This window comes from Periplaneta americana, chromosome 5 (genome assembly GCF_040183065.1).
Source record: "Periplaneta americana isolate PAMFEO1 chromosome 5, P.americana_PAMFEO1_priV1, whole genome shotgun sequence".
Classification (NCBI taxonomy): Eukaryota; Metazoa; Arthropoda; class Insecta; order Blattodea; family Blattidae; genus Periplaneta; species Periplaneta americana.
In genome coordinates this window covers 37,157,704-37,301,882 of record NC_091121.1, presented here as the reverse complement: position 1 = coordinate 37,301,882, position 144,179 = coordinate 37,157,704, and the positions used below count along the sequence as shown (strand labels likewise).

At 34.6% G+C, this 144,179-nt stretch overlaps 1 non-coding gene across 1 annotated transcript; it reads left to right on the top strand.

The window, feature by feature from the left end:
• Positions 1-34,719: 34,719 nt before the first annotated feature.
• TRNAY-GUA (transfer RNA tyrosine (anticodon GUA)) lies at positions 34,720-34,792 on the top strand. Its single transcript has one exon. It is a non-coding gene; the product is annotated as a tRNA-Tyr (tRNA).
• Positions 34,793-144,179: the final 109,387 nt, after the last annotated feature.

Here is a 144,179-nt window from a genome sequence, read left to right as displayed (position 1 = left end):
TCTACAAAGGAGAAGATGATTTCTGCCCTCATTGGTGTATGGTTTCGCGATGAAGAAATGAAGAATATTTGTGGGAAATTAGTGAAATCCATGCTAAATCGTCTCAGAGATGTTATTAGGAACAAGGGAAGCCACATAAATTACTGAGGTATGGCTTAGATCTTTTTTTTTTCCCCCGTTTGAGTGTTTTTGCATAAGTAATTGCTTTGTTCGGATTAATTTGCTCGCTACTGTATATAGTCTCTATACAAAGTTTAGTCTAATTTGATTAACAAATGTATAAATGATTAATTCACTGTGGACTAAAACAAGGAGATGCACTATCACCTTTACGTTTTAACTTTGCTCTAGAGTAGTGGTTGCCAAACACCACGAAATTGTGACGCAATAGAAATGCAACCCGCACACCACTATGGCAGGGAGAGGGTAATGCAGCGAATAACAGTGCAGAGACGGACTATGACCAAAAAACAAAAGCAATATAATATTCTTCTACTTATTAACTACAGACACTTTTTTCCGTGTTAACCCTTAACCTCCTATTCATTATTTTTGTATCTATACTGATAATAAATCTAGCCGAAATTTTTCTCGTAATTTTCGATTTTCCAAAAATAATTGGTCCTGACATATATAATTAACCACCCTGAAACCGAAAATCGCTTTTTTTAAATTTTTGTTTGTATGTCTGTCTATATGTTTGTTATCTTTTCACGCGATAATGGCTGAACGGATTTCGATGAAAATTGGAATATAAATTAAGTTCGTTGTAACTTAAATTATAGGCTATATGGCATTCAAAATACATTATTTAAAAGGGGGGTTATAAGGAAGCCTGAATTAAATAAATCGAAATATCTCGCTTATTATTGATTTTTATGAAAAATGTTACATAACAAATATTTCTTTAAAAATCATTTCCGATAAGTTTTATTCTTTGAAACATTTTGATAGGACTGATATTTAATGAGATAAATGAGTTTAAAATTAAAATAACTGCCATCTAAGGCCGTGTAATGAAATAAACAAATGACTTCGTCTACAAGGGGCCTTGGTCAACAACAATAGAAAGCTATGAAAGATAGCCTACAGAAAATGTTTCTGTGTTCGTATGAAGCAATATCGGAAGCTAAATTAACCGATTTGTATAAATAATTATTATTTCACCATTGGAAAGTGTAGTTTCTCTGTATGGACATAATGCTATAATGTTATTACAGTAACTTCTGAGTGAATTGAGGACAGGTAACATTAAAATAGCTTCTTATGCACAGAAAACTTGATAGGCTATTCTGTGTATTCGTTTCCTGTATTTCTTAAAATAATGTTTATCTCAGAGAATTAACGACCAACGAGAGTGTATTGATTTAGTATGCAGTAATAATACGTTAGCTTAGCATTTCATTATTTTATAATCCAAATTTTAACTATGCTCAATTGCATCGAGCTAAAATACATAAAATACATATGCATTAAATGCAATGCAGATTATGTTGACCTGTTGTAAAATAAAATTTGTTCCTCGTGAGATTCAAGAGCCCCCATAACAAATTGAAAACTTACTTATCGGGGTACATCCGTTATCAACACACTTTTTATATAATATAATATAATATAATATAATATAATATAATATAATATAATATAATATAATATAATATAATATAATGTAGTATAATATAATGTAGTATAATATAATATAATATATAATTTAATTTAATTTAAGTTATTTAAGTTATTTGAAGGGTTCAGAACCATAGTGGGCCAAGCGCCATTTACTGAATACGTAGAAAACAAGAGTTAAAATTAAGTTATTACTATAATTCAATGAAACATATAACAAGTAAAATAAAGTATACACATTAAATGAAAATGATGTCAATGTTCATTGAACTATGGATGCATGTAATAAAAATTAAGAAACATGTTAAAGGAATTGTCATTGCACTAAATGAGTGCTCTGTGGACCAAAATGATTCCATTTTAATTATTTAAATATAATTTAAATCAAGTAATATATTAAACAATTTATCCTTCTATCAAACACGAATGTTCCCTGGATCAAATGTCCTATTTTAATTATGTAATTACTTTATATTTATTTCTAACGGGTGCAGCGGAGCGCACGGGTACGGCTAGTTATTAATATAATAAAATATATTTTCTTATTTATCATAAAAAGAACGTGTAAAGAACATCAGCAGATCGTATATTCGTACCAGGCTGGTCACGAAGTAGTAAATTACACTACATACTTAAAAAAAAATGTCGAATTATTTTACCCCGATTAAGACATAGAAGCTGATAATTTTTGTTCTTTGTTTATTAATGAAATATTCAAATTACACTACATACGTCAGAAAAAAAGTCGAAGTATTTTACCCCGATTAAGACAAAGAAGCCGACACTGTTTATTGTTCGTTTATTAACGAAATATTCAATTTACAGGTAAGGGCGTGGTAGTCTTTATATCAAGAAGAATAATGACAACGTACATTGTTCTTTTATACTTAATTTAAAAGTTTACAACAAATTAAGTATCTCATATTTTTGCTATCTGCACAAAAGAAATAGTTGTGATCTCATGCTCCTTAAAATTAAGTTCTTACATATTATCTGTTTTCTGTTTTGGAAAAGACATCGAAACATATTATCCCACACACTTGCAACATAACATGTGTACGTCCGCTGCTGATAAATGTCTTGTCTTATACCGAAGTGAAGGCTGTAAACAGAGGGTGGGGATATGCTGCCATGGTTACGCTTGAGTGGAGGCAGGGGCATGTGTCGCGACACAGCTTTTGGCGATCACTGCTCTAGAGTATGCCATTAGGAAAGTCTAGGATAACAGAGAGGGCTTGGAATTGAACGGGTTACATCAGCTTCTTGTCTATGCGGATGACGTGAATATGTTAGGAGAAAATCCACAAACGATTAGGGAAAATACGAAAATTTTACTTGAAGCAAGTAAAGAGATAAGTCTGGAAGTAAATCCCGAAAAGACAAAGTATATGATTATGTCTCGTGACGGGAATATTGCACAAAATGGAAATATAAAAATTGGAAATTTATCTTTGAAGAGGTGGAAAAATTCAAATACCTGGGAGCAACAGTAACAAATATAAATGATACTTGGGAGGAAATTAAACACAGAATAAATATGGGAAATGCCTGTTATTATTCGGTTGAGAAGCTCTTATCATCCAGTCTGCTGTCAAAAAATCTGAAAGTTAGAATTTATAAAACAGTTATATTACCGGTTGTTCTTTATGGTTGTGAAACTTGGATTCTCACTTTGAGAGAGGAACATAGATTAAGGGTGTTTGAGAATAAGATGCTTAGAAAAATATTTGGGGCTAAGACGCATGAAGTTACAGGACAATGGAGAAAGTTACACAACACAGAACTGCATACATTGTATTCCGCACCTGACATAATTAGGAATATTAAATTCAGACGTTTGAGATTGGCAGTACATGTAGCACGTATTGGCGAATCCAGAAATGCATATAGAGACCGGAGACCGGAGGGAAAAAGACCTTTGGGGAGGCCGGGACGTAGATGGGAAGATAATATTAAAATGGATTTGAGGGAGGTGGGATATGATGATAGGGACTGAATTAATCTTGCTCAGGATAGGGAAAAATGGCGGGCTTATGTGAGGGCGGCAATGAACCTCCGAGTTCCTTAAAAGCCAGTAAGTAAATATTATTATTATTATTATTATTATTATTATTATTATTATTATTATTATTATATTTTTATTATCATTTATAAATCACAACCATATATTCTGGATTTGAATTTACTCCCTATGTTTATTTTCATAAATGCGATTGATATATGCTTCATTTATAACCAATATGTTTGTGGGAAGAAATTTTTGTAGTTTTGTTAGTCTTGGGGAAGTCACAACTATTAACCATCTGTGTACTGCATTTAAGATTCTATAACTTCCCATACGGATCAATTCTTCTCCCCTTTCTTTCTTTTCCTTAAAACCTCCCCGCCGATAGGGTGCACATGATTGTTGTACAAATACCAGGATATAGCCTATATTTCTGTTCAAGTTCTTTGGGATGGCCTCACACGTTCAGATAACTCATGCAAGAGGGACGAATGAAAAGAAAGGAACTTGATTTCATTCCCCACCTTTAAACTTAAATAATGGACACAGAAAATAGTTTATGGACACCCCAGGACTCGGGTATTTTTTAGTAAAAGCATTCCTTGAAGGATCCTTTTTTAAATTTTTTTCTTGGTAAAAAATCTTTCCAGGAAATGCATTGGCGTGAAGTGTGCCCGGATGAGGTTCCTTCCTCACAAACATTCTCTCCTCTCCACTCTCCTCCACCTCGCATTTCCTGCCGTTCCATTAAGTCCTCGTGCATGAGGTACACGGACCCATCAAGTCTTCTTTTTTATTTCCATATTTTCCTTTCATCTCGACGTTAGCTCTTCAAAACCTGCCATGACCAGATGACTCTCACTCTCTGTCTCACTCTTTCTCCGTCTGTCCCCTTTCTCATTCTCTTCTTTTTCCTCTCCTCTTCCTTCCTAGTCCCTTCGTACTTCTCCCGGCCCCTATTTCAGACGCGGGGGTCTTGCTCAAATAATGGTCTTCTCTTCACCGTCCAATGGCATTCTAATCTAGTAGAAGCAGACGTGGGTCAAGTTTGCTTAGGTTATGTTCAAATGTCACGTCTTTATGAGATAATACTTTCCTCAAATTTTAGCCAAACAGAGTTCGACAGGCAGTCGTAATTCCAAGGAAAATGTGGTCAGTGAATTTTCTGTCTGCTTCCAAGGTGGCTTACAGGCCTAAATGTTTCTGTCATGTCATGGTAGACGTGAGAAAATATCAAGACTATAAAATCACGAAACCTCAGCTTGTAGAATTTTGAGTAAAGTCTCCAAATTATAAACAAAATTTTCAGATATATAAATACATACATTTATACAAAATTCATATTTAATTTCCATTAATGTGAGACTTCTTCATAAGGGGAGACTCCACTGATATGAAGAAAACATTTTATCGGTTATTTCATTTCTTTAGAATGTACATTTTCACACCCTAAATGGATTTAGTTCAATTCTGATTACAAATATGTTTATTTTTTTAATTAAGGCTGTAAGGGGACGTGGCACTTAAACAGCTGTCAAAATTATTTTTTCATTAAAGATTTTTTTTTTTTTTTTTTTTTTTTTTTTTTTTTTTTTTTTTTTTTTTTTTTTTACAAATTTCTGGTTACAAGTCTAACAACTTTTTGTTCTAAAGTTAGTTCCCTGAAGTTACTAGATGAATGTAGCAGACGAGAATTTTAGTAGGTATGTGTTACTTAAATATTAATTTTACTTCCAAATTCATTTATCCGTAAGTTTATTTTTTTTATTCAACACCAACTTTCTTACAATAAATAGCCATCAATCTGGATGAAAATTTTACTGTAAGTATTTATGAGATAGCTGCATGTTTCTATGAATTTATTTTGTAAGAAATACTTCTAGTTTATTTTATTAATATTTTTATATGTGATAAAAAATAACATTTTCAAATTTAAAAAAATTGAAAGTGAATAAATGAGATATTTCATAAAATGAATGCATAGAAATGTTTTTCTACGTCTTGTGAATGTAACCAAATAAAATGCAAACTTAAAAATTGAGATCTTGTACTAAATTCTTGGGTTTGAAAATATTTGTAAAAAGAATAGAAAGAAATAAAAAAATAGAGAGCTAGAAACATATGGGAGTTCAAAATTTGGATTTTGTTAGTCATTTACATAGTAAACATCCTCTCAAAATCTGGTTTAAAAATTATTAGGAAAAAAGTTGTCTTTCTTAGTGGAATGTTCCCTTAAGACTTGGACAAAAATTTTTATTTTTATTTCTATAAATTAAATTTGTCTTCTAATGACGTATAATGTTGGCAATGATAGAAATGTATTTTCATGTAGATAAATATCACAATCCTTCATAATTATGGTACTATAAATTAATGTTGACAAATTAGTGATATAGACACTTATAACATTAGAAATAATATTAAATTTCGAGTGTCATATATAACTATATAGAAAGCTAAATGCAAGTATATTATAATTATTATTATTATTATTATTATTATTATTATTATTATTATTATTATTATTATTATTATTATTATTATTATTATGTTTACATGACGTGAAGACTTTTCGATGCGGAACAAAAAATATTGCGCTACGTTATTCTATCCAATCAAATATTTTTGCAATCAATTATGTCTAAAAAGTTTAAAAATTCTCGCCTCATTCATAGTTTTCTGCCTAAGATCAGGTCTTTTACTGCAAACCCAGCATTCTCCAAACTTTCCTACTTCTCGGCTATCTCTTAGTTTCCGCACTGTTCACCGTTCCTTCCAGTACATCCATCTTTCAGCATGCAGTTTCTTTTTAGCCAGTGTCCCAGCCAATTTATTTTTCTCTCTCTGATCAATTTCAGCATTATTATTTCTTCATCCACTCTTTCTTGCATAACTTCATTTCTTATTCTGTCTGTCCATTTCACATCCTCCATTCTTCTCCATATTCACATTTCAAATGCTTCTAGTTGTTTCTCTTCACTTCGTCATTTTTTTTTGCCTCGTAGAATGCCACACTCCACACAAAGCACTTCACTAGTCTCTCCCTTAGTTTTTTTTCAAGAGATCCGCAGAAAATTTTTCTTTTTCTATTAAAAGCTTCCTTTGACTTTTCTATCCTGCTTTTGACTTCCTGGCAGCAGCTGATATTGCTAATAGTACACCCCATGTATTTGAAACTGTTCTACTGCCTCATTTCAAATTTGCACGTTTATCTTCTTCATTTTCCCTATCTAGTCTGAATATCTCATACATGGGTTTCTCAGTGATCTTCTTGCCGGGGAGGGTTTCTTTTGTGACTTTGTGGAGCTCTCATCACATGATCTATTAATTTAAATAATAAGTATTGCTTTTATTTTTGAAATTACTTCTAGATACTGTTATAGATTGTAAATTTCTCTATTTCTAACAAACAGAGATTAGAATTAGGCTGGTTTAGAATCGATTTAAATTGATTAGCAAATGCATTAGCAATTTCTTTCTGATCAGTAATGTGAACCCCATTTATTAATAATTCGGTGGGATAATTATTTTTTTCTTATTCTCGGATAATAACATCTTGAAGTGGTTGAGATGTTTTTCTCAATACCTTTTTATCAAATATATTCAATTTAGATTCTTGACCACCTCTTGAAATTAAAGTGTGACATTGATAAGTAGCCCTAAGGTTAGAAAGGATTATGCTCTCGAATATAATGTATAATTTGGATTTACTTGAAAATATGTTATGTTCAGTAAATAATAACATTGCAAACTATACTCTGTTTTAAATTTGATCACTTATATATTTCTGTCTGTTGTTATTAATAACCGAAAATAATTATTGATTATAATCAAAGATGTTGAATATTTAAAAATTGTAATGATATGGAAATCTTATTCAGATATACCTGAATGGTCTGTTTTCAAATATTTAAATTATTATTATTATTATTATTATTATTATTATTATTATTATTATTATTAGTTGCATACCAGTACCTATTAGCGATAATAACTTCGAAGTGAGGGATTTGATTTAAAATTCAGGTTCTCCTAACAATACAATATCATGTGCATTAATCAAAAAACTAAATTTGAATGATAATATGATGGAATAAGCTATATTTTAAGGCCTTGGGTAACTTTTGGATTAGATATTCGAATGAAAATGTGAGTGGGTAGATGATTAGTAAAGATAGGAATTTATACCACAACATGAGGATGTTAGGTTAGTTGTACTTAGACTATCGTTACGTCATGAATGACGTGCAGCCTGAGGTATGGCCAGATTATAACTGAAATGTGTCTTCTATCGCAGCAATTGAATGGGGATATGTTTCTCGTGCGCACAACGACACTCTATGCATACCTAACCTTGTAGTCTCTGTGGGTAAATTGCTATCTTTAGTGATTTGTGAATAGTTGCGTAAATGAACTCGTTTAGACTGGATTAATAATTTCATTGGTTGACTGATTAACTGATTCATTGGTATATTGATTCCGATTTTCTTGCTGGGTAGATAGACGGGTGGATTGGTGAATGAAAGAATATAACAAATGAATTTGATTATTGTGTAACTAAATGAATAATATGGATTGATTTCATGGGTACATGAATTGACTTGTTAGGTTGAACATATCGCTGACACTTACTGGAATAATGCATGTCGCAGGAGGAGTGTGGCTTAGGCAAGAATGTCAACGGAATATTCAGCCGAAGGCACCATTCTGGTCAGAATCTCCAATAAAAATCTCAGAAGAGGGGAAATGTGGGGACGTCGAGTCGGATAAAATACGTGCAAATATTCAGACAACATGAAGAAAGCGTAGAAGACAATATTGTTCAGACTAGTGGTACAATACGCGAGTCTTAGAATGCTCTATATCAATGCTTTGCAAAGTGGTGGTCGTATAGACAGCTGAGGGGGTTCGAGATGATTTACAAAATAAAAAGAACAGAAACAAAAAAGCTTTATTAACATACATTTATGTTGTATTTATTAACATAAACAACGAAAAACTAAAATAATATTGAGAAATCAGCAGTGGGGTAATTCTGTTACCCCACTCGGTAGCAGGAGGGTTAAAATTGTACAAACTTAATTGCATGTTCGCAGCTCCAGATCAGCAGGCCAGCGAGTCTGCCGACTGAGCTACGTTGGTGGCTTTATTATAAGTACAGGGACATTATTTTATTTTTACTAACATTTCTAATATTAACCTGGCTATAGGCCAACCTTTGGATCAACGGTTGCTACCCCCTTCCACGACTGGAGTTCGATGATACTGGCGTAATAAACAAACAAATCAGGTATAGGAGGGAAGAAAAGTAGTTCATCCATTTACGTAAACTAGGAAATATCACGCTTTTGAGTTTGATAATTTTCATTAGATTTTTGTTTAATCAAAATACAGTACAGTATTAACAATGAGTGTTTTTACTCACAAACTGAACTGTCCATGCGGACGTATTCATTATGCAGTGTAATACTGTCTACAGCACATTAGCGTACATAATAGAGAATGAAGTTGGATTGAAAAATAATCATAATATGGATATTTAAACACATTTTTCAAAATAGTGGCCGTTCATTTCGACACAGACTTCAGTTCTAATGTGTGTAATTCCAGTTAGCAGTTTCGTCCTTTGTACTAGTAACTCATGGTGAAATAATTCTGTACTTACTCTATAAAATAGTACTTTACGTACTGTAAATTCAATCTTCACTTCTAACCGATCCGAAAAGATAAAATTACTCAGACATGCTATCTACTGTCCGTCCAAGTGGTTATATCGCAGGATCGTAGAAAGGGGGGGAAATCACGTGACAGTTAATTACTTAACGAGGCCCTTTTATTTAAGTTATTTTAAACAGTTTTATGAGTACAAAATTACGTAGACGTTCAAATCCTAACAGAAATTAATGTTCTCAGAAAAGAGCTAAGACAGCCCAGCCACTAGCCTTTACAGAGAGGCGAATAGAAGCAGGTGGGGAAAACCGGAATACGACGTAGGCAAATGGACGACAGTACCTGTGCGAAACTGATGCAATATTGAAAGCTCTTTCGTCACTGGAAAACGCGAACATATTTTTGGAACGTACTGTGTACTATGACCGTAAGCTACTATGACTGTATATGCGGTCTTGGATCTGTGTGGAGGACGGTTTAACTTCATTAGTAGAAGGGGTGGGAGTGAAGTACATTGAAAAACTCAGGTACAATAAAAATTGAAGTAAAAATAATATGATGTCTCTGTATATAGTACAAAGTAATCAGATTATTAAATTATTTAATATCAAACTACGTGATGACTATACAGAGTCATTGATTACACAATATTCAATATCAGTGTTCTCTAGAACTGTTTAAATGGCCATAAAGTCGTTAAAATACGCGCTCCTGCATAGGTTATACGTAGAAGGTGGAACCGTGATACTTCAGCAATCAATGTACGCAAGCATTGACTATAGCTTTTACACACTCGGTACTGGGCACACACTGCGGGCATAAACAAATGTAGTACAGTCTGGTTATAATTGAAAATAAAGTACATGAATACAATCATTATACATGCAAGGTTCCGTCTTCTTCGATTTCGTTGCCGGTATTACAATTAATAACAAAATACTCGTACATCCGAAGATTTGCGAACTGAAACGTCCTGCGGCGATGAACAAACAGTTTTTATATTTTGAGAACGACCGTTCAACATCAGAGGATGTCAATGGTGAATGCAAATAATACGACTGGTGTTTCGACATTGCACTTGTACACGTTACCAAATACAGTAGAGCAGCCGTGGCGAAAATGTGACTCACGAGCACATTGTGGCTAGCAATGATAGATGTGCGTTTCTCTTACTTCCTACCTTCCCCAACCCCCACCCTCTCATTCACTGGAGTCAAACTCCGTTCCATTATTTGTCTCTGACCTGCGAATGGCGTATCGTCCAATGTCTCTCTCGAAACCATGTACCTCTACAAAAACGAAAGTTTAAAGTAGGATGAGAGGACGCATTTTTTTGCTGCCAATATGATGAGAATATTAAATGTATGATTTGTTCACAAGTATTACGAGGAAACAGTTGTATAACATAAAACGGCATTATACTACATGCCACTCATGAAACATTAAAAGGTGAATTATTATTATTATTATTATTATTATTATTATTATTATTATTATTATTATTATTATTATTATTATCATCATCATCTCTATATGTCGATCCTTTTTCAGCAGATGTACGAATAATGCAGTTAGATCTTCAATTTAAACTCTCAGATTTACATTGTGATGTTAAATGAAAGCTAGATGTAAGGACTTGATAAATGTTGAACTTTTCAAATCTTTGCCAAAAAATAAATACCCCAAGCTTCGTTCTTTCACTTGCTCCCTTGTTCGCTACAACTTACGTTTGTGAAAAATTATTTTCAACAATGAAAATAGTAAAAACCAAATTTAGATCACGACTGACAGACAAATGCCTTCGTAATCAACTACGACTGGCAGTAAGTGACATAATTCCTGATTTTGAAACTCTGTCGCAGAGACATTCTGATGACAGTTAATAGGTTGTGATAATGTGTCCTGTTTTTTCTTGTTCACTTCTTTCTTCGTTACACATACTAAACATTAGTTTGTAACCTTATACTGTATAAAATTATATTTAAGTGCTTGACATAAGGAAAATGAAATCCGTTAATAAGTCACAAAGTTCTTTCACTTCCCTTTCGGATGTCCGCCTCCCTCCATAGCTGCTATGCACGTTGCAGGTTACACAGTGGCACGGCGCACAATCACATTTTCGCCACGGCTGCAGTAGAGCGTCTCGTTTAGGCACAGTGAAAACGTAAAGAAAGTGCAGGTAACGTGTGGGGTAGGACGAGCCGTATGATAAACACGAGGGATGCACAAGGTTTTAGTTACAACATTTATGGCGGAGCATTAATTGAAATTTTATTTTCCAAAAACACACAAAACAAAAGAACACAAATTGCATAACTTTATCGTACACACATTTTAACAAACAAGGAATTGTAACGTTGAAATAATTCAATATAACAAATCAAAGTTTGCTACTTTTATGATGTTGCTTTCAAGCAGCATTTTTTTACTGTCATAAATTGCATTCTCTGTATGACAGATATAATATCACCATCTTCTGTGGCCAGATTAACAAAACTATAGTTTATTGGTCTGAAGTGACAACACTATTTCCTAATCATAATAACCATTCCTTCTCAAAGTACAATTTATTCAGGTACAGTAAAGAAAACGGTGATATTATGTTAGTCATATAGAGACTGAAATTCATGACCGTCAACTGATGTTTGAAAACATCATCATATAGACTAAGTAGCAAAATTTGATTTGTTATATTGAATTTTCAACATCACAATTCCTTGTTTGTTAAAATGTGTATATGATAATGTTATGCAATTTGTGTTTTTTTTTATTTTGTGTTTTTGAAAAATATGTCAATTAATGTTAATTAACATAATTAATATAATTAATTGTAATTGAAACCGTGTGCATCCCTCGTGTTTATCGTACGGCTCGTCCTCTCCCACACGGTACCTGCACTTTGTTTACGTTTTCAATGTGCCTAAACGAGACGCTTTGCTGTACACGTAAACACTGTGACAAACAACCTCGACACCAACGTCAGACAACTGTACATTATGACTCTGCTGGCTTAGGCTCGGTTCTTACAGCGCGCAACGGGACGGGTGACAGGTTATTTTATTTATTTTATTGGGTTATTTTATGACGCTCTATCAACATCTCAGGTTATTTAGCGTCTCAATGAAATGAAAGTGATAATGCCGGTGAAATGAGTCCGGGGTCCAGCACCGAAAGTTAAGCAGCAGTTGCTCGTATTGGGTTGAGTGAAAACCCCGGAAAAAAAACGTCAACCAGGTAACTTGCCCCGACCGGGATTCGAACCCGGGCCACCTGGTTTCGCGGCCAGACGCGCTGACCGTTACTCCACAGGTGTGGACGACAGGTCATTTTGCGCTCTTAACAGAATGTACCTACGAGAGTAACGTCACATGTCTAAGCTCCGTTGTGCATCAACCAAATGCCGCCGTAAAGGTATCCCAAGCCCACCGTCTAGATATATGACGTATATATATATAATGCAGCAGTAGGCCGTTGACTATACAAAGGAGTAGAGTTCGGCCGGTACTGTAGATCAGGTCTCGGCATAGATGAGATGGTAAAAACACTCAGCGCGTCAAAACTGGAGTCTTGGGTTCAATTTCCGGTGCCGGAACGAATTTTTCTTCATTAATGTTACGTAATTCTGTGATTCAGGTCCTGGCTTACATCTCACTTGACGATATGTGTCAGAGGAAAAACAATATTGTTTGTATGCATGTGAAGTCTGTTTAGTGTACCATGTAGGTAATCAGCGATGTATGCAATGGCGGGAGAAAGGAACTCCACCCTATCCCATCATAAATGATGCTTTTTGTTATCACTTGTGGGGCTCAGACCTGTCTTCGTACTAAACAACAATACGTTATATATTTTTGTTTATTTTGGTCTACTCTATCGATTCTCGATGTTTGTGAAAGTTGTTTCTCAACATCGGATAGATATTCCATATGTCAAAAATTGAATCAATCTTCTTGTCTCATAAAACCTGAATGAGTAGAGCCCAGGAAAATCTTCCTTGGCCGTGTTAGCCAACATTTGCACAATGATCGTGCGAATAGGTCTTGATCTCAGTAGTTATAGCAGATCACAGAAAACTTTCACCGGAAATATATTCCAGTTTATAACGCATACAATGAAGAATAAATGAAACGTCATCTTTATTTGCCACTTTCAAGTGCAGGCAGTTAATTTCAGCAGAGGAAATGGAAAGACCTTTACGTAGAGGTCTAAACTGCAGGAAGAAAGGCCAGATCTCAAATATGATGTCTGAGGGGACCGATGCGTGGGATTAAAAAATAAGGCTATTATGCTAAGAAAATAGAGTGTATAGAGGCACAATCGACAGAAAGGGAGTTTGAAAAGGAGGGAGAATATGAAAAGAAGTGGAAAAATCTAAGACATTTCCGAGAATTAAATTTCAAAAGCATTCGAGGGTTTTGTAAAGTGGGGGAGATTTCTGTATAAGGGGAGAAATAGATGAAGAACAGGGAAAAGAGAATATGACGCACACATAAAGCAGAGGAGAACAGCCCCTGAAAATCTGAGAGAAAATGAAGCTTCCAAAGTAATATATGAACTCATGAAAATAAATAAGAGATAGAGGACGTTAATTGAAAAGTAGCTGCCATATAAATTGCGAGGTGAAGTAGATATAATGACAAGGATTAATTGGAAAACATTGTTATAGCTTTATTGTTTCCCTTACAAAGATTTTATTAAGAATTCTGTGATGTTTTAAATGGAAATTAAATATTTAATGCGGAAAACAATTATTATTTTAATAGTATTCGCCTGTGTGTCCAAAATGGTAGAATAATGGCAGCTACAAATCTATCGTCAATTTGATCGTGAGGAGAAGTGCTTTTTTTCTTTCTGTTCAAACCTCGTTATAAAATATAATGTGATTTCAATTCAGAAACCCAGAACGACAGTGCAGTGTCTAAAATCACAAGAAATCAAAGTCACCGGTGAGGGTCATTAGATAGGTGTGCTTGGCTACCGATCCGGAGTTGTAGGCCTACTCAGTTGTTGGTTCGATTCCCGCTTCCGATGATAATACGGTTGGGATGTTTTTTGTATTGTATTGTATTTATTAACATTCCATGGTATTCATACATTGCTTTACAGCTAGAATATGGAACAAGTAAAAAAAATTAATACTATTATAAAGTCTTAATTTATAGTCACAGTCTAGATTAAATATATACAGAAGAGTCTACTAGTACAACTCAAAGTTTTAGTATCAATTTCATGAAATGTTATTGAATGTCATGAATTCACCTACAGAATAGAAGGCGTGAGAAATTAGGTATTTCTTTAATTTGGCCCTAAATAATCCTATGTTTTTAGTTTCATTTTTTATATCGATAGAGAGGCTATTAAAACTCTTTGCTGCCATATAACGCACTCCTTTTTGATAGCACGATAGACTTGCCGATGGAGTATGAAAATCATTTTTTTGACGTGTATTTATGCTATGAACTGTTGAATTACTTGCAAAGTTTTCACGATTACATACGAGGAAGATTATTAACGAAAAGATATACTGACAAGTCATGGGCATTATTTGTAGTTTTTTCAAAATAGTCCTACATGATTCCCTAGATTTGGCACCTACTATTATTCTACAGGAATTACTCTTTTTTGGAATAGAAGTATACTGTTCCTATCTGTGGAATTTCACCAGAATATTATTCCAAAACTCATTACCGAGTGAAAGAATGCAAAGTATATTGTATTATTACCTTTTGCATAGATCTAATAGCAAAACAAGCTGAATTTAGTTTGGGGGTAATTTCTTTAATATGATTTTTCCAATTTAACACATTATCGATTTTTAAGCCAAGAAATTTGGTTGTTGTTGCAGTTGTTTCTAATAGGGATCTATTGTTAATTGTTGCGTCAGAAATTTGCGAGGTAGAATTTGGACAGGATTTAAATTGAATTATGTTAGATTTGTTACAATTTAATACCAATTTATTGACTGAGAACCAGTCAAATATTTTGAAGAGAATTTCCTCTGTTGAAGATTGGAATGTGTTGGAGCTATTGGTTGTAAATACTATATTTGTGTCATCTGCAAATAATATGGGATGACCTACATCTTTTATTAGAGGAGCAAGATCATGTTTTCCGAGTTTATACTAAATTCTAAGACGAATGTCAGCTCATCCCATGGCGAATTCTTGGCCTCTTCTCGCCTTAATTCTATATCGCTATTAGGCCTACAATTTCCATCGAAGATAATACAATTTATCTTATATTGTGAGGCCAAGGGACGAGCAGTATCGGAACCAGGTCCCTGCTGTAAGTTTGTTGTCATCAGTTTGCAGTTAAATTACAGACCTATCAACTTTCATGCACAATCAGCGTATTCCGGTGGCATCAATGACGTCACGTTGCAGCGAAATAAGGAACAAAACTGCTGGAAGGATCGATGCTGTCATGGCGACTGTACAAGTTGTTGTCTGTGCTACGCTAGCAAAATGTTGCGAAATTTTCGTACTCCCATCTCGTTCAAAGAAAAGATAGCATAAACAATTTATTTCTTGAACCAGTAGTAATAACTGGTCCGTTGACATGTTCGCTCATAAGCCATTAACATATTGTTTTTACGTTGTGCTCATTACAAACAATACAGCAGAACTAAAGCAGAACACACCGCCATGACACAACAGTGCACGATGTTATTCGTCTGCTAATTCCCGCCCTATACAAGAACCAGTCAGATTCACTGATGGAGACTGCCACCACCTCTGCAAGTTGATGGCACCGGTGCGACACCGGTGGAGCATCAATGACGTCATCGGTGGAATTCGGAACACCGTGATGCCATAGGATTGCTCCCCGGTGAGATTCGGAATACGCTCAATGCTCGAGTAACCCTCAATTAGCTCAAGACTTCCACTATCTCGCTTTTTTTTAAATTTCATTTATTATATTCCATAGATCTTCCATTAGCATTGAAGCTTCAAGATGTGGAACAAGTCAAAATTTTACAAGATTACAATTTTTTGGCGAGGTGAAGTGAGGTGAAGCCGAGGACTCGCCTTAGACCACCCGGCATTCGCCCCACGGCTAGGGGAAACCTCGGAAAAAAACCAATCAGGCAATCAGACCAAACGGGGATCCATCGCAATGCAGCTCCGGATCAGCAGGCCAGCGAGTCTACCGACTGAGCTATGTTGGTGGCTCTACTAAAAGTATACAGGGTGTTTCCGAGGTGGTGTTACAAACTTTCAGATTGATGTCGAAGGGCACATGTATCAATTTGAGATAAGGAACCCTGGTCCGGAAATGACCGAGTCGAAAGTTGGAAGCAAAAATAGTTCAGTGAAAATGAAATAATTTTATTCCTCTGTACACCTTATTTATGTGTATTTATCTGTACATCTTACACATACTGTATTCATCTGACGTTGTTTACATTGTCTACTTACAATATTCCATTCAATGCGCTGTCTGAGGGGTGGGGACAGGAAACTACACTAAATAATGCAGATAGCGTAATGTGTAACGGACATGGTCGGTCCTGATATGCACGTCTGTAGACAGCAGTGTATGTGTACAAGTTGCAGTGTCCAGTCGATCAGTCCTATTGAAATATAGGAGTACACGAGAGCGGAATATGCAGACCTGATTTTCGAATACGGATGAGCCAATGGGAACAATAGACAAGCTCACAGATTGTATCGGGGTAAGTACCCATGTAGGAGACATCCGGCCCAAATCATTTTTCCACGACTGTTCCAAAAGTTAAGGGAAGGAGGGCACGTGGTGCCAAATTACAATTTCATTTCCACACAACTATTTTTGATTATAACTTTCGACTCAGTCATTTCCGGACCAGGGTTCCTTATCTCAAATTGATACATGTGTCCTTCACCATCATCCCTGAAAGTTTGTAACACCACCTCGGAAACATCCTGTATAGTACAAAACAATCAGATTATTAAATTTACAAACCTACACAATTATTCATCAGTTGAGCTATAAAATATAATACATAGGATGTAAGTTAATTCAATTTAAAAGCAAAAACAATTCAATCAGTTGAGATATACAAAATTGATAATACATATCATGCCAGCCAAACTATACAAAAATATACAATACATGGTAAAGAGATTAATTCAATTTACAAGCATACTTTTGTTAAGCCGTACAAAATTGTAACTATGCGATATAGGCTTTTTCCTAACAAAACTTTAAATATCTGCTTACAAAATTATATTTAAATTGATTCTATCTATAAATTGTTGTCTTTTTTATTTTTTCTCTATTTCTTGTATGTAACTGGAAATACATCCGAATACGAGATTTTCCCATAAAACTGTTCCTGATTTCTTTAAATATCTAGATGTAATTTAGTACGGTATAAATATATACCGGTACATATATATTCAGGATTCTACAGTTACTGGCGTCTTCCTGTGCCAATCCTCCAAAGCCTTCTGTCTTGTGCGTCTTCAGTCCTCAACCCCCTCTTGTGCATGACCTCCATTACTTCGTTGTCCCAAGTTGTTTTTGGTCTACCTCTTCCTCTTCTTCCTGGAGGTTTCCACTGGTAAATTTGTTTAGGCCATCTATCTTCGCCCATTCTTATCAGATGACCAAACCACTTCAAACTCTTATTTTCCATTATATTTAACACTCTCTCTTCAGCATTCATTCTATGCCTAATTTCTTAATTTTTAATGTGTCCAAGCGGGAGACTCTAGCACTTCGTCTCAAATAATCCATTTTTACGGTCAAAATTCTTTTTCTACAGGGACATCATTTTATTTTTACTTCAAATTTTGTTGTACCTGAGTTTTTGAGTGTACTTCACTTCCACCCCTTCTACTAATGAAGTTCAATCGTCCTCCACACAGATCCAAGACCGCATATACAGTCATAATAGTCTTACGGTCATAGTAAACAGTACGTTCCAAAAATATGTTCGCGTTTTCCAGTGACGAAAGAGCTTTCAATATTGCATTATTTTCCATTTGCCTACGTCGCATCCCGGTTTCCCCCACCTGCTTCTATTCGCCTCTCTGTAAATGTTAGTGGCTGGGATGTCTTAGCTCTTTTCTGAGAACATTAATTTCTGATAGGAATTGGACATCTACGTAATATTATACCCATACAATTGTTTAAAATAACTTAAATAAAAGGGGCCTCGTTAAGTAATTAACTGTCACGTGATTTCCTCCCTTTCTACGACACTGCTACGTAACCACTTGGACGGACAGTAGATAGCATATCTGAATAATTTTATCTTTTTAGATCGGGTAGAAGTGAAGATTCAATTTACAGTACGTAAGGTCTCCTTTATGGAGTAGGTACAGAATTATTTCAACATGAGTTACTGATACGAAGTACGAACCTGGTAATTTGAATTACGTACAATAGTCTATAGTGCGATAATATGCACATTAGAACTGAAGCCTGTATCGAAATGAACGGCCACTATTTTCAAAAATGTGTTTGAATATCCATATTATGATTATTTTCAATTTAAATTCATTCCCTATAGTGTACGCTAATGTGCTGTAGACAGTATAATATACACTGCATAATGAATACGTCCGCATGGACAGCTCAGTTCGTGAGTAAAAACAGTTATTGTTAATACTGTACTGTATTTTTATTAAACAAAAACCTAATGAAAATTATCAAACTCGAAATTGCTATATTTCCTAGTTTACGTAAATGGATGAACTATTTTTCTTCCCTTCTATGCGTAGTAAAGTGATTTGTTTGTATATTACGCCAGTATCATCGAACGCCAGTTGTGGAAGGGGATAGCAAACGGTGTTTCCGGTTCTTAATCGTTGATCCAAAGGTATAGCCAGGTTAATATTAGAAATGTTAGTAAAAATAAAATGATGTCCCTGTATAATATGCATTCGTTACCCATATTTCACTTCCGTAGTTTAATACAGATTCAACTAACATTTTGCCAATATATTTTTTGGTATCCTTGTAAAGACGTTTATCCCAACATCTAGAATTTAAACATGTTATAATTTTTTTACTTTGTTCAATTCGGTTTTTTATTTATTTTTTTTTAATTTATTTTTTACAGTATAAATAAATATAAAATATCAAAATATGATCTTGTCAAAATATTTGTGTTTAATTAGTACGGGAAATACCGTACGTGCTACGTGGGCTTCATTATATAGGCCTGTTTTAAATTAGTCGTTATTTTTAGTGAAGGCCTTTCAAGATAAACTCACAGAACGGCTTGTGGTGGCTGTAACAGCGATTTTGGCATTAGAAACTTTGTATTTCCATAAGAACTTCACTGACCACGATCAGGATTAGTTACATGGTTTAACAGACGTGGACGTTTGAATCTAGGCAATTAAAGAATATGGGTCTCTAATGGACAGAAACTAATGAGATTTCGTGCCCGTTGATTTCGGAGCTGTAGACGTCAATATTCGATAAACTTCAGCTGCGATCAATGGCTTAAGCTGCGGTCATTAATTTTATGAATGAGAAGTACCCACTGCGGCTTCAAGTAAAGTTCAATTGCTGACGTCTAACGTTACTTACCTCGTTATGCGGTCGAAACGTTGCCCTCCGGTGAGGATGTTCTTGGGTACTGTATGAATACCACAAGAGTTGGTTACAGGCTTGCCAACTGAACCACATGTACCGACCGAACATAGGTACAGTATAATAATAATACTAACAAGAATTAAACTAATCATAGAAGGGGATCACTTTGGGGTCCCTGGAAAATTAATTGGATTAGTATCCCGTCGTTGGAAACAAAAGCTTCAAACCAACCTCCTCTCACCCTTTTACAAACCGCCCCTACTACCTAACCAACCAACCCACCGACCGACCAACCTCATGCCAGTAGTCGTATGGAAACAGAATGGGCATAGAAGCGCTGTTTCACAAAGCAAAATTCCACGGGTTGCCTCACCCTACCCTCTTCTTTGTTTCAATAAACGTTCCTCATCAATGTTTAATTTCCGGAAATTGAGCTGTGGTCACGAGTAGAAGAGGGGAAGGGGGCAGAGACGGGCACGGTGGTGGGAGAGGGAGGAAGGGACCGCGTTACGTCACAAAGAGTTAATTAGTGAAATTAATTCGTCGAGAATTCCACATGTTACACAGACTCGTATATACGTATGTATATCTGTTTTTGATATTGTTATATTAATACTGATTTAAAAACTTAATGCATATTGTTAGTTAAAAAAATTGCGCCTGATTTATCATAGATGGCAGCTCTGTTCTAATAATTAAACAGAGCTCTGGACTCATAACATCACAGAGAGGTACTTGAAAACCACTATGTAAACGTAACCATGGCTACAGTAGCATATTGCTCACTCTATGTTGAATTGAAATCCAAGGGAAGGCTGCGGCTGGAATGGGTTGGCAGCAGAAATGATGTTCAAACTGCTTTGCATGTAGTAATGCTCTTCACGCTTGAGATAAAACCATCGTCACTAAACAAGCATTATTAGTTTTGTTGTACAGTATTTCCTTCCGTCTCGCTTACTTTTCTCTCCATAAACAATGGGAATCGGAGTGCTTGTTAGTTTGTAGGGAATAACTTAGTAGAAGTCAAGCCTTTCTCCACAGAATTCCATATCGCTGCCAAGATTATTCTAACTGCATATCTGTGCATTTATTTATTTATTTATTTATTTATTTATTTATTTATTTATTTATTTATTTACTAGCCGTATCCGTGCGCTCCGCTGCACACGTTAGAAATAAATATAAAGTAATTACATAATTAAAATAGGACGTTTGATCCAGGGAACATTCGTGTTTGATAGAAGGATAAATCGTTTAATATGTTACTTAATTTAAATTGCATCCAAATAATTAAAATGCGATCATTTTGGTCCAGAGACACTCATTTGGTGCAATGACAATTCCTTTTACCTGTCTCTTAATTTTTATTACATGCAACCATAGTTTAATGAAGATTGACATCATGTAGATTTAATGTGTATATTTTATTTTACTTGTTATAGGTTTCCATTGAATTATGGTAATAACTTAATTTTAACCCTTGTTTTCTACGTATTCAGTAAATGGCGTTTGGCCCGCTATTGTTCTGAACCCTTCAAATAACTTAAATTATATTATATAATATTACATTACATATATTATATTATATTATATTATATTATATTATATTATATTATATTATATTATATCAGAAGTTACTGTAATAATATTATAACATTGTGTCCATCTAGAGAAACTACACTTTCCAATGGTGAAATAATAATTAATTATACAAATCGGTTAATTTAGCTTCCGATATTACTTCATACAAACACAGAAACATTCTCTGTAGGCTATCTTTCATAGCTTTCGATTGTTGCTGTCCAAGGTCCCTTATAGACGAAGTCATTTGTTTTTTAATTCATTACACGGCCTTAGATGGCAGTTATTTTAATTTTAAAACTCATTTATCTCATTAAATATCAGTCCTATCAAAAATTTTCAAGGAATAAAACTTATCGCAAATTACTTTTAAAGAAACGTTTGCTATGTAAGATTTTTCACAAAAATCAATAATAAGCGAGATATTTCGATTTATTTAATTCAGGCCCCCTTATAACCCTCCTTTTAAATAATGTATTTTGAATGCCATATAGCCTAAAATCTAAGTTAGAACGAACTTAATTTATGTTCCAATTTTCATCTAAATCCGTTCAGCCATTATCGCGTGAAAAGGTAACAAACATACAGACAGACAGACAGACAAACAAAAATGTCAAAAAAGCGATTTTCGGTTTCAGGGTGGTTAATTATATATGTTAGGACCAATTATTTTTGGAAAATCGAAAATTACCAGAAAAATTTCGGCTACAGATTTATTATTAGTATAGATTTATTTATTTATTTATTTATTTATTTATTTATTTATTTATTTATTTATTTATTTATTTATTTATTTATTTATTTATTTATTTATTTATTTAATCTGGTGAGGGAAGGTCATCAGGCCTTGTCTGCCACGTACACAAAGAATAATAAATGCAGAAAAGATAACTTCTTCATCATCATCATCATCATCATCATCATCATCATCATCATCAAAAATACGACTTAGGCCCATTGGCCTGTTTCGTCTCCATAGCAGTATTAAAATTAGTCTTTCCAGCGTTTTCTAGGCCGTCCGATTCGCCTTCTCCCTGGCGGTTTATAATGGTGTAGTCGGTATGGAATGCGGGTTGGTGCCATCCTAGATATATGTTCATGCCATTTATTCCTATATTCTGTAATATTTGGCATATTTAGTTCCTTTCGTATGTCTTCATTTCGCTTGTGGTCCAACAAGCTATATCCTGCTATTGGCCTTAAGAGTCTCATTTCAGCTGCTTCTACTCTCTTCATTTGTTGAATTGTCGTACACCTTGTTTCCGATCCATAGGTTAATGTTGGAATTGCCATTGTTTTGTAAAATTTTAAAATTATGTCGGTCCTAACTTTCTTCTTTAGTGTTCTTTTGTCGTGCCTATTAACTGCTGGAATTTAGAGAGCTTCCTATCTATGTCGTTAATTTGTTCATATATCATGCAACCTAGGTAATTAAAACAGTTAAAAGATAACTTAAATAAGGAAAATAGATATGTGTCTAATGCCTATCCACTTTTTTTTTTAATTCTTCTATGATTTTGATGCAGTATCGGACATCTTGGGTCCCTGGCTGCACTATTGTGTTCTTATTCCTTGTGTTATTACTAGACTTCTTGGAATTGCCACGAGAATCGCAAGATTTACTGCGCACGCAGTATAGACTGTATAAGAAGGGGACGTGCAACGGATGGAGTGTGCCTCTAATGAAAACACTTAGCAGTATACTGCGGTTACAATAAAACCTTTATCCTGCATTCAAGAAATATAATGATCATTGAAGTAGGAAATGTCTAAACATGTAAATACACAATTATTTTATAGTGAGATATATTAACTCTTAAAATTTAATGTAAGATACTCACATCATCCTTGAATATCTGCATTGCAGTGAAGAGTTACGTACATTTTGAGCGACTGCAAAGTGAACCTCCTCCGATGGTCACTTAAACAGTTTTTATTTTGGGAAAATGTACGTTCAACATCACACGATGTAATACGTACAGCTGTCAAAAAAAAAAGTGGCCGCACTCGTGAACAGCGAATATTTTCAAAGTCCACTTCGGGTCGCGGCAATGTTACACGATGCATGTGCTTGTACAAGCAGTTCCGGAAATATGAAAGTGTTCCATATCTGCTCCTCGCAGACCAGCGGTAGAGTGCTTGTTTAATGATTCAGAGGTTCTGGGTTCGGGCCTTCTTCAAGTTTTCATTTTATTTTTAATCGTCCTTTAGCGATGTAAATGATATTCAAATTATCATTTATATCCAGTTATCGTTCTTGATGGATATCACGTTATTTATATTTTGTTATCGTTCTTTAGAGATATGAATAAAATTCAAGTCATCATTTGTATTCTGTTATCGTTTTATAACGATATGAATAATAATTATTACTATTGTAGCTACAGTATCTCCAATGGGGGTTAGCCCTATTTTACATATGTATGTTAGGGCTATAGTTTTATACACAAAAAAGGTAAGCATAAAGAGAAATGGAAAAGAAAATTAAATTAGCTTACGCGATGTAAACAAAACATAAACAATCCGTAAATTAGGCATTGCGATTGCAAAACAAACATCAGTTATCAATTTGAAACATACAAAAACATTAACAACACACATACATAACACTTCTATAACGCAAATATACAGCTTTCCGTACCATACATCATAAATTAATACACAAAAGTCACACAAACACAATCAAACTATAATTACGACATTGCGACGACATCAAGCATCCCATAACTGACTCACATACATAACAAATCAAGCATCCCTTACAACACATACACTTCAACATAGTAACCACACTTTTAAAAGTTACAAATTTGGCTCCAAGAAGAATAAATAGGACACTGTTACTAATTACTATTCTTCTACAATTTCTTAAATACATCTGTAATAAATCTGTGAAATTCCGATATGAATAATATTCACGTTTTTTATATTGTTATCGTTCTTTAGCGATATAAATAATATTCAAGTTATCATTTATATTCTGTTTTCCTTCATTAGCATTATAAAATAATATTCAAGTTATTTATATTGTTATTGTTCTTTCGCAATATAAATAATCTGTATTTTATGTAAGTAATTATTATAACACAAATAAACATCTTTCTTTGTAAAATAGGTTATTTTAGTTAGATAATTAAATACGTATTATATAATATCTTAAATTAATTAAACAAACCGATATTTATCATTTATATTGTGTTATCGTTCTTTAGTGATACTGTATAAATAAAATTCAAGTTATTTATATTGTAATCGTTATATAGCGATATAAATAACATAAATTTAATATTAGGTTTGGAAAAATCCAGTTGCATAATACTGGTATTAGTTTTTCTTTTTGTATTATTACATTATACTATCTTGAACCACAATAAAATGAAAAGGAGTAACGAGGAATTGAACCTGAGACGTTGACATCTAAATTCCGACGTTCGTCCGCTGAGCTACGAGGGCAAAAGTGTGGAAACATTTTCGGAAAAATTGGCCCAATCACACTCTAAGATTTTCTGATGATTCGTAGTAGCTAGTCCAGGATGCGGGGGGCAAAGGCTAATTGAGATTTCTCGATCTCTGATAGGGTCAAACATCCTGATAGAATTAATATTTAACCCTTGCCGTGACTTTCGGTGAAGTCCGGAGGGCCCAATTAGTCAAATCCACTCTCCTCATCTCCACGCTTGGGCCCCCTGGAATTTAATAAGATGCGAAAGAGATAGTGGTGTGCGGAAAGCAACGGGATGTTACCGCATTTAGGCCTATCCTTCTCAAGAAAAACTGCGAACATGAAAAAAGTAAGCTTTTAATAGAAGAAGAAGGATCTTCTGCGGACCTCTGGAAAAAGAACTAAGGAAGAGACTAGTGAAGTGCTTTGTGTGGAGTGTGGCATTGTATGGGGAAGGAACATGGACATTACGACGAAATGAAGAGAAACGAATTGAAGCATTTGAAATGTGGATGTGGAGAAGAACGGTGCGTGTGAAGTGGACAGATAGAATAAGAAATAAAATTGTGTTTGAAAAAGTGAGTGAAGAAAGAATGATGCTGAAACTGATTAGAAAGATAAAAAGTAATTGGTTGGGTTTCTTGTTGAAAAGAATAATAGACGACATTAGGATATGTGGATCATATGCGGAGACTAAGAGGAAGGCAGAAAATAGGAAAGATTGGAGATTGCTGGGTTTGCAATGAAAGACCTGCCCATGGACAAAACACTTATGTATGTATGTATGTTCAGAATGCCTGGAATATCGTGTCTAAAAACAGTCGCTATTTGCAAACACTAGTCAATTCCATGCCCACTCGACTGCAAGATGATCGAGATAAGAGGAAGATAGACTAAATATTGAATTGTGGCTTTTTGTTTTGTTTTTTGAACACTTAATTGTTTGAATGTTTTAAGGCCGACGCCAATAAATTTGTTTTGTTTATGCCACGAAAGATATTTTTATTAAGAATAAAATCTTTTTTCTTTCCATTTGCAGCCACAATATCATAATGATAAAGTCATGGCATAATATATTAATGAACCTGATGTTAATTACTAAAATAATCGTATAAGGGAAAGGAGCAATTATGTATAGTTTGTCTCTCTCAAAAACAGAACAAAAAAGAACATAAAAAGCACGTGGTTGTAGTCGAACGCAGGACCTCATGAATAAGAGGCCTGAACGCTACCATTATGCTATCGATAACACACACAATACTTCAATTATAACTGTAGATATCAGGCAACGTGGTCCAACAACATGTAACATCGCCTGTCTCCGAATTGTAGCGAAGATTCCCGAAGGGAACTTTGTTTCAGGAGAGCGGCCACTTTTTCTTTTTTGACAGCTGTACATATTTGAAGAACTACTTTTTAGTACAACTTCAGACGTCTTGTCGTGACCTGATAGTACATCATTTATAATAGCAGAATTTTTAGCAATAATGTTTCTCAACTTACATTTCACTTTTTCTGAAATTAGTGAATTGTTATTTTGGATAACGGTTTGTGATACTTTATCCACTATATTAAGGGCTTCTGAGAGTTGTAGTTTAGACGATTCTGAAAGGGTGATGCTCTTGGACACGATTTTAAAATTAGAATCAATGAACAGAATATCTTCCAATAGCTGTTCAGAAGGCAATGATTTTACAGCTGCAACAGCGGAACTGTCCGTGCTATCCAATGCATCAATCACCTCCATTATTTTTCCGTAATGTTCTGCATAATAATTAACAGAATCCAACTACGTTCCCCAACGGGTCAAGACTGGCTGCGGGGGTAAGGATATTCCAGGGGCAATTATTTGGAACAGCAACACTCCCATTGTAATATGTTTGATTGAATTCTTGTCTGCACTGAACAAATGTTAAGTTTTAACTATTCCAACCACAGTAATGCAAAAACAAGTTCTTACTTAGGTATACATTAGCTGTAGCTGCTCTATCTATTTGGACCGGTCACAACTCTTAACATGAACTGCTTATACTACGAGACCGGGCGGTCGCTCACCTCCTCTATACTACTGTACATCGGCAACCTGATTACATGCTGCGTGTGGCAATTCAACGAAGTCTAGTTATTACTTTAGAATCTCTTCTTCGAACAAATTCGAAGACGTTGATGTCCTTGAAAAAGTTTGGACATTTGTTCGTGCTTTCTTACACTATCACTATACCACCAGTTAGATTTTTACCCAATATCGAAAATAGCCATTTTCGGCGTTCTATACAGTCTGAAGTCGTCTACATTATAGTCTCCAATTCTTTTAATGAAGTAATTTGGTCTTCTTTGATGTCGACTGTAGAACTTCCTTATAATTTTGACAAGAACTTCCTGTATATATGGCATATTGAGATCTTCATGTATTTGAGATGTTCTAGTAAACCAGTCAGGCCCATGGATCAGTCTAAGAGCCTTGTTTTTTGCAACCTGTAGTGGTTTGTAAGAATTGCTGTTCATATAGCCCCAGGAAGGTTCAGCATGTGTTATAATTGGCAGTACCAAAGCCTTATAGAGATGCAATTTCCGTTTAATGCATATGGCACCTGATTTTCTTCTTCTTCTTCTTTTTCTTCTTCTTCTTCTTCTTCTTCTTCTTCTTCGGCTTTTTCCCACTTATAGGTTCGCCGTCTTCAGTTTCCATATATATCTATCGTTCCAATCTCCTTCTTCCAAATTCTTGTCGTCCATCATTGCTCTGACATGGGTTTTCCATTTCAGTTTGGGTCTTCCACGTTTATTTTTTCCTGGGGGTGACCATTGATATATATTTTTTGGCCATCTTTCGTTCCCCATTCTTTGTACATGTCCATACCATTTCAGAGTTTGATTTTCTATTCTCTTTACAACAGATGTGGTGACGTTCATTTCTTTCCAAAGGAGTTCATTTCTAATTTTATCCTGTCTTGTTTTTTGAAGACTTCTCCTAAGATAGTCGAATTCAACTGTTCAACTCTTGTAGATTTTAATTTTAGTTTCTTTTGTAATATTTTTATTCCAGATTATTCCATGCAAAGTCTTGGTAGCATTTTTTTGCCAAAGCAATTTTATTTTGAATGTCTCTCTCACATGTACCTATATTTGTGATTATTGATCCAAGATATTTAAAGGATTCAGATTTTTTAATTTTTCCTTTTTCAAGTATGAGGTCACCCACATCTCTTCCTAAACACATATATTCTGTTTTCTGTAGATTTATGTTTAGTCCCCATTTTCTATATTCTTCCATTAGTTTATTTACCATATATATCATATCATCTTCATCCCCCGCAAATATCACTTGGTCATCGGCAAATAATAATGAATGTAGTGATTTTAATAGCTCAAATATATGCACTATGCGTCCAGTGGCTTTTCCTTTAAGCAGATGGAGATGCTGATGCCAGGACAACCTCTGGTCAAGAGTTACGCCAAGATATTTAACAGTCGGTTGGTACTCCAGCTCTTCATCGCATATGGTGAGTTTAGGGATTCTTTTCATCGTGCACTTTGTGAAACAGATAGCTCACTTTGCGTGATTCGGGCTCCGCATACTGCAGATAGATGGCAGAACTGTGACCCATTTTCAAATTGCACACCATTTCGACGGGTCACGTTATGCATTATGTGTATCTATGCTGAGTGTATATTAAGTGTTCTTGTAAGTGTAGTGGAGGGCATGGGTGAGGATCATGATGAAGGTGAGGAAGGGAGAAGGGGAAACCCGGTGCCGGCACGTAGCCTACTCCTGTCGAATAGCACCAAGAGGGCCGCCAGGCTTAACGCCCTCATCCGACGGACGAAAGGAAAATAGATAAAAGTATAAATTCAACTACCGCGATATTATATTAAGTAACCTAAATGCAAATTTGAGCAACAGGCTACAACGTGTGCATAATGCGTGCGTCCGTTATATTTGCAATATTCGTAAGTATGATCATGTTTTCCCGTCTTTCCAAACTCTGTCTTGGCTAAGGCTAAGCGATCGACGAGCCCTACATTCTCTTGTTCTCTTATTTCAAATTCTGCGCACCGCTACCCCAATCTATTTGGCTTCTCGTTTTCAAAATTTATCCGCATATCATCAGCTAAGTACAAGATCTCATCATAACAATTTACTCATTATACCCTACCACAAGACATCTTTATATTCTTCATCCTATACAGTTTCAGTTGCTAGAAATTGGAACTCGCTTCCGAGTGATATAAGGGGTTGTTGGACAATAACTTCATTTAGGACAAAATTACATAAATTCTTACTTAACAGATGAATTGCTGATTAATATTTGTTACTTATAATGAAACTAACATCTGTCCATTCTTATTATTATTATCATTAATTTTTCTAAATAGATTTACAAAACCTCTAATGGCAATTACATTAATATTCTCATTATAGAAATAGAAATATATATATATATTCTCTCTGTAACATAGTCCTAGTAAGCTTATATTAAATTAATTTTCATCATTTTACTAGCTATCTCAAATATTAAATTAATTATAATTCATTGAATTAAATTAGCTCATAAATTAAGTTACACTTTACCTTATAGATTTATCTAAATTTAAATAAATGTGTAGTGAAGAATATTGCTGGAGAACCTTTTAAGTGTAGTGTAAATATTTGTAATTTAAATTTATGTATTGTATTGATTAAGGCTGGTTGAGTGGAAGAGAAGGCCTTATGGCCATAACTCTGCCAGCGAAAATAAAACATTATTATTATTAAAACAGAGATAAAATCACAACAGATACGTCAATACTGATTATTCACAAGGCGCTTGCCTACTGGATCGGAGTTGCACTCGGGCTAATGGTTTTTTTTTAAGGTTTTCCCCAACCATAAGGCGAATTTCTGGCAATCTATGGCGAATTCTCGACCTCATCTCTCCGGATACTATCTCGTCATCACTAATCTCATCGATACTAAATAACTTGGTAAAGTAAATCCATGGCGCTACAGCCCTGAAGGGCCCAGTCCGACCAGCCGGCTGCTGGCCTCACGCCCACATGCCGAAGCAGAGGTGGACGATCATCCAATCAGAACGGAGGTATCGTGTGGTAAGCACGATGATACCCCCAGCGGTTATAGCTGGTTTGCTAAACCGGATTTTCGCTACCTATCGTAGCTCCTCAAGTGCATCACGATGCTGAGTGGGCACCGGTCCCATACACTGGCCGAAATTTCATGAGAAAATTTCTTCCCCCATAAGGTCTCGAACCAGCGCGCATTCCGTAACGCGAGTCCTACGCAAGATGCCTTAGGGTACGTACAAGTTGGAGCGACGATAAACGATAAAAGAAGCAGCGATGCTATATCAGAGGGAATTGAAGCATGCATTGTTATTGAGGTGTGCATATTGGAGTAACGATAAAAGCGACGAAAAGGATAAGTTCCATTTTCTTCGTTCTTGTCGTTCATATAATCTCTGATTAAGATAATATTGATCTGTATAATGACCGGTGGTTATCAATATATCCGAATATTAATAGATTTATTATTATTTCGGCATATTAAATTAATTGTTGTAGATATTGGCAAATTGATCAGTTGTGTATTTATTCGTGATACATTATGTGATCACAATAACCAATCACAACACAACGAATTTATACTATCTTTGGGATGAGAAACGGGTTCAATTTTGTACGTATTTAAGTTATATTAACCTTGGACTTAGCAGCTCATATTTCCTATATATCTTCTTTCATTAAGTGGATGTATATAATATCTTATACTGACTATTTCGTTTATATGACGTCATTCCATTTTAGACCAATGAAGTGTAATGAAATTTTGAATTCCAACCAATCACAGTCAGACTTTGCGATAATTTTTGCAGCTAGATTTATCGCTATCAATTTATCGCATGGTCGTTCTTTTGTTTAGTCGTTGTCGCCAACTGTTTCCCCGTAAATTGATGATCATGAATACATTAAGATGCAACTACATGGTTAAACTTTTATTTCAACTTTAAAGCAATGAATGCAAGATTGATATTTAATATTAATTAATATATTGACGCAGTGAAGACGACGTTCAAAACGGCGCACCATTTAGACACAAAATCTTCATGCATCTTAATTGAACGTACCTTTTAAACTTGATTCTTTCAATATTCTTCCCAGATTGCACGCATACGCGATTGGAATATTGAACTGTGTAGATGCAGCTTTACTTCCGTTACACACCACAGCGAGAATGCGTTTGTCGAGCTATAAAAAATGTTTTCGTGTAGCACTGATTATAACGGTCGAAATAAGACACAGCTGAGATTGGTCCTGCTTCCACAGGTAACATAACCTATCATCGCATATCAAACCCAATGACCTTGCATAGTAATAACAAGGTCTTTTGATCAAACTGCCTTCCGTATGGCGTGATTAAATTCGTGTTTTAATTAGGCCTATCTATACAGAGATGGCTTCACTGTGCAGCAACATGTCTCGCTGTGAATACATAAGCATTAGTATATAGCTGTCCCCACTGTTACTGTTAAATTAAATTATGATTTCAGCAGATAATGAAAAATAATGTATTTATGTTATAATAATAAGAGAAAAGTGCAGTACATGTAATTAACATTGTTAAACCTGTATTTCGCAATTGGCATTACTGAATAATAACATCGAATTTCTTTATTGCAGTAATCGATATTCATCTACGAGTATTTCAACTTCACAATGTCTGAATAGGTTAAGTATTCGTTAATAAACAATTATTAACATTTTGTGATTGAATTTTAGGGACATGTTATTTACATTTTTATTTTATTCACGAAATAGTCCTAATAAATGCCACTCGAGGTCTAACCTCTCGTGACATTATCACAGATAAATTAAAATGTTCGCTTCCCGCGTCCTCGTTGCTCCGCTATGAACACTTGATTCTTTGATAATACCAAAGCGTCGCTAGGTCGTTTCTTTTATCATTTATCGTTGCTCCAACGTGTACCTACTCTAAGACCGCAACACCACGGCGCGGGACAAATAACTTGGTAGTCGCCTCTTTAAATAACCGACTAAAAAAATACAAGAATTACGTGTCAATTTTGCATCCATTATACGAAAACAGTAAGTACCGAGATTTGATAATGAAAAGTGTACCACAGTAAAGCAGAATATAATTCTTTGATAGATATATGGTGAGAATTAAACTGTATTTAACAACAAATATGTGAGCGTTCGCCTTTTCAGCCTGCCACCGTCTGTAAGCGTCTCTTCTGAATGCAACACAGTCACCTCCGCTGCAGAACAATGAAGGAGTCTTATACCACGCGAAGTCACGTGCCTGGGCAGGAGTGTGAGTTAACTCAATCAGAAAATATTTCTGGGTTGCCGATCTGTAGAAATAGCGGCCATCGATTTATTTTCGGACCGCAGCCAGCGTGTTTTTCCTAGACTTTCCTCAACAGCTTTGAAGGGCTGATTGACCGGGACGGCTCCAATTCATGGACTCCCCGCTCGTCTATCGCCTGCCTCTCTTCCCCTGGGACAGCCCATACAAAATGCACCGCGAAGCCGTCGCTCGGGGCCAAATTTGTATCTGCCTTACTGACCGAATGATTGGCGGAATATATTGCAATCAGATCTACTAACTGAATGATTGGGTAACTGAGAAAATGTTTTACGTCGAATACCATATTTACTGGTCAGATTCTTCACTTAAAAGTAGATAATGCTTTGCATTGAATACCATATTTAAAATTCTGGACATAAAAGTGAATACTGTTTACATGGAATACCATATTTACTGGTCAAATTCTGGAGTTAAAAATTGATAATGTTTTACATTGTATACCATATTTACTGCTCAAATTCTGGACTTAAAAATTAATGATGTTTTACATTGAATACCATATTTACTGGTCAAATTCTGGAGTTAAAAATTGATAATGTTTTACATTGTATACCATATTTACTGCTCAAATTCTGGACTTAAAAATGAATGATGTTTTACATTGAATACCATATTTACTGGTCAAATTCTGGAGTTAAAAATTGATAATATTTTTCATTTTACAGGCTACCTTATTTACTGGACAAATTCTGGAGTTAAAAATTGATAATGTTTTACATTGTATACCATATTTACTGCTCAACTTCTGGACTTAAAAATTAATAATGTTTTACATTGAATACCATATTTACTGGTCAAATTTTGGACTTAAAAATGAATAATGTTTTACATTGAATACCATATTTACTGGTCAAATTCTGGAGTTAAAAAATTGATAATGTTTTTCATTTTATACCATATTTACTGGTCAAATTCTGGAGTTAAAAATTGATAATATTTTACATTGTATACCATATTTACTGCTTAAATTCTGGACTTAAAAATTAATGATGTTTTACATTGAATACCATATTTACTGGTCAAATTCTGGAGTTAAAAATTGATAATGTTTTTCATTTTATACCATATTTACTGGTCAAATTCTGGAGTTAATTGATAATATTTTACATTGTATACCATATTTACTGCTCAAATTCTGGACTTAAAAATTAATGATGTTTTACATTGAATACCATATTTACTGGTCAAATTCTGGACTTAAAAATTAATAATGTTTATGCTCGACCATGCCGAAATGTAGTAATTATACACCTGGTAGCAGTCCTTTAATGCATGTCATTAAAGTACACCTACTCATTAAAGTACAGGTCTTCAGCCAATCACAAGTCAGCTTTGTACCATTATATCGATTATTCTCGGGTATGCAATCGACAGACAATTAGCGAAAAGTCACTGAGGCTGGAAATCCAATGCTGTCGCAGAAAGTTATGTTCTGTTACTATAATAATTAGCGTTAATTGTAAATAATATTCAAATAAATTCAATTTGTCATCTCGTTTTTCAATTCTAAATCAATTTCCAGGTTATATCAGACTAATGTTCATTCTTATTCTGTGCCAAGGTCAATGACATTCGGCCTAGGAAAAAATCAATATTTTCGCGTCTGCGCACATCTCACAATTCAGGTCAGTTCGCACATAACCATAAAAATACCTAATTTTCAATACTTTCAAGTTAGAAATATGGTCGAGCATGAAAAGTCGTATGAAACTTGCCTATAATGGTAATTAAGACGCTCGTAAGAAAATTATGAAACGAGCTTGCGCTCGTTTCATAAACAATCATACTTGCGTCTTAATTACTACCATTATAGGCTCGTTGCATAATGTAAGCCTACTATTTACATTGAATACCATATTTACTGGTTAAATTGTGGAGTTAAAATTTAATAATGTTTTACATTGTATACTATATTTACTGGTCAAATTCTGGACTTAAAAATTAATAATGTTTTACATTGAATACCATATTTACGGTTAAATTCTGGACTTAAAAATTAATAATATTTTACATTGAATACCATATTTACTGATCAAATTCTGAACTTAAAAATGAATAATGTTTCACATAGAATAAAATACTGTATTTACTGTTAATATTATGGACTTGAAATTAAATAATATTCTACATTCAATACCATGTTTACCGGTCAAATTCTGGACTTAAAATTAAATAATGTTTTATATTTAATACCATATTTACTGTTAACATTAAAGATTTTATTAATATGCTCTACTGAAGAATATCTGTAATATTGACAATTAATATGTGTCCTACAGAATAATATCTGTAATATTGACAGTTAGTGTGCACTTAACTGCGGAATCCCGGCCAAACAAGTCTCTCAGTTGAGTGCACCCCTTGTATAATGGCAGTTGACTTGGACATAAAATGTCAACGTATATGCCTAACTTGGAGTCAGGCCACAAAGGGAAACACTGAAGGAGGAAGGTGTCCGATCCGGTGCTGTGGATTGAATTCGGCGTAGCTCAGTGGTCAGAGCGCTTGGTATGTAGAACCAAGGACCCGGGTTCGATCCCCGGCGCCGGAGCGAATTTTCTCCTCAAATATTAATTAACCATATTTACTGGTCAAATTCTGGACTTTAAAATTAATAATGTTTTACACTTAATGTCATATTCAGTGGCCAAATTCTGGACTTAAAATTATTAATGTTTAAATTAAATACCAGTTTTTACTGGCCAAATACTGGAATTAAAAGTAAATAATTGTAGACGAAAATGACAATTTTATGGAAGTAAGCTTGTATTCTCAAGTTGCGAATTCGAAATGAGGCAGTAGAGCAAGTGAACAGATTCAAATACAGGGACATCACTTTATTTTTACCAACATTTTTAACATTAACCTGGCTATACTCGGAAACACTGTTGCCCCCTTCCATTACAGGAGTTTGATGTTACTAGTGCAATATGTAAACAAATCATTTTACTGGGTATAGGAGGAGAGAAAAGTAGTGTATCCATTTATGTTGTAGGGAAATACGATATTACGATTTTCATTTGATCATCACTTTTACGGAATTTATCAAAATACAGTAGAGTAGTAACATTTTTTTTTCAAAAACTCAACTTTTCAGGCGGCTATGTTCGTTATGTAATGTCTACTTTATTTAGCATATTAATTATTGGTGTTAACATACAATATAGAGAGTGCATTTAAATTGAGGGGCTCATAAGTAAAGGGCTGTAAGTGCACTTAAGTTATTTTTGAGAAAATGGGGTTTAAATGTTTAAGCTTTCGTAAAATCGGTGAAATTTTTTATTTAAATTTTAATGTGTGATGCGATTAAAATATCCCTTTGCCACTAAAATTTTAGATACTTTTGCTTACACTGGATGCACTCAACTCATGTTATTACAAATGTCACTAGCATTCCTTTGCTTCTAGCCACCTCAATTCAAAAAAAGCTAATCTGAATTTTTAAACAAGTTACTGAAAATGGTTGCCGTTCATTACAATGCAGGCTTCAATTCAGTACGCATATTATTAAAAACATTTTGAAGCATATTCTCTGAAATTGAATTTATCGTTTCTTGAATATAATTTTTTAGTACGATATTATTAATATAGGTTCTTTCTTCTATAGAAAACGCAATCATATTTATGAAACACACTATGCACTGCAGTGTTTACTACACTGCTTGAAGACTTCGAATGCAACAGTAGCCGTAAGTTTGTGTGTCTGACGGGAGCAAGGACATTAGTGAAGGGGTGAGAGTGAAGTACATTCAGAAATGCAGGTGCAATAAAAATGCAAGTAAAAATAAAATGATGTCCCTGTACTTGCGCTGTACTATAAGCAGTAAGATGAGCTACTGCCGGGAAGTAAAAAAAATGATAGGAATGCCAAAGAAGTTTTTAATAGGAAAAGGAGCATTTTCTGCGAACCTTTGGAAAAATAACTAAGGAAAAAATCTATGAAGTGCTTTGTGTGGAGTGTGGCATTGTATGAGACAAAAACATAGACATTACGATGAAATGAGGATAAACGACTGGCAGCATTTGAAATATGGATATAGAGAAGAATGGAGCGTGTGAAATTGAAAGAAAATAAGAAATGAATCTGTACTAAAAAGAGTGCGCGAAGAAATAATAATGCTGAAACTGATCAGTCACAGGTTAGTTTTGGTTAGTTTAGGCTTTTCGTATGCCTTGCATATACGAATCAGTACAATGTTACGTTAGGTTAGTTTAAACTTTTTGGCACGATTTACATGTAGCGGTACTCAAAATAAAAGACTGTGCCCATTCTTGCTGTCCGCTTTCCTTTGGTAACTATATTGTAAAAATAAACCCAAAGGTTACGTATGCTATGCAATGTTAGGTTAGGTTAGATTAGATAGGTTAGGTTAGTTTAACTTAGAAACCGTCAATGCCCTCTATCCCTGAGATCTGCGAGAAAGTTCGGATGACAGCAATAGAGTTCGGGAATTTTGAAGCCCTGGGAAAACTTGGTGATTTTTATTAGTGAGGTTTCAATACTGGCCTGTGATGAGCTATGCTACTGTAATGGCGGATGTAAATAACAAAGTCACATTGCAAAAACTGTGTGTTTGTTTCGTTATTACTTGTTCTATTTTACTATTTTTAGTGCTTATTCCATTAAAACAAATTATGCGTTTTTCTCTTTACGTCGTCGTATGTTTTATATTCCCACGTTTCCTTTTTTCGCTATAAACCACAACATATTAACTCCATCACGACGCGTCTCATTTGAAACGTAATTTACTACATTTTCCAGTAATTTTTCATCCTCCAGATACATTGCTATAAAATCCTTACATTTCCAACTCCATCTCCACAAAATATCTCTTACAAATTCACTATTTTCACTTCCACAATCACCAGAAGTAGTACCTGTGCGCTAGTTTAACCAACCTTTATTGTTGATCGCGTTTACTAACACAGGCACGAAACTAATGGCGTTACAGATTTGAACAATATTACACTAGCATTTCGCAAACATTCTTCTCTAGAGCATATTTGAAGAATTGTGTCGGGTTCAAAGTGCCGGAAAAAAAGAACTCTAATAAAATTGAATGGTTCAGAGCCATAGTGGGGCCAAGCGCCATTTATTAAAAACGAAGAAAGCAAGGGTTAAAGTCAAGTGAATACCATAGTTTAATGAAGATTGACATATCAATTAGTTTTAATGTGTAAGGTCCCTGAGCCAAAGATCGCCATGTATACCTTTAACGCCACCCTATTAAAATTTGTTAACGACACAAGTTTCCGGTAGTGCACTACTGTAGCCTGCATTCGCTTGCAATCTAGTGATGAAATGAGTTACTCGCTGTCCGCTGACATTTACGAGTGACATTATATTCCATCATTTTTCTGTTGTGTGTTGATAGTGAATGGCTGTTCTTATATCAAGGTAAGAGGCAATATTTTATTTTGTGTGTTGAGCAAATAATAACTATATTAAACTATATATTTTCGTGATCCTTAAACATTCTTCTATGTATAGAAAGTATTTGCTATCTATAAAATTTGAAAATGTTAGAGAAACAGGCATGTCATGTTATCAAGTACTCAGTAGCGCTTTAACGCCATGTGGCGTTAAAGGTTTACAGACAAGATTTTAGGTTATGTTAGTACTAAGGCTGACAGTACAGCATCAGTGCGAAAACATCAGGAAAATCATTAAACTTTCAACTTACAAATGTTCAGAATGTGCAGTGATGATATTGGTTCAATTGCTTATCGAACTCTTAATTTTTTTTTTATTTTACATAACTTACCTATTTTGTTTTACTTATTGGAAAACATTGATATTAAACTAAGGTAAATGCTTTTGTGTTTAATAACTTTCTACTGTGTCACATTGTCTCTTTTTTTTTAAGTAAGAAGTCACTGGAAAACATATTTTCCTAATCCATCTGGTGTTTCAGTTTCAGATCAAGAATCTTTCATTAGTATTGAGTGATTTTGTATCTTTTATTAACAGAAACTCAAATTTAGTCCATTAGTTCAATTTGTGTTGCTTAGGAAAAATAATTCATTAACAATTATAAGTGTATAGATTACTAGAAAATAGGTGGCTTTAATTGGACAACCTGTTCCTAACAACGCCAGTTTACAAAGTTTTTCTGTTTTGAGTTCTAATTCTTGTTCGGTATATAATATATCCATTTTCATTGTGCTATTTTGTGAAGATAAGACTACAGTCTCTATTTCATAATTTTCGTGTTTGTACATAACTTATTTCCAGAGCAAAAGTGACTGAAGTGATAAGGTGGCGTTATTTGGTACGTGTACCTTATACTTTATATTTACTTGCTATATATTTCCATTGAATTATGGTAATAACTTCATTTTAACCCTTGTTTTCTACGATTTAAGTAAATGGCGCTTGGCCCACTATGATTCTGAACCCTTCAATTGCTGATTGATATGCGAATATTAAGGTGACTTATTTTAATTGATAAAGTAACGTAGTTTGAAGTAAGAAACAGTAGTAAATTCGTTTCTTGGTGACATGCTTCCTTCACCCGGTTCCTTCTCGCCTTCCGCGGTGCAATATCACTTCCATTCATGGATATGATTTCCTGTTTCACACTGTTAGTACTGACAATTTCGTCAAAACTGAAACCATTGATGATGTTAATAATAATATATCCATGTTGAATCTTTCGTACATTACTTTTAACACTTGAATATAAATAATTGATTAAATGGCGATCTTAATCGTGTTAATTGTGTGAGCATGTGTGGCTTAAAGCTGTTTGGGTGCTTCTTCACACCATCCTCAGAGCCTACTAGATCTCGGCGTCGTCTCGAACTTCGCTGCCTGTTGTGTGGGTGCGTTCGATTGTTGAAAAGTGTTGAAATGTGGTGTCAAATAGTATGTAACATAATACAATAACATAAATACAGACATGGAAATCCTACACATACAACCCAAGAACCAAAAACTCAACACACTAGAACAATATGAAATATACAGACACACTAAAACACACCCTGAACAAATTCTCAACACACAGGTCAATTACAGAACATAAACTATTTGACACCACATTTCAACATTTTTCAACAATCGAACGCACCCACACAACAGGCAGCGAAATTCGAGATGACGCCGAGATCTAGTAGGCTCTGAGGATGGTGTGAAGAAGCACCGAAATAGCTGTAAGCCGCACATGCTTACACAATTAACACGAGTAAGATCGCCATTTAATCAATTATTAATAATATATATTCATTTCCAAGAAATAGTCTGCCCTGGCGTCCTGGGTTGCCAAAAACACACAATATTACACATTCAAGAATAGTACCTGATTACAGTAAATATATGAGCCAAATTAAATGTGAATTTAGAGCTTAAATTTTAGAAATTATATAAATTTTACATATATTTATAACAATCACACACTAACGAATAGAAAAGAGGGAGGGATTTTGATATTCCATATAAATAATTTTTCAGAATTTCCACAGACCCTTTAATGCTTGAAGTGATTATTTTAGAAATAATATCATGGATTCCATATGTTTTGAGAGTGTTAACATTTGATTGTGGGATGGTGCCCCTTGCTCCGATTATTAAACCATGCACTTCCCAGGTGCCTTCCATCTGGTATTTTTCTCGAAAATACGGAATAGTAGGCTCATAAATTTGTTGTTTCTCTTTGTTGACCTCAGATGGTTGGGTCTGACTCACCTCAAATCTAACGGCTGCGTCCAGTACAAAGCCTTTACTATTAGTCTCGTCTAGAGCCACGATGTCCGCTCTTCTAATTCCGCCGCCTTCAGACGCAACGCAGTGCACCTCTTCATGGAACTCGAAGGATCTCTTTCTAAGGGCCTGTGTTATTAGTTTTCGGATGTTATGATGGCAGGATCCTAGGACGTGTACTAAGGTTTCAATTTCGTTGCAGTATCTGCAGTGGAAACCGTCCAAGGATCTCCTATGAAGACTTCTCACTGGTGCTACTTTTTAATTCATCTTAATTGCGTCCCGCCATTCATTTCCAGGAGTATATTCTTGAAATAAAATAAGACCTCTTCCTTTAATGGAAGAGCTAACAATAGGCTAATATAATAATAATAATAATAATAATAATAATAATAATATATTATAATTGTTATTATTATTATTATTATTATTATTATTATTATTATTATTATTATTATTATTATTATTGAGTCTATTTTATTTATTTTAGTAGGTTATTTTACGACGCTTTATCAACATCTCTGGTTATTTAGCGTCTGAATGAGATGAAGGTGATAATACCGGTGAAATTAATTCGGGGTCCAACACCGAAAGTTACCAGCATTTGCTCATATTGGGTTGAGGGAAAATCCGGAAAAAACCTCAATCAGGTAACTTGCCCCGACCGGGAATCGAACCCGGGCCACCTGGTTTCGCGGCCAGACGCGCTAACCGTTACTCCACAGGTGTGGACTATTGAGTCTATGTTTTGCCTAAAATTACTTCAAAAGTCACCTGTTCATTTACTCAAAGCCCGCCTGTGATTCCTGTAATGTAGTTTGAATTCTTAAGATAAAAAATGTGTCATTTGTTGGCCAGTGTTATTTACATCATACGAAACAAAAATGATTAAAGCAATAACTTGTTTTCGATTTTCCTTCACTTTTTAATGCTAGTCGAAAGCCTTAATATTTTCATCAAGATTACAAAGTTCCGCAAGTTTTAAATTGAAAGTAGTTTCTAAGTTAAAATAGTTCATGCACAGAGAATAGCTGCTTTTAATGGATAACACAAGTTGCATAAAGGAATTATTAATGTATGAACGAAAGATTTAACTGTTTTACGTGCAACTTTGTTTCTCTTAGTTTTCCATACTCAAAAGTTACAATATGCTCTTAGATAAAATGGGAGAATCAAGCAGCGGCAATGAGGCTACATTAGCACTGTAGAAACGGTGATCATTACCATGAGTGCCGATGCCAATATTAATAATGGCAATAGTGCACAAGAAATGACATTTTCCTTCTTGTATTGTTGTTTATTCTTTTCGCAACATTTATGTCTTTTATCATGTTACGAATTGTATCACCTTTTATATATTTTTTTTTTGTAAACTATCAGTCATTATTTATTTTTACCGTATTGTATCACTTTAATAATAATAATAATAATAATAATAATAATAATAATAATAATAATAATAATAATAATAATTCTTTATTTATACTGGCAGAGTTAAGACCATAGGGCCTTCTCTTACACTCTACCAGGTCACAAAGTATACAAGCAGTTAAAATTTAATAAAACGTTAAAGAACAGAATACTAACATATTAAAAATAATAATAATAATAATAATAATAATAATAATAATAATAATAATAATGATGATTATGATGATGATGATAATAATAATGGCATAATAAAATCGACACTAAACAACATGAAAATAATACAATAATATAAAAAAGAAAGTAAAATACATTGGAATATAGTAAAAGCAACTCATTTAGTACAAATGGTTAATATGGAAAACGTAAGGAAGAATATAACAAAATGGAATGTAATAAATTAATAATAAAAAGAAAAGAAATACAAATGTTAATGAAAATTCACAATAAAAAGGCTATGATAATAAATTTATCGGCTGATAAAGAGAACAAAAAGGGGAAAGGAAGGAAAAAAATATATAGCCTATATTTTTACAAAACTATCACAGAGAAAAGGGCTTACAACTGAAAGGAATCTGAATTGGAAAAGTGAAATTTTAATTTATTTTTGAAACTAGACAATGTCCGACAGTCTCTGACATGTTGTGGTAAAGAGTTCCAGAGAAGAGCTGCAGAGACCGTGAAAGATGAATAGTAGAAGGATGTTCTGTGTTTAGGAATGGAGAGTGCGATATGGTGTTGTGAGCGAGTATCTATTTCGTGATATGAGGACAAATGTTGAAAACGAGAAGCTAAGCAGCTAGGGTTAGAAGTTTGAAGAATATTGAAGAGTAAAGTGAGAGAGTGAATAGTTCTTCGCTGTTTGAGACGGACCCAGGACAGCATATTTAGTGAAGGTGTGATACGGTCAGATCTACGGACGTTGCAAATAAATCGAATACATGCATTATGAACACGCTGTAGTTTGTTAATTTCATGTTAAGGTCAGTGTAGAGAGTGAGTGTCACAGTAATCAAAATGAGGCATCAAGAGCGACTGCACTAAATTCTTCTTGAGAAGCAACGGAAGGAAATTTCGAATTCTTTTTAGTGCGTGAATTTTCATAAAAATTATTTTACATGTGTGTGTGAGATTAGAGTATTCCAACTTAATTTTATTGATGACACGTGAAGGAAATCATATATAGTAGGCATACAAAACTACATGATGTGAATTCTAAGAATGTTAATAGCAAAATTTCTGCCGAAGAAATTTTAATTGCTCACTGTGACAGCACTGTATTTTGATGCTACTCATCTTATTCTAGTTTTTTTTATCATCTTAGTAACAGTCCGATAAGCAGGTAAAATTTATTAATTATCTTATGTAAAAACCTTCTATGTGCTTACCGAAGTACAACATAGTCATTAAATACTATAGTACATGTACAGAGACATCATTTTATTTTTACTAACATGTTTAATATTAACCTGTCTATACCTTTAGAGAACCGGAAACACCGCTTGCTCCCTCCTCCAAGACTGGAGTTCGATGATACTGGCGTAAAAAACAAATCACTCTACTAGGCATAGGAAGGAAGAAAAGTAGTTCATCCATTTACGTAAACTAGGAAACATCGCGATTTTGAGTTTCTTTAATCAAAGTACAGTACTGTATTAAGAATAAGTGTTTTTACTCACGAAGTGACTTATCTATGCGAACGTATTCATTATGCGGTGTATATTATACTGTCTACAGCACATTAGCGTACAATATAGACAAAGAAGTTAAATTGAAAAATAATCATAATATGAATATGTAAACACAATTTTGAAAATGGTGGCTGTTAATTTCGGTACAGGCTTCAGTTCTTTTGTGCATATTGTCGCACTATAGACTATTGCATCTAATTCCAATTGCCAGTTTCGTCCTTCGTACTAGTAACTCATGTTGAAATAATTCTATACCTACTCTACGTACTGTGAATTCAATCTTCACTTCTGCCCGACCCGAAAATATAAAATTACTCAGACATGCTATCTACTGTCCGTCCAAGTGGTTATGCCGCATGATTGTAGAAAGGGAGGAAATTACGTGACAGTTAATTACTTAACGAGGCCCTTTTATTTAAGTTAAATTAAACAGCTGTATAATATTACGTAAACGCCCAATTCCTAAGAGAAATTAATGTTTTCAGAAAAGAACTAAGACAGCCCAGCTTTTACAGAGGGGCGAGCAGAAGCAGGTGGGGGAAATCGGGATGCGACGTAGGCAAACGGACAGTACCTGTGCGAAAATATGATTCAATATTGAAAGCTCTTTCGTCACTGGAAAACGCGAACATATTTCTGGAACGTACTATACTCAGTAACTCAGTACTGCTTACTATCTGCTGTCTTGGCTCTGTGTGGAGTTGGAACTTCATTAGTAGAAGGGGTGGGAGTGAAGTACATTCAAAAACTCAGGAACAATAAAAATTGAAGTAAAAATAAAATGATGTCCCTGTATAAGTGATCAATGATTAATTTTAACTTAATCAACACGTTAAATTTTAACCACATAGCCTATTTTATCTTTTGTACAACTTGTATATATTGCTTATTTAATTTTCTAACTAATTATGAATTGCTGTGTCTCATAATAAAGTGTTCTATCGTTGATCTGAAGATGGCAAACATTACCTAAAAATTTAATTATTTGTTTGATAAGGACATACACGGCTTTTATAAATTATTCTAGTACAGCGATGTCGGAGAGGGTCTATTACATGTCTGTGCAGTGTTATCGGAAGAAATTGCCATCAGTGATCAGGGGAAGTTTGAAAGACAGTTAAATATTTGTACATAGATTTATTTTCAATTTTGTATCTATGTTTGCAACGTCAACTTTGGACAGAGTACCACTAAATACAGAGCGTTCTCCTACGAGTGAGGCCAGGAAAGCGGCATGTACTGATACGCCGCTTTGTGCGCGCAGTTGTTGAGACACGCTCGACAATCAAGGACATCAAGGTCGACAATTTATCAGTTGTGAGCCAGCTGTTGCAGTATTTAACACGTACAGTGCAGTTTCTTGACACAGCTGCTTAAATATTCATCGTGTGTGTAAAATTTGTTAACAATGCAAAACGCAAAATTCACGCTTGAACAGAGAGTTTTTATGTATGATGCATATGTGAAAACAGTCACGTAGAGAGGTGCGTAGGCAATTTGAAGTGAAATATTCGGGTGCTCCAATTCAGGGTATAGAAACTGTTAAACGTCTTGTTAACAAATTAAGGACAACAGGGTCTATAAATGCTACAATTCCTAAGCGAAAACGAAGAGTATTGACGGCAGAAAAAAATTGATGAAATCAGTGTATCATTTACACGCTCTCCAATAAATCTCTAAGACGTGTTTCACAGGAAGTTAGTGTTTCAAAAATTTCAGTCTTTACCTTTACTGCTGCTAAACTTTTAAAATTAAAACCCTACAGAGTATAGTATAGAAAGCGGAAGCTTACGAATAGACGATTCCCGCAAGCGAGAACGCAGGCAGGCCGCTTTCCTGGCCCCACCCGTAGGCGAACGCTCTGTAGATCTCAGCAATTGACAAATTTTAATGATCTAATAGCAAGAAATGGAAAATAAATTGAATATTGTTTGTATCAGTTTATAGTTGGGTCTTATTTCACGAAAGTACAAATTACAGGCAAACAAGTTACTAATTTACATATTCACACATTTTTATGTTTCACAAAGATATTATTTTAAATATATAAGTAAAGTAGAAAATAATAGGTTCCAGGTCATGATACTAAAATTTGAATTGTCATTTGTTTACAATTTTACAAATGATATGTTACAAATTTACAAATTTTGTAACAAATACTTACCCTACTCTTGATTTGGGTACATAGCTAAATTGGAGGTTATACCGTATTAATTTTGATCCCAAAATTGTTTGAAATGTTTTCTGTTAAAATAAAAAGCATGCATTTATTCTTTTTATGGTGATGAATAACTTCACATTTATCAATATATAATCGCCGTAGAAGAATATTTCGAGAAATAATCAATTTTAAATCTGAAACTTCAGCTGAGTTTAATTAGACATTCTAGATACGTCATGAGAAACTTAACTGCTACTAAATGATAATATAGGTACCGTATTTGATTTATTATTCATCCTATGTAGCAATTATAGACCTACTGATGGAGGATATAAATATGTTAAAGTAAAAAAAAATAGGCTACATATTTAGGTATATAAAATAAATCAATATAGGACTACATGGCCCATTAATACACTGGTCGATCTGAATACAATAATGGAAGGTGTTTAAGTAACTTACAAAAAGTCTATAGTTATTATTTATTACGTACAGCGTAATTAGTTGAAGTGTTATAGTTGACATTCTATTCTGTTTGCATTCATGACTAATGAAATTGTTATTCATATAACTTCAACAATGAATTCTATGTGTAAACCAAAGCTATTATCGTACATCACTCATGGTCTACATTTATAAATCACTGTTACAATATTACAGGAATATTTTCGAATGTTTTGTGAAACACATTTTAGTGTAATTTGTAGCTACAGTAACTACTTCCTGTAAATTTGTACTTTTGTAATTATTTATACTTTCGTGAAATAGGCCCCTGGTGGCCCGGGTGGCCAGTGGACACCAGAACAGTTACATTTGATAAGCAATGACATTAAATTGAGGGGCTCAGGCGTAAAACATGGTAACTGACATTTTGGTCAAAAATGGGATATTTAGCGTATAATATGGTATCTTACATTCTGTGTCTAATGCAGTAGTTAGTTGTCCAACATTTCAACAGATGGCAGAAGTATACAGATTTTACTTTCCTGATAATTATACAAACTGTTGCATATATAAATGTTTACCTACCTAATAACTTCAAAACACTATAAAATGGTATCTTACATTCTGTGTCTAATGCAGTAGTTTGTTCAACATTTCAACAGATGGCAGAAGTATACAGATTTTACTTTCCTGATAATTATACAAACTGTTGCATATATAAATGTTTACCTACCTAATAACTTCAAAACACTATAAAATGGTATCTTACATTCTGTGTCTAATGCAGTAGTTTGTTCAACATTTCAACAGATGGCAGAAGTATACAGATTTTACTTTCCTGATAATTATACAAACTGTTGCATATATAAATGTTTACCTACCTAATAACTTCAAAACACTATAAAATGGTATCTTACATTCTGTGTCTAATGCAGTAGTTTGTTCAACATTTCAACAGATGGCAGAAGTATACAGATTTTACTTTCCTGATAATTATACAAACTGTTGCATATATAAATGTTTACCTACCTAATAACTTCAAAACACTATAAAATGGTATCTTACATTCTGTGTCTAATGCAGTAGTTTGTTCAACATTTCAACAGATGGCAGAAGTATACAGATTTTACTTTCCTGATAATTATACAAACTGTTGCATATATAAATGTTTACCTACCTAATAACTTCAAAACACTATAAAATGGTATCTTACATTCTGTGTCTAATGCAGTAGTTTGTTCAACATTTCAACAGATGGCAGAAGTATACAGATTTTACTTTCCTGATAATTATACAAACTGTTGCATATATAAATGTTTACCTACCTAATAACTTCAAAACGCTATAAAAGGTCATTTAGGAGCCTACCATGTTTTACGCTTGAGCCCCTCAATTATAACTATCTTTTATTTAAAGTATCTCTGTGTTGTGTTGTGATTACGGTATATATTCCTAAGATCACAGGAAAACATGAAGTGCATTTGTTCAGAAATTGTAAAGAGTGGCTGGAAAATGTTAGACTGACTTTTAGAAGTATCTATTATTTTCCTTCATTTTATTGTGGTATTCCAGTAGTTACAGGTTAAATTTATATAATAACTGAATTAAATCAGAAACAACTTCTCTTGGCCACAACGTCATGTTTTACTTCAGTGATGTCAAAGCAAGCGTATATTTCTGACCTTGACGTAGTGCGTGGGCATCAAGCGCTGCTTATGAAAGGAGGAATAAGCAGCCTGTTAGATTAAGAAAACGGTGGTGTACAAACTTCAAACGGAACGTGAAATTTTATGTCGTTATTTTCATATGGCTTCTTTCTATTTGATATTATCTATATTGTCTGTAAAATAAAAGTATTTACACCAATTTCTTAATATCGCAGTTGTGTTTTAAACGTTAACAACATAATAAAGAGTTAAGAAGGAATATTCACATAAATTCCATAGTATCTACAACTATACTGTACTAAGTGAATGAAACATATGAGATTGAGTATGCCATAAGTTGGAATTGATCTTTGTGGTATCTTTAGCCTTATAAAAGTAATCAATGAACTAATCAAAACAATATTATAGTACAAAGCAAATTCACCTAGGTACTGTATATGTTTTAAGTGTAACTCATATTCCATAACAAAACTCTTATCGAATTATGCTTTTAAGATGATATTGGTGAGCAACTTCCCATCATCAGAATATTAAATTATTTTCTCGAAACCTGCTGAAGCTATAGAGCTGACGTTTTTACAACACATGGGCACGTATCTTTTGCTTATGGTGTAACAGTAGTTGCTTTGTTAATTAATTTCCTTACAAACATACATTCATTTTCCATACGAATATTTCAAAATTTGTAATACACTATCTTCAGTAATACGTATTTACGGTATATTAGATTTACGACAATATTGTTTCAGTACCTGTAAGCCTACTAAATAAATATGTCTATATCTGAAAATTTCACTTTTCTATAAAAGAAATGAAAAATATTCATTTTGAATAAAAAAACAAACTTGTGAAAAATGAGCATTAAAATTAAAACTCAGGCTACATTCTTATAATGCACTTATACTTCTCAGACAAATCTAAAAATTAACATGGATACAGTTTTAATAAGTTCTCTTCCCTTTATCCATTGAATCATTGCTGGCCATTCCTGTATATAGCTCAACCAAGCGGCATATACTAATTTAAAAGCCATATACTACCTCACTCGTCTGTCTCTCTCCTTTCCGTTGTAAAGCGCTGAGGCTCTTCTGAGCTCTAAAGCGCGCGCTTGCTCCTATGGGCATCTATTAACATGACTGCTTTACCTGGTTCTTGGCGCCGTAATAATTTCGAATTACTTACATGAGTCAGTTCCTTCAAAGAATTGTCGAGTCTTTGATCGGTTATAATACCGTATGTTTTTATTTACATTCATGACAATCAAAGGCTAAAACATTATAATTAATTTGACAATAAAATTTGTTAACTATTGGTAAGTCTTGAAAAATCTTGTGAAGCGTTGAATTTGATGAAAATTTGATCGTGTACAGCAGCTTAATTCTGTGGTACTCCTAGGCAAAATGTGAAATGTCATTTCTGGCAGATTTCCACGAGCGAGGATTTAAAATTTAAGCGACCGTATAAAATCATAGTAATCATGTTTCATAAGAACGAGTTAGAGAGAAAAGTGATAGGGATATGCATGCCATTTTTATCACAATAAAGCAGCGATGGCGAAAATGTAATCGTGCGCCAAGCCACTGCGTAACCTGCAACGTGCATAGCACCTATGGAGGGAGGCGGACACCCGAAGGGAAAGTGAAGCAACGGTCTGACTTATTAACGGATTTTCATTTTCCTTACGTCAAGGACTTAAATATAATATTATGCAGTACAAGGCTACAAACTAATGTTTAGTACGTGTAACGAAGAAAGAAATGAACAATAGATTAACATTATCACAACCTAAAATTAACTGTCTCCAGAATGTCCTTGCGACAGAGTTTCAAAGTCAGGAATTATGTCACTTACTGCCAGTCGTAGTTGATCACGAAGGTATTTGTCTGTCATTCGTGATCTAAATTTGGTTTTTACTATTTTAATTGTTGAAAATAATTGTTCACAAACGTAAGTTGTAGCGAACATGGCTTCAACAGAGCAAGCGAAAGAACGAAGCTTCGGATATTTATTTTTTGGCAAAGATTTGAAAGTTCAACATTTGTCAAGTCCTTACATCTAGCTTTCATTTGACATCACATAGTAAATCAGTGAGTTCAAATTGAAGAGCTAACCGCATTATTCGTACATCTGCTGAAAAAAGGGTCGACGTTCAGAGATGATGATGATGATGATGATGATGATGATGATGATGATAACAATAACACTTAACCTTTTAATGTTTCATCAGTAACATGTAGTATAATGCCGTTTTATGTTATAAACCGTTTTCCTCGTAATACTTGTGAACAAATCATACATTTCATATTCTCATCATATTGACAGCAAAAAAATGCGTTCTCCCATCCTGCTTGGAACTTTCGTACATGGTTTCGAGAGAGACATATGCCACTCGCAGGTCAGAAACAAATACAAATGGAACGGAGTTTGACTCCAGTGAGTGAGAGAGTGAGGGTTGGCGGAGGTTAGAAGCAAGCGAAATGCACAGCTATCACTGCGAGCCACAATGTCTCGCGAGTCACGTTCTCGCCACGCTGCAATAAAGATACCACCAGAATATATAACGTAGCAAAATATCATTTTCGTCAAAAATTCGCCTTGGAACCACCGAATTTTAAAGTCATAAGATTCAGACTTCCTGACTTCCAATCGTAAAAGCCTGCATTTGAATAAAATGTAGTAGAAATACTAAGTATAGAATGCAGTAATGCTGGTATGCAATAAAAAGTAAAAGATGCAAAACATTTCTCTCCACTTCTTTATACATATGTGATACTATTTGAACCATTCAAAATGTAAAAAATTCCATTGCATTTTTCCTTTTATACATTTCTCACAAACTGTTTGTTGCTTGCTTCTGTAAACGTGAATTTCTTGGAAAGACCTTGGGAGGGCAGCACTGCGGCAACAACGACGACGCTACTGCTGCCACCGCCGCTATCGTTGGAAGAGATATTAAATTCCTCCGAACAAATGACTAGCGAGTGGCGACTGGTCACGTAAACCTGGTCCGTGCTAGTACTAGCGTTGCTCCCGATACCAAACCACACGTATACAAGGCAATATAATATAAAGGTTCCCCCTCCCTTTGCAATCGGGCACAGAAACGTGAAGGATAAAGCAGGAAAAAAAAAATGAAAAATTAGAAGTTAAGATCACATAGGTACCCGTCATTTCTGTATGTAAAGCGAAGCAATGGTTCTGCACTGTATGCTTCTATACTAGAAGATAAAATTACTCACGTCCTCAACGTGGTCTGAAAGTAGTTTTACAGTCGTTTCAAGATTGATAAAATGTTATCCAATATTTCGTGTTTGTAATTCGCAAAAATAAAAATAAAATATTCTTCAACGTGTATAGAAAAAAAAAATCTTGCAATGACTTGGTTAACCGGGTGATTCTAAAGCAAGTACAGATAGGCTATACAGTATGTTTTACCTTGGCCTGTGTCAACAATTTGCGCAGTGGCTCATGAATAATTTCATTTAATTTTGATAAGGGAATTAGGATTGTGTGGAATAGTTGCACTGAAATTCTCGACGAGTACAGAATTTTTCTGGTCCACGTATCGTGAGTACTACCGAACTCAAAATCATTGTGATAATGTGTGTTTAGAAATGCATCTTTTCAAAACAAACTTATATACTGTTTTCGCTGTAAGAAAAATCCTAATGTAAACATAAGTACGTGGCTGTCATACCCGTGATTGGCTCCCAGTCGAAACACTCACACGACGCAGGAAAATATAGTTCGTATTTGGAAACCATAATCTTGTATTATTTGAATGTAAGAAATTGAATTCTAGTTGTTAAATACGATGAAACATATAACTTCACTCATAGCCTATGTATAACGCTATGTAAAAGAAAAGCTACTTTTATATTTTGTTATGCACTACGAACGCGGATGAATACCAACAGTAATACCGAGGTAGTCTGTTCTTGTAACAAGCTGGCGTCACTTGAGCTCCTAGTTGTTCACGTAAGCACATGGTAATGTAGTATGGCTTCTGCACCCTCAACTGTGCATTATGAAGACATAAGACTTAAAAATAATTTAATTGCAATAATTATAAAGTAAATGTTTCCTAAGCAAACGAATGATAGTAGTGAGGTTAGGTCTACTTGTCGAGTAACGGGAAATGTTTAACATGAAACAGAATGTACAACAGTAGGCGGGAATACGTACTGAGAATCTATGGCGCCAAACATTGGCCAATGAAGGCTCACTTTAATCACGTGTTGTTGTTTACATTAGGATTTTTCTTACAGCGAAAAGATTATAGGAAAAGTACTGGAGTTCAACAACGATCGAGAAAGCAAGGCTAACAGCGCCCGAAAAGCCGAAAACCCGCACGACTGTATTACCTACGTCGCGTCGTTGACTGCTTGTGAGTGAATCAAGCGAACTTTCAAGACATCGGGAGTTGTCAGTTCTCAAACGTCAAGCAGCCTTGAATCGTCACAGTTGTATATAGGCTACCAGACTGAACTTTTATATGTTTTGGCACAGTTACATATGTGTACATAATAAATGTCTACCTTTCAGTGTATAACAATCCCTTACTCAATCTTTATTTAATTAGTAGGCCCTTATTAAAAGTCTAGTTTTTTTTTTTCCTGTGTTTGAGATCAAGTGTACAATCTCAAGTAAAAAAAAAATATAATAACGCTTTATTTAACGTTATGTTTTATGTTGTTTAGAAATGCAAATTTATTCGAGAATTGTTTTTTTTTTTTTATTTATATAACCATAGATAATATTTGATAATAGAACCTGAAGAACATTTTGATAACTATGTTACTGTTTTGTTTTGTCTTTTTGTATCAATTAAACATCTGTAATGTTATTTATTTCAATGATACTGTGTTATTCAAAGTTACGAAATCTTTCCACCTCGACCAAATGCTATTTCGAGAATGATGAGCGAGACTCGAAGCGCACGAGAGTCACGAGACGAGACTCGAAAAACAAGTGCAACTAACACAACGAGCGAGAGCGGCAGTTAGTTTTGTTTACCTCTAGAAAGTACTCCACGGTCAAACAAAGGGTGGAGGGTAGCCAATCTTCTTCCTCCTACTATCACTCCTCCAATGTTCTGAACACAGTTCTTTAATAAATCTTCCAAGCAGATGTTGAACAATGTAGATAATAAAGGGCATCCTTGACGTACCCTCTCCCAGTTCACTTCTTTCTGACATTTCTTGTCCTATCCTGACTTTGACTCGTTGTTTCATATAAAGATTACTGGCCAGCCTTCTCTCTTTCCAATCCACACCTATTTTAGAATTCCCCTCAGTTTATTCCAATCCACTCTGTCAAGAGCCTTTTCTAAGTCCACAAATACTACATATACTTCTTTAATTTATTAGCCAAACAAAATAAACCAGAAGAACATAAACCATGAGCAATTATTAAAATATATGATCCACAAAACCCCCAATAATTTAAAGTTATTAATCCAATTTTTTTAGGAGGAATACTAGTATTATTTATTTACGTAACAACACTAGCATCAAACGAAATATTTTCTATGTCTACTAAAATAATAATAATAGTAATCATTATTATTTTAGTACTCTCTAGGTATCTTCCGCCGATTGTTCCTAGCAGCCCAATTACATCTCTCGTAACTTTTCCCTTCCCTTCTTCCAAATGTTCTTCCAGCCTAGAATATAAACGTCGATTCAGTATTCGTAAGAGAATCTTCTCCTAGTGCGATATGAGGCTGATAGTTCTGAACTCTTGGCATTGTTGTTCTTCGAGATTGGAAGCAACACTGTCTCCGTAAAATCTTCATATATTTTCTTGCATAATGATAGAATTTCCTTCTTGTCTTCACCCATTTTATTATGTTATTTTATTGCTGTAATTATTATTATAACGTTATTATTGTATATTATTTATCACTGCCAACAATAATTATTATAGTGTTAGTACATGGATGCATAGGCCGATACATTCATACATACATATGTCGACCTGGTTGGCAAGTTGGTATAGCGCTGGCCTTCTATGCCCAAGGTTGCGGGTTCGATCCCGGGCCAGGTCGATGGCATTTAAGTGTGCTTAAATGCGACAGGCTCATGTAAGTAGATTTACTGGCATGTAAAAGAACTCCTGCGGGACAAAATTCCGGCGCATCCGGCGATGCTGATATAACTTCTGCAGTTGCGAGCGTCGTTAAATAAAACATAACATTTTTATATACATACATGCACAGTCGGCCTCGGTAGCGTAGTTGGTATAGCGCTGGCCTTCTATGCTCGAGGTTTCGGGTTTGATCCCGGCCCAGGTCGATGGCATTTAAGTGTGCTTAAATGCGACAGACACACGTCAATAGATTTACTGGCATGTAAAAGAACTCCTGCGGGACAAAATTCCGGCACATCCGGCGACGCTGATATAACCTCTGCAGTTGCGAGCGTCGTTAAATAAACCATAGTTTATTTTATACATACATACATACATACATACATACATTATTATTGGTAGGCCTACTACTAATTTTTCTTTAATTCCTCCATTCATAGTGTTCTGCCCAAGGGCAGGCCTTTCACTACAAACCCAGCACTCTCCATTATTTTCTGCCTTCCCCTTTGTCTCCTCATATGATCTATATATCTTAATGTCGTCTATTAACTGACACCTTATTTTGGCCCAAACGTTTCTTCCGTTCACCATTCCTTCCAGTTCATCCTTCAGTAGGTAGTGTCTTCTCGGCCAGTGACCTAACCAATTCCTTTTTCTCTTTCTGATCACTTTCAGCATCATTCTCTCTTCATTCACTCTTTCCAACACAGCTTCATTTGTTATTCTGTCTTTCCATTTCACACTCTCCAGTCTTCCTCATATCCACATTTCAAATGCTTCTATTCGCTTCTCTTCACTTCGTCGTAATGTCCGTGTTCGTGCTCCACACAATGCCACACTCCACACATAGCATTCCACTAGTCTCTTCCCTAGTTCTTTTTCCAGATTTTCCTTCTTCTATTAAAAGCTTCCTTTGCCATAGGTTTTCTCCTTTTGACTTCCTGGCAGCATCTCATGTTACTGTTCACAGTACATCCCAAGTATTTCAATCTGTCCACTAGCTCTACTGCCTCATTTAGAATTAGCATATTAACCGTCTTTATTTTTATTCCGTTAACCCTGGTCTGCATCTTGTTTACATTTTTCTTCATGCCTTACTGCTTACAGCTATCGTTTAATTGCGGTAACATATTTCTTAGAATTATCTCCTCTTTTATCAACGTCAAATTGTATTGTATTTATTAACATTCCATGATATTCATTCATTGCTTCAAAGCTAGAATATGGAACAAGTCAAAAAACTTAATACTATTATAAAGTCTTAATTTATAGTCACAGTCTAGATGAAATATATACAGACGAGATTTACAATATAGTCTACTAGTACAACACATAGTTTTAGTATCAATTTCATGAAGTGTTATTGAATGTCATGAATTCACCTACAGAATAGAAGGCGTGAGAAATTAGGTACTTCTTTAATTTGGCCCTAAATAATCTTATGTTTTGAGTTTCATTTTTTATATCGATAGGGAGGCTATTAAAAATTTTTACTGCCATATAACGCACTCCTTTTTGATAGCACGGTAGACTTGCCGATGGAGTATGAAAGTCATTTTTTGACGTGTATTTGTGCTATGAACTGTTGAATTAGTTACAAAGTTTTCATGATTACATACGAGGAAGATTATTAATGAAAAGAGGAAGATTATTAATGAAATCATCAGCAAATATTGCGTGCTTTGTCCTTTTTCTTCCTACCGGTACTATCAACCCTCCAATTTTCTGAAAAAATAATAACAATAATAATAATAATCATCATCATCATCATCATGTAATTTCGGTAATTTTGGTTCCGAATTGGCAGTAATAATAATGATTTCTTAAAAATCTCTCAGAAATCTAAAATGGTTTTTGATAGGTACCTACGTTAAAACCGAAACAAACAGACTTGTGTTACGAATTAGTGGCTTGAAGTATGTGAATAAGATAAAAAAGGAGATTATAATGAATATTACATTATTCATATAATATTAATGGAGAAGGGAGTTTAATATTCAGTTCTCCATCGGAATTCAAATTCTTGCCCTCTGAATATGTTCTCGTAGTTTTAGTCTGCATAATCAGAACAGAATTAGAACATGAATTGATTAAATAATAGGATAGGGATTTATACTAGTGCCAGTAAAGCTGCAAGTTCAATAAAAATTTAGTTATTGAAATACACAGATATCGAGAACAACTTGTTCTGGTCACAAAGCTGAAAACATTTATAATTCTCATCTTTATTATAGCGCGCGCTCGCATGTGTGTGTCGCACTACACGCACTCTGTTCTTTTTATTAACGTAACTGTACAGGCACGGTATTCATTTGTTTCGGTGTTGTGGGCCGAGGTATGAACGTCGCCATATCACCCCTGCTTGTCAGCAAACACAAAAGCAACGCCGATCGGATGTAGTAGGGACAATGAATAGCACAATACCGGAACATGCAACAATGGATTGACCTAGCCAGTGGTTGGCTCCCAACAATGGAGAGGGGTGAGGATAGGATATATACGGACACAGTAACGCCCTCTATACCCCTTCTGCCACACCTAGCCGTTGCCTTTTCTCCTACTCTAAACTACTCTGTCCCACCCTTCATGAATTGACAATATAAACAAACAAGTGCGTATGTATGTGTGTGTTGGATATATTGCTCCTATTTTCAGGCAGGTGAAAATTATTCTAGGGGGAAAACACTAGTAACTGGCTCTGGCCCAAAATTTGTCCAATACTCCAGGACACCGACAAACACCTTCTATAGATTAAATTAAAGCTAATGTGTCAAATATATAAAGAATATTCATTACATTTCACTATTTAATTTATATATATTTTTAGAAAATTTCTGTTTGTGAAATTATTAATAGCTTAGGGACCATACATTGTTCAGGAGGCTACAAGATAAGTATTACCACAGTTTATTAAATACAGTCACGAAGCTCAATACGTAGCAAATATGCATCCATAGATAGTTGCCAACCACTAGGATCGCTACTGTCGCCTCATTACAGACAATGCGGAATAGTACCGGCACGTCTAGTGTTCCTAGCACCCTCACAACTCAAGCTTCGTGACTGTATATACAGGGACATCATTTTATTTTTACTTCAATTTTTATTGTACCTGCGTTTCTAAATGTACTTGACTCCCACCCCTTTCACCAATGTCCTTGCTAACGTCAGTCACACAAACTGACGGCCACTGTTGCTAGCAGTGAAGTAAACAGTACAAAGTACAGTGTGTTTCAGAAATATGTTGCATTTTCTATAGAAGAAAAAAGCTTATATTATTGAAGTTTATTTTCACACAGGTATGGTGTGTAGCGTAACTGATTTTATCTGTGTGGACTGAGCACAAGTGAAGATTAGCGTTATCGATAGTACGGTACCCTATAATATGGTACGGTACTCAACAGCATTATTTAAACAAGAGTTTTGCTTTACTGTTTGTAGGTATGAAGGATAATGATGGAAACTGGACTTACAATGTAACCGAATGTGAACAACAGTTTTTTTTTCTCACAATTTCCTGATATATCGTTACGGAATATTTTCGTAGAAATGTCATTAATTTGGTAGATAAATTTAGAGCAACAGAGTGTACAGAAAGGAAGAAAAGTGTAAGAGGGCCAACAAAGGTGACAGAAGATGCTGTAGAAGATGCTAGAGAAAGGATGCAGGGAAGTCCTAATAACTCTGTCAAGAAGTTAGCTGTAGAAAAATTGGGGTTTCTTACGGAAGTGTTCACAAAATTCTCAGGAATAAATTAGGTTAGTAATATGCTGAATAAAGTAGACATTACATAATGTATATAACCGCCTGAAGACTTGAGTTTGTGAAAAAAATTGTTACTATTCTACTGTTTTTCTGATAAAATACTGTAAAGTAATGACCAAACTGAAAATCGTAATACTATATTTCCCTGTAACATAAATGGATACACTACTTTTCTTTCCTCCTATAGCCAGTAAAATGATTCGTTTACATATTGCACTAGCAACTCCAAACTCCTGTAATGGAAGGGGGGTAACAGTGTTTCCGAGTATAGCCAGGTTAATCTTAAAAATGTTAGTAGAAATAAAGTGATGTCCCTATACTACACTGTGGTATTATTGAGGTCTCATTCCACGCTTATTTAGAAGTCGGGCGTTCTGAAGCGTTGTACTTCCTCCCAACTTAAAGACAAGCTTGGAATGACATCTCTGCCATTAGTTGAATAACAAGTATACTTCTCGCCTCCTCTACCGATAATGTTTACTTCTCCTGTCAGGCATTATGGAACGAATTATAGCAATATAGGCCTACAACACTTTCGCTCTACCAACTCTGTTTTTAGAGTGTGAAATCTAGAGAGTAATGCAAAAGGATAAGATGAAATTTTTCCGAAAAAAAAACTGCAGATTATAGGCTTTTGAATCATAAGTAAATTGTAAATTATGTTTTATTTAATGGCGTTCGCAACTGCCGAGGATATATCAGCGTAGCCGTTGTGTTGGAATTTTGTCCCGCAGTTTTTAATCATAAGAAAAATTGAGATTACATTAAAAGATTTAAACGTGACGCCATCTGTAGAATGAAAAAAAAATTAGGTACGTTAAAAGATTTAAACGTGACCTCATCTGTAGAATGAAAAAAAATTGAGATACATTAAAAGATTTGAATGTGACGCCATCTGTAGAAAGAAAAAAATTGAGGTACATTAAAAGATTTAAACGTGACGCCATCTGTAGAATGAAAAAAATTTATATACATTACTTACTTACTGGTTTTAAGGAATCCGGAGGTTCATTGCCGCCCTCACATAAGCCCGCCATTGGTCCCTATCCTGTGCAAGATTAATCCAGTCTCTATCATCATATCCCACCTCCCTCAAATCCATTTTAATATTATCTTCCCTTCTATGTCTCGGCATCCCCAAAGATCTTTTTTCCCTCCGGCCTCCCAACTAACACTCTATATGCATTTCTGGATTCGCCCATACGTGCTACATGCCTTACCCATCTCAAACGTCAGGATTTAATGTTCCTAATTAGGTCAGGTGAAGAATACAATGCGTGCAGTTCTGTATTGTGTAACTTTCTCCATTCTCCTGTAACTTCATCCCTCCTAGCCGTAAATATTTTCCTAAGCACCTTATTCTCAACCACCCTTAACCTATGTTCCTCTCTCAAAGTGAGAGTCCAAGTTTCACAACTATAAAGAATAACCGGTAATATAACTGTTTTGTAAATTCTAACTTTCAGATTTTTTGACAGCAGACTGGATGATAAAAGCATTTCCCATATTTATTGTGTGTTTAATTTTGTCTCGAGTATCATTTATATTTGTTATTATTGCTCCAAGATATTTGAATTTTTCCACCTCTTCAAAGGATAAATTTCCAATTTTTATATTTCCATTTCGTACAATATTCTTGTCACGAGACATAATTATATATTTTATCTTTTCGGGATTTACTTCCAAACCTATCTCTTTACTTGCTTCAAGTAAAATTCCCGTATTTTCTCTAATCGTTTGTGGATTTTCTCCTAACATATTCACGTCATTCGCATAAACAAGCAGCTGATGTAACCCGTTCAATTCCAAACCCTCTCTGTTATCCTGGACTTTTCTAACGGCATACTCTAGAGCAAAGTTAAAAAGTAAAGGTGATAGTGCATCTCCTTGCTTTAGCCCACAGTGAATTGGAAACGCATAATTGAGGTACGTTAAAAGATTTAAATGTGACACCATCTGTAGAATGAAAAAAGTGAGATAGGCCTACATTAAAAGATTTAAACGTGAAAAATTGAGACACATTAAAAGATTTAAACATGCCGCCATCTGTAGAATGAAACAAATTGAGATAGGGCTACATTAAAAGATTTAAACGTGATGCCATTTGTAGAATGAATTAAAAAATACAAAAGAATTATTTAGAACATGTTCAAATAAGCAATAAAAGATTCCCTCTACATTTGAAGACCTTTCTGGAAAAATGATGTAACCTAAAAATTAATGAAATAGTATATAACGTAGCTTCAATTAAGAAGATTATTATAGACACATCGGAAGGTCACTGAAGAGACTTCCAGATGATACAGATCTATTTAGGTGCAGTTCTTGATGGTTAATGTTGATCGTCTATGTGTGTTAAGTTAGATGGAAACTGTTGAAACTGAAAATATAAATGGCATTTATATCATGTTACGGTACTTATTCTCTATTTTGTAAGAATTTATAACAATGCTTGTTAGTAGAATATATTGTAGACAAATTCAGCAACTTATCTAAAATACAGTTAGCCTATTCGAAACACAATAAATATAATAACTTTATCTACTGTATTTTGTGATGTTAAAATGAAATTTGTTCTAATGACTTATGTCACTTTTCTATTAACGGAGCGATATAATGATCAAGACCGGTAAAAAATAATAATTTAACTGAAATATGCACTAATAGGTACACAAAGAACAGAAGTAATCATGGATATTTTGTTTGCATAAAATAATGAAGCGTTTCAGTCAACAAGTAGGAAAATTAATCAGCGCAGTAATTACATTATGAATAACAAAAGCTGTGTATCGCACTCCTCCTGTACAGTCAAATATTTATTCTATGGCCATTTTGAATTTTTCCTTATTTTTTCCAGACCTGTCTTTATGTGTGCAGCAATTTTTTCAAACCTTTGTATGGGTTTTGTTAATATTTAGTTGATATGATTCGATGCATTTGACAATGTTGTACGTAAAAATACACTTTTAGTATAAATGTAATATTAATTAATATGAAATTGAAAACACAAAAAACGTAATGAACGAAAAATCTGACTTCAATATTTATTAAAGTATTATTTCTTTCATAAGACGAAAAAATTATGTAATATGAGTAGTCCAGTAACGATATTTCACTGGAAAACCTATATTTTGGAAAAATTGTTATTGTTGATGACGATGATAGTGATGGTGATGATGATGATGATTATTATTATTATTATTATTATTATTATTATTATTATTATTATTATTATTATTATATGGGAATGCCTATTACTATTCGGTTGAGTATCTTTTGTCATCTAGTCTGCTGTCAAAAAATCTTAAATTTAGAATTTATAAAACAGTTATATTACCGGTTGTTCTGTATGGTTGTGAAACTTGGACACACTTTGAGAGAGGAACAGAGATTATTATTGGGTTATTTTACGACGCTGTATCAACATATAGGTTATTTAGCGTCTGAATGATATGAAGGTGATAATGCCGGTGAAATGAGTCCGTGGTCCAGCACCGAAAGTTACCCAGCATTTGCTCGTATTGGGTGAGGGAAAAACCCGGAAAAAACATCAACCAGGTAACTTGCCCCGACCGGGATTCGAACCCGGGCCACCTGGTTTCGCAGCCAGACGCGCTGCCCGTTACTCCACAGGTGTGGACAGGAAAAGAGATTAAGGGTGTCTGAGAATAAGGTTTTTAGGAAAATCTTCGGGCTAAGAAAGATGAAGTTACAGGAGGATGGAGAAAGATGGAGAAAGTTACACAACGCAGAACTGCACTCATTGTATTCTTCATCTGACATAATTAAGAACATTAAATCCAGACGTTTGAGATGGACAGGGCATGTAGCATGTATGGGCGAATCCAGAAATGCATATATAGTGTTGTTTGGGATACTAGAGGAAAAAAGACCCTTCGGTGCCGAGACGTAGATGAGAGGATAATATTAAAATGAATATGAGGAAGGTGGGATGTGATGATAGAGACTAGATTAATCTTGCACAGGATAGGGACCGATGGCGGGCTTGTGTGAGGGCTGCAGTGAACCTACGGTTTCCTTAAAAGCCATTTGTAAGTACCGTAAGTATTATTATTGTTATTGTTATTATTGTTACTGTTAATATTGTTATTATCGTTATTATTATTATTGCTGTTATTATTATTATTATTATTATTATTATTATTATTATTATTATTATTATTATTATTATCAAAGGACGGATCAGAGTGACTGTTCTTACAAGTTTACTAACCATTTACTGTAGTCTGTTTATGTTGAAGCAGAGACGGTGACTCCAGAAGAACACAAAGGGCGCGTACCTGCAATGTCCGTACAGTTGTATCAAAAGAATGCGTACACTGTGCTGTATATGACGGCTGTGAATTTGTACTCCGTTATAAAACACTACATTGTATTTACGTGTAAAGTGAATACTACATAATCTGTGTATTGCAGTGGACAATAATGTACATGCAGAGATTGTCGAAAGTGAACGTTCTGCGTCTCTCACTTAAACAAAAATTATATCGTGAGAACCTCCTTTCGACATCGCAAGACGTAATAGTGCATACGAGTAATATACTGTATCAGGAATATCAATATCAATGTCTGATAAATTTCTTTCACTGTTTGATTTGGAAGATTCTGTTTGTTTTTGCAGCATCACATCTCGCACACCACACATGATTGAAAAACCATGATTTTTTGCTAACACATTTTGAAGAGTCTCGTTCACTTTTTTCGTAACGTCTTCGGATTCTCTTGTAGCCTATGTATTCCCTGTGATGTCTGCTGTTGCAGTGCCTTTCTAATTGCCATTTTTTCGTAGCTCTTAACATCACTTTACATATATTACACGTAATTATTTCTCCTTCATTGCTGAAGATATTACCTCCAAACTGGTGTACAAGCGTTCACTTTGTACACGTTTTTCCTTAGGCATTCTGACAGTTTATAAATACTGTAACAACACAAATAGCACAAGCGTGTTCCTAACTGTTCCGTTTACTTGTAGGTCCGCTACTATGCGTAGTTCATTGGTTACCTCGTATTCCCAAATAATAACTTCGCATTTGTTTTCACTAGTAGTAGCATACGCCACCCGTTTGCGAAGCGGAGCGTAATGTTCCTACTGCATACTGTATAATTCTTCAGCCACAGTCTGTACCTAGGGAACACGTGCCGAGACATTCTGCTCTCTGCATCAGTAACATGAAGTCACGGAACCTGGTCACTCTGATCCGCCCTCTGATTGTTATTATTATTATTATTATTATTATTATTATTATTATTATTATTATTATTATTATTATTATTTCGAAATACTTATAGGCCTATTTCCCGTTGCGAAATATTAGGGGGAAAGAACTTGACGTCGGAAGCTACGACACCTCTGCGACAGTATTATAGCCCGGGGTATGTTTCACAATGTTTACGATTCTTGTAAATTGTAAATTTGTCTTTCATAACCTGAATTTGTGAAGTTAAACTTTACAAAGATTGTCAAATACTTACAAATGAAATTTTGTACACTTTACAAATGTGTTCTGTTTTACAACGATGTAATTTTACAGATATATAATTTGTATTTTGTAAAGTTACTTTTCTACATTTTTTCCTCAAGTGTACAAACTTTAACAGTACGAAAATTATATTTAAAAAACAAATACCACATTTATTTATTTATGACATGAGTAACTGGACAATTCAACTAAAATAATTTTAATGTTGTTTAAGAGTCTGGTGAATACGTAATATTTTCTGGCCAAGAAATAATCGCATATTACATCAATATCGTCGTTGATTTTAAGAAACCTCCTATGTAACTTTACAGAAAGTAATTTTTGAGGAGGAAGGAAAATATATTAAAAAATTCAATAGCCTTACATAAGAATATGAAGTAATTCGGTAGAAAATATTGATTAATATGGTAAACATTAATTACATAACCGAGGATCGGAGTAGGTCTATTTAATTTTTAATTAATTTTTTCTTCCTCCTGAAAAATTATTTTATGTAAAACCACATACGAGGTTTCATAAAAAAAAGGCGATATGAATATCATGAAAGGTTTGAAATGAATCTCTCTGCATTGAAAGCAGTGTTAATAGAGCTAGGTCATTATATTCAGCATTTAACAAAGAATAGTGGAGCCTAACCTAAAAAAAAAAGTATTGTTTTGCATTGGACGGATACTGAGTGTCTGTTTCATACAAAAACAGACATTAATGGAGTTACGCTTTCAGAGGCAATTTGACTAGAAAGGAGCCACACTGAAAGATTCTGAACCTGATGGATTTGACGGTTTTTATGGTCACTTAAATCGTAGACCAATGACAGCACGAAACTCCACCGTCTTCAATACAGCAAAATCTGGTAACTTTAAATGATTTATAGAAATATGTCATATTTTGTATTCATGGAATATGGTTCAGCGATGTTAAATAAACAATTTTATTATGGTAGTGGTATGAATTCGGTGACTTCAGCTCTGCTTCTAGAGATATTTTGTAAACTGTCGTTGGCGAACTTGAGTAATGCTTAATGTTTAATAATGTTCAAGATTTCTACCTATATTCTTTGGCTGTCTCTCTAGCTAGGTCAAGCCCTATACAAAATGGTACCATGAGATTGTCTTTCAGTTTCCCTGCCCGAAATCTGAAGTGATTTCGCCTTGGAAAGCATCCTCTAATGAGCTTACCAGAATGCTTCAATGAGACGAGATATTGCTGCGAAGAAACCCATGATCAGGGACTGGAATTTGGAGCTCTTAAAGCAGCGGTGACCAAAAGTCGAACGGCATGATTACACGCAAGAGACAGTCTAATAGGTAAGGAGACAGGGGAGAGGTACAGGGCACGAAAACTACAACCAGTGGTGGTTCGTGCACTAACATTGAGTTCTTCATCAACCCCTCGAATAAAAATCGTAAGATTTGCTGTATCATTAATGTCATTACTGTCATCAAGAACCAATTAAAAATATATACAAATTTTCTTGCTTTTTGAAAATATTCCTCATGATCACAACCAGAAATTTCCTGAATTCTCTTGTGAATATTTAATCGAGAAATGCGCAGTTTTTTTAAATTAATTAACAACTTTTATTGGACAAATTATTTCAGCCACCTTGAACATTACGCTTTTATAAAACTCTCCTTCGTTGGAAGGCTTAAGAGACCGAGCTATTTCGTTCGCCACAAGATTGCTGGCTTCCTTACATTTATTTATGTCATCTTTCGCTTCATGACGATGATTTAAGGAAGATTTCACTACTATATTAGCACGCAATATTCAATCAGTTTCTCTATATTATTATTATTATTATTATTATTATTATTATTATTATTATTATTATTATTATTATTATTATTATTATTATTAAATCAATAATTAGTAAATAACTGATAATAGTCATCTAAAGATTACAAAAGAAATTAAGATGGAGATATAGCGTAGTAATTATTTTATTATTCAAGAGAAGATGTAGGCCTATGCAGGGTGTTTCTGAGGTGGTTTTACAAACTTTCAGGGATGATGGCGAAGGGCACATGTATCAATTTGAGATAAGGAACCCTGGTCCGGAAATGACTGAGTCAAAAGTTATAAGCAAAAATATTTGTGTGGAAATGGAATTGTAATTTGGCACCACGTGCCCTCCTTCCCTTAACCTTTGGAACAGTCGTGAAAAGATGGTCTGGGCCGGATGTCTCCTACGTGGGTATTTGCCCTGATACAATCTGTGAGCTTGTCTACTGTTCCCATTGGCTCATCCGTATTCGAAAATCAGGTCTGCTTATTCCGCTCTCGTGTACTCCTCCATTTCCCTAGGACTGACCGACTGGACACTGCAACTTGTACACATACACTGCTGTCTACAGACGTGCACATCAGGAGCGACCATGTCCGTTACACACTACGCTATCTGCATTGCTTTAGTGTAATTTCCTGTCCCCATTCCTCAGACAGCGCACTGAATGCAATACTGTAAGTAGACAACGTAAACAACGTCAGATGGATACAGTATGTCTAAGATGTACAGATAAATACACATAAATAAGGTGTACAGAGGAATAAAATTATTTCATTTCTACAGAACTATTTTTGCTTGTAGGCCTAACTTTCGACTCAGTCATTTCCGGACCATGGTTCCTTATCTCAAATTGATACATGTGCCCTTCGCCATCATCCCTGAAAGTTTGTATCACCACATTAGAAACACCCTGTATATCCAAGCACTTATATAAGAATTATGACAACACTTCCTGATTAATAATAATAATAATAATAATAATAATAATAATAATAATAATACCTGTTATGCCTGTGTATTCAGCGTAATGCCCTGTAATGTCGCTTTTATATCCTACTAATTGAACCGTTGAGCAAAGCAACATACGAGTATTACATTTTCTCCGACAGAACAGCGAATAAATTCTTCTTCCCATTCTGTACGAAAACTTATATTGCTGCTCGTAGTGGGAGGGTTTGTAGAGCGATATGGTACCGACACTGCTTACCTTCAGTACGTCATCGAGACAGAGAGCACAATGTACAGGAAACTCCCCTTACCAGTATGAATGTCTTTGATTACACGATGTAATCACGATACATAGTTTGCTTACCGCTGTCTTAAAGCTAGGACTGAGATATGCACAGTTCAGCGTTTACTAGTTCTGCACGCTATGTGTAACTTCGATGCATACAAGGTATCTGACACGTACTGCTCTCCAGCCCTAAGTACGTAAACATCAGCTGGAGGATACAGTTGTCTCAAGAAAACATCACCGTGCGCTCTGATGCCACTGCACGAATTAGCTTACTACAGGTACAGGGACATCATTTTATTTTTACTAACATTTCCAATATCAACCTGGCTATATATTTGGATTAAAGGTCTAGAACCGGAAACACCGCTTGCTCCCCCTTCCAAGACTGGAGTTCGATGATACTGGCGTAAAATACAAATCACTTTACTAGGTATAGGAGGGAAGAAAAGTAGTTCATCCATTTATGTAAACTAGGAAATATCGCAATTTTGAGTTTCATAATTTTCATTAGGTTTTTGTTTAATCAAAATAAAATACTGTATTAAGACTTAGTGTTTTTACTCACGAATTGAGCTGTCCATTCGGACGTAGTCATTATGCAGTGTATATTGTACTGTTACAGCACATTAGCGTACAATATAGAGAATGAAATTAAATTGAAAAATAATCATAATATGGATATTTAGACACATTTTTTAAAATGGTGTCCGTTCATTTCGATACAGGCTTCAGTTCTTTTGTGCATATTATCGCACTATAGACTAATTCCAATTACCAGTTTCGTCCTTCGTACGAGTAACTCATGTTCAAATAATTCTATACCTACTCTATAAAAGAGTACCTTACGTAGGTACTGTAAATTCAATCTTCACTTCTGCCCGATCCGAAAAGATAAAATTACTCAGAAATGCTATCTACTGTCCGTCCAAGTGGTTTTGTCGCAGGGTCGTAGCAAGGGGGGGGGGAGAAATCACGTGACAGCTAATTACTTAACGAGTATTATTTAAGTTATTTTAAACAGTTGTATAATATTACGTAGTCGTCCAATTCCTAACAGAAATTAATGTTTTCAGAAAAGAGCTAAAACAGTCCAGATACTAGACTTTACAGAGAGGCGAACAGAAGCAGGTGGGGGAAATCGAGATGCGACGTAAGCAAACGGACGACAGTACCTGTGCGAAAATATGATTTAATATTGAAAGCTCTTTCGTCACTGGAAAACGTGAACATTGTTCTGGAACGTACTATACTCACTAACTCAGTACTGCATACGCGGCCTCGGTTCTGTGTGGAGGACGCTTGGAGTTTACTAGTAGGGGGTGGGAGTGAAGTGCATTCAGAAACACTGGTACAATAAAAATTGAAGTAAAAATAAAATGATATTCCTGTACATTACACAATGTCGAATGGCTCAGTGGTCAGATCTCCAGCCTGTCACGCAGGCGGCCCGGGTTCGAGTCCCGGTTAGGTCTGGGAATTTTCACTGAAAAATCCATAGTGACATTTGTGACGGACAAGGCCGCAGATGGGGTTTTTCTACATTGCGTTCGTAGCTGACCGGACCGTTATAACATAACCTAAATAATATAAACAAATGTTAGAAAAGTTTTAATTAGGGATGATGAAATAAACAAGAAAACTTTTAATAAAGGATGATGAAATAAAAAATAAACATGAGTAATTTTAAAAGAAACAATTATTGAAAGTACAATTTTCAAATTTGAATGTTTTAGTGGTCCGGTCGAACTACGAACGTACTGTATGTTAGGCATCTACATCAGTCCGTCACCATTTCTCCATTTCGTCATCACTTCATGGCATTCCCCGATCACCGGCTAGGGCATGGCCGGGCATGAGAGCGGCTCCGGTTAGCCGGCCAGAGCTGCTCTCGCTCCGCAAGGCAAGCCAGAGCAGAACGCTCACGCAGTGGCGGACTCACATTACAGCTACCTTCCCTGCATTAATATAACAAGAGCCACGGCTGTTCTAGTCATTCAGTTTGTCAGTACATAATAGTTTATAAGGATATTACATCAATCCATTGCACAGTACAGACTTTATAACACTCTTATTAATTGAATGAAATAAACTTCGCTCTATGCACACACACAAATCATTAGGCTTATTTACATAATTGGTACACACAGTGCTTTAACAATTACATAATGGTAGGCTATTAATAATATAAATATAAAGGATTACAGTCAGACATAATGGTAGTGTATTAATAATATAACATACTGTATGTAATAAAAGATTACAATAATATAATATAATATAATATAATATAATATAATATAATATAATATAATATAATATATAATATGTAACTTTATATAATATATAATATGATATATGATACGATATATCATAGACTGTAATATACTGTACAGTAGAACCCCTATTATCCGCGGTAATGAAGGAGGTTGACTGAATGGTTAATCGAAAAATCGGATAATCCGTACCATAAAATATTTTCGTAAATTAAGTGAATAACACTGGTTATTTTCTCCGTGGTCTTGTGTTTAATACGCTAGGTAGTGAATCAGAAGTTCATTAATTTATGTTCGGTTGTCAAAGACGTGTTTTTAAGAGGTAAAAGAAACTCCTTTTAATGGCTGTCAGCGGAAAGATAGGAATAGTAAAGGTCTCATGTTGTAGATTTACATACTGTATGCCCTTTATCCTTGATTTTTATTAAATCGCTCATAGCTGTAACATCAGTCTCGTATCGTGATGCGAGATGACTCACAATTTCTCTTTCCCCAACCTCTTAATTATTTGGATTTTATTCAACACTTAGCACAACACTTTTTTTTTTAAACTCATGGAAAACATATTATATAGAAGTAATAGAGTACAGCAACTCGAACAGTAGACCAAAACTGTGTAGGCCTAAGTGTAAATGTTTGTAATAACACTCTAGAAAAAAATACGTATACTAATATAGCGTACAACAATATCAACTTCATACGTTTCTGTAGCGAAAAAAAAAAAAAAACGAGCGAGAGAAAGATAATTGGATAATCCGCCAATCGGTTAATAGGGTGGCGGATAAACGGGGTTCTACTGTACTATGATATAACATAATACTTGTATAATTTAAAATTATATATTACTAAATGTATGATAACTTATGATGTAATATAAATATCAAATAGATACTCTAATATAATGTACTTGAGAAACATTTTCTATAAGTTGTTGTATTAATTTATGCCATTCATTACCAACATATTTGTCATATTCAGTAGCATGTTGTAAAAAATAATGCCGTTGGATTTTGAACATCTTAATCAGTTGGAGTGTTTTATGACAAATTAAACACTTTGCTAATCCACTCCTCTCTACGAAAAAGAACTCCTCCTCTCATGATACATTAAAAGCATTGGGAGTGGCGGGCCGCTTTAGTGTACGAGCAGAAATTCCGTCTTCAAAGTTCGTCATCATACTGCAGAGTCACCACTGCACCGACACTGAATGACGTACAGTATGCATACGTCACAGCGCTCGGAAGAACCGCTCTTTAAAGCACACAGCGCTTATTTCTCAGAATCACGTAATGTACCCAGCCCTGGGCTAAGGCTAGCCTAGGGACGAAGGGAGTTGTCTGCTCGAAACCTGGGTACGAAGCAAGTTTTAGTGTAGTCAGCCGGTGTGAGACTGGGAATGGGCCTAGCTTGACGTTTAGAGCAATAGATCGTAACGGCTCTCCTCACCTAAATTCCATTCCATTCGAAACAATGCCGAAGAAGAGGATAACTAGCACTTTTTTCTGACAGTCACTTCCCAAACTACTCCCTCCCCATATCGATACGTAGTGAGGTAAATGACGTTGTTCTACATCAAAACTCTCTGTAGATAGAGAAGACAATAGGCTCAGATAGTGTGTAACGATCTTCAGCAGTTCATACAGTCTACCTGAATCTCTCTCATGTAATATTTTGCTCCGTGTTTAATTGCAAGTTGAATCGATGTTTGTGAACAGAACGCAAGGTGTTGGCGGTTGTGAAAGGGGATTGGAAAGAGGAGGGGTTGAAACAGAATTAATCATCCAGCTGACATGGGAGAATACTATTAAAATCGTTGCCTCTTATTTATGCGACAGGAATTCATATAACATTATTAGCTTGTTGAAATGATCTAATTACAACTAGAAATGTTATGTTGTCATTACTATTTTTTAATCGTGGAATGTTATAATTCACTGTGTGACAACATAAATGAGACTGGAAAAAGGGGGAGACATAACTATACCATATTCAGCCACTAGAACGAAGTATCACAGAGCGATGTCTGACAGTAATATCCTAAAATTGTGACGTTAAATTATTTTTAGGCAGTGAGAGGGATTTTTGTAGAGTGAATTGATTTTGAAAGAGACTGGTTATCTCTCTCTCTCATCATCCACATATTGCGTTATACTAACAATTACAGACTTACAGAATGCTAGGTATAACAACTGACGTTAATTATGAAACAACAATTTTGTAGTCGTACATTTTCACAGGGCTGATTGCGGTTCTAATCCCATAAGTGAAATGAAACTTTTTGGTTAACAGAGGCAGTTTGGGGTATGTGTATACTGAATATTGTCATTTATATTGCTAGAATTTCATGACAAAATGGGTTTTAAAAAAGGAGGCAGACAGTATTCAGAGAATTGTAGGAACATGATAGGCTTGTAATGTTGGGGACCGACAGAATGCGTTCATTCATTCATTCATTCATTCATTCATTCATTCATTCATTCATTATATTCCATAGATCTTACATGAGCAATGAAGCTTTAAGATGTGGAACAAGTCAAAATTGTACAATATTACAATTACAATTTTTACAATATTTTACAATTTTTACAGTTTTACAATTGAGCAATTTTCTACAATTTTTGCAATTTTTTTACAATATTTTGGCGAGATGTAGTGAGATGAGGTGAGGTCCGAGGATTAGCCTAAAGATTACCCGTCATTTACCTTTTGATTGGGAAAAACCCCGGAAAAAACCCAACCAGGTAATCAGATCAAAGGGGTGAAATGAAGTGATGCCGAGGACTCGCCATAGACCATCCGGCGTGACGACCGTTCACCAGTCAGTACTCTAGCATGCGTAAGCAGTGTACCTGCTGAATAATAATGCCGCAGGTTAAAGGTTCTCAAACGCTTTTTTTTCAGAGGAATTTGGTGAGATACGTAGCCTACCTGCCGAATAATAATGCCGAAGGTTAAAGGTTCTCTGGCGCATTTTTTTGCAGCGGAATTTGGTGAAACACGTACCTGCTCAATAATAATGTCGAAGGTTAAAGGTCCTCGGGTGCATATTTTTGCAGCGGAATTTGGTAAGACACATACATGCTGAATAATAATGCCGAAGGTTAAAGGTTCTCGGGCACATATTTTTGCAGCGGAATTTGGTGAAGCACGTACCTGCTGAATAATAATGCCGAAAGTTGAAGGTTCTCAGGTGCATATTTTTGCAGGCGGAATTTGGTCAAACACGCACCTGCTGAATAATAATGCCGGAGGTTAAAGTTTATCAGATGCATATTTTTGCAGGGGAATTTGGTGAGAGACGTACCTGTTAAATAATAATGACGAAGGTTAAAAGTTATCAGGTGCATATTTTTTAGCGGAATTTTGTGAGAGACGTACCTGCTGAATAATAATGCCGAAGGTTAAAGGTTATCAGGTGCATATTTTTGCAACGGAACTTGGTGAGAGACGTACTTGTTAAATAATAATGCCGAAGGTTAAAGGTTATCAGGCCCATATTTTTTCAGCGGAATTTTGTGAGAGACGTACCTGTTAAATAATAATGCCGGAAGTTAAAGGTTATCAGGTGCATATTTTTGCAGTGGATTTTGGTGAGAGACGTACTTGTTAAATAACAATGCCGAAGGTTAAAGGTTATCAGGCCCATATTTTTGCAGCGGAATTTTGTGAGAGACGTACCTGTTACATAATAATGCCGAAGGTTAAAGGTTAACAGGCCCATATTTTTGCAGCGGAATTTTGTGAGAGATGTACCTGCTGAATAATAATGCCGAAGATTAAATTTTCTCGGGCGCATATTTTTGCAGCGGAATTTGGTAAGACACGCACCTGCTGAATAATAATGTCGAAGGTTGAAGGTTATCAGGTGCATATTTTTGCAGCGGAATTTGGTGAGAAACGCACCTGCTGAATAATAATGCCAAAGGTTAAAGGCTATCAGGTGCATATTTTTGCAGCGGAATTTGGTGAGACACGCACGTGCTGAATAATAATGCCGAAGGTTAAAGGTTATCAGGTGCATATTTTTGCAGCGGAATTTGGTGAGAACGCACCTGCTGAATAATAATGCCGAAGGTTAAAGGTTATCAGGTGCATATTTTTGCAGCGGAATTTTGTGAGACACGTACCTGCTGAATAATAATGCCGAAAGTTAAAGGGGTTCTCAGGCGCATATGGTTCTAGACTTTTGACAAAAGAGTCGTCAGACCTATTGTAACTTGTTCAGAAGAACGAGACCAGAAAAGAGAAGAAAAATTCAGTAGTTAGCGACTGCTGAAATGAGAAAGTTGGGGAAAATATTGGAGAAATTCTTATTAGACCATATAACAACAATGTGAGATATAGAATAACGGATGTTGGGTACAGAGAAGCAGAGTAGAATGGAATAACCATGTTTCACAATGAATTAAACCTGAAATATTATCAAGAACAGTAGTATAAAAAAGCGAAAGGAAGGGGAACTTTTGGGAGACCAAAAAGGAGATGGAGTGATGTTCTGGAAGAAACTGGGTAAACAACTTACCTGAAGAGAAAAATAATAAGAACTTTACAACTTCTTTGTAATTAGGAATTACATCGATAGTGATATTAACGGATTATTGATTTAATACATCAACTTCATACGAAACAATATCCTTGGCATTTCTATGGGGAATACTTCTCACCGTGTATATTTTACCGGTGCAATAAGAGACACACTAATTTGATACTGATGACAAAAATGACATTGCATCACAATCCTACAATAAATGTACGGTACATATTGAAAGCATAATGTATGTAGGGTAGAATTTGTTTCAAAACTAGGACATTACTGCAAACTTCCTGTCGTTTTCTACTTTCTTTTTCACATTCACTGCAGGAATATCGTCTGGCATATAGGAAGAGTATTGTATATCAGTAGCTATATCTACTTGAGCTGAATGGAGATAAAAGAGAAATGGGAATAATGAAAAATCTTCCATAGGAAAGGAGTTTCAACCAAAAAAAATAAAAAAAATAGTACAGAGGGCAATCCAATGAATTTATACTAAGAACTGACCATGGCGAGTGCTTCGAAATCAGGTCATGTATAATACAGTATGTACAGAAAGTTATGGTACACTTACGAATAGTAACATTTTTGAATTTAAACCCGGTATATTAATCTGTATCTGAATGTTAGAGACATGTCATAGAAGAGGTCAACTGAAAGGGAACAAATGTATTCGCGTTTTTGTGTACGGCAGATTTGCTTCAGCATTTTATTTAATATTTGTGATATATTTCTTTTAAACAACTATATCTTACATTTGTTATTAATATAGTAGATCTAAAGTGACATCGAAATCTTTTTCCTTGCATTTACTATGTCATATTCACTGTAAAATATTACCATAGTAACTAAAAATTTCGGTTAAGCATAGCCTGCATGGAATAGTAAAAAAAAAAAAACAAGGTACAATATACAGTAAATGTAAGGAAAGAGTTTTTACTGTATTAGGATATATTCAGGTGAAATTTTAATGTAATTAACCATTTGAGTTAAATATGGGGCGTTCAGATCACAAGGGAATCAAGTCCACTTTTGGTCATTTCGGAGATATTTCGTCTGCACCTACCTTAGATGAGGCTACTTTCAGAGCATAAAAGAAGCATGTACTTACAATCTTTGTAATGGTGTAGATGTTTAAAATCACACTCACCTTTAATGATCAGCTATAAATAAAAGACTTTGAGTTTAATTTTCTGAAAAGTTTACTTTTGTAACTTGATTCGTTTGTACTCTGAGGGCCCCATATTTGAAGATTTATACAGTACACAAATCATGCTGGATACAGGTAGCCTCTGTACACAGCTTTATATTATTTGGTCTAAAATATTATTACAATTTTTTAAAATTAGATTGTATTTTGAAGTAAACCATTACTCCTACTACAAATTTCAAAATGTTTCTCTGAAATTTGCTCTATATATTTTTGAAACTCCCACAATCAGAACTTGCTATTTAATTTTTCCACATTATTCTTCAAGAGCGAAAGGAAAGATATTTTATACATGGTATTAAAAAAAGTATCCAATATTTTAGGACGTGATAGTATGCATTAAAACAAGAAAAAAATATCTAATAAACATGGGTCCTACAACGCATACTTTCTGAGCTCTGAACACTTGTTCATAGGAGGTGCTCAATGTGACATCCATTTATGGGAATGCATTTCCCTGCCCTACAAAACAGCAGGCTATCAGATAATCATACCGTAGTTGACACCCCTGGCATGGAATACTGATACGTCGCAAGGAATACTGAAAAGAAAAGTTTGGTTGCGGATATGAGCAGGGTTCAACAGAGATGGTGTTGTGAATTTTCATAATCAGCATGTGTGGGCTGCCCATGCACTTGAAGAAACAAAGTATCAGCACCGATTTTCAATCAATGTATGGGCAGGCGTTCTTGGTGATGGATTAAGGGCCATATGTGCTACCACAGAGATTAACTGGGACTCGTTATTAGGACTTTTTTATTAACGTATTGCCTACTTGCTGAAGTATGTGCCATGTCAGCAAAGAGTACAGATGTGGTTCATGCATGATGACATTTTTTTCCGTAATAAGCGTTAACACCTGACTCTAGATTGATTGGGGAGGTCCTACAATTTGACCTGCTCATTCCTCAAATCTAAATCCCCCTAGATTTTTTATTATCAAGAACAACCAGGTCAATTTCAAAGAATGCGTGATTCCTTGCTCCGAAGGGCAGAGGAATGCATTGCCATGAATGGACATCATATTGAGCACCTCCTATGAACAAGTGTTCAGATCTCAGAAAGTATGAGCTGTAGGACCCATGTTTATTAGACATTTTATTTATTTATTTGTTTATTTATTTATTTGTTTGTTTATTTATTATTTATTTGTTTATTTACACTTGAGCTACATTAGGCATTGCAGCCCGAAAGAGCAGAATCTCGTGCTCGGGCGCAGTTCAGATCAGTTATACAAAATATATCACAAAATTAAGAGAGTTAATCGAGCACAATAACATTAATAAATGGTAAAATACATACAGCATGTAATAATAGTGTCTATATAGAAATAGAAAATACAAAAGTACATGAATATTAGAGTATCAATTTTTAACTCAATTAGCTAGAACAATTAAATAATTAATCTGATTTGTTTCTTAAATCTATGTGTGTTAAGTGTATTTAGCTCAGGATAAGCTCTAATTTGTTTCTTGTTTTGATGCATACTACCATCTCCTAAAATATTGGATACTTTTTAACACCCTGTATAGTGAAATATAAAAACGGGTAAAATATTATGATTAAGAAAGAAAAAGACATATATCCCTCAAAATCTTGAGGTTTAAGAAATATCCTAAGAGCAAATGTTGTTAATCACATCTTTATGAACCTGCCAAAGATCATGCACATACTTCAAAACTGGGGGAAGTAGTACCGGTATATCAATATTTAAGAAAAATTTAAATAGAGTAAATTTAGAATAACTCTTCTCGGGTTCTCAGTCAGGTGAGTTGGTCCCACATCACTTCATCCCTGAAGAAGATGGCAGAGCTAGCCGTCGAAAGCTTGGAATCTAATCTCCAACTCACCTGGCTGAGAACCCGAGAAGAGTTATTCTATATCAAACCCCGGGAAAGCCTCAAGTCATACAGAGTAAATTTAAATAGAGTAAATAGAGTTTAAAAGTTTGAAGAGCCACTTAGATCGTGTATGTCAGCCGTAACAGCTGATGGATGAGAATTACCTGCTTGAACATTTGTGGAGAGTTTTCCTGAACTATATACTCGTATAATTTCTTAAAGATAAAACAAAAAATCGAATTTGTTGAACAAAATTTACAAAATTTCACGTCAATGTATCCTTCAGTATTATGAATTGTAGTTGTGTGACACCAATGCACAATCCAAAGTTAATTGTCTTGAGTGGTAACGTCACTTATATGTCCCGTTCCCAGAATTTTGAATTAATCAGAATATAATACGCATACTAATGGCTTCAGCGTCTCCGTACACAAGGAGAGATAACCGGAAATGCATGAAACAATTAACCGTGTGGACAATGGTCTGTAATCCTCGTGAAATCGATTGGAAATGTGAGACAAAGCGACGGAGATTGGATGATCGTGCACTAGCAAGGCGTCTTAATCGGAGATGCTATCCAATAAGGCTATCATTAGTACATTGTCGAACGACATATGCCGTGCTCCGAGAGCTTCAGTGTGTTTGGGGCAAATGCCATCATGTGATTGGGGGAACCGTAAGAAACAATTATTCTGTACCAAAGACTACAGAAAATAAAACAGAAATTGTGAACTACAGAATTGTCAATATAAAGACGCCATTCTTCATATTAAAATGTGGAATAAAATATGCGTTTCTTGGTGCTTGATTGCAGACTAGACCTACTGTTTATTTCATAGTTTTAAAACTCTTATAACACGTTAATATATTAAAATTAGTAGCAATGTGTGTTTTATTTCATACGAAAATTAAGGGACACTTTAGAAAAAGAAAAATAACAAAAAATGTTAAATACGAAAATTAAGGGACACTTTATAAATAAAAAATGTAAAAAATCGTCTGCTTTTGTAACACAAGTAGATGAATACATTTATTTATACGTTATTTATTTCACTTCATTTCCACAGTCGAAACAACTCACTTAGAGTATCTGTAAAATTTATGTAGACTCTGATCTTTTCTATTGTAATTTTCTACTATATTTTATGTAATTTCTAAGGTATTTTCTTTTGTGTTGTTTTGTAATCAAATTTTGTATTTCATGTATATTATTTAAACCTGGTTGAGTGGAGGAGAAGGCCTCATGGCCTTAACTCTGCCAGGCAAAATAAACCTACTACTACTACTACTACTACTACTACTACTACTACTACTACTACTACTAGACTCTATTGGACTGTACCCGAGCACGAGCATATGCTCATTTCGGGTATCTATTCATATGTACCATTTCAAATGTAAATTATGAATAAATTTGAATTTGAATTTGAATTTAGAGATGGGGTAAAACGTGATTTTTCACTCACCGGTGAATCAGTGACAGCTAATTTTCGATCACGGTGATTTTAATCAGTGATCCAGTGATTAGAGGCGATTTCCAGTTGCCATTAAGACGACAGACCTGAGCTATAGAGCGATCTTGAATAAGCTGATCACTAGTAGATGAGTGATGTAGTGAGTGGAGACGATTGGGAGTGATTTCTCACTACGAAATGCGAACAATCAACTGTTTTGAATTAATATTGGAGAATGTGATCGTGATCGTAGATGCATTGGTGTTAAAATAATCAAACGCATAAGATATTATGGATTCATTGACAGTGCAGAGAAAAAACAGAACTAACTCAGAAAAAAATATTTTATGTTGAAATTAGACACATTAGTTGAGATTGTTTGCGGAACTTAAAAATAAAATATTTAACTGAAATACCGGTATTATGTAATTTTCATTTGGCAGGTGGTAAGTGATAAAGTGTGGTAGAACAAAGTGATATTTGTAAGACTGCATTGTTACATTAACCTTAATAATCCTAGTTTCACCCTTCATTTTATTCACACGTTCCACAATTATTTAGTATGTTTAAAATACGAGGCGCATCCAGAAAGTAAGTTTCCCTATTTAAAAAAAAAGAACACATACTTTCAGGAAAAAAATTTATTGGCAACAGGTACAGCAATTTTTCAACTATTTTTCAACATAGCCACCATCAGAATTGAGACACTTGTCGTATCGTGGGATCAACTTTTGTATCCCTCTGTCGTAGAACTCTGCCGCCTGTGAATGGAACCAGCGTGTGACAGACGTCTTCAGCTCTTCGTCGTTGCCAAAACGCTCACCGGAGGACAGGAATTTCTTGAGGTGCAAGAAAACGTGAAAATCGCTGGGAGCAAGATCAGGACTGTAGGGTGATTGCTCAAACAACTCCCAGCCAAATTCCGTCAAAACAGCTGCTGTGCGCCGAGTCGTATGTGGACGAGCATTGTCATGGAGGAGCACAACACCTGCAGTAAGCATTCCACGCCTCTTGTTTTGAATGGCACGTCGCAATTTTCGCAGTGTTTCACAGTAACGGTCAGCGTTCACTGTTTCACCTCTTGGAAGGAAGACAATGAGCAGAATGCCGTTTCTGTCCCAGAACACCGTGCACATCACTTTCCGTACCGACAGCGTCTGTTTGAATTTCGTCCTGACCGGAGACCCACAATGCCGCCAATGCATTGACTGCTGCTTGGTTTCCGGGGTGAAGTGCGAAATCCAAGTCTCATCGCCCGTGACGATCCTGTCGAGGAACTCGTCATCGTCATCGTGATACCGTTGCAAAAATGTCAGTGCTGCTCCTAAACGTTGCATGTTGTGTTCGGGTGTCAGGTTTTTCGGCACCCACCTGGCACACACTTTTTTGAATAACAGGTGCTTAGTGATAATCTAATGCAACAAGGATCGCGATATCTGCGGAAAATGGCTGCTCAGCTCCGTAATCGTGAAGCAACGGTTCTCCATGATGCACTGCCGCACCAGCTCAACACGATCATCATTGATGAGGGACAGTCGCCCACTGCGCTCTTCATCATGGACACTTTGACGACTTTCGGAAAACTGCCTACACCAGCGACGCACCATCTGCTTACTCATGATGTTCGGCCCATAGACCTGACAGGGCAGCCGATGAATTTCAATTGGCGCAATGCTTTGTGCATTAAAGAACTTTATCACCGCCCGAACCTCACAGGCGGCGGGAGAAGGAATAAGAGCTTCCATTTCGGACCACTGCTGCCACGCTACTGGCACCAGGCGAGATCTGTCCGCCTGGCATATGATTGATACGTCATAGATTACGCATGCGCAATTGACACGGCTAATTACGTTTACTTTCAAGGGGAAAAATTCGGGAAACTTACTTTCTGGATGCGCCTCGTACTACAATATAAGTAAATATAAGTGGTAATTCTCCAGGAAAGCAACATCCAAAAAACAATTTTTTTTAATTTTTCTTCATCACAAATCATTACAATCTTCAAAAGAACAAAAATCCTTGTAATGTCAAGCAGTTCAAACATTTCTCAACAGATGGCAGAAAACTGCAAGGTAAAGACATTGAGCTGTATGTAGAAATCAGTGAAGAAATAGTGATACTCTACAGTTGCTTATGGTGCAGTGACTAAATCACTTCTTGATCACTGTTTCACCGGTTAATGAACAGTTCAATCACAGGAATGAAAGTGATTATTTTAATCACCGGTGAAAAATCGCTGCTAGTGATTTTCCTTCCATCTCTAAACTCACTCTCCTTTAACCCATCCTGTCGTGTTATGGTACCGTTTCAGCTCAAAATCGATTCCTTGCGCATGAAATATTCGCCCAGCTTCAGTGTTGTATAGTGCATGCACGCAGTACTATATTCTGTCCATCAATGGATTTACTCATTAACAGCATCAATGGGAAGTTTTACCCATTAATTAAAGAAGAGGAGAATGAAGATAAATCCTTATTTATGAAACATACAGTAGTTCGAACCTGCAATGGGTTGAGAGATTGCTGTCGACCTGTACCTACTCGTCCAGCTGACAGACCCACGGGGTTCACTGTTGCTCCCTTATCTATGTAGGTCAGATCTGTTGAGTTTCGAAATTATCTGGTGGCAGCAGTGGAAATTGGGGAGGCTTTTTGTTGGAACAATGCCACTGTACCAGCTTTGTGGCATTGTCGATTGCAGCGAATTCATAACATTTCCATCTACTATACAAATACGAGTGGAAACAGAACCCGTTGTTACGATTGTGCCATAATTAAGCGTCCCTAGCATTAATAGATGATGATAGTTCAGAAAATGTCTGCTCCACTTCTGAATGGTTCTTGTTCCTCGAGTAAAAACACAACAGGGATATGAAACATTTGAAATGTGGTATCTACATTATTTGCTGATATAGTCTTACTTGGTGGTTCAATGGTGACTATACTGCCATTACATCCGAGATAGTGGGTTGAAACACACTCTAGATTGTTTGATAAAGGTGATAAAATTCCTTAAAATGGTTTCCTCTGGATATTTCATGTGATTCCAGCATTGCTTTATTTCACAATGTCTGTCTCCGTCTATTAGTGAATTATTGTGTGGGATGTACTCATGTAGCCTGTGGTAGTATTTATTAAATCCTTCCATCTGATATTGTCTGACCAACATTCAATACCAAGAATTATTATTATTGAATTTCCAAGTTTATAGAACCCTATTTTACCCGAAGGTATATTAGGGCTGTAGTTAAATCACACATATCATAGTCCTGTACAAATATTTACATAAAATATATACATATTTATGACATAAAATACACATATTACATTAAATGTGTATGACATAATAAAAATCATAGTTATATTATATACAAAACCGTAAATATGAGATAAAATAAATATAATACATAGAAATAGATGCACAATATATGAAACACAGCCACATTACATACCATACTTTCCCAGGACACATCACTCACAGACTTGTTACATAAAAAATAATAGGTAAGCATTTCGTAGAAACATACATATTACTTTGGTACGAGATCGTGCGTATTTGCTTGCTTTCCACACAAAACCAATCCGCGGAAAGTCTGAAATTCCACATTCAGTATTCCCAACCTAACACACACAACAATTTCCCTCTTCTTACCGCTTAAGTGACATATTGATTTTACAACTTTAGGCTTTTAACATATTATTTTTAGAGACGTTCAATATAGTAATAATTATAAATTGGAAACTTACCACTGCAATTTCACCTAAGTTGCACTGTTAATTATTGTTTTTAAATATTTGCAAAAATTAAGTTAACTCTACAACTCCACTAAAGTTACTGCATTCGTGATGCAAGTAACATTAAGGAAGCCAGGAAAAAATCAACAAGTTTCCCGACTCCTCATAGACTGGGGGGGGGGGGGAAAGACAGACGTATATCACGCCCTACTGGAGTATAGTAAACACAGAAAACATTTTAAAGCAACAATGTTGAAGATAGACATTTTTGTTTTGCAAATTTGCCGTCATTGAACAGAAACCAAGATGGAGATTTTATTGCAACTAATTAGAAATTCCTCTTTCAGGTATGTAATAAACGATCTTCGCACAAATTAATGTACGATACACGAGCGGTATGTTTTCTTTCAATTCTCGGAAATTAAAAGAGCTCAACTACGTTTCGCGTTTTCAAACTTTTCCTTGAACATGAAAACATCAACATACCGCTCTTGTAACGCATATTACTGTTAAGGACATATATCACATAAAAATGATATGAAATAAACACATGACATACAAATGCATGTAAAACACATATACATATTATATAAAATACACAGACAAGACAGAAAAAAAATGAAAATTACATAAAACTTATATAAAAAAATGTTATGTTTTATTTAACGACGCTGGCAACTGCAGAGGTTATATCAACGTCGCCGGAAATTTTTCCCGCTGGAGTTCTTTTACATGCCAGTAAATCTACTGATATGAGCCTGTCGCATTTAAGCACACTTAAATGCCATCGACCTGGCCCGGGATCGAACCCGCAACCTTGGACATAGAAGGCCAGCGCTATGCCAACTCGCCAACCAGGTCGACTAAAACTTATATATGATACAAAACAGTGATATTATAGCTATTATTACTGTGATTATTACTATTATTGTTAATAGTAGTAGTAGTATCTCCTTTTATTGCAGCCTGTTTTGCCCTGTGGCATGTTAGATTAATGATAAAAAACTGGAAAAAAATACGCATATACACACAAAATTAACACATTCATATACCCTTACTAATTGCATTAACCACAACTTCTCTTACTATGGCAGAAACACATTAACTAGCTATTTACAGTGAATTGTGAATATGTGAAATGAATTTCTGAAATTCTCTTGAACGGCATTTCTTTTTAAACATAAAGAATATAGACATTTCACTCAATCCAACGGATTTTATTAATTTCTTTTCACGTTTGATATGTAACGCCTGTATTCCTACTTACACTAATATATCCTCCTGGGTCCTTGAGTATAGTATACTATATTTCATATATAGATTTAGTTTCAAATTTCCCACTAGATGGAATCGTTATCGATCACTTCGTTTCTGTGCTTGTCAAGCTCCTGACGTCTCTTGGGACTTAAAGGAAACATAAGAATATCGATTCAGTCATTGCAATGCGTGTTTCAACAGTTTGTAAATGAAAATAGCGACCAGCAACTCAACGCCAAGGCACCGTAGAACATGCTTTGGAAATAAGTGTATGTAGTAAACGTTATATTTTAAGGGTAAAAAAAAATGATATAAGATGTATGTGCAGAGACCTGAAGTATAGTATAACTACTGTACATCTGTGCCTTAACTGTGCCCTGTAGAATTTTTTCAGCACTTTTCCTCACTTCAGTGACATTTTTAAAGTATAGAAGTACATTGAACTGTAAAAATAAAAGGAAAAATTGTCTCAGGACTAAGGAAGTTATTTAAAAAATGGAATGATTTTGTGAAAAGGAAACTAGACTGCAGTTGTCATGGAAATGCTTACGTCATAAATTATTAAGTAAACTCGACAGTAGCCACCGGCGTGGCGCAGTCGGTTGAGGCGCTTGCCTGCCGGTCTGAAGTTGCGTTCGGGCGCGGGTTCGATCCCCGCTTGGGCTGATTACCTGGTTGTGTTTCTTCCGATGTTTTCCCCAACCGTAATGTGAATGCAAGGTATATGGCGAATCCTCGGCCTTATCTCGCCAAAATATCATATTGCTATCACCAATCTCATCGACGCTAAATAATCTAGTAGTTGATACAGCGTCGTTATATAACCGACTAAAATAAAAAAAAATAAACTCGACAGTATGAACGAGTCAATTCAACAGGAATTCGCACACATAATTATTTATTATTATTATTATTATTATTATTATTATTATTATTATTATTATTATTATTATCTTTATCATTATAATGAAACTCACTTGCAAGAGTATTGTAATCGATGGGAGGGTTGCAATGTATTTTAGAAGTAATGTTATTTAGTAGTGCTTTGACATGAAAGCGAAACGGACGCATGCACAATGCATAAGTAAGTATAGAAAGTTATTAGAAGTTTGGCACTTCTCACATACAGATGGATAAATAAAAATAACAGTATTTACGGGATATTCTAATATGCATACATACAGTACACTTGTTAAATGTCTATTGATCGAAAACAGTTTCTTACATGTGCTGTTAATAGTACAACCTATTGTTGTTGATTAGTCAAATGTCCGAAGACAGGTTTGAACCTCATAAGTAACACCAATAAGGCATCACTCATGAGGAAACTAAGCCAGGAGATAATGGGGTAGGGTGGCCAGTTCCTTTCCCCCTTCAATACATACGACGCCGATTAGCTACATATTCCACTAATCAGACTTCAGATGTATGCAAACAATAAATTGTTCTTCCTCTGACACATCGTCAAGTGAGATGTAGTGCCTGATAATAGATGTACATATCAGCCAGAACCTTAATCAGAGGTAACCTATTGTAATACATTATTATTATTATTATTATTATTAATATTATTATTATTATTATTATTACTTACTTACTGACTTTTAAGGAACCCGGAGGTTCATTGCCGCCCTCACATAAGCCCGCCATTTGTCCCTATCCTGAGCAATATTAATCCAGTCTCTACCATCATATCCCACCTCCCTCAAATCCATTTTAATATTATCTTCCCAGCTACGTCTCGGCCTCCCCAAAGGTATTTTTCCCTCCGGCCACCCAAATAACTCTCTATATGCATTTCTGGATTCGCCCATACGTGCTACATGCCCTGCCCATCTCAAACGTCTGGATTTAATGTTCTTAATTATGTCAGGTGAAGAATACAATGCGTGCAGCTCTGTGTTGTGTAACTTTCTCCATTCTCCTGTAACCTCAACCCTCTTGGCCCCAAATATTTCCCTAAGAACCTTATTCTCAAACACCCTTGATCTCTGTTCTTCTCTCAAAGTGAGAGTCCAAGTGTCATAGCTATACAGAACAACCGGTAATATAACTGTTTTATAAATTCTAACTTTCAGATTTTTTGACAGCAGACTAGATGACAAAAGCTTCTCAACCGAATAATAACACGCATTTATTATTATTATTATTATAATTATTATTATTATTATTATTATTATTATTATTATTATTATTATTATATTATTGTAGTTGAAATGTGGACTGTTATTCATTGTCTACTTAGTTAACAAGGCTAAGTTATTAACGAATATAAACGGAAACTTGCAATTTTAAATCTAGAGAAAACACCAATCAACACATCTAGCTAGTCCACACCTGTGGAGTAACGGTTAGTGCTTCTGATCGCGAAACCATGTTTTCCGGGTTCGAATCCCGGTCGGGGAAAATTACCAGGTTGAGATTTTCAGGGGTTTTCTCTGAACCCAATAGGAGCAAATGCTGGTTAACTTTCGATGCTGGACCCTGGACTCATTAAACCGGCACTATCACCTTGTCCACACCTGTGGAGTAACGGTTAGCGCGTCTGACCGCGAAACCAGGTTGTCCGGGTTCGAATCCCAGTCGGGGAAAATTACCTGGTTGAGGTTTTCCGGGGCTTTCTCTCAACCCAATAAGAGCAAATGCTGGGTAACTTTCGGTGTTGGATCCCGGACTCTTTTCACCGGCAATATCACCTTCATTTCATTCAGACGCTAAATAACCTTAGATGTTGGTGAAGCGTCGTAAAATAACCTACTAAATTAAAAAAACTATCACCTTCATTTCATTCAGACGCTAAATAACCTAAGATGTTATTACAGCGTCGTGAAATAACCCACTAACCACATCTAGCGATACTTTAATACAATGGAATAATAAAAAATTTTCAAAGTAATTTTAAATTTTTATAATATTCAGCAATTCCTGACGTCATTGAGGGGAAAGGAATATGTTTCTATGCAGGAAGACTTCAGAATGCAATGTACTAAATTTTACAATGTAATTAGTTAAAGCTTTTTTTTAATCCACGTGGATAATTATAGTGCTGATAAATGAATTACGTACGAGTAATTTTAATTAAAATTTCTCACGCTTGTGCATTCCTATAGTTATGGAGGGTTTTACAACAAAGTTAAATATGTGACTTGTATCATTTACATAAAATTACGCCAAAATAAAGAAGCAAGAACTTTAATATAATTTACATTAGAAAATGTTTCGTAAACACGTAAATTGGAAAGTTCAGCCACAGTAGAAGTTGTTATATATGCCCTGTATCTGGCTTTTATATTCACAACATCTCTGAGTGTTTTAGCGCGGTGGCTTCTACCTTCCCCTGCCGGTAACCATGAATCATTTTACATGCACTGCCGGGAAGTTTTGCACGTTATTCTTGAGGACGATGAGGGACTGGCGGCCTAGTCAGTGCTTTTGTACATAGTGCTGAATCTACTGTTGGACTCGGTCCTCCTATGTGTTTCTGGGATGTAATATCTCTTATTAGAAGCACGCATCAGGCAGTAGAGCACGCGATACAGACAATCTATAGCTCGCTCACTTCGACGGCTGCTAACGATCGTAATAGGACTACGCCTAGCAGATTTGAACTTTAACAATGATTGAGAAGAAGAACTTTATATTTTCATTTATGTGTTGGGACTCAAGGGAACGGGTACACCTTTCGCTACCTAGTATTTTATATAGTTCAAAATAATTTCACTCAGAATATTAAGGGTGTTAAAAACATTCAATATTTTGAGGGGTGGCAGTACTCATCAAAACACGAGAAAAAAATCGAAGAGACATGGTTAAAATTAATATCTTCCGAGATATGAGTACTTGTTCATCAACATAATAACACTCATTCAGTGTTTCATTAAAAAAACATTCAGTATCCTGAGAGAACATCTCCTAGGTCCCTTTACATCCGTTTAGCATAGACTCAATGTTCTGCATTGATCTAAAGCTGTGCTAACACAAAATTTAATGTAATTTCCTGTCTATGTGTGCTTTCGTGGTAGTAGTCATCAAAATAAAACAAAAAGTCGAATAAATATGGCGTCCTAAAATTAATACCTTCCCAGATATGAGTACTTGTTCATCAACATCATAACATATTTCAGGTGAGTTTTATTTAAAAAATAGGAGCATTTAATACTTTGAAAGATGATAATATCAACTAAACAAGATAAAAAAGTAAAAAGAAAAAAACATGGGTCCTAAAATTAACATCTTCCTAGGTATGAGTACTTGTTCATCAACATCGTAATATATTCAATGTGAGTTTCATTTAAAAAAGAGGAGCATTCAATATTTTGATAGTTGGTAATATCATCGATACAAGACAAAAAAGTCTAATAAACATGGGTCCTAATATTGATATCTTCCTAGATATGAGTACTTATTCATCAACATCATAATATATTCAATGTGAGTTTCATTTAAAAAAGAGGAACATTCAATATTTTTAAAGATGGTAATATCATCGAAACAAGACAAAAAAGTCTAATAAACATGAGTCCTAATATTAATATCTTCCTAGATATGAGTACTTGTTCATCAACATCATAACATATTCAATGTGAGCTTCATTTGAAAAAGAGGAGTATTCAATATTTTGATAGTTGGTAATATCATCGAAACAAGACAAAAAAGTCTAATAAACATGAGTCCTAATATTAATATCTTCCGAGGTATGAATACTTGTTCATCAACATAATAATATATGTTCAATGTAATTGCCATTTATTGTAACGTATCTTTCTGCCCTATGTCTTAGGGACTTTTATCTTGTTACTCTTTCGTTTACTTCATTATCGATATGATAGTGTATAGTCAATAGAAAACAAGAAAAGAGCTCATAATAGAAGATATGTTCTTCTTACAGTACCAATTTCAAAGTCTTTGGTTCGTACAATATTTAATTTTAGGACCCAGATTTATTAAACTTTTCTTTTGTTTTGATGAATATTAACTAACCACCTTTCAGAATACGGAATGCTGTTTGTATCGTAATAATCGTAATAAGTTTGTATTACAGACACATAATTATGACACAAGACGAAATATTAATTTAACATTAGTAGAACCTAAATGTCTCACATCTGCTGGTCTAAAGCATAGCATTAATTTTGGCCCTCGGTTGTACAATGCTTTAACTAAATTACATCCAGAACTTCTAACATTTAACCCACTAACATATAACAAGAAAATTAGAAACGTGTTAATATCTTCAATTTGATTAAATAAATTTATAGCCTATGTGTATGAATTAATCAACCTATAATATATTTGTATTCTATAATTTTGAAATAAATAAATAAATAAATAAATAAATAAATAAATATATATATATATATATATATATATATATATATATATAAAATCCTACTTTTCACGTGCGATATTATTCTTCTCTAGTGTTAATATTATATTATATAATTCCATTGCAGCTGCAATTTTAGTTCCTATTTTATTTTACTTATTTATTTTTATTATTTTTTTTTTCCTATATTTCTCTTATATTAATATTGTATTATATAATTTCTGTAACTGTAATTTTAATTATATTTCCTATTTTATTTTATTTTATATTCTCCTATAGGCCTATTAATATTATATCTGAACTGCGACCGAACACGAGCGCTGCTCATTCTGTCTCAAGTTTTGTTAATACTACTGTATCTCCTGTCTTATATTGTTTGTACTATTTTATTTCTATTTCTCTTGTTTGTTTGTAATTATATTCTTTATATTCTTTATTCTGTATATATATTAAATTTAAATAAATAAATTAAACTTTAATTTTAATGAAGCTCACATTGAATGTCTTACGATGTTGATGAACATTACATTTAATTTAGTCCTAATATGAGAAATACTGAAATTCAGATCCCATATTTTACATAATTCATTGAATTTTTGTTATGACACAATTCACACACACACACACACACACAGGTTACACCACAATGGCGAAATTTCTATGTTTGATAGGTAGAGTATGATATATCGTGAGGAAATATGCAATAGATTTAATATAATGTAATGAAATTCCGGAATTCAGAGTCCTTCAAATTTACACTCGTATATCTACGATTTTAACGGATCGCTTAAAATCTAATATAATAATAATTCCTTTCTGTATAGCCTGGCCACCCATGGAGCTTTATATTCAGGTATAGAAATCCCTTCCTCTCTCTAGTATGGGATAATAATGTTGAAATCGCCATTAAAGTTTTAGACAAATACGTATGCGATTCAGCACTTAAAATGGAGTCTTGAGATTAAAATCCAATAATACACATATCAGAGAACAAAAAATTCTGTTGTGAATTAATGCATATTGGATTTGGACGGAGGTACCTTTGCCGGGATTGACATCGCGTAGAGTATAATTAGAGAGAGGGAGAACGAAATTTAATTTTAGTACCGAGTACATGAGCTTGTACGTACATCCATGCTGATTGAATCTTATTAGGCCTCCATGTTAACCTAGTCCATACCGAACGTTGTTAACAACACGGCCCTCTCGATCGGGATAACGAAACAACGACCATTCAAAGTTGTTGAACACAGTGCTAGGGATGTGTTCCCTGGAATTTGTTTAGTATCTCACACCAATGCATCAAGTGTACTATATACATATCGCTGGTTTTATTTATTCCCTTGTCCCGTCCCTTGCATACTACAGTATTTACACAATTTTTTAAACTGTTAGTAAACTGAAACTATATAAATCAATATCACAGCCCACTAAAACATATAAATCCGAGGAGGAGACAAAGTAATATAAATTTTTGAAAGCGACAATGTATAACATAAATCTGTGAAATGACAGTCTTACATGTAAATCCAGTGCAAGTTAATGCTGGTTTGTGTTGTGGAGGAGAGCACCTATCTCTCTCTGTCATGCTTTCTCTCTTAATCTGTTTTCATTTTATGTGCTTGTCAGACGTGAAACCGCACGTATGTCCTAGATAAAATTTAATGAAGGAAGGCACTTCTTATGAAGCGAAGATGTTAAGACGCGCGATTGTTGAAGTAAGAAATTGACTCGTGCACAACCGGTTACGAAAAATAGAAATTATATACGGTATTGCTATTGAACCCCTGGCGCTATAGTCAGTTTGCAAAGCTCTCCCATCTCGCGGAGTGTCTCAGGGTCGGTTTATCGAATATTCGAGTTGTTTCTCATTGTTTGTGGTGGATGGGAAAGGCAGATCACATTGAGCCATAGAAGAGTTACAAGAGACCATGCAAGGACGCGTTTATCATGTGTAGGCCTACCATTTAATTGATAATTCTTCCTGTCTCAGTACATTCAATCAGTCAATCAATCATCAATCGATTCATCCATCATCCATTCATAAATCCATCGACTCATTGATTCATTCATACATCGATTCATTGATTCATTTGTGTATGCATTGATTGATTGATTAAGGGGAGAGGATGGTATTTTTTTTAACTTTTTTCCCATTTGGTGTAAAATGTTAATTTTTTTGTATGTAGAGAGCTCATAGCTGTGGCAACTCAATGAAATAAAAATATTTTGAAAAACAAAATATTTTGGGGCCCAAATTTGAAAAAAAAAAAAAAAAAATACCCAATGCAGGATTGTACTAAAACCGATATATCTAAATCGTTTTTAAAAATAGATTCAAACAGGTTTTTGCAATGTATTTGCAAAAGCATGTTCTACAAACTGTCTGTAACAGAATTTTGATATTAGGCCCTACGTTTGTAAAATAAACAATTAAAATTTAATAACTTCCTTTCTTGCAAACAAACGGACGTATTTTTAAAATGAAATCAATTAACATACTTCTGTTACAGAGAAACGTTTCCTAATAGTCTAAAGAATCTGTGTTCGGAATTTCATTCATTTATCTTTAATAGTTCAGAAATTATATCCATTTTTGTCTGGCAATGTAGCAAAAAAAAAAAAAATGAAGTTACTGGAAACCGATAAAAGCGGGCGTGTGATTTAAAAATCTATAGCGCAGGAAGTTTAAAAATGACTTCTCAACATCCGATAAGGGCACAAATACCCACAAAATGTTATGCTATGCATTCCACTCATATCACAGATTATTTTAAAGAATTTGTTTTTTAATTTACTCATTTTTCACCAAAAAATATCGTCCTCTCCCCTTAATTTATTGATTCATTTTGATTCATTCATAGATTCATTGATTCATTCATTCATCCAGTCCAGGTATTACAGGTGGATACCTTCAAGTGCAACAACATGCTTCGTGAAAGTACAAGCACTTGAGTTTCAGAGTACTTTTCTTTTTGTTAATAACACTCTGTCTTCTTAAGAAATGATTTATTAATGAAATAATAATGTAGTTCTTTAGAGTAACTAAAAGGCATAATATATTAACAACTACTGTTTTAGAGGTATGCGTTATGAGTTTGGAATGTAAATATTACACTAGAATAAAGGCCTATGTACCTATTTGCTCTTCTCTTTAATAAGTAATTTGTAATTTATGTTATTCTTGGATTTCTTTACGTAGCAGATTTCGTATTTCGCATTACACTTCGTCGTTGTTCCTACAATAACTCCTATGTGCAAAATATAAAATTTTTCAGTAGGAAGATAAAACACATTTATTCATTCTATAGCAGTGGTACATAGGAATTCTTACATTTTCGAAAGAAAAAAATATATAATTACATATAGGAGATTTTATTATTTGCTGTATCACTCTAAGTTATTTAATAGAGCAAAAATCTGAAAATCGATCAGTATGTCACATAGGAGTTACTGCAGAAACAACGACGACTCACTTCCTTTGTTGTTACCAGTGTCCATTTGTTCATTTATGTATTAGTTATGAAGATAAATATATTAAACTGTCCAGTCAATAATTGTAGTTCTATAAAGGCTTTACCAATAACCAAAAATGTATTTAAAAATAGGCTTAAGGACTCTACTAATAGACGGTAGTATATTATACACACTACTTAAAGGATGTAATTGATATTTTGTTATTGAAGTATTGTATCAGTGAAGAAGTGTGTTGTGTCAGTGAAGTGTGAAGTGTGTTGTGTCAGTGAAGTGTGTTGTGTAAGTGAAGTGTGTTTCTGTCAGTGAAGCTTTATAGTTTATAGTGGCAGTGCAAAGTACTTGAACAGTGTAATATTTTTGAAATGTTAGTGAAATCAGGATAGAATCAGTGAAATGTGTCGTAGTTCCAGAGCAGTGAGTGTGTTGACAGCGAAATGAGTGTAGTGCTGAAAAGTATATATCATACTCGTGGGTTTTAGTTTGAACTTAGGGTTAAGATACAAATTAGATTTACTGTAAATGTTATTTTAAGTGATCGTGCTTCATTTAATTTAGGATGCTCCCTGTTATTATTATTATTATTATTATTATTATTATTATTATTATTATTATTATTATTATTATTATTAATTTATTATTAATAGTATTTTTTATTAATTGTGTTTATTATTGTCATTATTGATTGTAATTAGTTACCACTGCCACCGGGTATATACCCATTTGCAGTGTGAATGAGAAGACCTCCCTCAAAGAACGTAGTATATCAACGGCTTTTGAGAGAGGTCTTCAAATACATACACATCAAGTAAACACGTTTTTTAATAGGACAAAGTAAATTTCTTTCAATTGTTATTCCGTTTGTGTACTCAGTAAATGCCGGTTTTATGTATGACGAAGTGCGCCTTGTGTTCTGTCTACTTGTAAAACATAAAGGGTAACCGCTTGAGAATCGAATATTCGGGCGCATGCTCGAACTTGATGGATGTTCTCTAACCGGTCGAATCTAAACCGGTTGTAAGCGCTTTGTTGCAGCTGTGTGGTGACAAAGAACAAACAAGAACATTTCTAAGAATTCTATCTGAACTCTGACATCTTTTATTTATTTTTTTTTTCTGACGAAGGACGGGCCCGAAGGCTTGCACTGCAGCTTTACAGACTAATGAAACATAATAAAACCTAGTTGATTCGTGAACTTAAACACAAACTCAATGTTCTGTGTATTCGTTAATTTTTTTATTTGTAACCGTAATGAGCTGCCATAATCATACAGTAAATTGAAGGGACTAATATCATGTGAAAAGAAAGAAAATCACTATTTTTTTTTTCCTTTCCTGTTCGCTGAAAACCGGGACATTTACACGACTCGATAATTATTTTTTGGACGCCGGGGGGCAAGTTTCGATTCCTGTAGTCCCGGAAATCCGGGACATGTCATAACGCTATTTTAAAGGTTCGATTACAGGATTTTGCAATACTAGATACCTTATGCAGATTTAAAACCATGTAAAGTTACATAGTTTCCTTTGAGCTACCCTGTGTGATTGGAACAAAATAACCTAGAGCTTCTTACGTTGTTGGTGAGAAACTCTGGTTGATACAATTTCTGCTACAGAATATAATAGAATTATTTCAGTATCCCTGCAGTTATTAATATAGTGAGAGACATGTTCAGAATTCTGATATGTTCATAATTATGGATCTCACGTGAGTATAAAACATGAGTAGTAAACTCGCAACTTAATAGATAATAGAACACATATAATTATATTATAACTATAATTTGATAGTACTATACTAACAATCCTTTACGTCTATTACATCAGACCTTTATTGAATCACTCTAAATTACAGAATAGTCACTGAACATATATAACAAACATATTTAATAAGACTATTTGAGAACCTGATATTGAACAAAGCTTCATATTAACAGAAACAGAGTGCAACGAATCTGCAATATAAAAAATAAATTACGAATAATAACTTCATCATTGCAGAATTAGCAGTAGTATTGTATTTATTGCTTTGTACATACAGTAAAACAAAATAAATACATATTTTGGACGTAGCACACATCCGTTTGAGCAAGCTCGTATTCGAGGGCAGTTCCTATAAATATTTCGTACTGAAATAAAATACAGTAGGGCCTCAATTATCCGTCGTAATGAAGGGGAAAGTAGAAACGGTTAATCGAAAAAGACGGATAATCCGTTCTCCTTGTTATTAACTTATTTTTTATGTTATTTTAAAGAAGTCTGTCGCTATTTTCTGAACTTTACTTCCAGTTATTTTTTTTCTGACCTTCATTCTAGTTCTCCGAAGTCAATGTGCGGGAATGGAGTGTCATCTTTTTGCTTCAAAAACCTCGTGACGTGATGTCCACGCCTGTGGAGTAACGGTTAGCACGTCTAGCCGCGAAACCAGGTGGCCCGGGTTCGATTCCCGGTCGGGGCAAGTTACCTGGTTGAGGTTTTTCCGGGGTTTTCCCTCAACCCAATACGAGCAAATGCTGGGTAACTTACGGTGTTGGACCCCGAACTCATTTCACCGGCATTATCACCTTCATCTCATTCAGACGCTAAATAACCAAAGCTGTTGATAAAGCGTCGTAAAATAACCTAATAAAAAAAAACCTCGTGACGATTCCATTGGTTGAAGCGCAGTTTCTAGTGAAACGCGCGATTCAGTTACAATCGGATAATCAGATTATCAGTTAATCGAGAGACAAATAATCGAGATTCTACTGTACATCAAAATTTGAAAAAAAAAAAAAAAAATACAAAATTTAATACAATAATTCAAAAGAGCAATTACTAAGACCATTACAATTTTACTACGTCATACTACTTTTCCAATAAAACCGTACAGTACGACGAGTTTCAACCAATCATAGCTGCTTATCCTACAATTTCTATCACCTCTATAGCATTTGTTTCTTTGTTTACCAACATTGTACTTTCAATAATTGAGCCGTTGAGAGCAGAAGCGGTGTAAGTCAAAAATGGGTAATGAAGGCTAAAGTAAACATTCTGTAAAATACAGCACAAAGTAGTAATTAATGTTGAATTTATTTAAACTATTAGTAGTCAGTGGATAGCACGAATGACATATTAATTGCTACTTTGCGCTGCATTTTACAGAATTTTTATTTTAAACCTCATTACCCAATTTTGACTTACACCACTTTTGCTGTGAAAGGCTCAATTGTACCTTTTAAAATCATTCATGTTTATTTCATCACCCTTAATTAAAACTTTCCTATCATTTATCTTGATTGCATTATTTATGTTATGTTATAGCTTCTGCTTTATGAGATTATGGATAGTCAAGTATCAGAGATTGTTTAATATATATTGATAATTGAAGTGGAATGTAAATGTTTTAATAAAAATTGAAATTGAATCAACAAAGCCCTTCTTGATTAGTAATCGTCCATAGAGTTCAATGAAGATTGTGTAGTTGACACAACTTGTAACAAGAGAACAGCTCATCCTAACACACTACTGCTATCTAGTGGAATATTTGTAATGATGAGATGGTACAATAATATATTTTCAGGACAGTTTAGTATTTTCGTAAGTAAACTAAAATTTTATTGTATTAGATTACTTTATTTCTTCTCATCTTTATATACTTTCTTCTAATCTTGTAAGAGTCAGCTAAACCCCACTAGAGTTTTGATTTTCTCTGAATAAATCAAAACCTCTAGTGAGGGACCAAAACCTCTAGTGGGATTACTGATGATAAAAAACAGAATCAAATCAAGAACGGAAACATGTTTGAACAGTGATGACAAATATTGAACAAAGAAATAAGGTGCATAGAACCTCAAAAATTACTAAAGTTTTGTAACAATTATGGTAATGACGATGAAGATGTTGATGATGATGATGATGATGATGATGATGGTGATGATGGCTATGAAATACGAAAAATTTAAAGGTGGTGATTATTATAACGGAAATGAAAAAGTAAGCAGGAAATCCTTTGTATTGTGTGAATCGTGTTTATTCTTCGTTTGTAATTAAGTTCACAGATTTTAGGTCATATTCGTACTAAATCCTTTTACTAGGGTTGCCAACCTTTCCGTATTTGCCCCTAATTTTTGACAGTCTCCCGGCTCACGTATTTTTTTTTCTCTTCGAGAATTTTTCTCTGTTAATATTGCATAATGTATAATATTTATTCTAAATATTTAATTTTTCCGCGAATAATGATTGTGACATACGATGAATTAATTTTGTTTTAATATGTATGATTGTTTGAAAAGAGGTCGACAATGTTCAAGATAGTTTGATTGACATATAATTCTAATGGCTTTCTTTTGAAAAATCAAGACACTCCCAATTGTGTTACCATTTCCCCAAAAAATTAAGGCATGCCTAATTATCGACTGAAAGAGCGAAAAGTAGGCACATCTTAAATAATTTTGAGAAACGCAAGTCACAAATTTCTTTAATAAATATATAGCTCTTGATAACTTTGTGCATATATATTCGATATGTTTTTCCCATGCTAACTGGAGTCTATAAAAAGTCCTAGAAATTTGGTATAGTTTTTTTATTACATGATTTGGGATAAAAGTTATGTTGATAGTTTTTCTTGATTAAGTAAAAAACCATTAGATTCAAACCATAAAGCCATCTGTAAGATGTACCGGGACATCATTTTATTTTTACCAAAATTTCTAATATTAACCTGGCTATACTTTAGGATTAACGGTTGAGAACGAGATAGACTGTTTGTTATCCCTTCCAAGACCTGAGTTTGATGATATTAGTATAAAATACAAACAAATCACTTTGCTAGGTATAGGAGGGAAGAAAAGTAGTGCATCTGATTACGTAAACAGGGAACTATTACGATTTTGAGTTTGATAATTTTCGTTAGGATTTTATTTAATCAAAATACAGTACAGTATTACTGTCTTTTTATTAACTAACTGAACTATCCAGGCGGACGTATTCATTATGCAATGTGTAGTACATTGTGTAAAGCACATTTGCATACTATATGGAGGGTGCATTTAAATTGAAAAATAATCAAAATCTCGATATTTTAAACAAATTGTTGAAAATGGTAGACGTTCATTTCGATATAGGCTTCAGTTATTTTGTGCATATAATCGAAAACGTTTTTAAGCATATCTTCTGATAGTGTATTTTTTCTTGAATGTAATTCTTTAATTCTTATATTGTTGTAGGATATTTAGCAAACGCAACTGTTTTACAGTTACCCCAAAAGAACTAATGCAAAGCATTCAAATCAGTCTACGTGGTGGGCCATAATCCTGCGCCTGTTGAAGAAATTCTGTACCTACTCTATAACAGAATACCTTACGTACTGTAAATTCAATTTTCAGTTCTGCCCGATCCGCACAGATAAATTTACCCATACATGCTATCTACTTCCGTCCAAGCGGTTATGTCGCAGGGTCGTAGTAAGGGGAGAAATCATCTGAAAGTTACTTACTTAACGAGGACGTCTTATTTAAATTATTTTAAACAATTTATAATATTACGTAGACGTCCAATTCCTAACAGCAAATGTTTTCAGGAAAAAGCTAAGACCGCCCAGCCATTAGCCTTTACAAAGGTGCCAGCAGAAACGGATGGCGGAAACCGGGAAGCGACGTAACCAAACGGACACAGTAGGCCTACCTGTGCGAAAATATGATTTAATAATGAATGCCCTTTATTCACTGGAAAATACGACCATATTTCTGAAACGTACTGTAGTCATCATCATTACTGTACACTGTGACCTTAAGGCGACTTAGACTGCATATGCGGTCTTGGATCTGTGTGGGGGACATGTAGAAGTTTATTAGTAGAAGGGGTTTGGTGAATTACATCAAAAAACTTAGGTACAATAAAAATTGGATTAAAAATGAAATGATGTTTCTGTATATTTGTAGCTTGAGATTTTTTAAGTTTATTCTTTCAGACCTGCAAAAATTGCAAAAATGTAGTTATTAGTTTGTTTCTTTTTTGTTTGTTTATTTATTTGTGTATTAAATGATGTATTTGTTTGTTTAATGTTTCTTTATTTATGTATTTATTTATTAACTTACTTTGTTGATTATTTATTTATTTATTTATTTATTTATTTATACTTACTTACTTACTGGCTTTTAAGGAACCCGGAGGTTCATTGCCGCCCTCACATAAGCCCGCCATTGGTCCCTATCCTGAGCAAGATTAATCCATTCTCTATCATCATATCCCACCTCTCTCAAATCCATTTTAATATTACCTTCCCATCTACGTCTCGACCTCCCTAAAGGTATTTTCCCCTCCGGCCTCCCAACTAACACTCTACATTCATTTCTGGATTCGCCCATACGTGCTGCATGGCCTGCCCATCTCAAACGTCTAGATTTAATGTTTCTAATTATGTCAGGTGAAGAATACAATGCGTTCAGTTTTGGTTGTGTAACTTTCTCCATTCTCCTGTAACTTCATCCTTCTTAGCCCCAAATATTTTCCTAAGCACCTTATTCTCAAACATCCTTAACCTATATTCCTCTCTCAAAGTGAGAGTCCAAGTTTCACAACCATAAACAACAACCGGTAATATAACTGTTTTATAAATTCTAACTTTCAGGTTTTTTGACAGCAGGCTGGATGATAAAAGCTTCTCAACCGAATAATAACAGGCATTTCCCATATTTATTCTGTGTTTAATTTTCTCCAGAGTATCATTTATATTTGTTACTGTTGCTCCAAGATATTTGAATTTTTCCACTTGTTTGAAAGATAAATCTCCAATTTTTATATTTCCATTTCGTACAATATTCTGGTGACGAGACATAATCATTTACTTTATCTTTTCGGGATTTATTTATTTATTTATTTATTTATTTATTTATTTATTTATTTGTAGCTGTTTAGCTTCTTAAATTATCTTGTTTCATTTGTGTATTTACTGTGTCTAACTTTGTTGTCCTTCACTTCTATTTAATTTGGCCGTTTTCTTTATGTCCTCATGTAATAGCTATAAACATCGGATGCCCGTACTGAGGATGCATTATAGAGTACGTTTCTTGGGGACTATCTTGCAGCAATGAACCATTGATTTACTTAAGTAATAATATAAAGCAGCCATTTAACTTGATATTACCGCCTCATAAAACTGACTACTCAGCTAGTAAACATGTAAAGCGCTTCTCGAGACCATCAAAGTTATTTTGATATAAACTATGAGTTAGCTTACATAATCGTGCATGTAATAACAGGGTCTGTGCTAGCTTCAATAGCACCATACATTTTACATGGCTTCTGAATGGTGATGCGGGTAAAGATACGGGTGTGTTTTGGCAGCCATAAAATTAGGTGATGGCACATAATGATACTAATCATGTTGTCACTCTGGTTTATGTGAGCTTCAGCTCCCTTTAAGATTTTGGCCGATGTACAGTACTAATCATAAAAGTGTGTAACACGGTCAGTATTGAGAACGTAACGAAATTGAGTGGCGCTCATCTCTGGAAGCTTCTAATTAATTATGGATGGGTCGAGGGAGTGGGGAATGGGGAGTCCTCTACAATCTCATGCTCACGTTTAATCGATCTAAAATTCTTTGTGCCATGTACCCTTCCTGACTGAACCTACCAAAAACCTTAAAACAGAATACTAAGCAGATTGTACTAACTACAAAGGCTCTTATCCCTGTAAGAGTAAATACAGTCATGGAATTCGATGTAGATTTTCCGCATAAGTAGGAGATAGAAATTTGCAAAGCAAAATAGAGACTTGAAATCCCAATTCAGGCTCTGATAAGCAATCCTGGATTGTAAACATTACAATAACTATCATTGCCATCATGATAAACATCCATATTTGGATTATATAGATTTTTCAATTTGTTAAAGGTATAATTCTACACCTTTTGTAGTTGTATTTCAGAAAATGTCAGTTTAATTTCAGAAATTATCAAATGTATTTCAGATTAGTCAATTTAATTTCAGATAGAACTTAAACAAGCAGATATTGATATAGCAATAATCCCAGAAACAAAAAAGAAATTAAAGGGATCTGTAGAGTTGGAAGATTATATAATGTTATATAGTGTAGTCCCACAAAATAAGAGAGCGTCGGCAGGAATAGCAATACTATTGAAGAAAAAATGGAAAACAAAAATACAGAACTATGAATTTATTAATGAACGTTTAATGAAACTGAGATATAAAACACCTAGAGGACCAATGACAATAATAAGATGCTATGCTCCAGAGGAAGGGAGATTAGAAGATACAAACGAATTTTACGATCAGCTACAAACTATATTGGATAAAACAAATAAAAATGACTATATAATTATAGCAGGAGACTTAAACGCCAGAATAGGAAATATTCCAATTGGAAAAATTATAGGAACAAATGGAGAACCCACAATCAATATCAATGGAAATATCTTAAGAAATTTTGCATTATATAACACACTGAAAATCACAAATACATTCTTCCGCCATAAAGATATACATAAATATACTTGGAGTGCTAGAGGTAGCCGTACAATCATAGATTACGTGATCGTAAATGAAAAAGTATCAAAACTGGTAGAAGACACACGAGTGTACAGTGGATATGATGTGGGTACAGATCATTTCCAATTAATATCAAGAATATAAATACCATCTAGATGGAAACAAATTAAAAGAAACATAAATGAACCAAAACAAACTTTTAAAGTTCATCTCCTACAAGAAGAAAGTATACTACAACTGTATCAGAAGCGACTTAATCAATATATAGATGAAAGACCAATAAGTAATAATATAAATTCAGAATGGGAAGAAATTAAACGTATAACTATAAAGGCTGCATCAGAAGTATTGGGTAAGAGGACAAAAAATATAAAAATAGAGGACTCAAAGTTTGGAATGAAGAAATTGCAAACATAATAAGTGAAAAGAAAAAAGCATATTTACAGTTCCTAAGTAATCAAACAACAGAGAACCGAACAGAATATAAGAGGTTAAATGCTGCAGTGAAACGCGAAGTGAGGAAAATAAAGCGACAAAGTTGGGATAAATATGTGAATGACTTACAACACGACCTACACGGACGACAAGAGAAAGTATATAAAGTTCTAAAACAGTTGAATGAGAATGAGAAAGATAGACTACAGCATAATCCAATTAAGAATGAAGAATGGAACAAATATTATAAGAAATTATGGACTGATCCAGAAGAGATAAATTAGTAATAACAAATGTTAATGAAAATGTAGATTTAATAAGTATGGATGAACTAAAAGAAACTTTAGAAAACTTCAAAAACAAAAAAAGTCCAGGAACTGACGGTTTGAATATGGAACTATTTAAATATGCGTCGATTAAATTCCAAACGAGGCTTTTGAACTTTATTAATATGTGTTGGAAAAATGGACATTTACCAGAAGAATGGAATATTGCATTGCTATGCCCGATTTTTAAAAAGGGAGATCGAACTAAATGTGATAATTATAGAGGAATCAATCTTTTGAACTCAGGTTATAAGATTTATGCAAAAATTATAACACAAAGAATTGCTCCAATCTCAGAAACTATACTGCATGATTCACAAAATGGATTTAGAAAAGGACGTTCCTGCAATGACTGTATCTTCACGATAACACAACTTATGGAGAAACGACGAGAATATAACCTACCAACTCTAATAGCTTTTATAGATTATGTAAAAGCTTTTGATAAAGTTAAAAGAAATTTGCTATGGGAAATAATGATTAAAAACGGTTTTCCTCAACATCTTATAAGAGTAATATAAAGTATGTATACAAATACAAAGTTTGAATTGGAGAAATCCATAGAAGAGGATAATTTAATAGAGATTAATTTAGGAGTACGACAGGGGTGTCCATTATCGCCTACCCTATTTAATATATATATATATATATATATATATATATATATATATATATATATATATATATATTAATGACGCAGTTGTACGATGGCAGACTATGCTTAAAACACATTTTAAAATAAAAGGGAGAAACATTGATACACTGTTGTTTGCTGACGACCAGATCTTAATTGCAGATTCGGAAGATAATTTACAAAGAGCCATACATGAATTAAATAATATTACAAGTGAATATAATCTTCAAACTCATATGAAAAAACGAAAATAATGGCTCTTAAAGGTCAGATCTGTTAAGAGCAAAAATTTGCATAAATAATAAACCCATCCAACAACAAAGTGATTTTAATTATCTTGGTTACATTGTGTCATATACCGGCAATAGAGATGTGCAAAATAAATTAAACAAATTCCAAACACTATGTGGTACAATAAAAAGAACTTTTAAAAATTGTAATAGGGCAACACTGTTAAAACTTTACAAAGTAATGGCGATCCCAACCTTGCTTTATGGGTGTGAAAGTTGGGTCTTGACTATCTCACAACAGAAGAAAATAGAGGCTGCTGAGATGAAATTTTTGAGACAGGTGGCAGGTTATAGGCTCATAGATAAAAAGAGGAATGAAGATATTAGAAAAGAATTGGAAATTCAGAGTCTAAATGAAACAATCATTGAATACAGACAAAGATGGCAAGATCATATACAAAGAATGGACGAAGATCGTATACCACAAATAATAAATAAATATAAACCTGTAGGTAGAAGAAATGTCGACAGGCCACGGATGAGATGGTCGGATCAGTTTTCTTGAAGACGGAACGAGCCACAAGGCTTATGCCGTGATGAAGATGATGATGATGATGATCAATTGTATTTCAGATTTTTCAATTCAATTTCAGAGTAGTCAATTGTATTTCAGATGGTATCAAATGCTTTTCAAATTTGTTAATTGTATTTCAGATGGTATCAAATGCATTTCAGATTTGTCAATTGTATTTCAGATGGTATCAATAGTATGTCAGATTTGTTAATTGTATTTCAGATGGTATCAAATGCATTTCAGATTTATTTATTTATTTGAATATACAATTTCTTGAACCCTATTTTACCCGAAAGTACATTAGGGTTATAGTTATAGCCTGAGTTTATATTATTATAATGAGAATTCATTTGACGTGGGTAACCCAGTCTTGCTACTTAAAATTAACAGTTACATCTACTACAATAATTAGAATTATTTACAAGTTCTTCAATTAATTACATATAAAATTACATTGACGTGGGTAACCCAGTCTTGCTACTTAAAATTAACACATCTACTACATTAATTAGAATTATTTACAAGTTCTTGAATTAATTACATATAAAATTACATTGACGTGGATAACCCAGTCTTGCTACTTAAAATTAACACTTATATCTACTACAATAATTTGAATTATTTACAGATTTGTTAATTGTATTTCAGATGGTATCAAATGCATTTCAGATTTGTCAATTGTATTTCAGATGGTATCAAATGTATTTCAGATTTGTTAATTGTATTTCAGATGGTATCAAATGCATTTCAGATTTATTTATTTATTTGAATGTACAATTTCTTGAACCCTATTTTACCCGAAAGTACATTAGGGTTATAGCTATAGCCTGAGTTTATATTATTATATTGAGAATTCATTTTACATAGGTAACCCAGTCTTACTACTTAAAATTAACACTTACATCTACTACAATAATTAGAATTATTTACAAGTTCTTGAATTAATTACATATAAAATTACATTGACGTGGATAACCCAGTCTTGCTACTTAAAATTAACACTTATATCTACTACAATAATTTGAATTATTTACAGATTTGTTAATTGTATTTCAGATGGTATCAAATGCATTTCAGATTTGTCAATTGCATTTCAGATGGTATCAAATGTATTTCAGATTTGTTAATTTTATTTCAGATGGATCAAATGCATTTCAGATTTATTTATTTATTTATTTATTTATTTATTTATTTATTTATTTATTTATTTATTTATTTATTTATTTATTAAATTTATTTATTTATTTATTTATTTTTTGAATATACAATTTCTTGAACCCTATTTTACCCGAAAGTACATTAAGGTTATAGTTATAGCCTGAGTTTATATTATTATAATGAGAATTCATTTGATGTGGGTAACCCAGTCTTGCTACTTAAAATTAACACTTATATCTACTACAATAATTTGAATTATTTACAGATTTGTTAATTGCATTTTAGTTGGTATCAAATGCATTTCAGATTTGTCAATTGTATTTCAAATGCTATCAAATCCATTTCAGATTTGTTAATTGTATTTCAGATGGTATCAAATGTATTTCAGATTTGTTAATTGTATTTCAGATGGTATCAAATGCTTTTCAGATTTGTTAATTGCATTTCAGATGGTATCAAATGCATTTCAGATTTGTTAATTGTATTTCAGATGGTATCAAATGTATTTCAGAGTTGTAAATTGTATTTCAGATGGTATCAAAATGTATTTCAGATTTTGTATCTTCAATTTTATTTTTATTTTTATTCTTATAAAGTATATTGGGTTTTATATAAGGATTTTTAAAAACGTATTATACTGTACTATAAAATAATGCACTTCTTAATGCAGTAATAAATTCCAAAGTTATTTATCGAATTGTTACATTCATACGAACAACATAATTTGACAGATGTATTACTGTATAGCACAGTACAGTACAGTACTGTACATAGTCAATTTAATTTCAGAAAATAAGCAATGCATTTAAGATTACATACAGGTAGTCACTTTTATTCCACAAAATAACAAATGTAGGCCTACTTTACACTAGCCTGACGACTTTGCCTTCGCGTTGAATAGTAAAGGCTCATTCACAATGAAAATTAAACATAACGTAAGCGTTAACTTAAGAATATAAACGTTACGGTAAAATCAAGAAGTGATACCATCATTCACGATGGGAACATAAACATAACCGCAAACATACTTGGTAACCATGGAAACATAACAACGACGTCATTTCCTCATATCCTATCCTATACTTCACCGCTCCACGATTGTTTTCTGTTTGCAAATCACGTAAGCATAAGCATGAAAGTTTGGAGTTCGCAAACTTTCATGTTAACGTCTTACGGTAATGTTTATGTCAGTGTTTATGTGTGAATCATTGTGAATGATCCCATTTGGTAGCCTGGGAGCAAACTTCATTGTTTATTTTACGGTTATGTTTAATTTTCATTGTGAATGGGCCTTAACATCTCACCGACTCCATTGTTATCTGGCAAGAAATGTTCGCTTTATCGTCTTCAGCCGCATTCCAAAATTCATGCATTCTACCGTGATAGAGCCTGTGTAATTATGGCCGAGTGCGAATTTTAAACTTAATGAAATTCATTTTTAAAAAACAATTACTTAGATGTAGTCGTATTTTAAAACCATTGGCACAATGAAAACAATTTGTATAAGTAAAGAAATAAATCTCTCTAAAAAAAAAAAACTTGCTACACACTTTCTGCGTTATGTTATGCTGAGGTCTGGATTGTGCGGTGTATCTGTGTGTTGCACAGTGCCTTCAATCGAAGTTAATTCTCAATCAAAACAATGGACATATAAAGACTATTTTGTGATGATAAAACACTGTTATTTTTCTCTCTCAACGACACTATTCATTCGGCTCGCAGTTAGATTACTGCATTCAATTTAACAAATTGTATTCAAGCTAAGCAATACTGAGTGAATTACGATCGGGATATCCACTGTTGTAAAATTGAAGTAATGGCATTCAAAGGAAAAAAAGCTGCACAGGAACAAATTACAACTTGGACGTAAGCCATTAGTACAAATTAAATACTTATAGGCCTATACCAATATGTAGCACAAAGTCCATATTGATTGAAGTGGTTTAACAGCGTACAAGTTGAACGTTACTCCTTTAACAGAGTATTTATACTCTAGCAAGCTTCTAGCAATATCTTACTACTGTATAATAATACGGGACAGTTATACTAGGGGCAGAAGAAATAGGCGGGTATGGCGAACCCCTCATTCACTATCCCGACTCCTATACCCCTCAGAACCTGCTTGGTGTATGGTCCTGTCTCAAATAACTTACTCTTCCATTCAAAAATCTTGCACTATGGGAAAACGTCAAAGAACAAATAAAATAATAACGTGATTTCTAGTAATTACAAATACCTGACACTGAATATTGTTGTTTTGTTTAGTCAATTGTTCGAACACAGGTCTGAAACTCATAAGTGACAACAATAAGGCATCACTCATCAGGTAACTAAGCCAGGAGATAATGGGTTATGGTGGTCAGTTCTCTTTCCCCCTCCATTGCATATATCGAATACACTAATCAGACTTTAGATGATATTATCATTTATAATATTTCGCAAGTTAGCCATTTCACAAATGTATTATTATTATTATTATTATTATTATTATTATTATTATTATTATTATTATTGTTATTATTATTATTATTATTATTATTATTATTATTATTATTATTATTATTATTATTATTATTATTATTATTATGTAAACTTAATACGAGAAATAAAATAGGGCCTATTTAGGATTACAGACAAGTATTTTATTTTTATGTGTTTTCAGAATATTGTATTTAAATAGTAAATACTAAATAATGTTTATACAGTTATCAATTTGTGAATCATGAGAAAATTAAAAATTAAAGTGCAAAAAATTAATATATTTTTGCTGTGTATAAAAAATGTACACGTTATTATAACATGAACGAGTTTCGTAATAAAAAAATCCTTGTGTATTAGAAGCACACTTAAGAATGGCTTAGCCTAACAAAACAAATAACACAATAAGTAGGCTGTGACTAAAAAATCGTTCTGCACAAATTCTCTGAACCGATCTTAGAGAAACGCCATACGCCTTGGCAGTGGCTATCTGCGTTGATGATAGGACACTTTTAATGTCCTCACAACCTTTTAAATTAAAAAAAACAGTAAACTTGATAAAAAACGTCTAATGACTTCTAATATCCGGGCTTGACTGAAAAATGATAGCGATTACTTGGATGATTAGGATTATAAAATACTGTTTATTATTATTATATATTTGCGAAGAAGCTATAACACAGTAGTATCACAGACGAGAACTTGTCAACAACTAGCATTCGAACAGACAGAAAGGTCTCTCTGTTCAGGTCAAAAACCGCTAGAGAAAGTGTGGAGTGAGTAGTTTCCGTACAAGACAAAAAAAACCGCCCATTTCTTTTGCCTTTACTTTAGCAGTTCTGCGCGCGAACATCGCTGGTGCTGCTACCTAGCCGGCAGGTTGTACTGAAACCCGAGAAGCAAGCTGTAATCTATTTTTAATGTAGATTGTTACTGGGCTAGTATATAGTTTTATTAATTAGTGTTGTGTTAAAAAATCAAGGTGTATATATGTGCTGTTTATAACTGCTACAACTATAGCATTACAAACTTCTCCAAATCGTACTTTCAATTTCCGAGGGATCATAAAACGTGAGTCCAACAACATTCTTTAGTACGCCCTAATGCCTTCGTCTCTGTATTGATAGAAGAATAAAAATTAGCTTATTTTACTTAGGCCTAATAAATGATTAGAAGTTAAAATGTATTGGAAGTTTTAAGGAAATTAAATTTTATTGTTCTCCACACGCATTTACTAATAAATTATTACAAGCATCAGATTACTATCAATTTTATCTTTGCAAATGCCAGCAATGGGTATATAAAGGATTATTGTAAATTCATTCTTAACGTCAGAATTAATTTTGTCTCGCTAAAGCAAAGAAAAAAATATGTAACAATTAATTAGGGAAAGTAGTACGAAGTATAAAGTATTTCTCATTATATGCAGCGTTGATATAAAATTATAATGTTACATTAAATACTATTCAACATTTCTTAAGTGTCTCGTATATTATTCAGAGACCGGAACTTTGGCACAATGCCTTTTTAAATGTGTTAAATCTATCTTCATTTTCAAAAGTAAATCTGTATGAATAAAACCTTTGTGATTGAAACGTCATAGTTTTATGTTGCCCTTTTCTGCCTTTTTAAATATAAGTGCCTAATTTACAAAATAAATGCTTTTTTGCCTTTATTTCATTATTTATCTAATATTTATTAATTTATTATTAAAAATTGCCTACAGGTACAGTATATTTTAATTTATTTCTATAACCGCTACAATGAAAGTAACTTCACTAAATGTATATTATTGTCTTTAAGTTCATATTCTCTTTGCAACAATGAGTGCTGCCGTGCAAAAATGTATAACAGCAAGCGTTTTAAGGGGAGAGGACGACATTTTTGTATTACTGTGTTCATTCTCGCACAAATGTTTTTGCTTATATCATCTTGCAGATCATTCACCTTTGAGATGAAATTATTTACTCTCGAAATTTGCTCCGCCAATTCCCCACCAATCTTTTCGAGATATTCGATTGTAGAGGGGCTAAATCCAAAATTAGATGAACTACAGAGTGTTTTAAAAATACGGGGCATAATTTCAGGTATGTATTTCCCACATATAGACAATCAAAATAGTTCATTACAACATGTGTCCGCAAATGCTTCATTTCCGAGTTATGGCCTTCACAACATTGAAATTCACCGGAACGTTTTTCTTTCCGCAGGTCGTTGCCGTCAAAGGAGACATTAAGACGGCACTTTGACAGTTCATTCCGAGGCGAAAGTTACATTCAGTGTTGTGTAGGCGTTAGACTGTGCGACATGTATTCAAATCAAGAGCTGGCAGAGATACACTTCATGTACGGTAAGGCGGACGGCAATGCTGCGCTGGCTCGTCGTTTGTACCGGGAGAGGTACCCACAGCGACAATGTCCAGATCGGAAGACATTTGTACGTCTCCATTACCGTCTGTGCGAGTATGGAAAATTTAACTCTCCTGGTTTGGGAAGGGGACGACCAAGATCTACAACTCCAGAAGTACAGGAGGAGATTCTGGAGGCTGCGAACATGACTCCTTCTATCAGCACACGAAGGGTAGCGTTGCAAGTCAATGTTCCTCATACGACTGCCTGGAGACTGTTGAAAGAGTATGAATTGTATCCTTATCATTTGCAACGTGTACAGGCCCTGTCACCAGCAGATTACCCTGCACGAGTTAGGTTCTGCCAATGAGACATCGATGTGAGGTCTGTATTCAAGCAGGAGGTGAACATTTTGAACATCTTCTGTAATAACAACGACCTGCGGAAAGAAAAAAGTTCCGGTGAATTTCAATGTTGTGAAGGCCATAACTCGGAAATGAAGCATTTCCGGACACATGTTGTAATGAACTATTTGGATTGTCTACATGTGGGAAATACATACCTGAAATTATGTCCCGTATTTTTGAAACACTCTGTATATTCACACTGGTATTTAATATTCGGGTCCCCAAGAAGAGTTCGGGCATTACTTATGGAAGCTACATCGTTTCCGTCAAACATCAGTATAACTCCTTTTACTCTTATTATAACGATTGTATTGTCTTGATTTTATAATACGCAATAATCGTATACAAAACATGGAAAGTGCTTACTTAGGCGTGTGTCAAATTCGCTTCTGCTGCCTGTACTTGAAACACGTCTGGCGTCGTGTGTTCACCTTCAATCGACCTCAAACTAATACAAATACACCGATGTCACGGCCCAATTCAACACATTACATCGTATCATGTGTTTTATGTCCCTTTCCTTCATTAGTCATCATAGCATTTGCACTTCCTTTACGACGCACCTCTTATTTCACACGTAATTTACTACATTTTGCGAACAATTTCTTTTCCTTGAAAAATTTTCCTAACTTTTGAAATCCATCTCCGCAAGAGATCCCTTACGAATACGAGCATTTTCACTTCAAAAATCACGAACTATCTCAACGTTCGTTCTTCCCAAATATGAAGTAATTAACAAGCAAACTCGACCTTGTTAAATTTAAATGCGAGGAGTATGAAAACAAAAATGAAAAGAAATATCAAACATGATAATCACTAGGGCTGAAGAAAAGTATTGATATCAAGGAAGTAAATAATATCTATATACATTGTTTACAAAATGTGTCTCGTTGACGGGTGTGTCTACTCTCTGTGAGGAGCAGGGAGAGTGAACATCGACTCTCCTCAATAGCAGACCTGCTCGAGTGACGTGAGGTTGTATCAGAATGCCGAAACAAAAATCCAACAAAGAACAGATAATAACGCGATTGAATTCAGAACATGGGGAAAATGTATTTGGCTTAATTGATAATGATATTTTTGTAAATTTAATATTTGTTCCTGGTTAATTAATTTGAAACACATGTAATCTTGTAAATGTAAATTCTATTGAGAATTCACCGTAACAAATAGCGCGTGCACATAAGCATTTTGTAACACAGAGCTCTACGTACGATGAAGCGTAGCCTGTAATCAGGGACAGTTATTTATGGAGATTAATTTTATCATTTTTATTTATTATATTGGTATCGGCGGAGATTGTTGGAGATTGATTTGTACCCTTGGCGGAGATTAATGGAAATTTTGGAAAATACAATTATTTTGGAATTGGAGTATTAACTCAGTATTTTATTTTATTTATTTTATTTATTTAATAATAACATATACATAAAAACGTTACATTAAAATACCCCGAAAGAGCAAAGCTCGTGTTCGGGGACAGTTCCGTTACATAGACACACATACTTTGTACACAAGATACTTAAGAAAAAAGCTCACATAAAGATTGTAATAAAATTAGTAAATAATAATACTAGTAATAACTGAGTGAAAAAAGAGACGATGAATATGAATATGAATATTACTTTCCAAATACTTCACATTAAAGACTCGTTGGGTTCTGGTAAAGGTGAGGTATGGTCAATAGACAATAGTTGTTGAATTGAGACTGTATTTAACACATATTCATTAAAAAAAACTTGCAGTCCTCAAATTAACACTTTCAAATTATTAGTGAAATGTTGGATTCTCCATCTTTTGAGTTCACTAATGTAATCAGAATACCTGGCATACCATGTAATGTAGCCTACTTGAATATATAACAAATTAAAGTGAAAAAAGAAATCCGAAAAAAAAAAACTCAGAATATGAAATTCGCTATAAAACGACGCAATAATAATAATTCGCGAATGTCTTCACATTTCGCTTTTAGAACTCTATTTCGCGATTTGTCGCGATTAGTTTATCCGCATATTATTAATCAGAATCACTTAATTCATAAATATTAGTAAAACTCTATTGTATATCTATTATGTCGTGATTTTCGGGATCTCCATAAACACCCGGCCCCGCCAATAACCAATATTTTTTTCAGCCTTAATAATCACGAACAGCATGGACTTTTCTAAATACACCTTGTCCGAAATGAAACCTACCGATAAAGATACTGAATAATTTATTCTTTAATTATGACACACAAAAACAAATTAGGGGAAAATATTAATCAATTCAACAAGTTTATGTCACCATCAGTACCTAAATCTCAACATGTCCCCCCTCTAGTAGCACGACACACATCTAACCCGTATTCAATCTCTTTCTAGGCATTGTGTAACATCTGCGGAGTTACAGATCTTACTGGGTCGATAATCCTTTGACGTAACACTCTGGTGTTGTAGACACGGTCTTCCACGAATCCCCAAAGAACTAAGTCCAATGGTGTAAGATCAGGAGATGTGGGGGCCGTGCAGTAGGACTATCATGACCAATCCATTGTCCCGGGAAATAATTGTGAAAAAAGCTTCAACAACTGCTCCACAATAACGCGGGGGAGCTTCGTCTTGCTGGAAGGTTAACCTCTCTGGAATCTGGGGTAACGCAAAATTTTCAAGCATATCGAGATATACCGCACCATTCACTGTGTTCTTTATAAAGAAAAAAAGGTCCGATCACTTCTGAACAGTTTAATCCACACCAAACATTTAACTTTGGAGAGTTACGTTCATGTTCAAAAATAACACGAGGATTCTCAAAACCCCACATCCTGCAATTGTGGCGATTAACATAGCCACACACGTGAAACGTTGCTTGTGCCACTGAACAGTGGTATGCCTATCAGAAGCTGCACGGCCGTATTTTTCACGAAATCTCCGCTGAACTGTAACCGGAAACTTAAACTCTGCTAACCAATAACAGCACTGCACTTTTTCTTGCTGTGTGAATGGAGTCATTTTGAAAATCAATCTGTGTATACACAACAATAGGCATAACAGGTGAGCCAATTTTACGACATAAAAACTTGTTGAGTTTCTTTACATTTTAGTGCAAGCTGGCCATATGTAACTTTTATGGATGTCTAGTTAGTTCATTTCTTTACCGGTAGGTTTCATTTCGGACACGGTGTATTATAAGGAGTCGATGACACCAGTGTTGCCATGTTTGGCGATAAGTCGCTAAATCTAGGGAATTTTGAATCAGTCTCGGAGACAAATTTTGTAAAATACGATTAGCGACTTTTCTGCTGATTTTTATATTCTTCCATTTTGTTCCTTTCTTTTAAGTTAAAACATTCAACTGAAGTCATGCACTTCTTAGCTTTAGAAGAGGCATGGGTGTATGACTGAGTCGTCTAATGATTCATACGTGAAAGCCCTGATCTCATATATTTGTGATCAGTGATCAGGGTGAAAGATGCTGATCCAATGTCTCTCACGGGTTAGGTCTCTCTCTCAATGCTACTGCTCCAACACCCATAAACGGCGGCAACCTTGATTGTCACGTGACGAGTCGTGAGCTCCAACTAATTCTTCGTTCTTCCTCGCAACGCGGAGATTTTCCTCTCCGAACCGACCCGAGGCAATTGAGTTTTGGAATTTTGTGCCGACAGTTCGTGTGAAGCAAATGGGACTGTGGATTTGGCTGGTTTTAAAATATTTTAATATATAAGATTAAAAAAAAATGTTAGGTTTCACAAAAAAATTGTGGTCAAACGCTTGGGTAAAAATTTCCACACTTACAATTTTCCAGAAAGTGTAGCTAGTGTCAATGATTGGATCAAGTGCAGTGTATTCACAATCAGCTGTTCTCACACCTTCCACCTCAACATCACAGCCGTCAACAATACAACCAGACTCCGCAGAAGAGGGTGACGACGAGGAAATTATATTTTTCTCCGCATCTCAAACGATTAGGGAAAACGCGGAAATTCTGCTTGAAGCAAGTAAAGCGATAGAGTTGGAAGTAAATCCCGAAAAGACTAAGTATATGATTATGTCTCGTGATCAGAATATTGTTCGAAATGGAACTATAACAGTTGGAGATTTATCCTTCGAAGAGGTGGAAAAATTCAAACATCTTGGTGCAACGGTAACAAATATAAATGACACTCGGAGGAAATTAAAAGCAGAATAAACATGGGAAATGCCTGTTATTATTCGGTTGAGAAGCTTTTGTCATCTAGTCTGCTGTCAAAAAATCTGAAAGTTAGAATTTATAAAACAGTTGTATTACCGGTTGTTCTGTACGGCTGTGAAACTTGGACTCTCACTTTGAGAGAGGAACAGAGATTAAGGGTTTTTGAGAATAAGGTCTTAGGAAAATATTGGGCTAAGAGGGATGAAGTTACAGGAGAATGGAGAAAGTTACACATTGCAGAGCTGCACGCATTATATCCTTCACCTGACATAATTAGGAACATTAAATCCAGACGTTTGAGATGGGCAGGGCATGTAGCACGTATGGGCGAATCCAGAAATGCATATAGAGTGTTAGTTGGGAGGCCAGAGGGGAAAATACCTTTGGGGAGGCCGAGACGTAGATGGGAAGATAATATTAAAATGGATTTGAGGGAGGTGGGGTATGATGATAGAGACTGGCTTAATCTTGCTCAGGATAGGGACCAATGGCGGGCTTATGTGAGGGCGGCAATGAACCTTCGGGTTCCTTAAAAGCCAGTAAGTAAGTAAGTATGTATCTTTTTCTTATTTTTATTTAGTGATATTTATTGATTTTTAGCGACATTTCTGGGGATTTTTTAACAAACTTTGGAGAGATTTAGCTACTTTTTGTTGAAAAGTTAGCGAGATTGTAGGGCGATATGTTGGCAACAGTAGATGACACTCCTGTCATATTTTCTGTTGTCGTCCATAAACCTAAACCGTTTTCTGATTCCACAAACGCTATAATCCAAGTCTACAGAAAGCACAACTTTATGTAATTTTGCGTAAGTGCTTCTTTGGAATATTAGTCACTGTGTGAGTAAGAATGAACACGGAGACCAATTAAGTAATCTGTATTGTTGAAGTAGTATCATTACCGGTAGATTTGAAAGAACAGTTAGAAAGCGAGCAATCACTTGAATTACACCTTGGTAATAAAGCTACCCTTTATGACGTCACAATGGACGTACCCATTAAGCGCGTAAAGACATTAGTAACGCTTTGTAGTGTACAAGATCCTTAGAAGGTTCCCTTTAATCGGGTTTATTTTTTATTCATACTGGCGTGCTACTAATAATCGACCCATATTGGGTTCCCATCCCTATGCATGACAAGAGGGGAGTTGCGGCCCCACCTCCCCTAAACCCCCTTAGAGTAGGATTGCCACCCTCATACACCGGACCATCATTTGTCATAGTTAAAGCATAGGCAGATCACACACGCTATTAGCCAGTGCAGCGGAGGGCGTAGTCCCTCGCATAGACCTTACACATACTCTCCTCACGGCGCTAACGAGGAAATTGGCACATATCACCTGTTATAGTGCGTCTGCATATGTAGGACTTCATTGTTTTGCTTGGGGGAAGAGTGGTGTAAGTGGCATTGAAGGAAGTTCTTAAGGGGGCATATACACTTTTCGTAAAATTCAAAATTTAATTTCAACATATCCCACATTAATATTACGTTGGGATTTAGTAGGCCTGTCGTGATTGGAAAATACTTCTAAAGTAATAATAGTACATTATGCAACGAGCCAATAATGGTAGTAATTAAGACGCAACTATGTTTGTTTATGAAACGAGCGCAAGCGATTTTCATAATTTTCATACGAGCGTCTTAATTACCATTATAGGCAAATTTCATACGACGTTTTATGCTCGACGATATTTCTAACTTGAAATTATTCAAAATTAGGTCATGTTATGGTTATGTGCGAACTGACCTGAATTGTGAGATGTGCGCAGACGCGAAAGTATTGATTTTTTCCGATGCCGAATATCATTGACCTTGATAGAGAATAAGATGAACATTAGTCTGATATAACCTGGAAATTGATTTAGAATTGAAAAACGAGATGAGAAATTGAATTTATTTAAATATTATATACAAGTAACGCTAATTATTATAGTAACAGAACATAACCTTCTGCGACAGTATTGGATTTCCAGCCTCCGCGACTTTTCGCTAATATTGTCTTTCGATTGCATATCCGAGAATAATCGATACTTGAGGTTTTATAACGGTACAAAGGTGACTTGTCATTGGCAGAACACCTGAAATTTAATGAATAGGTGTACTTTAATAAGGTGCATTAAAGGGCTACTACCAGGTGTATAATTACTACATTTCCGCATGGTCGAGCATAAACAATTTATAAAATCCAAAACATTTTATCGTTAAAGAGTAATTCTAATTATATTCTTAAATCGAGGGTGCAATTTGTGCAGGGAAAATTTATTTCGCTGATATCTTGTATAGTTTTGAATATATCTTAATGTTTCTTTATTTTCTTCATAATGATTGGGTTAATAATTCCTGCTATTATCAGTTGAAAATGAAAATAAGATATTTTTTTGCGATTTTTTTTACAATGAATGATAACATTTCATTGTTTTAATCAAAAAAGAACTTGGAATGATAAGACAGTGCTAAAGGCAGGGTTTGTTCTCCAGTATTAAATGCACTTACCTGCCAATACTCATGAATTTATCTGAAAAAGAAATTGAAAGTTATAAGGAATAAGGATTTGAAAAACTTAGGTTACGGGAAGAGAGCGACAAACTTACCGTCCATATTTAAATGACGAAGTCAGGTGATACAGGCTGAGGTTTTAGGTTATAACTCGAAAAGTATTAGAGATATTTAAAAAAAAATTCATTATACCATTAAGAAAAGTCAATTCAACAAAAGGTAACGAAAAAAAAACATGTTGTTCGACTTCCGAAAATGTATTACAGTCCGCGTCACCGTTTTTGGCGTGTGAAAAAGTAAAGGGAACGTTAAGTGCGAGTGTTTTACATTTTCCGCAGTCAGTCTGACAACTGTGTTTTGCAAATGGCTGATGTGTATAGGAAGTGGTACCATTCTCAGCTGCACTAGCAACATTTCACAAACTGGGCACTATATATCTAGGAAACTCGCCAAAAATGCTCAGTTATTCATAGGTTTCTGCATAAGGACCGGTCTTTCCTACAGTAGGCAGATTATTCTCAGCCAGTGACCCAATCAATTTTTTTTTCTATTCCTGATCTGTTTCAGCATCATTCTTTCTTCACCCGCCCTTTCCAACACAACTTCATTTCTTATTCTGTCTGTCCACTTCACACTCTTCATGTTTCTCTATATCCACAATTCAAATGCTTCTATTTGCTTCATCGTAATGTCCATGTTTCCGCCCTATATAATGCCACACTCCACAGAAAGCACTTCACTAGTCTCTTCCTTAGTTCTTTTCCTAGAGATTCGCAGAAGAAAATGTATATGCCCCCCGAAAAGATCCGGCATCTCAATTATTCAGATAGAAAAATTACATCTCATATGAACAGATCGGAAACTAATACGATCTGAATACATAGATAAAACATAAATTACGTCTTATACGAACAAACTCCGAAACTAATACGATCTGAATACATACAGTAGGTAAAAAAAAAAATTACGTCTTATACGAACAGACTCGGAAACTAATACGATCTGAATACATAGGTAAAACATAAATTACGTCTTATACGAACAGACTCGGAAACTAATACGATCCGAATACATACAGTAGGTAAAACATAAATTGCGTCTTATACGAACAGACTCGGAAACTAATACGATCTGAATACATACAGTAGGTAAAACATAAATTGCGTATCATATGAAGAGACTCGGAAATAATACGATCTGAATACATAGATAAAACATAAATTACGTCTCATATGAAGATACTCAGAAACTGATACGATCTAAGTACATAGATAAAACAAATTACGTCTCATATGAAGAGACTCGGAAACTAATACGATCTGAATACATAGATAAAACATAAATTACGTCTCATATGAGGAGATTCGGAAACTAATACGATCTGAGGAGGTACATAGGTAAAACATAAATTACGTCTCATATGGAGAGACTCGGAAACTAATACGATCTGAATACATAGATAAAACATAAATTACGTCTTATACGAACAAACTCCGAAACTAATACGATCTGAATACATACAGTAGGTAAAACATAAATTACTTCTTATACGAACAGACTCGGAAACTAATACGATCTGAATACATAGGTAAAACATAAATTACGTCTTATACGAACAGACTCGGAAACTAATACGATCTGAATACATACAGTAGGTAAAACATAAATTGCGTATCATATGAAGAGACTCGGAAACAATACGATCCGAATACATAGATAAAACATAAATTACGTCTCATATGAAGATACTCAGAAACTAATACGACCTAAGTACATAGATAAAACAAATTACGTCTCATATGAAGAGACTCGGAAACTAATACGATCTGAATACATAGATAAAACATAAATTATGTCTCATATGAAGAGACTCGGAAACTAATACGATCTAAACACATAGATAAAACATAAATTACGTCTCATATGAAGAGACTCGGAAACTAATAGGATCTAAGTACATAGATAAAACAAATTACGTCTCATATGAAGAGATTCGGAAACTAATACGATCTGAGGAGGTACATAGATAAAACATAAATTACGTCTCATATGAAGAGACTTGGAAACTAATACGACCTAAGTACATAGATAAAACAAATTACGTCTCATATGAAGAGACTCGGAAAGTAATACGATCTAAGTACATAGATAAAACATAAATTACGTCTCATATGAAGAGACTCGGAAACTAATACGATCTAAGTACATAGATAAAACATAAATTACGTCGCATATGAAGATACTCGGAAACTGATACGATCTGAATACATAGGTAAAACATAGATGTTACCAAAGTGACAAATTCTTTACCAACTATTACAAGCAGCACGTTTCAAAATGAATTGGTTATCTGAGAAACCCCAGGTCAATTTTAGTCAAAATGACTTCACTGTGTTTTTGACATTAATACATGCTTTTATACGTTTATAAGATTAGGTACACATTTTTGCCTTATTTTAAGTAATGTAATGACAATGTTTCCTTGAAGAAGATGAAATTGAAACATTTTATCAAGAGATATTTTTCTGGCCTAGTTGTAACAAAGTGTACCAGAGGAACTGTAACCTGGGACTTCAATAATACAGGGTGATTCACAAGGATTTACCGTCACTTACGGAGCTTATTTCTGAAGACATTCAGAGCAAGAAATGTCGTATAAACATTTGTCCTAATTTCAATATTTTCAGAGTTACACTAATTTGAATTTGTTAGTAAAATACCTTTTTCCTTTAGTCTTATGGGTAAAAAAATATTACAAATAGAGAATGAACTATTAAGAAGTATCATTTCTTTAACTGTCTAGTGCTCTGGAGTTACAAATATTTTGTTAATTGCTTAGTACAGATTTTGTTTTTCAATTTTTAACTAAAAATTACTGATTCTTACGCACTTATCACAAAAATTGTTACAAATCATACGACTTTAGGAACTTGATTCTTTACAGTTTAATTATGCATCCTAATGTACAGCCTTGAAGAATTTAAAAGAGCAGCGTGATTTGTAACAATTGTTTGATAAATGCGTAAGAAAATGTAATTTTGCAGTTAAAAGCCGTAAAAAAAATTCTGTACGAAGCAACTATGGAATTCACAACATCTTAGTATCCTTGTTTTTTCCTTGTTCTCGTTACCTTCTCCTTTTTATTATATTCCACTTGTTCTCTCTGTATTCTCCTTGCACAAATTTTAGCACTACCTGCGCATGTATGTTTAAATACATACAGCATAGTTCTAAACCTGTCAATTTTTATATAGCATAAAACAGCGTTAAAACACCCATACGTATATCTACGTTAAAACGTGCAGAATAGTTATAAACCTGTCGATTTCTTGTTATAGGAGAAAACTATGTTAAAATACACACGTAGATCTACGTTAAGACACGCAGCATAGTTGTACACCTGTCGATTATTTGTTATAGCAGAAAACTACGTTAGAATATCCTCACGTAGATGTACGTGAAGACATGCAACATACTAGTACACCTGTCGATTATTTGTTATAGCAGAAAACTACGTTAGAATATCCTCACGTAGATGTACGTTAAGACATGCAACATACTTGTACACCTGTCGATTATTTGTTATAGCAGAAAACTACGTTAGAATACCCTCACGTAGATGTACGTTAAGACATGCAACATACTTGTACACCTGTCGATTATTTGTTATAGCAGAAAACTAAGTTAGAATACCCTCACGTAGATGTACGTTAAGACACGCAACATACTTGTACACCTGTCGATTATTTGTTATAGCAGAAAACTACGTTAGAATACCCTCACGTAGATGTACGTTAAGACATGCAACATACTTGTACACCTATCGATTATTTGTTATAGCAGAAAACTACGTTAGAATACCCTCACGTAGATGTACGTTAAGACATGCAACATACTTTACACCTGTCGATTATTTCCTATAGCAGAAAACTACGTTAAAACACTCACACGTAGATATACGTTAAGACATGTAGCATAGTTCTGCACCTGTTTATTATTCATTATAGCAGAAAACTACGTTAAAACACTCACACGTAGATATACGTTAAGACATGCAACATAGTTGTACACCTGTCGAATATTTGTTACAAGAGGAAACTACATTACATTACCCTCATCTACTGGGTGTTCAGTTCAAAGTGTGTCATGGCTCGCTGTATGTCGTCATGTGGCTAGCTGATGAGCCTAGAGAGTTCAATCTTCCTACATTTCCGCAAAGGCGAATTACCTATATGCAAGAGAAGTTGCCTTGCAAGTACGGCGTTCATTCTGAAGAGTAATTACCGATACGTACGGTAACGCCTATAGTGCCAGGAATGTGAACTGTTTGGAAACACGTACTGAGTTGAGTTTTTTCTTACTGTCGGGATATGGGGAGAGGGTTAAGACGATTACTTACGTACAGTATTTGTTGACATTAATTTCGACGGTCAACATGGACACGGAGCATTTGATTTGTATTGTGGAATGTTGCCGTATGCAACCGATGATAAGAAATACTCTGGGTACGACTTGCCCGCGCAAAACACAGTTCGAAAGAGGTTATGGTAGCACACAGACTGTACAGACCGCCATCTGTTGCTACGACGTTCAAGTTATACCGTACACGTTCTTAAGTTCAGATTGAACGCCTTGATTAATCGGCAACTTCTCTGACATAAAAGCTGAAACTCGCTTCAAATCGTTGACTCACCAACAGTGACGTCATGACACACTTTGAAATGAACACCCAGTATATGTACGTTAAGACATGCATTTGTACACCTGTCGATTAATTTTTGTAGCAGAAAACTAAGTTAAAACATGAACACGTATATCTACATTAAGATATGCATCTTAGTAGAATTTTTCTATATCATTAGCAGAGAATACGTTAAAATCAATAACGATGAAATCTGTAGAAATATTCATGAAACTTGTAGTTCCTTCATTTTCGAACGCCCGGTATATTTACATAGAAGACTGTTATGGAACAGAAAATAAATGTACAGATTTTTTCCAACGTCGGAATTAAATTACATTAAACCATCCTGAAATGCAATAGATTTGCTTCCTCTTTTACTTTGCACTCTATCTTTAATTGAAGTGTAGGTCCTCTTTCATGCCAATAGTCTAGCATTATTCATCTATGTAGGTAGAAAAACTTTATGGAAAGCTCCATACATATACATTCGAATTTGGTATGTAATTTAAATAATAGTTTCTGAATGTTCGTTTGTTTTTTACGAAGTGAGACATTATTTATTTAACGATGCTTTTAAGCTACTAGAGCTGTTGTCGCGATGAAAGAGTGGTAATGAATAAATAATGCAGCTAAAATTACAGTGTTACCGTATAACTTATTAGAGTAAAACCTATATCACACCATAATTTCCAGTTGATCTCGTAGAATCGCCTGAAATTATATTAGGCCTATTCTATGAGAAAATAGTTAAGGGCACTTGATAGAGTTTATCAGCTCTTTCCTATGCTTAGTCTCCTCTCAAGAGAAATTTTTTCCATAAATATAGCAGATAGAAAAACAACCTTTTCACAACTCATAAAACATACTCTGCTGAATTGATTGATACTCTCAATAAACACTGGAGTGACAATTTTTTACTTTGTTTTTGTTTACTTCGTCAGATAGCACTTTCTCAGAAACATTTGTTGCAACTTAATGAAAATTTCTATACTCGTTGGTTTTTGTAGTTTCACATTGGACGTGGAAGATCTTTTGACATAAAGCCTTGACTTTTATCAATTTGTTTATTTATATAATTGCAATGTATAATTAATAAAATTGAAATAACATGTTATTTACTCATTAAAGATATCAGCTCAAAGAATTCGTGTGACCACAAAGGTCCTGAATACAATGAACATGTACAATACAGGATGTTTAAAAAATACGGGAAATAATTTCAGGTATGTATTTCCCACATGTAGACAATCAAAATAGTTCATTACAACATGTGTCCGGAAATGCTTTATTTCCGAGTTATGGTCTTCACAACATTGAAATTCACCGGAACGTTTTTCTTTCCGCAGGTCGTTGCCGTCAAAGGAGACATTAAGAGGGCACTCTGACAGTTCATTCCGAGGCGAAGGTTACATTCAGTGTTTTGTAGGCGTTAGACTGTGCGACATGTATTCAAATCAAGAGCTGGCAGAGATACACTTCATGTACGGTAAGGCGGACGGCAATGCTGCGCTGGCTCGTCGTTGGGTTGTACCAGGAGAGGTGCCCACAGCGACAATGTCCAGATCGGAAGACATTTGTACGTCTCCATTACCGTCTGTGCGAGTATGGAAAATTTAACTCTCCTGGTTTGGGAAGGGGACGACCAAGATCTACAACTCCAGAAGTACAGGAGGAGATTCTGGAGGCTGTGAACATGACTCCTTCTATCAGCACACGAAGGGTAGCGTTGCAAGTCAATGTTCCTCATACGACTGTCTGGAGACTGTTGAAAGAGTATGAATTGTATCCTTATCATTTGCAACGTGTACAGGCCCTGTCACCAGCAGATTACCCTGCACGAGTTAGGTTCTGTCATTGGTTCTTGCAGCAGTGTGGTGTAAATCCGAACTTTCCTGCCTTAGTATTAGAGATCTGTATTCAAGCAGGAGGTGGACATTTTGAACATCTTCTGTAATGACAACGACCTGCGGAAAGAAAAACGTTCCGGTGAATTTCAATGTTGTGAAGGCCATAACTCGGAAATGAAGCATTTCCGGACACATGTTGGAATGAACTATTTTGATTGTCTACATGTGGGAAATACATACCTGAAATTATGCCCCGTATTTTTTAAACACCCTGTATAATGTGATTTGAAATATTAAAGAAAAAAGAAAGTTAATTGTTGAAGGCGAATATAAAAGTAGATTAATTGAAATAGAGATGATGATGGAATATTTGAAGAGAATCCTTGATAATATTTATAAGAACAGACAGTACATAATCAAAAGAAATGTGAAGTTGAGTACGCCATTTATGGTTTACCTAATCGCACATAATTCTGCCCCGTAAACCGAATATTTCGATGAAAGTTTCAACGTAGGCTAGTAAATTTCTCTACACACATCATGCACAAGATCAAACTCACTCTTATGTCCATTGTTAGTGTCCGCTCACACGGTACGGAAATTTCTAGAAACGGGCGTCTTCATTTTATACCCTAGGGGTGAAATCTAACCGTTTTCCCTCTATTACTTAATATTTTGCTAGTGGATTACAGTGATTTTCTATTTGTCGGGTTGAATTTTCTGTTGCCAGATTTTTTTTAAATTTAGGTACCGTTACAGACAAACATACACCAGCAGTTAGTTACTTTCTAACTCTTATGTTGGTACCATTGCTTGCCTTTGAAGAAGCTGACAACGTTCACGAAACGAAAGTTGCTAGCGAGTGTTATTTTAAATTTGAACGTTATTAGTAAATAATACCATTACTTTCAAATAAAACAGTCTTAAGTTAATAAATAAACATAATTTTTTTTAAAGTGTTATTCGGTTTTTGAAGTTGGTACTAATCATTTCCTCTGGGCTAACAAAATACATTTTTACGGTAGATCTCATGAGTCACAAACTGTTTAATCCATGTAATGAATATCATATTACGAGACAACTTACATTCTAATATTACATTAACAATTAAATAAATAAAAATAATAAATCATACATGTATACATACATACATACATACACATACATAGTATTCTACTCAAGAGCATGTCTTTCACTGCAAGCCCAGCATGCTTCAATCTTTCCTATTTTCTCCCTACCTCTTTGTCTCCTCATATGATCCATATTACTTAATGTCGTCTATCATCTGATATCTTCTTCTCCCCCGAAATCTTCTCCCGTTCACCATTCCTTCCACTGCATCCTTCAGTAGGCAGTTTCTTCTCAGCCAGTGACCCAACAAATTCCTTTTTCTCTTTCTCATCAGTTTCAGCAACGTTTTTTCTTCACTCACTTTTTCCAAGACAGCTTCATTTCTTATTCTGGCTTCCATTTCACTCACTTCATGCTTCTCCAATCCACATTTCAAGTGCTTCTATTCGCTTCTCTTCACTTCGTCGTAATGTTCATAAAATTATATAAATTATTATTTCAGTGCATAGCGTTGTGATGTTACCTGCTTTGGTGATATCTGATAACAGTTGGTAACATTGAAAAGATATTATAGATTTTATTAATTTGTCCTAGAGAATAATATCTGTAATATTGACAATTAATATTTAACTGCGGAATCCCGGCTAAACAAGTCAATCATCTGAGTGCGCCCATTGTATAATGGCAGTTTACTTGGACATAAAACGTCAACATATATGCCTAACTTGGATTCAGGTCACGAAGGGAAACATTGAAGGAGGAGAGTTCGATCCGGTGCTTTGGATTGAATTCGGTGTAGCTCAGTGGTCAGAGCGCTTGATACGTAGAACCAAGAACCTGGGGTTCGATCCCCAGCGCCGGAGCGAATTTTTCTCTAATATTAATAGAAAAGATAGCCATAATAGTCTTTAGAAACTAATCTTACGTGAACCTAACTATACTTTTGGACAACGGAGTAACATAATAACTATCACTTGTATTCTGACGATCTTCAATGCTACATCTCTTCCCGCTTAGACCGAATAAATGACGCTATAGATAAATTGAACGAAGACATTGACTCGATTGTGACATGGATAAAGAAATTCCATCTTAATATCAATCCTGGAAAGACATAAGCAATTATATTAGGAAACAAACGGCAAACCGACGCTGTAAAGCACCTCGACATTTCCCCCGTTAAAGTAAGTACAGTGCATATCCCTTTCAGTTCTTCGGTAAAAAATCTTGGCATTCACATGGATAATAATCTCAACTGGGACATGCAAATCACAGAAACCTGCAGAAAAGTATATTCTATTATCCATGTGCTAAAAAGGATAAATGTTCATCTTCCCTCTTGCTTAAAAAGTCCCTTGTGCAGACGCTTGTATTTCCCTATTTTGACTACGCTGACATTTTACTGACTGACCTTTCCAGCGACAACAAAACGAAACTTCAACGTGCTCATAACTTGTGTGTACGTTTTGTAAGCAATGTTCGTAAATATGATCATATTACCCCATCCCTGGAAGCAATAGGTTGGCTTAAACTAGATAAGAAAAGAAAATTTACATTCACTTCTCCTTCTCTTCGAAATCTTGAACTCTTCTATTCCTTCGTACCTGTCGTCTCGCTTCACTTACCTTTCTTCCCACCACAATCTGAACACACGCTCTCGCCATGAAACAATACTAACAATACCATCCCATCGCACCTCCTCATACTCATCCTCTTTCACAATAGCCCTGCCAAGACTCTGGAATTCGTTACCTGCTAGCATCAGGGACTGTCGAAATAAAATTGAATTGAAACGCAAACTTACTAGGCACTTGGCCAGTAATTGAGACTAGTTCAGACATGGTTTCTTGTAAATAGTTCTCTTAATCTATCACAAAATATTTCAATATCCGGTAATTTCATTACTATAGATTTTTGTTATTGTAGGTTTAATTTGTAATTCAGTAAATACAAAAATATTCTTTGTTCTTAACTTCTATGATAAAAGTCTAGCTTTCATTAATCAGGTAATCTTGTCGTACTTTAATTTTTATTTTAATTGCAATTGTAAATTTAATGTTAATTGTAATTTTATTGTTCATATTATAGTTGTAATCCCCTGGTAGAGGAGCAGATAAGGCCTGACGGCCTTATCTCTACCAGGTTAAATAAATAAATACTAATACTAATAATATATCGTGGCGAATTGCTGATTTGACGCGAAGTAAACATAGAAGGAAACGACCTGTTTACGAAACGGAGCTGATGATACACTCGTATAATGAGAATTATTAAAAGTGTTAATGCAATATTTAGAGAAAACGGGAGAATCCCAATAAAGACTCACACAATTATGGCTTTCTGTGCCGCAAGTACAATTCCACTATCACTGGGAATTGAACTCGGGATTACGGTCGTTATAAGACAGCTCTACTAACTCATCTGCCAAAGTGACTGTCAGCTTTAGTTTGTTTTGATTTTTTTTTCCTTCTCCGTGTTTTCACATTCTTCCTCTTAACCCCTTCTTTCTTTCATTCTTTCTTTATCATTCCATATTTCATTTCCACTTTTTTTCTTGACTTTTCTTTCTTTCGTTCTTTCTTTGTTTCTTCTTCCCACCTCTCTTCTTTCGTTAATTACATCGCTTTATTTTCTTTCATGCACATTATTTGCTCTTTTGAGTCAGAATCTACTGTTCCTTCCCATTCACTCTTTGCCTCATTTAAAGTCTACAAAATACAGCACAGCTGTCATTAGAGAAAAGCTTGAATCTTCTTCCTTCCACTCTTTCTCGTTTCCAGCTTGAGATTCTCATGTATCCCTTTTGAACCAAGCGCAGTTACACATTTTTGTATGTATTTTGCATCCGTTTATTCAAGACCCACGGTACGGAGGTTCCATTGAATCCATGCAAGCGGACGTAACACACAGACTACCAGATTAGCTGACAAGTCGACGCACCGAAATATTCATGGTTCTCTTTATTTTACTGCGCCGCGGCAATTCATAGTTAAAATTTTAAAATGCAAATTGCTTATACAAAAAGTGTACTTATCGATGCGTCTAAATAAGAGCTGGAGACAGATGTGAGATGAATTTTGTTACAGTAAGGAGAACAGGAGCCTTGAACTCATGTTCTCTTGCTTCGTAAAATCCAAGAAACAATTTTGAAGTTCTCGTAAAGAGATTTACTTTTTTTTAAAGCAATCAAAATTTTATGTTTCTAAATAAGCTGATTATGAATTATTGACAATTGTGTATTTCTTTATCGCATCCCCTGCTTTTTCTCCTGTTAATATTCTAATTGAATTTTTTCTAAACTGCAAATGAGTCATTATATATAATTTTTTTATGGTATCTTGAAATCACTGACATGAGTTATGACGTAACAGAAGTTACAAAAAATGCTATGGGTTAAGAAGAGGAATGAAACATAAGATAAGAGAGGTATGAGAGAAGTTAAAAGTTAAAGAGATGCTGAGAGATAAAAAAGGGATGAAACATTAGATAGGAGAAGACAAGAGAAATCTTGAGAGATGAGATGAGATGAGAGAAGTCTTGAGACATGAAATTAGATAATAGTACATTATGCAACGAGCCTATAATGGTAGTAATTAAGAAGCGAGTATGTTTATAAAACGAGCGCAAGCGAGTTTCATAATTTTCATAAGAGCGTCTTAACTACCATTTTAGTCAAGTTTCATACGACTTTTTATGCTCGACCATGTTTCTAACTTGAAATTATTCATAAGTATTCATGTTATTCTTATCTGACTGAGGAGCGGAACTGACCATGTACAATACCTCGTAAATTGTCAGATGTGCGCAGACGCGAAAGTATTGATTTTTTTCGAGAAACAAATGTCGACATTGACCTTGATATAAACATTAATCTGAATATAAACTTGAAATTGAATTAGACATTGAAAAACGAGATGACAAATTGAATTTATTTGAATATTATTTACCAATTAATGCTAATTATTATAATAACAGAACTGACTTTATTTCAAATATAGGTGAATTATTGTGTAATTGGTGAAATGAATTTGCGGGAATATGCTTTGTGAAAGGATGGAAGATGACGGTGAATTGATGTTAATTTGTGTGTTGTTTTTTTCGACTGAGTTTAATATTGTATTTGAGATTTCAATCTTATTTTGGATCGATTCTTCAACATAACTTTCTGCGACAGTATTGGATTTCCAGCCTCCGTGACGATTCACTGTTGTGATGTCGCCGCCAGCGTCTACTAAAATTGTCGCAGAACTCCTGCGAAAACAGTTGTCTTTCGATTGCATATCCGAGAATAATTGATACTTACGCTTTCATATTGCTACAATGGTATTTTCTGATTGGTGGAACACCTGAACTTTAATGAATAGATGTACTTTAATGAGGTCCATTAAAGGGCTGCTACCAGGTGTATAATTACTACATTTCGGCATGGTCGAGCATAAAAGAAGTTATGAGACATGACATGAGATAAGAGAAGTTCTGAGATATGAGATGAGATTAGAGAATAGGTGAGATATGATCTGAGATAAAAGAAATCCTGAGATACGAGATAAGTCATGAGACATTGAGGTAAGAGAAAATCTGAGACATGATATGAGATAAAATGTTGGAAGATGTGAGACAAGAGATGAGATTAGGTGAGTTAAGATCTGAAACGTAATATGGGACAAAATAAGAGAAGAACTAAGAAATGAATTAAGAGAATATATGAGATAGGGTCAATGAGATGAAATAAGAAAGTGGTGAATCACGAGATTATTAGAGGAGAGATAAATGAAGTCCTTAGATAAAGGCTGAGATAAAAAATAGAAGTCGTATCCCACATTAGCGATTTTCCTCTGCTCCACGGGACCAAGGTTAGCCCATCAGGGCGCTTTCCATATTATATATATATAATATATATATTATATATATATATAAGTAAATAAATAAATAAGTAATTAAGTAAGTAAATAAGTATTTAAATAAGAAAATAAGTAAATAAGTAGGTAAATAAGTAAACAAACAAACAAATAATACCCGTACTGCAGTTTAAAGATAACTGGAACATGGAAAAGTCTAAACCCGTGAAGGAATACTACTTCCTAAGGAAATGAGAATATGATTATTTTGTTGTTGAAGACGAAAGAATTGCTTGTTTACTGTGTCCATTCCAATTTATTTCCACTCGTCATTTCAATATTAAACCACATTTCAACAAAGTCCATATTAAGAATTATGGAATGCACAAACTTTCGGGTAAATTCATTATTACGAACTATATATTGATTATTTATTTATATATTGCAAAATTAAGGATGTCACTCGTTGTGTTCGTTTTGAATTGAAATTAAAAGTGACTTTCAAGTTCATTACTTAAATGCTATAAATTTATGTTTCCGTAGGTGATGATAGGAGAAAAGTTTTCGAAAATCTAAAACAGGTTAAGTGCAAATAAATCTCAAAGAAACTACCGACAGGAAATCTAGCATAATTGTAAACTTTGAAACGAGATAACGCATTATAAAAACAATGAATTTGTTACAATCCTTTTTGAAAATTACATGCTGCCACTGATGGACCTTTGACGTCCACAGAATGTAAGTAACTCTACGCGGAAGTCGATCATCCCCAATAGAAGTGGAGTGAGGTTGACGTCATATTTCCCCTACTTACGAGTTCTGAAGGCCTGGTATAGATAATGAACAATAGAGGTCGTAAGACAGTTTACTTGAGGGATGCTAGTATTTACAATTTATTTATTTATTTATCTATTTATTTATCTATTTATTTATTTAAATATACAGAATAAAGAATATAATTACAAACAAACAAGAGAAATAGAAATAAAATAATACAAACAATATAAAACAGGAGATACAGTAGTATTAACAAACTTTGAGACCGAATGAGCAGCGCTCGTGTTCGGTCGCAGTTCAGATATAATATTAATAGGCCTATAAGAGAATATAAAATAAAATAAAATAAAATAGGAAATAGAATTAAAATTACAGTTACAGAAATTATATAATACAATATTAATATAAGAGAAATATAGAAAAAAAATAATAAAAATAAATAAGTAAAATAAAATAGGAACTAAAATTTAAATTACAGCGGCAATGGAATTATATAATATAATATTAACACTAGAGAAGAATAATATCGCACGTGAAAAGTAGGACTCTATATATATATATATATATATATAGAATACAAATATAATATAGGTTGATTAATTCATACACATAGGCTATAAATGTATTTAATCAAATTGAAGATATTAACACTTTTCTAATTTTCTTGTTATATGTTAGTGGGTTACATGTTAGAAGTTCTGGGTGTAATTTAGTTAAAGCATTGTACAACCGAGGGCCAAAATTAATGCTATGCTTTAGACCACCAGATGTGAGACATTTAGATTCTAGTAATGTTGAATTAATATTTCGTCTTGTGTTATAAGTATGTCTGTAATACAAACTTATTACGATTTTTATGATAAAATTTTAACAGCGTATACTTATAAATTTGTTCAATTTTAAATACATTAAATTCAGAATAAAGTAATTTATTTGGATAATCGAAACGTTTCTTCAAACAAATTTTAATTATTCGTTTTTGTAGTAAATTTAACGGACTAAGACGTTGGACAGTGGGACGTTATCTTTTCCCAAAAATTTTTAGATACACTCCTTTCTTCTTTCACATCCGAACAAGACATTGCACGTCTCCTAGCTCTTCAAGAGAGTGAGTCTGGAGCTTGGTTACACGCATTACCTTCTCCTCACATCGGCACCCTAATAGATAGTACATCCTAACCACTTCCCTTATTATCCCGAGTTAACTCGGGTTGCTAACATGTGTCAAAATTTATTAACCCGAGTTAACTCGTTCGAGTCCCATTGTCTATTTCATAGTGATTTTTTTAAGTATGTAAGAAAATTAGTGATGTACAGTGATTCTGCAATATTAAATGACCTCTTTACGAAAATAAAAAATATGACACTTTTTTCACAAAACTGGTAAAATATATAGTAAGGGAAGAGGTTAAAATCGCAATAGCTTTACGCCTTGGTTGTAAACTCTGCCAGCCACACCAATGTATTTGCGGGGGAATTGCTGATATTTACGGTCATCATGCACTCAGCTGTGCGAGGAGCAAGGGTCGCATTCCCAGACACACATCACTCAATGATATCATTAAAAGATTTCTGACTTCGTGTGGCATCCCGTCTCTTTTGGAACCACCAGGTATTAGTCGCGCAGATGGTAAACGATGCTGAATTAGCCGTGAAGAAGAAAGTCAATAAATACGCTCATCTTTTAGACAATTACATCTTTGTCCCATTTGCTGTGGAGACCTTCGGTCCTTGGAGTCATGACGCTAAAGTTTTGGTATCTCAAATCGGCCAAATTTTGATCTCCATTACTGGTGATCGCCGTTGCACTACTTATTTACGTCAACGCTTAAGTATTGCTATTCAACGCGGAAATGCAATGAGCGTTTTGGGTAATCTTCCAGAGTCCAGCCCTTTGGACGAACTTTTTCTCCTGTAAAATTTTTTATCCCTATGTAAATGTTAATATTTAGTTTTTATATATGTGTAATTGTAACGGTGAAAATATTGTTAATCAAATAATTTTTTATTTATTTATTTTTTCATAAGTGTATATTATTTTTGGGAGTGTTTTTTGTAAGTAATTTTATGAGGTTGTTATTGATATGCTGATAAATTATTTGTACGGACTAAGATTAATTTTTGTACTTCCACCCCAAACAATTATACCATATTGAATGATAGACTGAATAATGGCCAAATAAACATTTGGTAGAACTTTAATGGGTAAGTAGCATCGAAGATTAACGAATTTATAAATTGTTTTACGAAGCCTCTTACAAAGATAAGTAATGTGATGAGGCCATTTTAAATTCTGATCAATAATGATACCCAGATATTGTACGATAACTGAAATTATTAATTATGTTTCTAGGTTTTTGGCCGGGCTGCGGTTTACAGTACTCTGTTTACATAATTACCTGAAGATATGTCAAATGCAGTTACTCACCTCTCTCGGCATCTCCTGCAGTCAGGAAGTCTACTATACTTTTCTTTGTTTCGCATAGGAAAGTCGTAGAACCATATTAAGTTTGCCTTTCAGTTGGAAAGTCGAGGTAGGAGATTCCGTGTTTATTGTTTGCTCAACACTTTTTGAAGTTTTAGTGCGCTTTCTGCGTAGTTATAAAACTTCGTTGATACAGTGGGGGTGGGGGAGAAGAGTTCGGTAAGGGTAGGAAGGTGAATAACACTTTTTTCCCTCTCTCAAATATGTTGATGATGAAACCCCTAAAAATGTGTAAAATTTTGTTCATACATTAAAATTTTTCGCACGTCTGCTGTTAGTAAATTCAATTCTGGAAGCAAAAATGAGAAAGCAGTCAATTTTCCACCTGAGTTTATTTTTTGTACCCCTTCTCCCTCTTCACTTCGTCTCTCTCAAAGGTTCAACTATATAAGCAATGTTTTCTTGATGATGTAGAGTAAAAAAAAGGGGAAGAAAAGAGAACGAGTGTTTAATATGAAAGCATAAAGTTTCTTGTTTGCAGTAAGCTGTTATCACTGGAAGCAGGCGCAGTTGTAGGAGCGCACTCCTTTGAGTACAAGGCTTATAATATCTTACCCTTCCATAAATGAAAAAGGCCGTATTTAAAGTTCTCTACGACAGGGTATGTGGTTTTGTAAATTCAGCTAATTTTTCCTATAGGCTGAAGAACTTTGCTCTACGAAATGATAAATGGTTGAGCATGTATTTAATGTTTATCCCTCTTTTCATACGAAATTACTCAAGGTCTGAAGGGGCGATGAACAGATAGGATGTAGGTTATAACATTTTGATGTGTCGCTCAAAGAAAGACGTATTTAAAGATCAAAGAATTCGTAGCCTCTGGGAATATTTGTCGTATAGCATTTTTTTGTATATAAATACCTTCTGTTCCTTGGAGCAGGAAAAAAAAGGAAGTATAATCCATAAGCTTACTTTTGCTTAGATGGGGATTCGGATGGAATCGGCAAGGAGGAATGTGAAGCGAAAGGTATATGTAATTCCCCAGATCAAAGGAAAACTAAGGAATACACGCCAAGTGTTTCATAACCGTTTGACGAGCATGAAGGATTTTCCTTGTGATGGAGGGGGGAGGAAATAAAAGGTGGCAAAAGGAATAAAGTTTGTATCGAAATTGAAAATTCTTGCCTGGAGGTCTGATAACATATTGGTTGTAAAAGTCAGGCCTAAATATAAAAAAAATGCTCTTTTTCTATCCTTTTGTTTTCCCATTTCATTTCATTACAGCACCTCTCTCATCCCGTGACAGAAGCTTGCCTTTCTCTTTGCTTCGCGTTTATTGCTACTCACCTAGTCATGAATAACCTGTATCGAGCTGTTTGTTTTACAGCCATCACGCCTCTTCTTTAATTAAAAAATCCAGTTGAGTGTGTGTTGCTGAAATGTACGGTAGTGAGACGACTGTACCATAATTTGCCCGCTTATGGTAGTTTTCATTACATTTCTTATTGATAGATTTGGTTCAAAAACTATACTCACTTTTACAGGGTTTGTTTAATATTTGATACAGATGCCTGTATATTTCTAAAGTTACATAAGGATGTCTCTTGTCATTTGAACGATTCCTATTTCGCTGTAGTAATGCGTTCTTAATTTGTTATAACCAGGCTTCCGTCCTGGGCACAGAAACGCATGAAGTTCAGAACGCACGGACGATAGTGTTATCACAGTCTACTATATACAGTCGCGAAGCTTGAGGTGTTTTTTTGCAAATCTCGTGATAAAGTGCTCCAAGCGGTTAGCAACTAGAAACAATAGACTGTCCATGGTCGACTTTGGACTGTGTCATATTTCTATCGAGTGCTAGCGCGTTGCGTATTTCACATTGATGCTTGTGAAATGTTCGTTATTGGTTGTAATGAAAATGTTAATGGCTAAAATATATTAATTGGAATAATAATATGGGACAAGGAGGAGACGTTTATAGTGCTATAAATTGTAGCAACAGTAAGAGAAGGAGGCCAGAGTTATCCTTTTTCCGATTTCCGAAAGATTCAGAAAGGTCCCTGGGTTTCCACAAGAATGCTGTGCAGAAACAAAACTCTTAATTTTGAAGTTCTTTGTGACTGTTAGAATACATTATATCCTTAAATTTCACAATGAAATGTTTCAATCTAACCGAAAGGACATTAGATACCGTTTAAAGTTCTGTCACTTAGGCTGCTAAATTTCCAGAGAAATAAAGGTTAGGTCTACTTTTTTTTTCAGAGGATATATTTTTAATTGTAGCTATTAATTTTGTTATTATTTTTATGTGTTATTTTACTAAAGACGTAGAAAAATTAAGTTCGGTTTAATGAAATTTATTGATCACGTTTTATTTTCAATTCTGGTGGGATTATTATTGCTTAGGCCAACTTTTTTTTTCAAAGGATATGTTTTTAATTATAGCTGTTGATTTTGTTGTTATTTTTATTTGTTGCTTTACTAGAGAAGTAGAAAAAGTCTGTTACAATAAAATTTATTGATCACGTTTTATTTCCAATTCTGGTGTGATTATTATTGCTTAACCTCATCCCACTTTGTTAACTACGTAAGCCTACACTACAAGTACCGGTACACGTAAGTTACTCCATTAATTCATATTTCCATTATTATTGTTGTAAAGGGAAATGCAAATTAATATTTATTGGTTTCGTAGTTAATTATCGCTATAATCTTGAATGAGTGAAGCTATTATAGTAAATTTCAGTTCGTTTTGCACAAACAAAAATTATATTAACTTATTTCTTGCAGGTATCTTCGAGTTTATGGTGGAATTTAATATACTTCATTAAAATAATAAATTAACTTTATGCATTTAATATTTCAATAATGGAAGGAAGGTGTTAATTTTTCCAAAAGAACACGACAACGAAAGTATAACATAATTTATCGTCTGCTAGAAGAGAGATCTGCGATGATGAGGCGATAGTAGCGATCCTAGTGGTGGGCAAGTACCCATGTTTGCATTTTTACTACATATTGAGCTTCGCGACTGTATATAGTAGACTGTGGTGTTATGTTGATCGAGTGGACTGGAAGATGGAGCGCGCAGTTACTTCGTGTCTCAACATGTAAACAGTCCGTCACAGTACGGCACAAAATATATTTCATCCTGTACAGATGCAGTATATACAGTACATTTCTAGTGTAGACAATAGTGCAAACACTCGTGATGCCCCACTTCGATTAATGTGATATTCTGCTTAATGATCTTAGCGTTACTTCGGCGCAGAGACTACGTGTTCATAATATGTACGTCCGTTTCGTCTGCAATATTCGCCGGGCTGATCACGTAACACCATCCCTCGAAATGTTGTCCTGGCTCCGTCTAGAAGATCGTAGGAAAATCCACTGTCTTTCCCTTCTCTTTCACATATTGCATTTCTCCACTCCTGTCTATCTTGCGTCTCGTTTTCAAAATGTATCCACCCATCATAACCTAGACACACGATCACAACACTCCTCAATATTATCCATTCCCTCCCACCGAATATCCTCATATTCATCTTCTTTCACTGTGGCTGTTTCTCGGCTTTGGAATTCCCTACCGAGTAATGTTAGGGACTGTCAGACATCAAACCAATTTAAGAATAGGCTAACGAGATATTTTTCTAACAATCCTTGTTAACAGTAATAGCTGTTTCAGGTTTCTCAATGTTTAATGGTTATATACATAATCACAGATAAATATCTAAATTATCTCATTATTATTATTATTATTATTATTATTATTATTATTATTATTATAACTATTTCTTACCAATGTTTATTATTGTCACACTAACATTACTTATCCAACTTTCATTATTTACTTTCATGTTGTTTTATGGACTAGATATTAATGTAATAACTATGTAAGCAATTTGTATTCAATTAGAATTAGAGTCCGGCTGGGCGGAAGAGAAGGCCTACTGGCGTTAGCTCTGCCAGATTAAATAAATAAATTATTATTATTATTATTATTATTATTATTATTATTATTATTATTATTATTATTATTATTATTATTATTAAATGTCTACCATTAAAGTATTAACGTGAGGTGTAACCTTCAATCAGATGTCCCTACGCCGAAGCCTGTTACACGTAAAGCAGCCAAGCAGCAATACACACAACGGTAATGAACATTACGGACCCACCTGTGCTGTTGCAGTCACCCCACACGGGTCATGACGTCATTTATACTCCGTGTACTCTAAACCTCATACTGGCTACTCTGTGTCCCTAGACCGAAGCCTGGTTATAACAAAAAAACTTGAAGAAACAGACTTTTGAACATTCCACATTGTCTACAACTTTTGGCCTGACTGAGCGAGTCGGCTCAGACGGTAGCGTTTGAGACTTGCATTCGGGGGGGGGGGTCCCGGGTTCAAACCCCGTGGCCGCCCAATCTGAGGTTTTTCATAGCTTCCTTTGGTCACAAAGGCAAATGTCAGATTGGAAATTTATGTCAGGATTCATCGCCGCCTCAATACCAACATCATATACAAGATCTAAGGTCGGTTACATGAATTCGAGTCATCTACGACAGAATATAGAAACAAGAACTCAACGCTCACTGGTATATTCATAAGTCTTAAACACGCAATATGACCAGAGATAGCCTATTTAGAATACATGGAGAAGATGGCAAGAGTCTTGTACAGGCCTGAAGAACCCGTAAGTAGGAGAAATATGACGTCAACCTCACTCCACTTCTATTGGGGATGATCAAATTCTGCATAGAGTTGTTGACATTCTTTACGTATAGAAGATCCATCAGTGGCGGCACTGTAATTTTCAAAAATGATTGTAATAAAGTCACTGTATTTATAATGCGTTATGTCATTTCAAGGTTTACGATTATGATAGACTCTCTGACGGTAGTTTCTTTGAGATTTCTTTGCGCCTAACCTGCTTTAGATTTTCCAAAACTTTCCTCCTATCATCACCTACGGAAAAATAAATTTGTTACATTTAAGTAATGAACCTTGAAATTAATATACATGTCACCATTCATTTCAAAATGAACACAACGAGTGATGTCCTTAATTTAACAGTATATAAATAAATATTCAATAGGTATACAGTTCGTAATAATGAACTTACCCGAAAGTTCGTCTATTTCATGATTCTTAATATGGTCTTTGTTGAAATGTCGTTTAATATTGAAATGACGAGTAGAAATAAATTGGATGGGACACAGTAAATAGACTATACTTTCCTCTTCTTCAACAATAAAATAATCATACTTCCATTTATTTTGGAAGTACTGTTTCTTCACGGGTTTATATTTTTCCATGTTTCAGTTCTCTTCAAACTGCAGTACGCAATTAATTAATTAATTAATTAATTAATTAATTAATTCATTCATTCATTCATTCATTCATTCATTCATTCATTCGGCTGTAGTGCGTTACAATGTTGAATGACAGCTATCACTCACATATCAACATACAATTTATATATGTATATATATATATATATATATATATATATATATATATATATAGGTAGATCTACTTACATTATATGCACGCATAAATTTTAAAATTTATTTTACATGTCTTTCAACTTATTTATATCCCTCATTCGTTTTTCTCTTACATTCCAAAAGTATGTTCCTAAGGATTTTATTATCTGTTCATTTGTAATTCTTGATGCGTATTGTGTACCTGCCGCCGCGAGAATTAATGTTGATATATCCGAACGTAACTGGAACGCTATAAACACACTGGTAGAAAAGGTGGGTGGGATAGGAGGGGTACGAAGGCAGTCGCTCTGAGGAGCTACAGTTCTGCAGGTCTGGTCTTGTAGATTAAGCTTTTACCGTTTTTAATAATGGTACAGAAATATTTTCTTCCAAATATCAACTAGCACCACTATACAGTGTGTACCAAGCTGAACTATTTGTCATACTTCAAGCAATAAGATGGAGTACTATCAACAAAATAAACTCCTGCATACAATCTGTTTCACAAGCAGTACTTCAGTCAGTTAGAAGCAATAAGAACCTTCACATTATTGCTTCGGAAATAAGATCTGAATTTCAAAATTACGAAAGTCACATATGTCTATTCTGGGTTAGAGGACACACAGACATTGCAGGTAATGAACACGCAGATAAACTGGCAAAAGAAGCTGCTTCTGCAGATCTACCTTATTCGTACAGAAAGTGTCCCATCTCGTATATTAAATTTAAAATTAAAGAACATGTTACTTCTACTAGAAATTCACATTGGACTGCAAGTGATAAATGTTCAGATACCAAAAACTTATTTTTCCTCAAGTGTGTGATTGAGTGAAATGCAAAGTATACTCTCCTAGTTTTATTAGTACGCAGTTTTTATCTGGTCATGACAAATTTGGAGATTATTTTGAGCGATTCAAAATAAATACTACAGAAGAATAGTTGTGCTTGTGTGGAGATATTCAGTCTGTTGAGCATCTATTTACTCTTTGAATGTCCTGTATTTTATATTCAAAGAAAATACTTGACTGCTCATGCTGTGAATTGCAAAGTAACCTACGAACAACCTATATGTAATGTTATCCAAAATAATTGTTGCTACAAACGCTACATTAAGTTCTCACATCTCATATATTCAAGACTTCAATTTAATTATAAGTATAGGCTATTTGTTGTTATGACTTGTCTGTACTGTACTCCAACCACGAGAAAGTCTCCAGGGAATAAACGAAGCGGGGTGATGCTGTGAATGAATGTTGATGTCATAAGATGTCATAAGGTCACACACGTGGGTACTCATATCTCTATTGGCTATCTCTCAAAGCACAAACCATAACACATTTTTATACTACCCTAGTTACAAAATTAGATCACTGTTAATCTCTTGGTTTTTAATCCCTCCATACAGGAAATAACATATGGAGGAGAACACATGATTTTTAAACTGACGTTATAACACTAATATTATCTATTTACTTCGCTCCAATAGATGACGCAATAGTAAGCACATTCCTTTCACGATTTATCACCTGGTTGGAAAACAGTAAGTATTTGTTTGTTGATATGATTAGTTTAAACTATAACCTTAATACTATACTAGATGTAAAATAGGGTTTGTAAATTTTGAATAAATACTATTACTGAAGTGTGTATAAATAAAACTTAACAAAAAATCTTCGATCCATTTTCATTTGTTCTGGAACCTCGCAGAGTGAGGGTGATTGTGCGGTATTGGTGGAATGATGATAATGGTGAGGGGAAACTGGAAAAGCCCCAGAGAATTTCCTCGCGACTGCTTTGTCCATAACAAATTGCTTCATACCCCAGGCGGGAATCGAACCCGGGCAAAGAGGCTAACCAGCCACGGACGAGGTCACCCACGTTTATTAGAAATTCTTTTAATTATTTTGGTAAACAATATCGTCAAAGTGTATGCCAGTTTTTGTGAACACTCTGTATAATATTATATTGAGATTGTGTATCATTTCGCATGGCACTATTCCACATTAGAACGTTTATTATAGCTTTGTTAATTCATTCTTTTCTCTTTTTGTATAACTTCTTTCGTAAGGAACTTCCTTGCAGTGTGGTCAGATGTCTGTACTCCACTCTAGTTTCCAAATCGACGGTCAGAGAACAGCAGAGATAAAAAATTGAGAGCCTCAACAGTTGGTCTATAAGGGGTAATGGTAGAAGGAGGACGCTATATTTTTTCATTTGTTTAGTTTTTCTTTCTTTTTACGTTTCGCTATCCCTTAACAAGTCAGAGTCTGTATTTCATTCCTTCCAGCGCGACGTACTTGAGTGGAGGGAATTCGAGGATTTTCTGTGCTCAATTTTTTCCCTCTTGAACCATGAAAGACATATTATGGTATGATGTTTTCCCTGCTCCTGTATGATGATGGTTGTGTTCTTTATCCCCTCGATGTTTTTACTAAATAAAACGAGTTCATTAATTTAATTTCTACAAATACAAGACAGTGATTTTAAACGACATTAAAACTTTATACTTCAATTTGATGATAAATTGGATTAATTTATAGATTAGACACGCATTACTATCTATAAACCGTCGTATTTCAGTTACTGGGCAAAGTAAATAATAGTACATTACGTTCGGAATCCTTTGTCAATTTTATAAACTATAATTCGTTGCAGAGTCTACATCGGATATATTCGTCAAATTTTGTTGTTTCATCTCATTGTAAGTAAAATGAAGAGGCATAATTACAGTTGAAATTGAATAAAGGGATTTTGGACAAAAAGCTTAGACACATCAAACCTTGTATTTAGAAAGGAATACTTCCATTGAAACAAAATATTTTTTGCAACTTATTATTGTGTGAGTGCATCAGTTATTCATAGATTTCAAAAAGGCACATGACTCGGTTAAGAGAGAAGTTCTATATGATATTCTTATTGAATTTGGTATTCCCAAGAAACTAGTTCGCTTAACCCTGCGTTACTCATGCTATAAATATTCTCACCATTGCTCAGGTGGGTTTTCACAAACCCCATTTTAAATAACTAATATATTTTTCCGCAAGTTTCAGAAATCAGATAAACGCAATTAAATTTACTATTATTATTAGTTCCCTTAAACAATTTCTTAAGTGAACTCTTCTGGATGTGATTGAAAGGTATACAAATGCACAGAGTACACACTAGCTCCATCTCTTAGATTTTCGTTCAAATATACGCACCGGGGTTTACCACACCCCACCTGAGTAATGTAGGGTTAATTAAAATGAGTCTCAGTGAAATGTACAGCAGAGTTCGTATAGGTCAGTTTATGTCAGATGCGTTTCCAATTCATTGTGGGCTAAAGCAAGGAGATGCACTATCACCTTTACTTTTTAACTTTGCTCTAGAGTATGCCATTAGGAAAGTCCAGGATAACAGAGAGGGTTTGGAATTGAAAGGGTTACATCAGCTGCTTTGTCTATGCAGATGACGTGAATATGTTAGGAGAAAATCAACAAATGATTAGGGAAAATACGGGAATTTTACTTGAAGCAAGTGAAGACATAGGTTTGGAAGTAAATCCCGAAAAGACAAAGTATATGATTATGTCTCGTGACGAGAATATTGTACGAAATTGAAATTAAAAAATTGGAAATTTATCCTTTGAAGAGGCGGAAAAATTCAAATACCTGGAAGCAACAGTAACATATATATATATGATACTCGGGATGAAATTAAACACAGAATAAATATGGGAAATGCCTGTTATTATTCGGTTGAGAAACTTTTATCATCCAGTCTGCTGTCAAATAATCTGAAAGTTAGACTTTATAAAACAGTTACGTTACCGGTTGTTCTGTATGGTTGTGAATTGGACTCTCACTTTGAGAGAGGAACATAGGTTAAAGATGTTTGAGAATAAGATGGTTAGGGAAATATTTGGGGCTAAAAGGGATGAAGTTACAGAAGAATGGAGAAAGTTACATAATGCAGAACTGCATGCATTGTATTCTTCACCTGACATAATTAGGAACATTAAATCCAGACGTTCGAGATGGCCAGGGCATGTAGCACGTATGGGCGAATCCAGAAACGCATATAGAGTGTTAGTTGGGAGACCGGAAGGAAAAAGACCTTTGGGGAGGCCGAGACGTAAATGGGAGGATAATATTAAAATGGATTTCAGGGACGTGGGATATGATGATAGAGACTGGATTAATCTTGCTCAGGATAGGGACCAATGGCGGGCTTATGTGAGGACGGAAATCAACCTCCGGGTTCCTCAAAAGCCATTTGTAAGTAAGTAAGTAAGTAAAATGAAGAGTAAGTCTTGTGATAGCGCGCGCAGGAATTTTCTAAATTGAGGCATAATTACAATTAAAATTGAATGAAGATATTTGGGACAAAATGCTTAGACACATCAAAACTTGTATTTAGTAAGGAATACTTGAAACAAAATATTTTTTCTAACTTATTATTGTGTGAGTTATGTCATAGAGAACAATTTCTTATTACTCCTTATAAGTTTTTAATATCTGAAAGAGAACATATTGATGATTATTACTGTGAGTTCTTGTTAACAAATTAATTAAGCTCTAACTTAAATGAGAGATTGCAGCGTTTCCATAGGCCGCTAATATATGCATAAGATTCATCTGTAACACTCGGAAATTTGACAATGTAACACCGTCTCTTTAGCTGCTGTCGTAGGGTCGTCTAAATAAACGAAGAATCATACAGCTCATTCACTTCTATACAAAATTTTATATACCTCTACTCCAATTGAAGGGTTCAGAGCCATAGTGGGCCAAGCGCCACTTATTAAAAACGGAGAAAACAAGAGTTAAAATTAAGTGATTACCATAATTTAACGAAACATATAGCAAGTAAGAGAAAGTACGCACATTAAAATTAATGATACGTCAATCTTCATTAAATTATGGCATTTAGTTAACTTTAACCCTTGCTTTCTCCGTTTTTAATAAATGGCGCTTGGCCCGCTATGGTTCTGAACTTGTCTACAAGCTATCAGTTCCTCACTACTTCAAGAAATCAGAATCATTCTCTTCTTTCTATTCCTCGTCACAGAACTTCCCTATACTCATCCTCCTACACTGCTTTCCTGGCAGCAGCTCATGTTACTACTTAAACGAATAGTACACCCCAAGTATTTGAAGTTGTCCAATTGCTCTACTTCTTCATTTAGAATTCACGCGTTTACTTTCTTTATTTTTCTTCCAATAACCATGAATTTCATCTTGTTTTGCACTTTTCTTCATCCCATACTGCTCACAGCTGTCATTTAGCTGTAGTAGTATGTCCCTTAATACTAACAACGCCATATCAGTAGCTGATCTTATGCACTTTATTTTTACTCCTCCTCATCATCCCTGCCATTTTCAGAAGGCAGTTTCTCACTAAATTCTTCAAGTCTATGTTGAACAGGGTAGATGATAAGGGGCATCCTTGTCGTACTCCTCTACCTATTCCACTTGCCTCTGACATTAATTCTGCAGTGCTCGGGAAAAGTGACACAAGTCAGTTTCCACAAACCTTTTTTGATAATTTATTGACAACTTACGGAACATCTGCTCCTTTGGAAAAAAAATATATAAGTATTTCTCCCATTACAATAATGCATACAGAAAAAAATCATATCGACATAAACCAGTGTAAGTTGTCAATAAATTATCAAAAAAGATTTGTGGAAACTGACTTATGCCACTTTTCCCGAGCACTGTAGAATTCTTCTCCTATCCTGACTATAACTCATTCTTTTATTTAAAAGTTACTGAACAGCCTCCACTTTTTACACTCCGTTCCAATTTTCTTAAGGATGCCTATTAGTTTAATGCAATCCACTCTGTGAAATGTTTTCCTAGGTCCACAAATACTACATTATATACACCCTTCTTTATTCTTCTCTAGTTACCTTTCGCCAATTTTTCGTAGGTGTCCAATTGCATCTCTTATACTTTTTCCCATCCTGAAGCCAAATTGCTCTTCTTCAAACTGCTCTTCCATCTTAGAATATAAACATCGATTCTGTATTCGCAGGAGAGTCTTCGCCTAGTGCGATATGAAACTGATAGACCTGGTTTCATTACATTTCTTGTCATTTTTCTTCGGTATTGGAAGCAGCTCTGTCTTCTTGAAATCTTCAGGCTATTCGCCTTTGTCGTATATTTCGTTGCATTATGACAGAATTTCCATTAGCTATTGCTCATTATTTACTGATCATCGTACCTATGTTCTTACGATATTTTTTTCTCAAAATGATCTATAGAATTGTTCCTAAAGCACGGATCATAGTTCATAAATCACTCTGCGTAGAGCGTAAAATGGGCTGAAGTGCAGACCCTTTGGGGTCAAGCCCTCGAAAGGACAAAGCCAAGCTAACATTGTATAATCAACATAATCTTACTACGAGAGTTAAAGATGACAATAAATTAGCAGAAGTATACTGCGCTCAATCTGGCACATGGACATTTTGAGTATCGAAGTTGAGAAATAACCTCGAAGTTCACATTTCGCAGCGTAATTTGCGAATTTAATTACTTTGCAACACAATTTTCGTTTAATTGTTTTCACACAAAAACTTCCATATCATGAATATGGATGAGTGCAATAACATACACAGTAGGTGTTCAAATTGGTGAACTCCAAATTGAAATGAGGCATTTTAGCTAAACAATATATGTATAACCTTGCTACGTGGATGGTGCAGTTGTAAACAACAACTGTTCCTGAGGATGAATTTCTTTTTAATTTCAATATGTGTAAATACAAAATTTCGTTGTGCCTCCTGATTTTTTTTATATGAATATGTTAAGAAAATAAAACTGCAATCACTTCAGGTATTCAAATAAGGAAAATCTCATCCAGAGAATTGAAGTCTGGAAAGGTTCCCAAAATGCTGGCTGCGTTTCCACGTTGGATGGCTATTCCTATTCATTTCTGTAGATAATTGGTGCAGTGGGGGTCCCTAGTAAGTCACCAAACTTCTGCCAATTTCGGAAACCAGGTCTTTTGCTTCTTTACACGAGGAGCCTAGTGTTTCGACAGCAAAGACGATGAAGATGTAATTGTCTACTAGATGTACGTATTTACGACGTTTAATGCGTACGGCAGATTCTGCTGCAAAGCTTGCGAGTTTAGAAGATGGTGGCAAGTGGGATGGAGCTAAGGTATCCACGTATGTCGTATCCCACATTAGCGATTTTCCTCTGCTCCACGGGACCAAGGTTAATCCATCAGGGCACTTTCCATCCGTGCGACTAATCCCAGTGGGTTCTAAAATAGTAGGGATTTCACAAGATGTTATTGCTCTCTTGATTATGTCGTTAATTATTGAATGTCTAAAAAAAAGTCCTTTACTCTTGACACAGCTCAGAGCATGATGACCGTAAGTGTCGACAACTTCCCCACATACACATTTATATAGTTGGCAGATTTTGCATCCAAGACGTAGAGCGACTGCAGTCTTGAAATACTTGTTGTCCATCAGCGTTCCAATATTTGGGGAAGGTAGAGCTTGTAGCCAGGAACACGCTTCTTTTTCTTGTAGAGCCAAAAGTCGAGCTTGGTCTGTTTCTGATGTACAAGATGTTACAAGAGATTCTAGAATGTGCCTAATAATTGAAGCGGTGAGATCAATAACCTTTCAAGTTCATTTACACAGGTTTCGAGAAAAATGCAAAAAAAAAACTTTTTTTTTATTTCTTACCTAATTATTATTTTTGCACTAATATTTCTGGTTGTTTTAGAGCTCAAGACAAAGTAGCATACCAACTTTTAAAGTCGTAACACTTGTGGAAATATTCAAAATTTAATTTTAAATTTGCAAAATATGAATGACCAGAAGTGGACTTGAATGGTTATTGATCTAATCGCTTCAATTATATCATCCCAACAATTCTGGACGTCTGGATGAGCTGGCAGATTAGAGTTCCTGGATATATCATTCCACCTGTCCAAATCCTCATCACTGTTCCAATATTTGGGGAATGTAGAGCTTGTAGCCGGGAGCCCGCTTCTTTTTCTTGTAGAGCCAAAAGTCGAGTTTAGTCTGTTTCTGATGTACAAAATGTTACAAGAGATTCTAGAATGTGCCTAATAATTGAAGAGGTGAGATCAATAACCATTCAAGTTCATTTACACAAGTTTCGAGAAAAATGCAAAAAAAAAAAAAGCTAATATTTCTGGTTGTTTTAGAGATCAGGACAAAGTAGTATACCAACTTTTAAAGTCGTAACACTTATGGAAATATTCAAAATTTAATTTTAAATTTGCAAAATATGAATGACCAGAAGTGGACTTGAATGGTTATTGATCTAATCGCTTCAGTTATATCATCCCAACAATTCTGGACATCTGGATGAGCTGGCGGATTAGAGTTCCTGGATATATAATTCCACCTGTCCAAAGTCTCATCACTGAATGAAGGAAAAATAGATTTGATGATATCGAAAACTCCATATACAGAAACAGAGAATGCCGTTGTACAGATCT